This window comes from Emydura macquarii, unplaced genomic scaffold (assembly GCF_026122565.2).
Source record: "Emydura macquarii macquarii isolate MOO-44397 ecotype Brisbane River unplaced genomic scaffold, CSIRO-AGI_Emac_v2 contig_719, whole genome shotgun sequence".
Classification (NCBI taxonomy): Eukaryota; Metazoa; Chordata; order Testudines; family Chelidae; genus Emydura; species Emydura macquarii.
The window spans coordinates 3,463,851-3,585,746 of record NW_027130856.1 but is presented as its reverse complement, the minus strand read 5'-3'; the positions used below and the strand labels follow the sequence as shown (position 1 = coordinate 3,585,746).

Here is a 121,896-nt window from a genome sequence, read left to right as displayed (position 1 = left end):
AACTCCCATTAACTTCAGGATTTAGCCCTTAATGAACAAAAAAACGTATGAGAACTAAGCCGTTAGGTGGAAATTCTGTGATAGACCTTTGAAAATAGCAGAGAAACTGTCTGTGAATCACTGGAATCCTAGTATAGTACAATCATCTCCTTCAGATGAGCAGCTCTGCCAAAAGCTTTTATGTAACAGTCTAGAAAAAAAGAGAGAGACAGAGAGAGGAAGAAACTGTTTTAAGATGCTATAGTGTGGAAAGCAACTTTAGGTGTGTAAAAAAGGAAAGGTGCTGAATAACAGGGAGTAGAGCTATTTCACAAATATGTCAAAGCTGGACAGTATCTCACCAATGACAAAGCAAAAGTCACTATTTTAAAAGGAATGGATATGCCCCATTTTTAATTGTGTAGTCATTTTCATACTTAGGTCAGGTGATTTGGCTCTCCCCAAACACATCTCCTAATTCCAAATGCCTGAATGGGTTTTCTGAAGGCAGGGCTTCTTGTCTGTCACTGGCTCAAGGTGCTACTTCTTTCCTCAGATTCTCCCCTTCCTGTTTCTAGCTTTCTCTTCTTGTCTGTGATCACTTTTCTGTATATATTTCCTCCTCCCCCCACAATGTGCAAAAGGACTGATTAGCATAAAATTGTCCTCTGCCCTGATTGGTCTCTGCCCAACAAAGAACCTGATTGGTCTGAGATAGATTCCTGTTTCCTCCATATTTTGCTGCAGGTAAGAAGAAACCCCTTCTTCCACCCTATTTCTCCCCTCAAAAGAGTTTAACCTTTTCTCCACACAGTAATAAATAATATTAACATTTAAGTGTTGGTGCACACTCTCAATGGTAATGTCCAGGGAAAGAAAACTCTATTGGAGGGTGAAATTTACCTCTTCTTCAAATGAGCTTTGGGTCCTGTTCCCCAGCCCCATGGATTCCCTAGGATCCAGGGCAGTCTATGCATAGACCTCAGTGAATGTTCTGTGACCTTCAGAGCCCACCCCTCCTATACAAAAATCAATGTAGCACATAGTAAATACATTAAAAACTGGCTAATTGATGGATCTCAAAAATTGTAAATGCAGAATCATCATCCATTGGGGATATTTATAGTGATATTCTACAGGGATTTGTTCTCGGCCCAATGTGATTCAATATCTTTACCAATAATCAGAAAGAAAATATAAAATCATTGCTGATAAAGTTTTCAGATGACATAACAATTGGTGGAATGATACAGAAGTATAAGTTAGTTCTAATATGTGTTTTAATACAGCCACATGCAATGTCACACAATGCCAAGATATATAGGCCACAGTTACAGATGGGAAGAGAGTATCCTGGAAACCAGTTACTCTGAAAAGGACTTGGAGTTGTGGTGGATAACCAACTAAACACGAGAAGCCAGTGTGATACTGTAGCTAAGAGACCTAATGTGGTCCAATGTATATGTAGGGGAATATTGAGTAGAAATAGGGAGATGATATTAACTCTTTATAGAGCACTAGTGAGACTATTTCTGGAATATTGTGTTGCGTTCTGGGGTGCGCACTTCCAAAAGGGTGTTGGGAAATTGGAAAGGGTTTAGAAAAGACTGATTTGAGGGAGAAGACTTCTGATAGTACAGGGCTCTTTAATATAGCAGGCAAAGGCATAACAAGATCCACAGGTTCAGACTAGAAATAAAGCACACCTTTTTAACAGTGAGGATAATAAACCATTGGATCGTCTTATTGATGTCATGGATATCCATCACTTGAAGTGTTCAAATCACGATTGGATGCTTTCCAAAAGATACACTCTACTTCAACCAGAAGAAGGCTTGATGCAGGAATTATGGGGTGAAATTCTGTGGCCTATGTTAAGCAGCAGGTCAGACCAACTAATTATAGTGGCCCCTTTTGGACTTAAAAATCTATTAATATGAATCTTTTTTCTGTTCATTTAGCTTTTATAGTCTGAATTTTTTTCTTATATTGGGAAAGTTGGTAGTAGCCTCAAAAAGGCGTTCTTACAGTTTCACTCTTGTTTACTGAGACTGGAAAAAAACTATATGAATAAAACTGAATTCTATTCAAGAAGAGTAAACAACTGAAAACTCAAGGTCCTACTCAACTAGAAATGATAAACAGCCATGAGAAATAACAGTGTGAGTTAAGCTGTGTTAGGATGGTAAAAACAACACATCATCAGTTTGCAGAAACCTTATCTTGAAGTTCTGTATGTTTGTGATTATCAAATGCTAATGTAAAATGCAGTGTAGAGATAAAGAATAAGTCTATTTCTCCCTAGACTTTTCCTCAGATTTTATTTTCAGCCAAAACATTGTTTACGATAATGCTATAAACGAGGGATCCTGGCTAGTGTCTGAGGAGAATCTGATTTATAATTATTTTTTCTGGCAGTCAAATTTTTTATTTAGATTAATAGAAATTTAAATACAGAACGATCAATCAAGCTTATTCCTGAGGAATTCTGTATTATCTTCAATGAAAAAAGCAATAAATATTATCCTCTGTTTACCCAAAAACAACATAGGGAGTTGCAAGTATTCAGCAGTTTTGGCTTATAAGGCCCATTCCTGGTAGGTGATGAATACTGTCTGTGAAGCCAACGGGAGTTGAGAATGCCCAGCATATATCATGGGAGGCTGCTCGGCACCTTGCGAGATCAGGATTCTAATGAACAAACCCTTGTAAATATTTTGTCAACTCTAATCCTCCAGCCAGGCAGCAAGTATATCTTGACTCACTCTACTCAGACCCTTTTCTGAGTCTGGAGAACCTAACTCTGATGTAAACCTGGGACTCCATAGTGGCCACATTGTGCGATGTTGACAAGCTGCCAGGCTAAATTCACTTACTACTCCCAGAGAAGTGCTGCTTATCATTAGTGAAAAGAAGAAACAAAAAGAGGCTGTTATCAAAAGTAATTACTGCAACTCTCCAGCACCATCACTTTCTATAAAAAGTGACCCTGCTTTCTAATAATAATTTCAGTATTAATCTAGCGTCTATGTCTAGAATCTTTTTCATTCTTATCCTTTACAGCACATCTCCCATTTCCTGCTGGAGGTTTTCAGAATCAGTGATACCTTCTGAAAACTCTTCTGTATTCCCTCTTCAAATGTACAGAATCTATAAGTAGTCACACAGCATCAGAAGTAGAAGAGTAGCACCAGGTAACTCTGTTCTCAGTGATAGAACTGGAAAATAAATAGTGATGATACACTAGAGGCAGTGTTGCCCAATGGATAGAGCACTGGACTGAATCTCAAGACACCTGGGCTCTATTTCTGGTTCTGTCATTCACCTGCTGAGTGATACAGGGAAAGTTACTTGGTCCCTCTCCTCCTTCCTCTCCCACTCTGTCTTGTATATTTAGACTGTAAATCCTTCAGGGCAGGGACTGTCTCTTATACAGTGCACAGTGGGGTCCAGATCTCTATTAAGACCATTAGTCACTATTGTAATACAAATAATTATTATTAATAATATTTATATAGCATTTTACATCTTCAAAGCAGTTTGCAAATATTAACTAATTATTCCCAAGTGCAAGCAAGTATAATTATCCCATTTTACAGATGAAACTGAGACACAAAGGTTATGTCTACACAGCAAAGAAAAACCCGTGGCTGGCCCAGGCCAGCCGATTCGGGCTCATAGGGCTGTTTCATTGCTGTGTAGACTTCTGGGCTCGGGCTGGAGCCCAGGCTCAAGGACCCTGCGGGATGGTAGGTCCCAGAGATCCCTTGGGCCCTAGCCCAAGCCCAAAAGTCTACACAGCAGAGAAACAGCTTTGCAGCACGAGCCCTGTGATTCAAGTCCACTGGCATGGCCCAGTCATGGGTTTTTCTTTGCTGTATAGACATACCCAAAGAGATTAGATCAGAGGTTCTTAAACTGTGGTCCATGGAGCACTGGTGATCTATTGGGAACTAGCTGGTGGTCCATAGTGCTGGCTCCTTCTTTTTATTGTCAGCTGTGAAACTGCATTTCAGAATCGCTTAAAGAACATTAAATACTTTCCTAAAATTACTCTTCATGTAAGCAATTACTGTAGTTGCCACATGAGTGTTATGTGGTGACACAAAGGAAGAAATGGTCTGCACAGTCATTAGTGGGCACATGGGTGGTCCATGAAACAGTCTCTGTATTAAAATGTAATCCATGAATAAAAAATTTTTAGAATCCCTGGGTTAGATTAGAATCAGTGGCTAGGTCAATCGTTAGATGGAGTCATCTATCTCTAATGGCAAACTAAACCAGATGCACCCACTAAGGAACCCCAGACACAAAAGTTGCCATAAATATTTGAAAAAAAGTACCTAAGATGCTAACCTACACTCGCCTGTTCTCTCCATTATCATCTATTCACAGGATCCTTAGATTTCTACCTTAATATGGTTATTGGCTAAAAGGATGCTTTATGGCATCTAATCTATAAAAATTAAATATTATCAAATGAAGAGTTTAGAAATATATACTGGAACTTATACTGTTTTGTCAATATCTCCAGTTGACATGGTATGTTCTATAGCATGAGAATATATTCCTTAAACTATTTATTCAAACTTAATATATATTACAAAGAACTGATACAAAATACAAGGCATCATTACCAGATTACATTCATTGCTATTTTCTAAATATACTCGAATTAAAATTCCCATGAAAAGCCCAGGCAGGACTATTTTAATTGAATTCAATAGTACTTTACTGCATAGTTTATCAACCTGTGGTACATGTACCCCTGGGTACACGAGACACAGGCAGGGGGTACCCGGGGAAAAACAGAGTGAAGGGGAGACCAGCAGCCCCCCCACTTCCCCGCAGTCGCAGATCTCAGGTGGGAGCCCGGCGGCAGGCTCCTGCGTCTCATGAGCTAGGCTCGCAACTGGGTGGCAGCCACCCCCTCCCTGTGTCCCGGCTTGAAGATGAGCAGCAGCCGCCTGCCCACATCCCTGGGTCCCAGCTGGTGCGGAAGCCTCCTCTGCCCCAAATCTATGGCATGCCGCTCAAAGCCTCCTACCTTTGGCCAACATCACCTCTAGCCCAGGTACATGCTTGAGTTATGAACTCCTGGTGTAAAGGTGGTAACCCTACCCACACTAGATCTGACATCTGTCATATCACGGCCTTATATACTCAGCCCTTCTTCCAACACATGGCTCACATTAGTCGGTAAATATAAAATCCTGTGGAAAATTGGGTATTGGGGTACTGATTAAAATTTTCGAAGTTAGGGGGTACTTGCTACTTAAAAGGTTGAGAAACACTGCTTTACTGGACCAATTAAAATTCTTGTGAAATGTGTATAATGCTATAAGTAAACTTTGACCATGCTACTAACATGGTACCAAATTGTTTATTTTAAATAACTCTTTATTAAGATTTCTAACAACCCTTCACCTTGAATGGTCCCTTGAAATGTGTTAACTATTTATTCCACATCATCTGTTCCACCTTATATTTAGCTGTGACACTGAGTACATTTCTCAGACCTGAAGAAAGAGCTTTGTTTATGCGTGAAAGCTTGTCACTCTCACTAACAGATAATGTTCCAAAAAAATGTATTATCTCACTCACCTTGACCCTGCAAATAAAGTTCACGTTTGGAAAATCTTTATCTTTATAAATCATAAAGGATCAGTTTAAGGTGAGGGCACATATACATTTCCTTTTCCTCCTTTGCAGTTCACCTTTAAAGCAGGATTATTGGGTCTAGAAATGGTGATGAGTCAGACACCAACAGCATCCAGCTATTTCCTGCTGATTCAGGACCCTGGGACAAAATGTCCCAGCATGTTGAGTGCTCCTCACATCATACTATTACCTAAAGATGGGGGAGACTCACCAAATACAGAATCAGTAACTTTAAATTAGCGCTGGAAACTGAAAGACACAAAGCACAGTCCAAATCCAGACTAGTGACTTAAATTAATGTTACAAAGGTTAAGACTGAGATAGACATTTTCTATTGCAATTACAAGTTAGTTTGTAAAGGTAGTTCCTCAAATTATCAGGTATACTAAGACATCATGAAAAAGCAATGAAGAAAAACTGTGCCCAACTCTAGGAGAAAGGAAAGAGACTTCAGAGACTTTCTGTGAGAAAGTTGAGAGAGCATCCCACTGGATCAGGGATAAACAATGATGACAAATAGCTAAAGAATAAAACTTCAAGGACAATAGCTAAAGGATAAAACTTCAAGGACAATAGCTAAAGGATAAAACTTCAAGGACAATGTGAAGCCTAGGCAGATTGTTCTAACAGTAGTAATACCAACTCTAGGCATTCAGAAAATCAAGAGCCCGGCCTTAAAATCATGAGATGAATAAGTTTTGTGTTCTTTGTACTGTATTTGTCTTCTGGGTTTTGAGCCTTAGTGTGCAGTCAGGTCACATTTTCAAATTTCTCTCCACAACCAGGCAGGCTAGAAACTTATATTTTTCTTTTAGCTTAAAGCTGAGGGTCTCATACAATCCCTTGAAACCAGTGGTGGGGCCTCAAAAAACAAACAAAAAACACCCAACACTGTGTGGCTTGTTGTGCTGAAAATCCGAAGTGTTAGCAACAGGCACTGCTGCAGTCTGGAAGGGGAGCAAAGTCTCTTACACTTTGGCAGCGCTGGTGTAACTTGCCCTGGCAATAATACAGTATTATGGAGTGGCTCTGGGGAGTGCGTTGACTGGGGTGTGTGTGTGTGTTGTGTGGTGTTTCTTAGAGGTGTAAGTCGGTCGCCCCAGAGCCACGGCCCTCTTCCCAGCTCTCCAGCCCTCCGCGCCCAAGGGCAGCCGGCTGGTTCCTCCCCCAGCCCCCGCAAAGCTGCTCCCCGGTCCCCCGCCCAGGGGGAGGAATGCTCTTCCGGAGGCGGAGGAGGAGCGGCGGCCGGCCAGTTCCCTTCCCACCCCGCTCCGGAACTGCCAGCCAGCGAGCGAGACGGAGGGAGGGAGCGGCGCCGACCACAGAGCCACTCCGGGGACAGAGCCAGGGGCTCCCGCCGCGCCCAAAGCCGCCCCGGGGGGGACTGACCTGAGCCGGCCGGGCTCCGAGCGCGCCTCTGCCGCTGCCGCCTTCTCCGGCGGAGCCAGCATCACCGCGGCCATGGCCAAGGTACGGGGCGGGGTGGCTGCCGCGCTCCCTGCCGCAGCCCTGTGCGGGGCGGGTTCCGTCCTCCCCCGGCGCCGGGTGTTTGATCCGCGGCCCGACACGGCCCCGTTGCGCGGGGACTGGGAGCCTGAGCTCCCCCCTGGACTCCGGGCCCCGCAGGCTCCCCTCACTGGGCGGGTCAGGGGAGCCGGGCGGGCCCAGCCTCGGGGCTAAAGTGTGCGGCGCTGCCCGACCCCGCGCCGCGTCTCTTCGCCTGGGGGACGCTGCCAGTCCCGGCCGCGCCGCTTAAGGGAAGTGCCAGGGCTAGGGCCCCGGCTGGCCCCCCGGCCCACCGCAGGACGGGGCTGCCTCTCCCCGGGCCTGGGGTGTGTCAGCCTGGCCCAGGGCTCCCGGTCTTAAAGCCAGACAGTGAAACGCCCCGGATAGCGGCGAGCCGGCCCTTTGTCCGCCTGCCGCCCGGCCAGTCCGCGCCCGCGGGAGCTCGGTCCAAGGGCCTGCCCGTGCTGAGTGCCCGCGAAACACCCCGTGGACTTTTCCATAAGGGTTGGGCTTTATCCCGGTGCCTCCCTAAAGAGGCAGCAAAAAAAATCTCTGTCCCCTCTGCTCCTGCCATGTGCAGGGCGCTGTCCTCCACCCCAGAGGTGGCTGCGTTTCTGTGGCATTTGTGAAATGCAGCAGCGGGAGTGTTGAGGCTGAGGGGAGGCGATTTGTGAATGTGCAATATTAATCCTTGTTCAGTCAAACAGTACTAGCTAATTTCTTAACACACTTGGATACTAGCAGCTGTGTTTGTAAGGTGCATTACAGAAACAACTAAAAAGAGAAGGTCCTTCCACACACCCCAGAAAGGCTTTAGACACGAAGGTGACCGACAACAGGGAGGGAAAGAGTGAGGAAGGACAGAGCTACAGTACTAATAAGAGACTCAGTTTGGGAATTTGCAGATGTAGGAGGTTCCCTGTCCCTTTTTAAAATTTGTAATATTTCCTTGTATGTATTGGAGTAAATCAGTGAAAGCAAGCTTATGCAAGATGATTTTGCATGATGATGTGACATTTTGACTGCTTGATAGTTCAGTTTGTTGTTGTTTCCCCCATAAGTGTTTGTTTTTCAGGGATTTTATAATTGCCATATAAACTTGTTGCAGGCTGAAAGGGAGCAGGGAATGAATGCTTGGTCTCCACATGTAATCTATTGAATACACATTTTTTGGAAAAATACTCTAGCTGCAGCAGTATGAAAGCAATAATTTTTATAATATGAATTCTTTCCTCAGCATAGTGTGGTCCTTGGGGAAAACAAGGGGGAGGGGAATTTTTTCCTTTGTCACTGTAGAGCTGCTATTTTGATATCAAAATCTGGATTAATTTGGTGGGAAATGTCTAACTTAAAAAATCTACCAAGTGGTCATTACATTTTTTTAAAATAAAAGCCGAACAGCTTGTTTCATCTGCTGTATCTGCCCTCAGTATGCCAGTAAGGCCCTGCTCATGCCAATACTTAAGTGCATGAGTAATTCATTATGTGAACTGGACTGCTCATGTGCTTAAAATTAAGTACCTGCTTATATGTTGGTATGAGTAGGGCTTTACTGGTATACAAATAGGCCCATGCCATCTTTTCATGCATTAGAAATTCAAGAAGAGATGGTGGTCACATGGGAGAGGAAATTATTCTGTTATGTTTAGAAAGAAAGAAAACTTGAGAGGGATTGAGGTTTTGGAATTCGTAATTTTCTTTAAATACTTTGACAAATGTCACTACTAAGCAGTGTAAATTCAGAAATATCTGTATTTAAATAAGCCTTTTAAAACCATGAAGACATGCTGACAAAGGCATAATCTGTATAACCTGCCCTACTGATCATAAAACTGATGATTCACTCTCCTGTCACACAAAAATCACTCACCCCAGGCAAATGGTTAAGTAGCGTTGTGCAAGGCTGCCTAAAGCCACATGTAAAGACTGTGAAAACAGTGAGCAACTGGTGCAATACCTAGGCAAGACCAGGTGAGTTAAGGATGATAAATTGTTCATTTTTGTCCTTTAAAATGTTTTAAATTAAATATAGTGAGAAGTGTAAGATTGACAGCCATGGAGACTGTAATCCTGTCTTAATAAAATCTAGAGCTAGAAAACACTTTTAAAGTTTGTCTGCATTTCAGTACTGGAGCTCTCTGGTCTAATGGATTGAGCATGCTGCTGGGAGTTAGAAGGATTTGGTTCTTTTCCTGTCACAACTTTGCTCTGTGATTCTGGGCAAGTCACTCTGCCTTTACCTCCATTAACCTAATCTATAAAAATATATGTTAATTTGTATCTTTTTGTAAAAGGCTTTGAGATCCAGTTGAAAAGGCCTGCAAGTTATTTTCTGAAGTATTTATGCATCTTCAGGTATCTCAGTGAATGATTGTTCCCTGGGGTTTATGTCCAGTCTAGTTTTAAGTATCTCACATGATTGGGCTTTCACCACTTCCCATGGGAAATGATCCTGCAGCTGAATACATCTCAGTGTAGAGAAGCTTTTCCAGATGTTCATAATAAGTCTTTTTGTTCACTATTTCATCCCATTTCTCTTAGCTGTATTCCTCTTTACCAGACTAAATAATTCCTTTATTACCTTTAGTATGAACACTCTTCAGTTATTTGTGAACAGTTGTCATGTCTCCCTTCCTTCCATGTCCTGGCTTAGTAATAGTTATGTGGTACATACTTAGGCCATGTCTACACTAGATAGCTTACAGTGGCACAGCTGTACCGATGCAGCTGCACCACTGTAAGATCTCTCGTATAGCCACTCTATGCTGACTGGAGAGAGCTTTTCCGTCAACATAATTAAACCACCCCCAACGAGCAGCGTAGCCGTGTCAGCGGGAAACACTCTCTTGCTGACATAGCATTGCCCACTCTGGCACTTCTGTTGATGTAACTTATATTGCTATAGGGGGTGTTTTTTTCATGCCTCTGAGCGACATAAGTAATACCGGCAAAAATGGTAGTGTAGACTAAGCCTTAGTTCTTAAATCTTTCCTATTAAGTCAGTCTTATTAGCACCATGATCAGACTTGTTGTTGTTCTCAACTCTGTAGCTGTCAATGTCTTTATGGTAACATGATATCTAGAATTAATATTTTCAGGTGTAGTTGCATCTGAAACCCATCAAATGTCTGCTCGGTGAGAGTTTGGTTTCTATAAGCAGCCTAAACACTGCAAAACTGGTACATAAACAGAAACAGTTCGTCCCCTTAGATAGTTGGGTCTCCATCATATTTATCATAACTCATGTGGTAGGTTAGCCAGCTTTCAATTTACACACATTCCTATCACATGGCACCAGGAAGAAATCACACTTGAACCAATCTGACAGATTTTAAAGAGTGCAGTCAGGGCTTGGGCATTGATAGCTTCTTGCTCTAGAACCTTCAGATGAAAGGAACTGAGGGACCATTAGAGAGATGGGGTATTTATATCCTTTTTCTATGGAATATTGCACAACTATTTAGCTATCCTCTTTTAAAAAACATATCCATCGCCACCTTGCTTTGTGCAGGACTTTTGTAATTGGGCTTTGTGGAACCAGTGTCGCGGAGAAAGTGAAAATGCATACTTCTGCAAGAAGACTTGAGGAACCAGGCTGGAAACTGTTTGATAAATGTGGAACTACAACAGTGACATGGCTGAGGGAGAGTCAACCTCCTAACAGCCAACCTCCCAACTATTTAAGGTTGTTGGTTACTCAGTTTCTCCCCTGCCTGCTGTAAAGAGGGATGGAGTATATTTGTTACTCTAAGGGCAGTTTCACTCTCTCAATCGGATGCTGCTTGTTTTCTAAGCAGGAGCACATAGTATTCTTCTGGTTTTTACTATTACTGGTAAGATTCTGACTAGCAAAAGTGAAATTGACCAGCATCTTAAATTTGCTCTGCTGGTGCTAGGGAAAACTGACAGCAGTGCAAACACAAGAACTGTGAAAACCCAGGAAAATGGCAACATGTAACCTTCACACTGTGAATTTATCTGTATTCTTAAAAGCTTAAATTCTGTTGAAATTGATGTCTTAGGGCTTGTCTTCACTTACCTTGGAGATTCGACGGCAGTCGACCGGAGTTACGCAAGCTACACAAAACTTGCGTAACCCCCGTTGACTTCTCTGCTTCTGTTCTGCGCGCCGTCTTCACTGCACTGCGCCGATGGGAACCACGTTCCTGTCGATGCAGTGCTATGTCACTTGAGAAGGTGGTCTTAATACGTCGATTTCTGGATCGACTGAATGGGTCTTCACTGACCACTCAGTCAATCCAGAGAAGTCAATCTGATGGCGGCGAATTTGCCGCCATCAGTGAAGGCATAGCCTGTCATCCCGTTGCCTCTCAAATAAAATCTTCCTGCTTGCCACCGGTCAGCAAGTGGAGTTTTCAAGCCCTGCCAATGAACAAAAATTTTCAGTTTAAGTTTTAGTTCTTACTCTGCTATGATACCTGCTGTGTGGTTAACTTGTAGCCCTGATTTTTTTTTTTTTTAACATGCTCGACCTTTTGTAAACTAAGCCACACTCCTTATGCAGTGCCAGCACTTTCCAAAATAGTAGGTGGGGAGGAGAGATCAGGAGGCTACTTTAAGTTCATGTCTTCCTTTTTGTTTGTGTTTGGTGCACAGTGCCATGTGTTTTACTTAGTTTGATTTTAAAACAAGTAATTGTGACTCGTGCTCTAGACAAAGCTTACTATTTTCCTGCATAGAGCATTGAGGAAGACAGCTAATTGGGGCACATTTTCAAGATAGAGAACTATAAAGAACACTGTAGTATAAATAGAAATACAAGGACCAACTAATTCTTATCACTCAGGCTCATAGTCTGAGTCAGAGTTGAAGGTGAGAAAAGACCACCAGATCGTTTAGTCTGACTTCCTGTATATCACAGGCCACAGCACCACCCACCATCTGCGCACTAAACCCAGCAACTGAAATTAAACCAAAATATTACAGCCCCAGGAAACTACGTATGTGCCACAGGCAGAGAATAGGAGGGACCAAGGTGCATCAGAGTCCGAGGCCCCCCACAATGGCAGGTAAATAATTAAATGAGAGAGACACAGATAATCCTGGCAAGTGGCCTGTATCCACACGCTGCCGAGGAAGGCAAAAACCCCCTAAAGTCACTGCCAATCTGACCTGGGGTAAAAATTCCTTCCTGACCACACATATGGCAGTCAGTTAGATCCTGAGCATATGAGCAAGAACCAGCCAGCCAAGCACTTGAGAGAGAGAGTGCTTGGTGCCACTTCAGAGCCCTGGCCTACCCCATCCAATGTCCCATCTCCAGCTGTGACCATCCCTGATGCTTCAGAGGAAGGAGATAAAAAACAAAACAGAATACATTGGCGGGGAGAAAAAAATTCCTTCCTGATCGCACAGGTGGCCTGCTGAAACCCTGAAGCACAAGCTTTTTAGGAATACAAGACAAATTGGAAGTAAATCTCAGGGCTGCTGAGTCTTACTCCCCACTATCACAAGCAATCCTGTTATACTGTTGCACTCAGACGTTTGTTCATAAATTTCTTATAGATACCATCTGACAGAAGAGCCAGGGACTGTGGTTCTTCAAGTATTGCCTCTGCATATTCCCTCTTGCAAGATGTGCCTCAGAGCCACTGCCAAGCTTGTGGTAATTTATATGGAAGTAGAAAGGTGGACTGATGTTTAATTAAACAAGGGATGCAGGACTGTTCTCCAAAGCAAACAGAACTGTATGCCAGATCAAGGGAGGAGTGCTGTGTTTGTGTTAATGAACTTTAGGTAACAGCCCCACAGATTTCTATGGTAGAGACATTAAAGAAGAGCCATCAGTGCTGTCTTAGCTGTAGGAAAGTGAATCACAAGACCCTCAGGTACTGACACCCCACCTAAAGCATAACATGTTTCAGTACGTAATTCATTTAAACAGATGCTGTGTGGAATTAGCACCCCTCTTTGAATTTTTTATAGCTGTTGGAAGTCACCTAAACTGTGACCCTAACTACTTAGTCCTATTGAAAGGGCCTGGAAAGGCTCTTCCCACTGACATGGGACCTGACTCCCCAATGGGATCTGAACCTGGTCCTCTCCAGGCTCACTGGGCCTCCATTCAAGCTCCTGGCTTCGTGTTCCCTCATGCATCTTCCTGAGAGGGACATCTTCTGACATCTTCCTGCCGGTCTTCTGTCCAAAATCTGACAACTCCAGTGAGGAAAGAGGTCTGCATACCCTTGATGTTAGGAGAGCCCTAGCTTTCTACATTGAGAGAACCAAACCCTTCTGGCATTCCAAGCAGCTCTTCATTGCAATTGCCGACCGGATGAAAGTACTGCTGGTGTCATCACAGAGAATCTCAACGTGGGTCACAGCCTGTATTTGAGCTTGTTATGAGCAGGCAGGGGTCATGCCTCCAACATCCTTGATGGTCCACTCAACAAGGGCCCAGGCATCCTCAGTGGCCTTCCAGGCACATGTTCAGTACAGGATATCTGCAGTGCCGATACCTGGTCATCAGTACATACCTTTGTGTCCCACTATGCCATAACGCAGCAAGCTCGAGACGATGCTGGCTTTGGCAGTGCAGTGCTGCAAGCGTCATGTCCATGAACTCCTGCCTGCCTCCGGGGATACTGTTGATCAGTCACTTAATTGGGAATGGACATGAGCAAGCACACGAAGAAGAAAAACGGTTACTTATCTAGTAACTGTTGTTCTTCGAGATGTTGCTCATGTCCATTCCATACCACCCCACCCCGATTTTCAGTCGAAGTTCTGGCAAGAAGGAACTGAGGGGGTGGGGGGGGGGGCAGCAGTACCTATATGCGGGTGCATATGTGCACCGCTGCGGGGGTGCTAGAGCTGGCCCTATAGGCACCACTAGGGGGAAAATATCCGGCACTGATGCATGTGGTGCATACACCTAATTGGGAATGGATGTGAGCAACACATCTCAAACAATAACAGTTACAAGGTCAGTAACCGTTTTTATCCCCATTTTACAGAAAGGGAAACTGAGACTCAGAGAGGGGAAGTAACTTGCACGAAATCATACAGGAAGTTAGTGTCAGACACAAGCAAGCAGCTGAACCCATGTCTGAGTCAATATTCACTGCAGAGTTAGCACGGTGATTGGCACTTGGGTGTGAACAAAGACATACTTGACTTACTGTGCCATCGCTGGCACTGCACTCACCTCTGGGTGTTAATTGAACCTCCGGGGGCGTATCCCTTTGTGTTGCAGTAAACTGAACCACTCTGAGTGTTTTCCAGAGAGTTGTGAGAGAACTTGCCTGTCCATCTGGACACTCCAGGGTGGAACAGAGGAGGGGTGGAAGCCGGGGTTAGTGGGAAGGCAATGGAGGATTGTCAGCAAATAAGTTGTTTATCCTGCAAAATTAGCACGATACCAGCCTGAGTGAAAGCAAGCTCTAGCCTACATCCAGCTGGGCCAGCTAGCCCAGATTTAAAGCACTACCGAACTCAAATGAAAGGGTTTGGTGTGTGTGGACAGGAAGTGGGGCTGGGGCAACATCTGAGTAGCGGCTTGAGTTAACTCTTTAGTGAAGAATTAAGAATGTGATCTTCGGTAGTGTTAGGGAACGAGCACTCTCCCAAAAATCAAAAGGTGGTGTATCTGCATACTTAGCCAGCATTAAACTGAGATTCCACATCAGGACAGGTTCTCTTAACTGGTGCATTAACCAGACCTTTGAAGAATCTCATGATGGTGGAATGGCTGAAGTGTAAAAGTGTGAATTGTAAGTGCCCAATGGACAGTGATATAATGAGTTGAGACACAGGTATTCTTTACTGGTGAAAAGGAGAGGCTAAGAAAGAGACTACTGGTATAATAAATAGTCTGTACCAGATTACAGTAGGGTAAAGCATAGATAGAGACAGATTATCTGATGCCCACAGAATAAAGATGATCTTTTTGCATTTCTTGAAGTAATGTTTTGCTGGTTGGTTGGTTGGTTGGTTTTTTGACTGCAGCTAGTTACTCATAATTTTGAGCCTATCTTTTGACTAGGTCAGTCATCTTCTCTGAAGTCCTTACTATATGAGCACAGTCCTGTTAGAATTTCGAACAAAAGTGGGATTGAACAACATTTGCAAAATATGTTTCGTTTTATACAAGTTTGATTTGCTGTTAACTGATGTACTTTATTCCTGCAGCTGGTTAAAGGTTGTCCTGGTCCTGAGATGAATGTTCTAAGATGCAGGTTAGATCAACTGCATTAGTCAGATTAGGCAAGTAGTGTGTGAGCTCCATGCTTGAGAGGAAATTTAGTCTTGATTCATTAAAGGTATGCTAAAAATCTATCCATATCTTGGTTATTGTGTAAGGATGTGACTTATGTGCATATGCAAATGTCAACAAATGCAGGATATCTTAAGTGGAGCATTTTTAAATGCTTGTCCATTGATTTAACTGTACAGTTCAGAAGCCAGTGTCGAGTCATTTTTAAAATAGCCTGCACATGATCCATAATACACTAATTGAATTGCACAAAGGCAGGTCTACCACTGTGTGGAAAACAAGCATTCAGGGATGCCAGTGTTACTTTTTCTTGGGTGGGGATATCACTAATCAGTGTAAAAACGGAAATGATAAGTTTCCTTTTTCTGAAGAACACACTATGCACATTATATGAAGGAGATTGTTTAAACTGTATCTTAAAGCAGTATGCTTCATAAATGTAGCAATGCCAATTCAAAGAAGTTTTTTTTTCTACCTCAGGATGTGGTGGGCAGGCTGTGAATTTGCATCTTTGGATGCAGTTGCTTGCATGGCTTTTCAGAAACCAAAACAGGACCCAGGCATCATGGCTTACTTAGTCTCTTGGGCTGTATTGATGCTAGCAATTTTTGTGGAATATTCCTATTGTTGCTCTAGCGTTAGTGAGGATTTGTGTAGGCCAACCACTAGTATTTTTACAACTGAGGCTGCTTGGAGCTGGTGTAGATAGAGGTAAAATGACTTACATTAGCACTTATTGTGGCTAACATTAGGGAACATACACTGTTAGTGTAATAATTAAAATGGATTTAATTTCTAATGTAGGGAAGGTCCTAGTTGTTTGAGTGAGCATGTATTCTGGAATTTGCTTCTTAGGGGATGTCTGTTAAAACTGTCTGTCTCGAAACAGCTTTTAATTACAAAGGTTATTTGTGCCCACTTGCATGTCACAGTCATATAATGTCCTAGCTACACAGGAGGTTTCAGATGAGGAACCATCTCTTAATAATGATTAAAATTTGGCTGTGGCTGAATCCAGTTCTAACTGGCTGATGGAGTTAGATGCGTAGATGGAGCCAACCAGAGTTTTAAAAAACACACTAGTCCATAAGAGAGACCTTAAAACTATGCTCTAGCCACAAGCCTGAAATGGGTTACTTGTTTCATCTTGTTTCAGATTACGTAAGACCCCCTCTCAGGGAATGACTGTCATTTTAAGTTTTGTAAAGCACCTGGCATATTGAGACCCTAATCTTCATCTGGGCCTTTGGGTGTTGCCATAGTGCAAATAAATAACTTATTCAAAGGTTAAAGTTGTGCTTTCTGCCAGATCAGATTGTACTTGTACAAACATTTATATTAAAATTGTGGGATTACATATTTCTAGACATTTAGGGTGCAAGTGTTCTGATACTTACAACCAGCCAGCTATCTCCACCATAGAACTAATGTTCACTGTGAATACGTAACTGGTGCTAGAATGTGTGCAAGTGAAACATTAGCTCCTGGGGCCCTACAACCAATGTAAAGCAGAATGTAATTTGCTGTCCAGAATTTTAAGGTTCTTTAAGATGCGTGCATGCCTACTTGGAATCGACACAAGCATGCACGTGTACATAGTCGTCAGAAGGTTTTCCCCTTAGAGGTACCCATCAGGTCAGTGCAGGCGGTCCCTGGAGTCGTGCCTCCATGGCGCTGTATATAGGGCCCTGCTGATCTGCCGCCTCTTTAGTTCCTTCTTACTGCCGATGATGGTCATTGGAGCGTCTATCTTCTCTTGCTTTGGCAAGTGCTTTCCCCAGTGGTCTTCTATTGTGGTTCCTGTAAATAGAGTAGAATTACTTATTAATAGTTAGCTGAAGTTTTCTTTGTGGGGTTTCCCCCCTATTACGTTTCCTCCCACCCGGGAACCAGGGCATGCCTCGGTCCCAAGGATTCAAACCGTGTGGGAACTACCATAAACTTATGCCAAAGGGTGACCCACACGAATCCTGCCACGAATCCTCACGGGCCTGGACAGGTTCACCATCACATATTGGCCTGGGATGTTAATCTGGTGCTCTCCAGGGTGATGTGTCGTCCCTTTGAGCCCTTAGCAACATGCTCGCTCCTCTACCTCTCATGGAAGGTGCTGTTCCTGGTCATGATAACCTCAGCTAGGAAGGTATCTGAGCTCAAGCCCCTGACATCTGAATCTCCATCCATGGTGTTCCATAAAGACAAGGTCCAGTTGTGCCCACATCCGGCCTTCCTCCTTAAGGTAGTGTCCCAGTTTCATGGGAGCTAGGACATCTTCCTCTCAGTATTCTTCTCTAAATCCTATGCTGATAACAGGGAACAAAGTCTCCATTCCCTGGATGTCAGGCAGGCACTGGCTTTCTACATCGAAAGAACAAGACCATTTCGTAAATTAAACCAACTCTTTGTCACAGTAACGGACAGGATGAAAGGTCTTCCGGTGTTGTCCCAGAAGATTTCATCATGGATCACAACCTGCATTAGGACTTGCTATGATCTGGCAAAGGAAACAGGCTCAGGCCTCCTCGGCAGCATTCCTGGCATATGTCCCTACACGGGAGATCTGCAGGGCCACGACATGGTCATTGAACCACGTTCACCACGCATTATACCATCACCCAATAGGCCAGGGACGATGCGGCATTCAGCAGAACTGCGCTTCAGTCAGCGATTCTGTGAGCTCTGACCCCTCCTCCTATGGTCAGCTTGTGAATCACCTACTTGGAATCAACATGAGCAAGCACTCAAAAAAGTCTATTCCAAAACCCACCCACCTTCCCTTCTATTGGAGCCAGCCAGCAAGAAGGAACCAAAGAGGCGGTGAGGCGGCAGGGTCCTATATATGGTGCCATGGGGGTGCAACTCCAGAGGGTACCTGCACCAACCCAATGGGTACTGCTAGGGGAAAAACCTTCTGACAACTATGCATGCAGCGCGCACACACCTACTTGGAATGGACATGAGCAACACATTTCAAAGAACAACAGTTATGAAAAGGTAGATAACTGTTTTTTTATATGTATACATTGGGGCTGGGGTAATCTGAGAGCTTTTTGTTACTTAATGCTCAAATTGCTGAGCATTTATACAATAGTGTGTGTGAATATTCTCAGTGTATCCTGCAAATGCCGTTCTAAATAATTTTAGAATAGTAAATGATTAAGTTTGCAGTTGAAATGTGGGAAATCAGTAGCTAACACGTAGCCTTTGAACAAGTAATTGGGAGCCTGAAAAGGAAATGGGAATAAGTAATTTCAGCCTTATGTTCTGGTCAGTCTCTACTCTGTGAGCTAGACATCTTGAACCTTTTGTCCAAACTGAGTTAAACCCAGTCTGGTCAACAACTAAGTGTAGTTTGTTAATGACAGTGGTTACATTCTGTTGAAGAACCACTGACAAAGGGATTTATATATTACATAATGCGTGGAGCCCCAATCAGGATCAGTGCCCTGGTGTGCTAGATACTGTGTGAACATACCTAAAGCAGCAGAACGGTTCCATTGATACCAGCTTTGGTCTAGGCAGGGTTCAGGCAATTCACTGCCATATAGTGAAAATGTACTTCAGCTCGGCTGTATCATTGCTGGGAAACAAACTATAAAACTCTTATTCATAGAATCACCCTTGTTGCTGTTTCATAGTTTTTCATTCTGTAAGGTAGATATGCTAAATTAAAATGGTGAAGATATATTTTAAAATAAGTTTGTGGCCTTTAAGTCTCTCTAGGCCATCCCACTAAGATGGGATGCTTAATTGTTTCAAGGTCATCTTTTAGCAGAAGAGATAGCAATGAACATCCACACAGAGTTAAAGAGGAGTTTCTGTTAACTGCTGTGGAACACCGTTGATTAAATCGGGGGATTTGGGTTGTGCTTACTATTATGGTTAAATGTAAGTCGGTTCAAATCGGTACTTTACATCAAGTAGAAAAAAGAAGAGATCACTTGATCAGGTGTTTGTGCTGAAAAGTGAACGCTGTTATGTAAAACAGATGTCCATTTACATGTTGTGTTTTCTCTGTGGTCTGCCTGCTGATTACTTCCAACTAATGTCACTGTGCTAATATGCAGTGAAATGTTTCCAGACCTTTTTGTAAGAAGCAAGTAGTTTATAAACCTGGCTGGCTTAAGCTTCTACATTTTTTAAAATAAAAATACACACTTTTGCCCTGCTATTTCTTCACAATGAAGGTAGGGATTAAAGCATGCATAACTAGCCTTTATGAAGATCAAGGTATGTTACAAAGGCGGAACTGAATCATGAGCACCAATTGTGGTCAGCTGTGCAAGAACTATATTTATATCCTGAACTAAACATTGTGTGCAGATAAATTTGGCCTTTAAGGTACACAAAACTAAAATAGCCTCCTAATGGGAGGAGTGGAAGCTGGAAAACATAAATGAATTATTTGATATTGGCACAAAAGACACTCATGTTTTCTATTAGAAAAGCATAAATTGCTATGTGAGATTTTTAGCTTCTGTCCAGCTGAAGTGGAGGTCTTAGGGTGGAATATGTCTTGCAGCTAACAAGGCCTCTACAGACTGGATTTAAAGTGTTAAATACCTAACAGTCTCCAGAAAGTAATAGTGTCAAGTTGCAGGTAAGACTTTAATTTACCATTCCCGGGCCACTTAAATAGAGAGACCAGTGGGCATTGTTGGTTGAACATGATTTACCCATACAGCGAGTTTCCTGGATTGGATTATTAGTTTGTGATTAAGGGTCTGGAGGAAAGACTAAAATATTATGGCAAAGTGATTTAAGGTTAATAGGTTAAACAAGGTGAGTGAAATAATATTTTTTAATTAATTAATTTAATTAATAATAATATTTTTTGTTGGACTAACTTGTTGGTGAAAGACAAGCTTTCAGGCTTACTCAGAACTCTTCTTCAGATCTTTAAGCATTTCAAAAGTTAGGCAACAAGGAAAAAGTGTTTTTTCAGAGTTATAGAAACAGGTATAACTTATATACATTTTAGGCTTTAGGAAAATTCCTAGTGATGTTCACACTACAGTAGATCCCAAAGAAAAGTGATGGAAATGCCATCCTTTGAGCCATTTAAAATGTAATAGAGAGAACACTTGAACTGTAGGAAACAAGTCTACCTTGGCAAGAGGCTAGATGATTTAATGGGTATTTTCAGTCTATTTTAGCAGATGCGATTTTTCTTTTAAGGAAAATTCAGCATCATAATTACAAAGGGACATTATCTTCAGGAAGATCTCGTTCCATGTAAATGACAAATCCATGAAAGAACTTTACATGAGGGTTTTAACATGTGCAGTAGAACCTGAGAGTTATGAACACGTCGGGAATGGAGGTTGTAACTCTGAAATGTTCGTAACTCTGTACAAAACCTTATTGTTGTTCTTTCAAAAGTTTATAACTGAACATTGACTTAATACAGCTTTGAAACTTTCCTATGCAAAAGAAAAATGCTGCTTCTCCCCCCCCCCCCTTTTTTAAGTCATTTACATTTAACACAGTTCTGTACTGTATTTGCTTTTTTTTTTTTTTTTTAATTTAAGTTTCTGCTGCTGCCTGACTGCGTACTTCCGGTTCCAAATGAGGCATGTGGTTGACCGGTCAGTTCATAACTCTGTTGTTCGTAACTATCAGGTTCTGCTGTACATCTAATGACAGAACCATTTGTGTTGGAAGTTATAGTTTTGGTACTTGTTTTGCTACTAAAGGAGGAAAGTAGGCTCCATGTTGTACTTGCTTTAAAATGCACAGTGATATTTTGTAGTTCACGAAATTACATGGTTTTAAAGCACTGACAACATTCTTGTAATAATCCCAGTCCCACAGAGACTGCAGAGTAACAAAAGACAGGACACATTGGAGGAAAATAACAGAAGTGAGCTTCTTTCTCTTGTTTTCTCTCTAATATGTTGGTTAGATAAGTCATCTGAGGCTATGTCTACACTGCCGAGGGAAGTCGACTTTCTTTAAGTCGACTTTCAGCAGCTGATTTTTAGAAATCGCATCAGCGTGTCTACACTACGCTGTTTGCGCGGGTCTCCTGCGTTTACACTGACCAGCCTTAATTCGAATTGCAAAGCAGTGCAGTGTGGGTAGCTATCCCACAGTGCAACTAGCTACAGTGGCTGTTGGAATGAGTGTCATTGTCCCATGATGCAACACTGCTTCCCCTCCTCCTTCTTCTCCCCCCCTCAAACAAATAGGAAAAGTAGTTTTGCGCCGTTTTTTTACTCCCCGGGCTCGCCATTGCTGCAGAGACATGCAGCCAGCTCAACTCTGCACTATTATTGTGAGCGTGACAAATACATCGCGGCTTATCATCAAGTATTTTTGAAATAAAGCAAGAAGCCGAAGCACAGACAACACCGATGCCACCGAGGATGCCCTGCTACAAACCATCAAGGAGCACAATTCCCGGTTGTTGCGGGCTGTAACGAGTCATCTGCAGTCCGTGGAGCGCCGGTTCTGGTGCAGGGAAACAAGCAAGTGGGACTGCATTGTTATGCAGCTGTGGGATGATGATCAGTGGCTGCAAAAGTTTCATATGTGAAAAACAACTTTCCTCGAACTGTGCTCGGAGATGGCCTCGTCCCTGAAGTGCGTGAACACTTGCTTGAGACAAGCTATGACTGTGGAGAAGAGAGTCGCCATCGCTCTGACTGTTACCGCTCGGTTGGAAATCAATTCGGAGTTGGTAAATCTACAGTGGGCACTGCCTTGAATCAAGCGTGCAGTGCCATAAATAGACTTCTGCTACGAAGGCTAGTGACTTTGGGGAATGTGCAGGATATAGTGGAGGGATTTGCCACGATGGGGTTCCCAAACTGCGGGGGGGGCCATTGATGGGACACACATCCCTATCTTAGTGCCTGCCCACCTAGCAACCGAGTACATAAACCTCAGGGGGTACTTTTCCATGGTCCTGCAGGGGCTTGTGGATCACAGGAGTCATTTCACTGACATCTATGTGGGGCGGTCTGAGAAGGTGCATGATGCTTGTGTATTTAGTAATTCGGGGCTGTTCTCTAAGATGCATGTGGGCACTTTCTTCCCTGACTAAAAAATTCACATTGGGGGTGTGGAAATGCCTATAGTGATCCTGGAGGATCCTGCTTACCCCTTGCTCCCTTGGCTAATGAAGCCTTACACCAGTCACCTTGACAGTGACAAGGAGTGCTTTAATAAGAGGTTAAGCAGTTGCAGAATGGTTGTAGAATGTACCTTTGGGCATTTAAAGGGTAGATGGAGGAGTCTCCTCACTAGGCTGGATATGAGTGAGAAGTACCTCCCTTCTGTGATATCTGCGTGCTGTGTTCTTCATAATGTGTGTGAAATGAAGGGTGAGAGGTTCCCCGAGGGTTGGGCTGTGGAGGCAGAAAGACTGGTCGCCAATTATGAGCAGCCAGATGCCAGCACTACGCTGAGAGCTAACCGCGGAGCACTTTGCATTAGGGAAGCTTTGAAAACCAGGTTCTGCAATGAGATGCAGGAATGATTTCTGTTCCTGTATGTTGTTTGCCTTTGGTGAACCGTCCTCCCCCCCCCCCTCATCGATATCTGTACCCACCAAATCCCTCCTGAACAAGATATGATTTAATAAAGAAATGTGTTGAAATGATGCAAAACTTTATTTCTGAACATTCAACTCATGAGAGATGAGGGGGGTAGTGTCCATTCACTGTATCAAGGGGTAGGGTGGTAGCTTGCTGGCCAGCTGTTAACGTGGCCGCTGCTGCTTTCTGCTCGCATCCACCGGGGTGGAGGTGAGCATGTACTGCAGCCTGGATAATCTCCTTCTAGACCTCTTGGGGGTGGGAAAGGGGGAGGGCGGCAAAGCCCTCGGTTGAGGAGCATTATGGAGAGGCTGCAGTGGGACTCCTGCCTCCGCTCCTCCTGAAGCTCCACAAGCTGCTGGAGCATCTCTGCTTGGTCCCACATGATTCGCAGCATTTCCTCCGTGGTACTTCATTCATGCTCCATCATTTCTTGGCGACTGTCCCTGTCCATGTCCATATTCTGGGACAAGGTCAGCCTCCACACTCTTTGCTCTGTCTCTGCAGCAGCTGAGACATTCATGAGCTCGCCAAACATGTCATCTTTTGGGTTTTTTTCCCCCACTTTCTAATCTGAGCTAGTCTTTCCCAACATTTCTTGAGGGTTGGTCCAATGCCAAGGTGTCTACAGAATGAAAGAAAAATAACAAGGTAGCCACTGTTAGCATAGTGAAGAAAATGATACAACTGTAACAATGATCCCCATGTAGACCATGATCCCCTGATACAGTGTAGAAAATGAACCCCATGATACAATGTAGACAATGATCCTCTGCTACAATATAGGCAATAATCGCAATGCAGTGCACAGGGCAAACACAGAGCCACATTCCATTCCTGACGTCCTAGAAGGGTCTGCTCGCTGTGCCATTACGGAGAGAATCAGAGGACAGCGTGGTGTGTGTGTGTGTGTGTGGGGGGGGGGGGAATGGAGAAGGGGGAACTCTGCTGGTCTTTTAAACTCTTACAGAGAGGAACTGTGGAGAGCGTGTGGGGGGAGAAGTCTCTGCTTAAAACACAGATTTGCGGGACGCAGCAGGGTACCAGCAGTGTTCCGCCATGATGCAGGCTCCCTTGATTGCAGCAAAGTATCCTACCATGGAGGGAGGAACAAGGCAGCCCTCCCCTGAAAAGTTTTGCGAAGGATAACAGATTACATACATGAAAGTTTCCGTGAGATATCAACTGATGATAAACGTAGCATTTCTCATCACTTAAATCAACTGTTCCTTGGGTAAGCCCACAGGACAGTCACCGAAATGCCTGAAATCCCCTTCGTGCCTTCCCCCTCCCCCCAATGTAAAAGGACAGAAATGCTAAGAAGAAAAACTCACCAGATGTGCCTTTCACGGGATCATTAGTGCTGTCCTGTGTGCTGCTGGTCTGCTCAGCGGTTCAGGAATATGTCCTGACTTTCTGGGAGAACGGACATCCCGCTGTCCTGCACCCGGCTCTCCTCAGCCTCCTCCTCGTCCACAGAGTCCTCATCATTGACCATGGACTGTGACATAGCAGAGGTATTGATGCTGTGGGGCAGCACCATGGTGGGATCGCCACCGAGAATTGCATGCACTTCACCATAGAAGCGGTATGTTTTGGGCGAGGAGTCAGAATGGCTGTTAGCTTCCCAGGCTTTCTGATAAGACTGATGCAGTTCCTTGATCTTCCCACGGCACTGCTGAGCGTTCCTCTTGTGTCCCTTCTCCAGCATGTCCTTGGATATCGTCCCATAAATGTCCAGATTCCTTTTGCTGGCTCTGAGCTGAGCCAGAACAGACTCCTCACCGCACAGCCCAATGATCTAAGACCTCTGGTTGACTCCATACTGGAGCGTGTTTGGGCTTTGCAATAGCCATGCGGAGAACAGTGACAAACCTCTCTCCACCTGGCAGGACAGGAAATGAAAATTCAAATCTTCCCGGGACTTGAGGGGAGGGGACTTTTCCTGGTAGCATGACCACTGAGTAGCACAGCGCGACTGTCCAGAGCGGTCAAAACGGGGCATTGTGGGATACATTCCAGAGGTCAATTAATTCGATTTAAGTGACGTTGTGTCTACACTGACACTAAATCGATTTAACAAATTCGATTTTGGCGCTACGCCACTTGTAGAGGTGGTCTTATTAAGTCGATTTTCCAGGCACCTTAATTTGAATTAACAGTGGTGCCAGTGTAGACGTGGGTGTAAGTAGGTCGACTTAAGTGACTTTAAGTCGACTTAAGTCGCCAGTGTAGACCAGGCCTGAGTTATAGGATAGCAAAGACTTTGCATTTGTGGAGTTTCAAAGCAGCTTTGCCAGCAAAAGGTGCAGATTCTGCAGTTGAGATTAGGCATAACCCACAAGTAAAGTAATTAATTTAATATTTTAATTAGATATAAACTCTGCCTGCCATGCTTTTTGCTATGCATGAGCTAGGAAGAATATTCATCTTTTTTTTTTTTTTTTTTTTTTTTTTTTGTTCACTTACATTTAAAGTGCTTACAATTCAGCTTTAAGTGTTGATACATTCAGGTTTTGATTGTTTAAATCACAGAAACCCAGAGTTTGCTAGAGGAGAAATGTAATAGAGTTAATAGTATACTCATATGGCTAAACCCTTGGTTAAGATATCTGAATGAGAGTAGAAGAAATGAAGTACAATATTAACAATCTCACAAGGAATTAAGTCTCAATTAGGTGCTAATGAATTAATTTCCATTGTGTGGCGTTTATGCATAGCTTGTTTATTTAGATAAGCTGTAAAAATCCCCAATGTCTATAAGCAGTACCATTTAAGCAGTATTTGCCTTTCTAACATTGATATGTTTGCCAAAATAACTTCTTAAACCATGGAATCTTGGCTTGAACCACACATTTAAACAAAGCAGCATGCAGAAAGCATACTATAAATAAGGCCCTATCCACATTAGGACAAAGCTAAACTGCATAAACATGATTAACACTTCAAAAGACACTTACCATAAATAGAATCTGCATGAGTGTATTAAATTAAATTATTAGTAGTATTATGGTAGCCCTTAAGAGCCCTAGCAATGACCCATCTCCCCATTATGCTGGATACTGTACAACCATTAAAGACTGAATAAAGATTGTAAAGTCTTGAAGCAGGAACAGTCTCATCTACAGTGCTCCTTCTACGGGGCTATTCCAGTGCATTGAATGATGGGGCGTATACTGGGATGCAGCCAGTATTTACTGGGTTCATGTCAAAGAAACAGGCCTCTGCCAGTTGCAGCATCTCCACATTGTCCCCTACAGCTTTTGTCTTTCAAAGACTGTTATTCCCAGTTAGTCTGTGCCCCCATTTGAAGTTTTCCCCCCTGCTCATTCTATTTCTGCCCTTCTCCCTCCCAGGGTTTATACCACGCTGCTTTTGTTTTCAGCATTTTCTATGCCCTCCTCTCCTGTCACTCCTTCCTCCTACTTCTTTCTGCTTCTCTTGCTGTCCTTTTTTCTGTCATGTGGCAGTGCTAAATTACTTTCCTCCAACAAAAAATATCCCACTACATACATGATTTCTGTCAACGTCAGGGAGCTATTTAGGAGGGCTTCACTAGCAACAATCCTGACAGTAGTGTACATGTGTGTCCTTCAAAGCTGTCTAGTGTGCTGAACAACTTAAAATTATTATCGTTCTTGAATTACGTGAATATTTCTTTGAATTCTGAATGATGTGAAGTTTAGCATCACTAGCAGACAGTGAATTCCACAGCTTGGGGGTGGGGTGGGTGAAGGATGTATGAAAATACATAGAAACAAAGTGTCCTGAAGCCAAGTTTACAACTAGGACAAAACAAATTAATTCTGACTAGTATATTCAGCTGGAAAGACTGGCTGTGCCACATCCATTCAAGGACATTGAACTACTTTGAAATCAATGACAGCAAGCCAACAGACTTTAACAGGAGTATGATGATCAAGACATGATAGCCTGTAACATGAGCTGTTCTATTTGGAACCAACTATATCCTACATATAAAAAGCAATACTGTAGAGACTTCATTTATGAGTAGTTCCAAATCAGTTTTATTTGAGCTGTGGTCTCAGCCTGGTGATGTTATACACTGAGATTTGTTTATATATAATCTTCAATTTTGACACCTGGGAATTGTGACAGCTGAGAATGAAGATTTAGAAAGCACCTTAATCCCATTAGGTTCTTTACCCCTACTGATTTTCAGTGAGACTCAGGCTCCTAAGTCACTTTTAAAAACTTTAGCCTCACATTACCTAAACTTTAAGATATAGCAGTACATGATAGAAGTGAAAACATCACTAACTGTTCAGAAATACACATTATCACTTCTAATGATCAGTTATTCTGGTTAAGCTTCAGAGTTGTGAACATAATGCTTCCCTAGCAGGACCTGCAGAATCATGGTCTGACCTAGAAGACAAAAGTTACACTTCCTGTTTCTCCTTGTCTCCCCTTCTACGGAGAGTTTTCTAAACTAGATACCGGCATATTGTATCTGCGCTACAAGCAACAAGATTAGGGAGAACCAATCGAAACTGAACAGGAAGTTGTAGTTTCCTATTTAATTTTAACTTTCTTTCTACAGAAATTTTTCACATGGAATAAAATTTAAACTCGGTTTCTTTTATGGGTTTTTAATGGGGATTCAATATACACAACATGGTACATTATTAGTTTTCAGAATATATTTAAGATTTTATAATCAACTCAAACTGTCACATGAAAATTGAAGTGACTTAGTTTAAGCCAGTTTTTATTTAAAATATAGCTTTTCTCTTAGGGCTGTCACAGTCCAGGGGAACAGTTTTGTATGAGTTAACCTAAGGTTATCATTTGATTTGGGGTACCAACTAAGGGCTCAGTTGTGCTAGGCACTGTACAAACATAGTAAACTCTTTAGAGCAGTGTTTCTCAATTATATTTCGCCACGGCACCCTTGCGCGGCCATGCCATACCCTCCGCCGACAAGTCCAGGAAATCTTCCCCTTTCCGGTGGCGCGGTGTAGGCTGGTTTCGGTGGCGCGCTCTCTAAGCTGTTTTCGGCGGCGCGCTCATGGCTTTTCGGCAGCGAGGCGCAATTTCTGTTAATTTTGGCGGCGCGGTTCCACTTTTTCATGGAACCCTTCAACTCAGCCCACGGAACCCTGGCCGCGGAACACTATTTGAGAAACACTGCTTTAGAGCAAAGAAGGTTTTACATTCTAAATAGATAAAGGAGATAGGGTGCGGGGGAAGAGTGTGTGTGTTATACTAATTTTACAGATTGGAAATAAGACACACAGCAAGTTAGTTGCTTAAGGTCACACAGGAATTCTGTGGCAGAGCCAGGGAATTGAATCTAAAACTGAATTCCGGTCCAGTTGCTGAACCGAAAGACAATTCTTCCTCAGAATTGAACTGAATTTTCCTGTTCTGCTGAAGTCTGTTCAGAGAAAGCAAGTGTTGTAATGTTTTTAAGTAAAATTATTATTGTAAATAGGTTTTCATACAGTTCTTTATTTTTGAAAAGACCCTCTCTTTTTAAAAGAGAAGATATTTAGTGAGTTCACATCCACTCCCTGTTCACCCCCCATAAGAAATGTTAAAAAAAGATTTAACTGTTCCAGAGAGACTAAAGCGAGCTTTTTAATTTTGGAGAAAAAAGCTTCCTCCTTTTTGTCATCTTTGCACTTCGCTCCCCTCCTGTCCATGTACTTAGCATTTAAAATATTTGTTAATACCCACATTCGGATTGTCTTGCTGTTGGGTTTGCTGCTTCTGGCATGGGAATCATGCTACATCAACATTAACATTACTTCCCCAGGAGCCCCAAGAAGTGTAAGGATAGAGATGCAGTAATACCATTTTAGGGATTGGGGGTATGTTTCTGTATTGCAGTACCTAGTGTGAGCATTTCATCCTATAGGGTGCTTCTCACTATAAAAGACTGATACAAAAGATCTTCTGCAGGAGACCGGGGAATCTCAGGTAGGAGTAGAGAGGATATATATATTTGGCATTGGTACAACCACTGCTGGACTACTGTATCCAATTCCAGTGCCCTCAATTCAAGAAGATGTAGAAAAATTGGAGAAGGGTTCAGAGAAGAGCCACAAAAATAATTAAAGGATTGGAAAACATGTGCTTATAATGAGACTCCAGAAGCTGTCTGTTTAGCTTAGGGGTTCTCAAACGTTTTTTGCTGGGAGCCCCTTTGAAAATATTTCATGCTGTGACGACCCCCCCAAAAAAGTGAGAGCCCGGCCATGTCATGCCACCCTTACTTTTGTGCTGCTGCTGGGGGCCTTCAAAGTTGCTGTCAGGGTTGGGTACTCGACCAGCAGCTCTTTGGCTACCCAGCTCTGAAGGGCTTGAGGTGTCAGCCCCGCACATTGCTGACAGCCAAAGCCCCATCATGCATGTGGACTAACAGTTTATGACCTCGCTATAATAACCTGGTGACCCCCTGAGGGGTCACGATCCCCAGTTTAAGGACCCTCTGATTTAACTTATCAAAGTGAAGGTTAAAGGATTACTTGATCAGTCCACAATTACCTACATGAGAAACAGAAATTTGGTAAGAGAGCCCTTTAATCTATCCGACAAAGGTATAAAAAGTTTCAGTAGCTAGAGGTGAAGCTAATATGGTGTAAGTTTTTAACCGTGAGGGTACTTAAACATTGGAACTGTTTACCAAGGATCATGGTGGATACGTCATTACTGGAAATGATCAAATCAAGAGTAGATGTTTTTCTACGTTCTAGTTCAAACAGAAATTAATTGAGGCAAGTCCTGTGGCCTGTGTCATGCATGAGGTTGGAGTAGATGATCATAATGTCTGAATAATTTCTTAATAAGAACATTGACAGTTAAAAAATTAGGAGCAGTATAAAATGAATGGAATTTAATATTAAGTAGAGGAAACACTTTAGCAAACTGTATTTAGTGTTAATGTTTAGTTCAACACAATAAACTTTAAAAAAAAAAAATTAGTTGAAGCTACTACAGACTCCCCAAATTCTATGCTGGCATGCCATAGAATGCAGGCGTCTTGTAGAAGAACTTGCATCAAGTTTGTTGCAGAGTAGAGGGGACCTTGCATACAACATATTGCTAGCAACCTGATTGAGAGTTTTGTGGAAAAATTTAAGTCATGTCAACTGCAGTCATAAACAAAGTAAGAATACCCCATAGGAAAGTGGGAGCGGTTTGTAGAATATCAGAAATCTGTTAATTGGTGAGCTAGTGCTGCTATGGAACATAAAAAGTTGTTGCTTACAGAACATACATAACTTAAGGACACCCACAGTTAATGTCTAGACTAGAGTACATTGCAACAGGATTGTACATACACTATGGGCAAAAGGCCTTTAACACGCCCTCCCCTCACACCTCCAACTCTCAATAAAGAATTCTTTTCTAGGCATAGCCCTGCACCCAGTTCCAAATTTCCCTGTCACGATATTCAGTAAACAAAAGTCTCTAGTTTCCTCTTTCTTTTGGAAAGAGAAACAGAAATACCAAACTACTTTTAAACCAGGTTTCAAACAGATTCACTCATTTTAGCTGGATCCTCTCTGAAGGTGGGCAGCCAACTTCATTCCCTATAGCTGTTTATCTTTCCTGGTAGTGTCAGCAACTAACTTAATGGGCTCCACCAGCTTCTGCTCTCTGCCCTGGGAAGTTAATGGACTCCACCTGCTTCTGGTGTCTGTCCCTTAACCTTTGCCTCCCAGAATCCTGGAGCTTCCTGATCCGCATCCCAGTCAGATAGTATACTGTATCACATATGCATAATACTGTACAAAACACACTTAATAACTGTTAAAACTACAATACTGCCAATAAGCTGAACATATGAGAAGGGGCAAGATGGCTTGGAGAGGTTCATGTTTCTATAATTCTTATCCTCTGTACCAAGCACATTTATGTTACCACTAATTTAATAAATGATAGCTAACTGTTTCTTCAGAAGAGAAAGAAAGTTTCAAGATGCCTACGTTTTCTTGAGGGAGAACCAGGGCACCTACATACCAGAGTAACTGGCACATTAAACAATATGCATAAGTTTCATTATCAGTTGAAAAGTATTTACATTACAAAGGAGCCTTCATCCTGTTTGTTCACTGACAACTGGAACAGTCCTTGTGAGTCACTACTGTGATTACAAAATAGTAGCCTCAAACTTTTTCATTGTTATTTTTTATTTTAAAAAATCTTCCAAGTAAACAATACATCTGAATGCAAATAGCAAGGATACTTAGAAAGCCACAAGTCCGAAGGCCCACGGCTATATATAAATCTTCCTCTGTAAAACATATATATATTCTCTGTTAAAATACCATTCGACTGTTGTTAATAAATGTGCAGAAATATTTTAAGTCATGTTAACATGAGGACATAGTTTAAGCTGTTCTTGCAGGAAAGAACAAAACCGGATGATTTGATACCTGGAAATCAATTCAGTAAATAGAAGTTAGGATTCAGCCCTTGGCAGGCTTGCTCTTTTTAAACATAAAATGGTTAATCAGAAAAAAAAATGATAGTAGCATTTTAAGAAAAAGCAGATTTTTTTTAAAAAAGTGGTTAAAATACCTAAACAATGTCCTTATGCATTTGCTGTAACAATTATATTCTGGTACAGCATCGTGTGGGTTAGTGCTTTGAGGAGCTTGGAGGCTGATGGTATGTTCACACTGATGGCGGCAAATTCACTGCCATCAGATCAAATTGTCTGGATTGATTGAGCGGAAGTGAAGACCCACTCAATCGATCCAGAAATCGATTTAGTAAAACCATTTCCCCAAAAAGCATAGTGCTGTGTCGACGGGTTTACATTTCCCGTCGGCACAGCATAGCTCCCATCGACTGCTGCCAAATTTCACTGTAAGTATAGATCAAGCCTGAGAGTGCTTGTGATTTTGCTAGGAGTTGATGGCACTCAGGATTGGATCCATAATTAACAGAGATACAAATCTTGGATGAAATGTTTTATTTAACAGCCCAGATGGAAAAACTATAAAAGTTAGGAAGTGAACTAGTATGTATAAGATCGGTAGGCTACTTGTTTCAGGAGAGCCATTGGCCTTCCCATATATGGAAGAAGACATTTTAGTTGTTAACTTTATGAGGAATCTATGCCCAGAACTACATTCATCACACGGCTGCATTTCCTCAGGAATGTTTCTGTTCCAAGCTGCCTTAGTCATAGCTTCAGCAGTGTGTCACATCTTTGTAGACTTATTTATATAGTCTGCATGGATTTGCTGTTCATCCACAATTAGGCTGACCTAAAAAGGTGATCTATTTATAATTTCTCATTTCCTGTAACATCAGAGGCTGTATGGTGCCAACAATTTAATTTTACTTACTGAATTTAATATAATGAAAAGAAACAGAATATAGTATATTTAAACTGAAGCTTTTTGTAAATTAATAAACAAAAAGCTTAATTGTGAAACAGTATTGTTACATGCATGATATGTCTGGCACAAACCCAGAAAAGCAAGGAAATGCAAAGTTAAGTTACCTAACAATACATATCCTCCACTGTTCCACCCACAGGCACATGCTTTACCATTACCACAAGCACTGTACACCACAGACTAGATACCGCAACCTTAACTTGGCCCCTCTTTTGCCCTCCATACAGACCCCTTTACCCCATTACGTTCCCTGAACATTAATAGTTGTGTACATTGAGTGTGATGGTTGGTTTTGCGTAAAGGGTGCATACATGCACATGGGAAGTTAGAGGATGAGGGAAGGCTCACAACCCTAGTGTGGCAGAGTTCAGGATGCAGTGCATGGTCTTTGATGTACAGTAGTCAGGTATTGGTAAGCTGTGGGACTTAAAGGGTTATGCACTGTTAGATCACTTAACTTTCCCTTTCTTTTTGTGTCAGGTAAATATTTTGTGTGTGTGTGTGTGTGTGTGTGTGTGTGTGTGTGTGTGTGTGTGTGTGTGTGTGTGTGTGTGTGTGTGTGTGTGTGTGTGTGTGTGTGTGTGTGTGTGTGTGAGAGAGAGAGAACGAACCCTAATTGCTGCACAATTATTTTTTGTGCCTTAATTTCCTAGGGTTGGTTTTTTTAAAAATTGTTTAAATTGGTTTTAGCAGTTTGATGAGAAAGGCAGTTCTGTTTGGGGGGGGGGGGGGGGGGTAGAAATGCAGCTACTGCTGGATAAAACTTATCTGCCCGTAGCTCCATGTGAGTGAAACCTTTTCCATTGTAGGAATAAATTGGATAAAAAAGTATAGATCCTGATGGAGAAAATTTTAAGTCAGACTTCAGTGCACCTATTCCCTATAAATCAGGTTTTGGATAAAGAGCATGTAAACTTTCAGTAACAACTAAAAATGCTCCTAAATCCTATTAAAAAAAAAAAAAAAAAAAGCCAAGCTCCACTGCCCCAGATACTTCCCTTCTCTTCCAATATTTGTGAATAGACATATTTTAAATAAGAAATCTGTCAGCAAAGAAAATTTGCAGCCAGTGCCCAGTTTCAAATAATTTCTGTTAAAAAATGTTGTGATGAGAAACCAGATAAAAATTACCTAGAAAATTTAAAGTGCATAAGAATTGAAATTTCACACTGATTGGCTATATGCTTGTAGAGAAAAACAGGAACATATGCCCCATTTTTAGAACACAACCCTAACGATGGAGTCACTATCAGGTATCTCCTTAATAAAGAGGAAAACTAACAATTCATTAATTTTCTGGATTCAGTGGTTTATAAGCATTCAAATTATTTTCTAACAAAATATGCATAATATGTAGTTTACTAGTATTTTTTTGGGATATCTGTTTTAGGATTTGTAGTGCGAACAAAACACAATCCTTTTTTTCTTGCCCGGTTCTTGACATTTTCAGATGCATTTTAAAGTCATTTTACCCTCGGAATGAGACATTTCTTTTGTAAACAGAATGTGAAAATAATGTTTTGTTTTTATTTCTAACTGATCACTGAGGCTTATTGTTTAATTCTGTCTCTGAGTTTTTACAGTTATACAGTAAAATATCCTACTAAATTTGATTTCTTCCTGCCTAAATTCCATTACATCTAATTTTGGTATTTTCAAGATGTCTGGAAGGGCCTCAAATACCTACCTATGGTATGAAACCATGAAAATAAAACATTTCATAGATATTTATATTCCAACAGACTGCAAAGCATTATTATACACACCAGAATCTACACTCTAACCCAGGACTACCTATATTTTGACCCCCACAACCTTCATTTTGAGTACAGAAGGACTGACTAACTTTGAAAACAGTTCACGTTGAAAAGAGGAAAAGAGTGTTTTCAATCACTGTGGTATCTTCCTAAAATAATGGTAAAATAAGATAAAATATAAGGAAGATAAAATAAGGAGGGAAAACCTATTAGATCAGTGTTTCTCAATGTCCGGTCCATGGACCGGCACCGGTCCCTGAGATCTCCCTGACACAGTATAAGAAGCAGGTCCCTGGTATCAAAAAGATTGAGAAACACTGTGTTAGATCATATAAAAATGCAGGTCCGTTCTCTATTATACAGTACATTTGTCCAATCTCATTTTAAATAACTGAAAAATTATGCTTCCCCAAATTTCCTCGAGAGACTATTACTCAGCCCAACATATCACAAAATCAGGGCATTTTTCTAATGTTTAGTTTAAATTAGTGGGTCTGCTGGATCACATGGGTAAAGGAACCAATTAAGGATGTTTCTAAAAAACGAAATTATTTATTTGCGTCAGTCATCACCACAGGGAGATAACTGCTCTTTTCTGGTAATAAAATTGAGGTACCATCAGAGATAAAGGTGTCAGAAGAAGAAATGCATCCAAGAGATTTGATGGAGCTTAAGTATGAAGTGCTGAAGTAGGATGGATTGATTTAAAATAAAGCAATTTAAATCACTGATTTTAATCATGATTTAAATTTGCAAGCAAGAAACCTTGATTTAAATAATTTATTTTAATGTTGTTGTGCATTTGTATTTTTTAATTCTTTAGATAAAGAAAGATTGATTTTTTTTTATTGGCTTTTTAACCATTAAATCATGTTGGTTTACAGCTAAATACAGCTTTTACACTAAATTTAATGCTTCTTTTTGGTAACCCAGAGGGTAAACTCTACCTGTACATATTGATTTAAGCAAATATGAAGCATAACTTGCATTTATTCAGATTCTTAATTTTACATTCTTTGTAATTATGTTAGAAAGTACATTTCTTATTCACTAGATTGATTTTTTTTTTTTTTTTTACTTGTGATTTGTTTCAAGCTCTATTTGCACAAACAGCATTTAAATTTTTGTTATTAGTTAAATAAAGCTACTTTAAATGAGCTGGATACATAAGAAAAAAGTGAATAATCAAAATATATCTTGCATTTAAAATTAACCTATTTATTAAACAAAGGAAATATGATTAGTAATTAGTGAATTGATCTGATTGTCTGGTCACCATGTCTTTCAAGTTTTTAGAACTAGTAGATCTCATAGAATCAGAGGACTGGAAGGGACCTTGTGAGGTCATCTAGTCCAGTCCCCTGCACTTATGGCAGGACCAGGCATTATCTTGACCATCTGTGACAGGTGTTTGTCTAACCGGCTCTTAAACATCTCCAATGATGGAGATTCCACAACCTCCCTAGGCAATTTATTCCAGTGCTTAACTATCCTGACAGTTAGGAAGCTTTTCCTAATGTCCAGTCTAAACCACCCTTGCTGCAATTCAAGCCCATTACTTCTTGTCCTATCCTCAGAGATTAAGGAGAACAATTTTTCTCCCTCTTCCTTGTAACATCCTTTTATATACTTGAAAACTGTTATGTCCCCCCTCAGTCTTCTCCTCTCCAGACTAAACAAACCCAGTTTTTTCAATCTTCCCTCATAGGTCATGTTTTCTAGACCTTTAATCATTTTTGTTGCTCTTCTCTGGACTTTCTTTAATTTGCCCACATCTTCCCTGAAATGTGGCATCCAGGACTGGACAGAGTAGTCCAGCTGAGGCCTAATCACTGCAGAGTAGAGCAAAAGATTTACTTCCCATATCTTGCTTACAACACTTCTAATACATCCCCAAATGATGTTTGCTTTCTTTGCAACAGTGTTACGCTGTTGACTCATATTTAGTTTGTGATCCACTATGACCCCCAGATCCCTTTCTGCTGTACTCCTTCCTAGACATTCATTTCCCATTTTGTATGTGTGCAACTGATTGTTCCTTCCTAAGTAGACAATGCTTAGCATTGTCCTTATTGAATTTCATCCTGTTTACTTCAGACCATTTTTCCAGTTTGTCCAGATTATTTTGAATTTTAATCCTATTCTCGAAAGCATTTGCAACCCAATCCAATTTGGTACTGTCCACAAACATTATAAGGATACTTTCTGTACCATAATCTAAATAATTTGAGAGATATTGAACAGAATCGCACATCCACTCACACCTAATTTTTATTATAGATTGAAAGAGGAAAACAAGTCTTCCTACTTTTTCAAGTCCCAACTGGTTCTTAACTTCAGTTATAATTATCCATCACAGAGACAAAAATGCCTGACCAAAATCCTTCAGCAACCATAGATGCATTGCACAATATAGCAATTACTTAAAATTAATAATATACATTATATTTATCTGCAGTGATGTTTTGCTGAAGACAAGTGTAAGTCACGCACCCAAATAAATGAGTCATCCGAAGTATTTGACATGTGCATTGAATCGCACCCTAGCAAAGCGTACTAAGGCCTTAGTCTAATAAAACTTTGATAGTAGGTATTGTACGATCACTAGGACGAATTGTCACCAAAACGGGTATGTGTTGCTAGTGCACTCAGTCTGGTGAACTGTAGCCACACAGCTTATGCCATTGGACTTGAAGGCCCTTCTGCAGTTCTGGTGAGGAACTGTGGGGAAAAAAGTCTGCCGCACACTCACTTTTGGCCCACACTTACATATATACAGTAGATGCGCAGTCAGAACTTATCACAGACACATGCACACAAATCAATTCTTATTTTAACACATATCATGTTTTGTATTCTTCATATTATAATATTCCATTACCATGCCGAGTAAGAGAAGGTTAATCTTAGGTTTGGGTTTTCAGAAGTTGCCTGTGATTTTGCACCTTCACGGAATTATGGAAACAAATATTTACAGTGGCATTTTATAGCACTTAGGTGTTCAAGCAATACATTGCATCCACAATTCAGCTGTTCAGCTGTTGGGTGCAGAAAAGCAGGAACAAAATGGGCCTTATCTTTGTGTACAGGTTGTGCATTTTAGGCATGCTGTTTCTGATTTGTATGTTGTATTGAACGGAACTAGTTGAATAAACTGAAATGAAGAAAATATTCTCTCTGCACCTGTAGAAGAGGATACTGCTGTCAAAAGCTTGTTTAACATTTCAATAAACTCTGATTCCAGGTGCTTAGGCAGTGACTTCTACCAGCTCAACGGTTTGATTTTCTTTAAAACCTGGTGGCACACATGTAATACTTAATATTTTTTAAATTAATTTAAATGATTTTAATAAATTATAGTAAGTTTAGGTATTAACATAGGTTGACATAATACATTATTTTTAAAAGGTTTATTAAAAAAAAAAACCAACCCTCTATTAGATTTAAATTTTAAAAATCCAATTTTAATCTTTAAAAAAGTCATCTACTTTTATCCACTGTGGGCTGAATTGCTATTAAAAAAATTGCAATTTCTCATTAAAAACAGCTACTATACCAGAATATTGGCGGGTAGTATATATTGTCCATATATTTAGAAAAAGACTTCAGGAGGGGATTTAGAGAATTATAGATTAATAAGTCTTACATCTATACCTAGTAAATTTGTTGAAACAATTAAACAGAAAAATAAAACATCTGGAAGATCATATGATAGGATCTAAACAGTGCAGTTTCTGCAAAGAAAAGTCATGACTCATGAATCTGTTAGAATTCCCTGAAAGTGTCAATAATATAATAAAGGAGAACCAACTAACACAATTTATTTATACTTTAGAAAAGTCTTGGACAAGATCTCTAACTAAAAGCAACTAAATAAATGAAGCTGTCCTTGCATGAGAGGCAAAGTGTTGTCATGGATCAAAACGTGATTAAGAGACAAGAAACAAAGAGTAAGGAATAAATCAGTTTTCATCATGACAAAAGGTTAACAGCAGGATACTTCCAGGTTCCATACTACGTGCAGTGTTTAATATATTTATTAACAATCTGACAGAGGGGGTGAGCAGTGAGGTAGCAAAATTTTGCAGATGACAATGTTGATTAGGTTAGTAAAGTTCAGAGAAGAGTGTGAAGAACTTCAGGGGGAACTAGCCAGGCAAAATGAATGGGCATCACAATGGCAGATGAAGTTCGGTGTTGATAAATGCAAAGTAATGCACATTGAAGGGAAAAATGTGTACTAATTATGGCTTGTCTATGTGAACATTTAGTTTGCTGCGGGCTAGAGTGTGAGTCTGTCCCTTACTAGCCTGCCTCACACTAACTGCCCATGTGGACCCTGCTGACTTGCACTAATGGTTAGTGTGCTTTGATCTACTGCTTTTTCAAAGCAGGGTAGATCAGAGCACACTGAGGAATTGCTTAATGTGCACCAGCAGGGTCCCCAAAGACAGTTAGTGGGCAGGAGGCTAGTGAGGGGCAGATTCACACCCTAGCTTGCTGCAAACTGAATGTTCATGTAGGCAAGCCCTCATACTCCTTCTAGGGTTCTAACTTCACTGTATCAAATCAGGAAAGAGATCTAGGCATCATTGTGGACAGCTCAGTAAAGACCTCTGCTCAATGTATAGCAGTTGTCAAAAAAGCAAGCAGTGTGTTAGGATGTGTAAAAAAATGGGATGAAGAATAAAATAAAAAATATTATATAACTCATAAGTCTGCTCTCATCTGAATACTGCCTGCAATACTGATCATATGGTTATAGGGTATATTCCAATCTTGAATACTTTTTTTGGCAGGAGGGGAGAAGGGTTGTAATTGTTTTTGAACCTCTTTTCAAGGTTCTGGGAGCAAAAGTATTTACTTCAATTGAGAGTTGGGGGGGGGGGGGGAAATTTGAAAAGAAACTGTCCACAGTGTGGAAACTTCCTAGTATAATGTCCAGTCTGCATATGTGACAAGTACAATCATATCTTGTTTAGCCAGGTCATAACACTCACCTAATGTATTTGATAAGATCAACAAAGGCAAGTCCACACAGTCATCACAATAATGTCTGAATCACATTTGCATATCCATACTTACCATGCTGCCCAACTATGTTTTGTATATAAGTAGCTCACCTACTTGCATTTTATTTTTCAGACAAATTTCAACTTGCTCCTATGGGCTGTACTACTAAGTTGCTCGATATGGCATGGATTTGCCCAATCAGGTACATCTAAATGTTATAAAAATCTTGACTTCAGCAGTAGATTAATTTTAAGTAAAGTTGAACGGTATATTTTTACCATGGTTTCATTTAATATAAATAGCACACTTTTGCCTTGAAGTACTTCATTGTAACTGTCAGAGAAGCAGTAATAATAATAAAACGGTAGCGCTCATATTTTGCTTTTCTTTGGTTGCCTGTTTGAACTGGATTGACATTGATTTACATGGCTGATAGTGCGACATTTATTTAAAATGGTGTGTGATTACCAGCATATTTTAAAATGAAATGATTTATTTATGTTCCTTGATAGGTGGAAGTGATTGTATAAAAGCTAATGCAAAATCATGTGGGGAATGTATACAAGCAGGACCAAACTGTGGCTGGTGCAAAGAGACAGTGAGTATATTCGTGAAATGCTTTCTGTGGTGTTTGTCTTAGGTATTTTAGTACACTAAAAATGATCTATTCTTACCTATTTTAGGGTTTTCTGTAGTAGCCATTTATTTCAGTGTCTACAATGTCTAAATTCAAGTATTTTATGCTAAATTACTGGATGAAACCTGGATTGATTAGGTCTGCCCATCAAAAAGTGCCAGAGATTTTGACCTCTCTCTTATTGCCAAATGTTAAGGGGACATAGACCCTAGGAGATCTGTCTCATAGTTATTTAAAATCATTCCAGCATGGAGTCTGTCTGGATGTGTTTAATTATATTCTCCCAGTGACATTCGAGCATTGGTAATTTTAGATACAGACAAAGTTGGAGAGTGGAGTTGGGAGAGAGAGATTTGAGGGGTTTAGATACATTTTAAGCCTGAAATGGTCAGATTTCAGTATTTGATTCTTAGCGTGGATTGGTGTTAGTTTTATTTCATACTAAAAATAAGAGAATGCAAGGTTATATAATTAAGCACTCAGATCAGGAAGTGCAAAATTTAAGACTGAACGTAAGGGTTTGAACTTATGTATCAAATAACATAATATAATATCATACAATTTATTCTAGTCTTAGCCTCACATGTTGAACTGTTTATTCCAACTAAAAAAAAAAACCACTTTGAGCAGAGACCAGGTATGGAAAATTTCAACCTTGTTTAAAAAAACTATAAAAAACTGAATAGGAATTTTAAGGGGTAGTGTTTTAAATCCTTAACTAGTATGGTTGCTGCCAAATGCAAGTTCTAAGGTAAGTTTCCTGATTTTTAGTAATAAGACTTTATACATAATAAGATAGTAAACCTTACCTATTAACTATTCTCTTTCCCCCACCCCCCAATAGACACATACACCTAGGCCTGGTCTACACTTACCTTAAAATTCAGCGGCAGTAGACGGGAGTTACACAAGCTACACAACTTCCACGACTACACAAGCTATAAGCTACACAACTTCCACACAACTTTGCTGTGCTGCGCCACTTGAGGGGGTGGTTTTAACAAGTCAACTTCTGGATCCGTTGAGCATAGATCCAGATAGATCAGTCTGATGGCGGTGAATTTGTCGCTGTTAGTGAAGACATACCCCTAGTAAATATTGGAATATATTTAGTATATCTAGTCAACTTCAACTTCATCTTCTAGGTTGCAGATTTATGTAGCTCCTGGCCAGTTCCACATCAGTAAATATGTCTGACACATTTTAGGAACTATACATAAAAAAAACCCTTCAATTTTTGCTTATGCATTGAAAAAACTTCCTATCTCTTGCAATGATTAAAAATGCCTCATACTAGAAGTCACATGAGATCGTTTATTCATACTGTATTTACAGGTCAAAATGCTTTTGTGGATTGTTTGATGGTATCTTTTTTCAAGACAAGTTTTCCAAGAACTTTAGTTCAGAAGTACATTCCTCACTCTTCCTCCTTCTAACTGAACTTTTCACAAATGTTTCAGGAGTTGTATACATTTCTCCTGCCTCATCAGAGCACTAAAGAGAGAAAGTAGGTGAGGTAAATAAATATCTTTTATTGGACCAACTTCTGTTGGTGAAATAGATAAACTTTTGAGTTACACAGAGCTCTTCTTCAGGTTATTAGAGCACTGTAATTCCATTATGGTCAATCCAAATACTGTGATGTACTATTTAATTACAACAGTTCCAAAAAAAGCAGAACTACAATTCTGTTGCCGCACATAGCGTTCAATTTGTTGCAGGCTAGTTAAGAAAAAAGCAAATTTTCCCATCTGGTGGTGGTGGTTTTGGAGCATCTCAATAGAGTAGCTAACTGAATAGTGATTTCATGTTTCTGTTGGAAGAGTTACTTTGAACACTTTTTTTAATCTTGCTTCAGTTGCACAGATTGACTTTAGTAATGTTAACCATAACCTGCTGCACTGGTTACATTTTTCACTGTAGTCATTACTAAATTTAGTAAAACAATATATTTCAGAGTTTTATATTTTACGATTTAAAATACACTTTTAAAAAATTGCCATTTTCTCTAGAGGTTCTTGGTGCATAAAAATAATGGGGTAAATACCAAAAGTAGCATTGTGTGCTCAAGCATGTGTTACAGATTGTAAATTACTGAGAGTTTGATGTTGTTTTTCCTCATATCTTCTAGAACTTTTTACAAGAAGGAGAGCCCACTTCTGCCCGATGTGATGACTTGACAGCACTGAAGAGTAAGGGCTGCTCTTCAGATGAAATAGAAAATCCTAGAGGTACTAAAGAAGTCCTCAAAAATAAAGAGGTAACAAATCGTAGCAAAGGTACTGCAGAAAAGCTCAAACCAGAGGACATTACTCAGATCCAGCCACAGCAATTAGTATTGAAGCTGCGAACAGGTAAGGAGATATTAATTCTGATCTTCATATACTTTAGGCTTTCATTGTTATCTATGAATTTGATATTTTGAATTATTCTTATAACTTGCTGCAAAAATGATGGCTACTAGGGAGCACAGATCTGATGAACAGCAGTCCCATCCATGTAACGACCCAGATGAATGAGAATAAAAGGTTAGGTAGATGGGTGTAATGTACACAGAAAATTTATCTTGAGATAAAAACACTAGATAACAAAAAACATGTAGGGGGCTTGGATTGATAAATGTATTCCTACGAAAAGACTAGTTTGCAGGTAAGAAGAAATTGTCCCATTTTCTAGTGCTTTGGACCTGTCATCCTGAAATGTGAAATTCTGGAAAATAGAGTAGTAGATTAGTTTAAAAAAAAAGAAAAATGGAAGGGCAGAGGAAAAAGTTATGAGAGCGCTGCTGTCTGCCAAAGCATTCTGTGCCCGAAAGCTGCACTAGTTGAGAACTGAAGGCTATACTTTTAAAAGTTTGATAACTATGGGAGCAGAAAATCAGCAGCCAGATTTGTAGATTTCCATATAAGATACCTTGTTCTAGGAGGCCAAAAATGTGGATACATAACCTAGATGAATGAGCACAAACCACAAGATAGTTGTGTAGCCATTTTCATCCATAAAATAGAGGACTTGGCTCCTTTTTGAACAGGAAATTAATTAGAGCTTTTATGAAATAAAATTGTAATAGTCCTCCAGAGAGCTAGAGATCTGGTAGACTCAAGGAAAAGTCTTGCCATCTTTAGAATAAAATGGAGAATTGATTTAGGGATCAGCTCATCCAAGAACTACTTTATCTGGGTAGAACTAAAGTTAGGATTCTAATTGAAACAGTTGCAAACTAACAAACTCTGCAAGACAAAGTAATGGCCACCAAAATGAGACTTTTAAGAGTTAGATGGAGGAAAGAAGCTTTGTGTGGGGTTTGAAAGGTGGCTTCATGGGGGTTTGCAAAACTAAAGTGATTTACCTTTGGAGGTGGCACTTAGGCTTGAAGCTTCACATTGGCAATAACTTTCAGAAAGTATGAAGGGACACAGTCAGTGTGTCTGTCTGTCTTATATGAGTTTCAGAGCCTCAAAGGCAGGGCCTTGGTCTGTAGGTAATTTAAAAAAGTCAAGAAGAAACTAGAACAGATTTGTATGGCTCATGAAGGGGAAATCTATTCGGCACTGATGAGGCCACATTTGAAATACAGTGTCCAGTTTTGGGCCCCCCACTACAGAAAGGATGTGGACAAATTGGAAAGAGTCCAGCGGAGGGCAACAAAAATGATTAGGGGGCTGGAGCACATGACTTATGAGGAGAGGCTGAGGGAAGTAGGCTTGTTTAGTCTGCAGAAGAGAAGAATGAGGGGGGGGATTTGATAGCAGCCTTTAACTACCTATAAGGGGGTTCCAAAGAGGATGGAGCTAGGCTGTTCTCAGTGGTGGCAGATGACAGAACAAGGCACAATGGACTCAAGGTGCAGTGGGGGCCATCTAGGTTGGATATTAGGAAAAACTTTTTCACTATGAGGTTGGTGAAGCACTTGAATGGTTTACCTAGGGAGGTGGTGGAATCTCCGTCCTTAGAGGTTTTTAAGGGGCGACTTGACAAAGCCCTGGCTGGGGTGATTTAGTTGGGGTTGGTCCTGCTTTGAGCAGGGGATTGGACTAGATGACCTCCTGATGTCCCTTCCAACCCTAATCTTTGATTCCATGAACTAGATTTACTACTTAACACCAGTAGTAAAAGGTTTTCCAAATCCTTCTGTAGCATCTTAGGGTAGAATCTTTTCAAGACTTTGGAATATCCTTAAGGTTCTGAGCATAGCGCTAAGTTCCAAATGTCAGTTTCTTCACCTCCAAGCAGAAACCTTCACGTTGGCAGGTGTAGAGGATCTCCTGTTGTGGTCGGTGCTACTGGCTGTCCCTCGTTGTCAATCACCGGCGGAGGACACACCTCCCAGCACCTATGCCCTGCAGGGAGTCCAAAATAAAGGGGCCGCCTCCGGCCCTTAGTAGGGTGAGCCTTGGTTTCAGGTCCCGCCCCTTAGGATAATTGTCTCTAGCCCTTTAATAGGGTGAGCACGCAGTTCAGGGTGGGCAGGCCAGCAAAGGGGAATAGTCTCAAGCCCTGCGTAGGGTGAGTAGGCAGTTCTGAAGCCCTGGCCCTTAGGCAGGGCGGGTGTCACCACAGACACAGACTCCAGCCCTCACTGGGTGAGCAAACAGTCTATGGCCCCGCCCTCAGCAGGGACCAGTAGGCAGCGGGAAACAGCCTTCAGCCCCCAGTGGGGCACAGAAATAGTCTCAGGCCTAGCCCTCCGGCAGGGCAGGCGGGCAGTGGGGGAAGCAGTCTCTAGCCCTCAGCAGGGCAAGTAGCTAGTTCCAAAGTCCCGGCTCTAAGGCAGGGCGGGAGAGGCAGAAGGGAATGGGCTCTGGCCCTCTGGGCGATCACCCTAGGTCAGGGTAGGAAGAAGGGAGGAGCGACACAGGCCCACCCATCTCCACTGCGTCCCAGCCCAGAGCCCTGTCAGTGATGGGGTGGCCTGTCACTAGGTCAGCCGGGCTGCAGCCGAAACACACTGACTTCGAGCAAGCACAAGCTCAGCCGGACTGTAGTCTGCTTCCTGGGCTACTTCCTCCCACCCTCTGCCTAGAGTAGCTGGTCTCCTGAGCCGTACCCTGGCTCCTTGGGGTACTCTGCCTGAGGGAAGCTCCAGAAGCCCTCGATCTTGTCACTTGATGGCAGGTCCAGGAACTGTTTGGAGTCGTCTGCGGAGGGTAGCTCAGCTCCTCTAGGTCACAGGGTCCAGGGGTCCCCTCTGGCTCACCGGGGCTTGGAAGCTCAGGTAGCTCGTCCAGGTCCTCAGGCAGTAGGCAGCGCCTCTTCCGGGTCATAAGATCTGGGGGTCTCCTCTGGCTCGTCAGGTTCAGGTAGCTCCTCCAGATCCTCAGGGCCCCCACGCCGTGGGTAGCTCCGGCAGCCTTTCCTCCGTGGAGTGGTCAGGTGCAGCCCTAGGCTCAGGCACTGGCACCAAGGGAGAGGCGTTCTTCTCCCTCAGCCGCTGGGCTCTGACTGAGCGAGCAGGCCTGGCTTTTATACTTCTAGCCCTGCCTACCTGCTTCCGGTCAGGTGGTGTATTCCCGGGTTCCAAGCCCCAAGGGGGGTTTGGCTCTCCCTCGCTGTCAATATCCGAGGGAGGCCACACCTCCCGGCTACAACAAGTTCTGGGTATACAGGGCCCTAGTGAAGCCTATCCAGATCTAAGGGGGACAAGCTGCTATCTGTAATAATCTTGGAAACCATTGTCTCCGTGGCCAGAGTTGGCAGTGGAATTCTAAGGATTAATTTCACTGTGAGGCACTCAGTCAACAATATTCTTCAGTGATTCTGCAAAAGAAGAGTCCTGGAATAAGTCTTTCATCCTTGAAGTTTTTCATTTAAAGGTGTTCTGACAGGTTAACAATCCCCCAGAGTCAATAAGGAGTCAGTTAGGGAATAAATGAGTTGTATTAGACACAAAGGAGTAACATAGATTTTTAACTAGTTACACTCATCTAAACAAACAATTAAGTATAAAATGTAGAATAATATAAAAGGATATAAAAACAATTAAGCACAAAACATATATTGATATAACAAGATATTAAACAGGCAACTAACTATAAAGACCTAAACTAATATTAAACAGACAGTAGTTCCCTGCCCAGGAATCAAACTCTGATCTCTCACGTAGCAGACAGGGACACTTACTACTATGCTACAAAGACAATTAGCTGCTTGCAGGAAACAGAAAAAGGGGGGGGGTTCACACAGACGGTAAAGGCACAGTGGCAGAAACAGTGAATTACAAGACAGAATACTTTTACACAGACACACAGAGATTTCACACAGACAGTTAAACAGACAACGTAGCTGTAAAATACAGACTGATAGTTAGCTTCTCACCATCACCACACAGACGAACACACAGACTGATTTCCACAGCATTCCACGTTTAAATCGATACGGCCGGCAAAACTCGTTTCACGCTCGGGGGGAAGGGCGAAGACGTGCGTGGGGAGGACAGACCAACTGATCAGGCTGGTTTCGATACAGCTCTCCGAGGGGGCTTGGGAAAGACCCCTCTTTATGAACTAAATGGGACATGAAGGGTTAACTGATTGGCCAAGGAACATGATATGGGCTTCGTGCCAGCACTGGATTGGCCGGGGGACCCTTGCAGTTTTCCTGGTTGCTGGGGAGTTTAGTCTCCCCTGGTCAGTTACATTCCACATATATGATGTGGGAGCCAAAGGTGTAGCCGTATCCATGGTAACGCCCTAATAAGGTCAGGTCGTGGGTTCACTGTTAGCCCGAATGGATGGGGAAATGCGAGGGGGGGCCATGTGCAGGAATTTTGTGCAGCAACAAAAGGGAATCTATCTTTGTTGGATTTGGTTTTTTTTAATTTGTTACATGTTATATAAGCTCACCCAATGTCTTAAGACTCTGTAATAAGTAATCACAACAGGGTGAGATAAGGAAGAAAGATAAACTAACTCTTAATTTCCTTTAATGTTTTTTTACCTCCTTAATTTTACATATGCATAGTCTTATGTGTTTGTGTGTTTTAGTGGTATAAAAAAAAGAAAAAAAGTTACCTTAAAAGCTGTGCAACTTTTCTTGCAGGAATAGTATTTGTTGAAATTAATATATAGGCCAAGATTTAAAAAGTGACTAGTGATTTTTGGTGTCACAGATTTTTACCCAACTTAAAGAAAACCCACAGGGACCTAATTTCAGAGTTGGCCTTCAGACCTCTGTGAAAATCAGGCTTCTTTAAGATGTTTCAAGTGAGAAATGCAAAATTTGTTAGTCATATCTGAAAATCCTGGACACATTAATTTGCAGTTAATCATTTCCAGTAATAGAAATAACCTATTCATGGTTGGTGTGAACTTTTTTTTAGGATATTGGGGAAAGACCTTTGATAAAGAATGTATTTTTCTTGTCAGTTCGGTTACTGTGCATTTTTTAACAAATGGAGTTTCCTTTTTTGGTTTAGGGGAAGCACAGACCTTTTCATTAACCTTTAAGAGAGCTGAAGATTACCCCATTGATCTTTATTACCTTATGGATCTCTCTTACTCCATGAAGGATGATTTAGAGAATGTGAAGAGTCTTGGAACTGCTCTAATGACAGAAATGGAGAAAATAACATCAGATTTTCGAATTGGTAAAAAAAAGGTTCATTATTTATGGGTGTGGGAAAAGGGAAAATTCCCATTTGCAGATTTTAAAAAAATTAAAGTTTAATTTACTGATATGTTCTTTGATTGTTTGAAAAATAGTAAAAGAAAATTGAGCAATATTCATATTATTGCTATTCTTCTCATAAAGTACAGTTTAGAAACTGTTGCAGAAGAAACACAAGAATACTTGGAATGTTGATGGGGAAAATTGAAATTTTTAAGGTCAGAACAAACTACAGTGAAATGTGCATTTACTCTATCATGATTATGTATAATAGAATTACACTCTAACTGAGGGGTTTTGTTGTTCTGTCTTAGGCTTTGGCTCCTTTGTGGAGAAAACAGTGATGCCTTATATAAGTACCACACCAGCCAAACTCAGGAACCCTTGTACAGGTGACCAAAACTGTACAAGTCCGTTTAGTTACAAAAACGTGCTAAACCTTACCAGTGAGGGAAAGCTGTTTAATGAACTTGTAGGTAAACAACACATTTCTGGCAATTTGGATTCTCCCGAAGGTGGATTTGATGCAATAATGCAAGTTGCAGTTTGTGGAGTAAGTGTATATCAATTTTCTTTACTACTATATTAGATCAACCTATTTAAGTGCCACGTGAATGTCTTACTGTAGCTGACCTGAAGTTGAATAACAAAACTACATTTCACTTTACCACCCAAGACTGAGAAACTTATCCTTAGGCCAGCAGGTGGCGCAAACGGAATTGGAAGCATGCACTTATATTATACAGTATGTACATTCCACTCCCTGAAGGCCCGTATTGGGAAATTTGAAATTATGAATATGAGCCCTATTTGGAGGGGAGCACGGTCCAAGAACATTCTCTTCCCAGAAGTTTCTGTAAAAGAAGAGTGAGAATGATGAATCCTTTGCTACTTTGAGGCACATGGATTTTTTTTAACAAGACCAAACAAATGTTCTCAAATGACTTAAATCTCATGTATCCCTCATAATTTTCTTTTAAAATACATGCAAAACAATTCTGTGTGTTGCACTTTTTTTACAAGCTACATATACTGAGTAGATGGAACTTAACTCTTCTCTTTTTTAGTTTTGCTCCTTTTTGGAGGGCTTGTGTGGACCAATGGATTCAGAGTTCAAAACATTGTTCACATAGGAGCTTGCAAAATGCTTGCTCACAAAACTTCCTTGGTCCCTCAGTAGTTTGTTCTGGTTCGAGTTTGGCCAGGGCACAACTTTCTACACTTTTTCTACGTTTTTCACCTTTTTTTCTCTATATTATTCTTATTTAACTAACTACAGCCTTAATGCTCCAGTAGAGACAACAAAAGAAAAGTGACATCTTCAGTGTCTAATAACCTTCTCTTCCTTTCAGTTCATCACACCCACAAAAAATAGGAAAGACCTGTTAGTAATAGAAATATCCCAGAAACCTTTACTTAGAAGATAATATAATATATCATGTCGCTAGCATTCTGGACATAGGAATGTGGAGATGTCACACAATATTTCTCATTTAAAACACTTTTAAAAACACAGAGAAAAAAACATGCACTACAATTCATTTCAGTAGTGGAACTCCATCACTTATTGATGTGTACAACCATCGGGCCTGCACTCGAAGCTCTAAATTAAACATAATGCTTTAATTATAATAAAATAAAATAAAGCTGAGAGACTGTAATGTGCCTCCTTCTCATTCTGTTATTTCCCAAACAATTTCACCTATGGTCATTGATGCTGGTACACACCTGCACAATGCAGAGTTCCAGAACACAAGCACGAGCTAATGCTTTGTTACAATACCATTGTATTGTTAAAGTGTTGTCAGAGTTAAGGTTGCTGTTCTTATTTGAAGGAGAAGCCAGTGCCTTATTTTAGAATTGCATCCTTAACTATGAATTTTCTGAGATTCAAGAGTGGGTTTTTTGCCTGTTTTCCTCTCTCTTAAATGAATTAGAACCCCAATCCTGTAAAAACTTCTGTAGATGGGAGGGAAAGTTTACAGGATTGGGCCCTGTATTTGTAGGCTCAGAACTTCAGCTGTGCCCAATTTCCAATGGATGGAACAGAGAGGAGAAGATATGCTTTCTGGGATCTAGTAAAAGCTTCCCTGATTATCTGTGCTGACTGTGGATCCTGTGCAGTTTAGGGCAGCCTACAGGATTCTTTAATATCCGCTAACTGATAATGGTCCCCTAGGTACATCATTAGGGGCTTTCCAGAGCACACTGTGCACTTCTACCCCAACGTGCCCCCTATGACTGGGCTACAGGATAGTGGCATAGGAACTGGTTATGTCAGTTTTATGTCTTACAGTAACTCCACAGTTGGGGTGATATAGACAGTTTCTTCACTCTCTGCGCCACTCAAGTAGCGCTTAGAGAACAGAACAGATGAGTTTAGGTCAGAAAGTGTTTTGTTGTCCTCTTATGAAAGGTGCTATACAAGTTTTGCTGTTTGTTGATACTACAGGACAGAGTTGAGCAAAATATACACATAAACTTTAAGGCTTAGTTTAGTTTTTGTGAATATGTCACAAAAATATTGCTGCCTTGCGTTTAAATCTACATGTTGCATTGCTTTAGAAAAATTAGTTTGGTTGTTTTTTGGGTTTTTTAGTTTAAAAAAAAAATTCATAAAACGTTTTCCTCCTAAGACACAAATTGGATGGAGAAATGTGACACGATTGTTGGTGTTTTCTACGGATGCTGGATTCCACTTTGCTGGAGATGGTAAACTTGGAGGAATTGTTTTACCAAATGATGGGAGGTGTCATCTGGAAAATAACGTGTACACGATGAGCCATTACTATGTAAGTCTTTATGCCTAAACCAAAATAGATTAATAAAGTTTAAGGCCAGAAAGGGATCATTAAATCATCTAGTCTGGCTGCCTTTGTATCACAGGCCATTAAATTTTACCCAGTTTCCCCATATTGAGACTAATAACTTGTGTTTGGCTAAAGCGTATCTTCCAGAAAGGCATCTAGTTGTAACTTAAAAGATCAAGAGAGATAGAGAGACTCCACTACATCTCTTGGTAGTTTGTTTCAGTAGTTAATCACAGTCATTGGTTTAAATTTTTTTTTTTTTCTCATTTCTGATTTGAATTTGTCTGGCTTCAGTTTCCAACTATTCATTCTTGTTATGCTTTTCTCCACTAGATTTAAGAGCCCTTCAGAACCTGGCATTTTCTATCTGCGAAAGCACTACTACATTGTAATCAAGTCACCTCTCAATCTTCTTTTTAATAAACTAAACAGATTGATCTCTGTATGTCTCCACTGTAAGGCATTTTCTTCAGCCTTCAAATCTTTTTGTGGTTCTTTTCTGTATGATCTCCAATTTTTCAAAATCCTTTTAAAATATGGCCACCAGAAAATACAATATTCTAGTATCTGTCTCTCAGACACTATGTATACAGATAGAATTGTCTCCCTATTCTCTACTCCCTTGTTTACACATCTAAAGCATCACACTGAGAGCTCATCTTCAGTTACTTGTTGACTATGAACCATAAATCCTTTTTAGAGTTGCTGCTTTCCAAAATATAGTCCCCCAAATCTGTAGGCATGGCCCGCGTTCCTTGTTCATAGATGTGTAACTTGCATTTGGCTATATTAAAATATATTTTGTTTGAATGGACCAATAACTGCTCTGTCCTCATCACTATTTACCATTCTTCACATGATTGCACATGTGCATTCCACTTCAGGTGTGCACTCACCCAGTGCACCAGCATCAGAGATCTTTTTCTTAGTGATACCTCTCCAGTTTATGCATGTGCTCTCTACTGCCTTGTGCTGCTCTGCAATGTTATAAAGGATGGAGCTGACCCTGACACCTCCTCCCCTCTCAGTTCCTTCTTACTGCTTGTGATTGGTGGTTGGAGTGTGTTAGCTTTCTTTTGCAAGTGTTTTCCCTTTCAGGAAAATTATTTCTACGGTATATAGTTGGTACTCATTTTTATAAAGTTATGGTTAGTTTAGTATATGTTTCATTTTTAAGTGTTTAGTAGATCTGTCAGTTCCCGCTTTTTCTGGCTAGCAACACCTGGTGGTAGGAAATATTTCATTCTCCAGGCTATAAACCTTGCACTGGCTGCAAAAAAATCCATGTCAGTGAGTGATCTTCATTTTTGGTGTTTAACATGCCTTGGAGTGAGGATCACATCCAGGACAGGTGCCAGATCTGCTGGGACTTTAAGCCCCAAACCAAAGAAGATACAGAGGTGAGGCTTCATCACTTTTTAGGGAGGCTGTACACTCTGAGTGGGCACTAAGCATGTCTAATTCTGTCAAGAGTGCTCCTACAACTCATGGGACGAGACTCAGGATGTTGTTCCCAGTACCAAATGAGACCAAACAAGCCTCCTGGAAGTTCCTTTGAAAGAAGTTCAAGAGACTCCTTTTCCAACCACCTTTGCATGCAGCCTCCTCATGACTGGATAATGAGGTGATGGTCTCCCCTCTGCAGGTTGACCACCTGGCACACCAGGACCTGCTAAAGAGGGTGACCTCCTCTTTGGACATACAGGTGGAGATGGTGTAAGATTCCTCCCATAGATTGATGGACATATTGGGGTCAGCAGGACCTTCTGTAAGTGAGGCCATACTAAAGCCCTTTGAACTGATGGCTACCGGTTCGTTGCTTCAGCTCTTAATAAATGTAGTCTTGTTAGTGGCAGTTACCATTGCGAGGAGAGTAGAAGAATTGAGAGCCCTGGTATCTGAACCATCATATACAGTCTTTTACAAGGACAAGATATGATTACACCCTCACCCAAAATTTCTCCCCAACGTAGTTTCTCACTTCCACATCAATTAGACAATAGATTTACTCAACTTTTCTTTCCTAAGCCTATGCTCATCAGGGTGAAGAGAATCTGCATACAATGGGTTTCAGGAGAGTGTTAACTTTTTTACTTCGACAGGACTAAATTGTTTAGGTCGTCCTCACAACTGTTCATGGCAGTTATGGACAGGATGAAGGGTCTTCCAATCTCATCTCAGAGAACCTCACCATGGGTGCTACGACATTGCCAATGCACCTCTGCCAAGCAAAGGGCTAGCATGCTTGATGAGATTAGAAACAGCTTCTGCATCTTTTCTAGTTCTGGCTTTTCTAGCTATACAGGACATTTGTAGAGCTGCAATTTGGTCATCAGTCCATACCTCTGCATCTCATTATGCCATATCTCAGCATTCTAGGGGCAATGCCAGGTTTGGATGTATTGTCCTTCCATTGTTGTTGAAGTAGACTCTAATCTCACCTCCAGACTGAACTGCTTTTCAATCATCTGAAGTGGAATGGACGTGTGCAGTCGCTCAAAGAAGAAAAAAATAGTTTTGTAACTGTTGTCCTTTGGGATGTGTTGCATATATACATTCCACAACCGATGCTTCTTCTCCTCTATATCGGAGTCTGTCCGGTAAGAAGGAATTGATGGGGGTTAGTGGTTCCATGCTTTATACCGTCATGCAGCAGCATAAGGCAGCAGAGGGCACATGTGCAGCTCTGGCAGGTGACACTAAGGGAAAAACCTCCAACTCTGGTGCACTGAGCATGCATACACCTTGAAGTGGAATGGACATGTGCAGCACATCTCGAAGAACAACAGTTACAGAATACGTTACTAACCTTTTTTTTATGCCAATCTTGGTCATCCCCAAATTTTATCAGAAGTGATTTTATATTTACTTCTAGATCGAAGAAAATGTTGAATAGCATCAGACTTGGTACCAATCCCTGCAGAACCCCACTAGAAATATCCCAATTTAATGATGATTCCCCATTCACAACTACTTTTTGAGATTTTTCAGCTAGCCAATTTTTATTCCATTTAATGGGTGCTCTCTTGATATTGTATAGTGCTAATTTTTAAAATCAGAATGTAGTACCTAGTCAGACCTCTTACAAAAGTTAGTTATATCTACAAAGTTATCTTTACCAGCCAAACTTGTACTCTCATCACAGAATAAAATGAGATTTGTTTGACAAGACCTGTTTTCCATAAAGCCATGTTGACTGGCATTAGTTGTATTCCTGACCTTTAATTCTCTAGTAATTGAATCCTGTATCAGCTTTTCTATTATTTTGCATGGGATTGATGTCAGGCTCACTGGCCTATCCTATCATTACCTAGGTTATCCCACTTGCCTTTTTTGAATATTAACATATTAGTACTCTTCCACTCTTGTGGAATTTCCTCACTATTCCAAGATTTATTAAAAATTAGTATCAGTGGGCCAGGGATAATGTCAGCCAACTCCTTTTAGGACATTCAGGTGCAAGTTATTCAGGGCTGCAGATATGTAGCATGTAATATGTTTAAGATAAGAATGTGGTTAACAGTTATGCTTTTGTGACTTTTTGGTAAGCAGGTAAAATAAAATATCTGTAGATATTAAGTATTGGATTGGATGAAGACAAATGGCTGTACAACGTTTGTGCAAGTACATGTTCCCAAACACATTTTATATAGATTAAAATAGAAAAGTTTTGTTTAATGCAAGACTATATTTGCTTCACAGTTTGTTTAATCTTTAAATGGATAAAACACCATACAAGTGTAATGGGTTTTGATTAAAAAGTATTAGAAACACTAAAGGAGATGATATGTTTATATTTTGTATTATAGTCTTGTCTAAAATGTACTTTTTACCATACTCACCTGCTGGAAGACATAGTTCTGCCTTGAAGGGCTTGGTGGGTTTTTTGGGGGAGTTGTTTTTAAAAAAGCTTGCCCTTTAACTTCTAAGCTATTGTTGTCTGGTTGGAAGCCTATTCCATATGTGTTTCAAAAAGCAATTTAATATTATGTAAGGTTAAAGAACTCAGACAGATTTTTCTGTATGTGCTAAATGTGAATTAAGTTTCATGTCTAATTTTACAGGATTATCCTTCTATTGCTCACCTGGTACAGAAGCTTAGTGAGAACAACATTCAGACAATTTTTGCTGTTACTGAGGAGTTTCAGGCAGTTTACAAGGTAAAAAGAAGTGAGATAAGATTCTGTTGCTCATATTTTTCCGGACAGTTGAGAGACTGATTCTAGTGATCCAGTATGCAATCATCAGAACTAATCTGATTTGAAATGAAAATGTGTATGAAAACAGGAGGTGACCATGAAAATGATTTTTGCCATTCCTGTTAATTACTAGGCACTTTCTTCTTGAGCAGTTGCCTATCCCAATATCAAAAATACCCAGTCTGCTTTTATTTTGCAAGCAGAAAGTGATTTAATCTTTCTTACTTTTAGGTTAGAAATAACAGTGCAGGACTTACTTTTTTAAGGGTGAAGTGGATGTGCTGTACTACCTTTTATGCAAGTTTCCTTCAAAATACATGAGGGGCATGGGAAATCTGAGTCAAAGGAGAGTTTTGGGGAGGGGCAGAGCTAAGCTTAAGGAAAAGGAGTTTTGGAAAAGCATATTACTCTTAAACATGTATTAAAACTAGTCCTGTCAATACGTGATTTAGAGAGCTTGAAAAGGTGGTTTTGCCATTATTTGGATTTTACAGTGTTACCAACAGAACTAATTTCTTTCACCTTCATTTGATGGCAGTTGATCTCCCTCTGCCTCTCTGTTCTAATGCAGCATAAGCAAATATATCTTATGGCTCTAAAACCTTTTATGGTTGCAGAAATATCTTCTTAACTAAATACTGTCTGAATATTTTTTTTAACTTAAATGAGAGAGTATTTTTTAAAATAATTTTTAGGGAGAATACCTTCTTTTTTTATTCAATCAAAAGATATATGGGAAGAATTTTAAAAGATTGTAGAATTTTGTTTCCAATATTCCAGTCATTTTTTTATTCCTTCACAAGTTACGGAAACCATTGGCAACATTTTTGTCTTAGTCTTGGGAGCTGTTCCTGGCTGTAAATCTCAACATACATAATAAAGAAGCTTTTAGAGTGGGATTTATATTTGTGTTACGATTGTAAAAGGAATTTACCCTTTCTACTTTTAATATTAAAAGGAACTGAAAAATCTGATCCCAAAGTCAGCAGTAGGAACACTGTCTGCAAATTCCAGCAATGTGATTCAACTAATTATTGACGCCTACAACGTAAGTTCACATACTTTTATTTTTGTTCCTCACAAACTATACTGGAATCAGTTTCTAGAGAAACCCCTGAGGTACACTCTTTTCTTTAAATGTTGTGAATGGAGTAGAAGATGGAAAGAATGCATAACCGTGTCAAATTCTGATGAAAAGTGCATAGTCACAACTCTGACTTCCATATGTAAAGATTAGCATTCTCTCTGCATAATTTTATTAAGTATCAAATAAGAAAAAAAACCAACTTATTTTCTCTTTTCAAACCCATCTAACATTAATTGTGTTTTCTTACTTCCAATGTGATCAAGAGGACATGTTTATTTTTCCTGCATGATCTTTTCTTATTATGAGGAGAGGAAAGAAACCATGCTTTTCTTCACCGCAGTAACCTCTATTGTTAATAATCTTTGGGCCATGTTGTTAAGCTCTGGATGGGAGCTACATCTGGTCCTTGAATGATGATGGTAGCACTTCAAAGAATAGTGAAAGTGGGTTATAACAGAAGTAGTGCATCTTTGGGGAACTGTTACGAAAACACTCTGGGGTGAGAAAGGAGTGTTAAAACCCTCCACAGAACATTCTAAACAGAGTCTTCTAATAAGGGTAACATGGGCATGTGTGTGCAATGTTATTCCTTTCCAAACTTTGTTCTCCTCTACCACACTTGAGGCTGATGCATAGAGAATGTATTTTTGTGAAATTCTCTCTTCAGGAAATGCCCATTTCTTAGGCTCCACATGTATTTATCAGCTCTTTTAAAGCTAGATGGTAATTATTGCTTAATAACCTAATTTTTGTTTTAGTCCTTGTCTTCAGAGGTTATCTTGGAAAACAGCAAATTACCAAAAGGAGTAACAATCAGTTATAAATCTTATTGCAAGAATGGAGTTAATGGCACAGGAGAAAATGGAAGAAAGTGTTCCAACATTTCAATTGGAGATGAGGTAATTTTCTGTTCAGTTAAAGCAAACAGTACATATCTGACTTAACATACATTTTTAATATCTAAAGAACTGTACAAGACTGCAGTTCTCTGAAAATCTCTAAAATATATTACTTTTTAATAATTTAGACAGTGCGCCTTTACAATCCATTTATTTTGCTTACAGGTTAAATTTGAGATTAGTGTAACCGCTAACGAGTGTCCAAAGAAAGGACAAAATGAAACCATTAAAATTAAGCCACTGGGTTTCACTGAAGAAGTGGAAATTAATCTTCAGTTCATCTGTGAATGTCAATGTCAAAATGAAGGAATTCCTGATAGTCCACTGTGCCATGCGGGAAATGGAACATTTGAGTGTGGTGCTTGCAGGTAAATACATGGACCTTTAATTCTTTTTGGCAAAGGGTAAATATGAGCACATAGTTTCTTTAATCAGGCTTTTTTTTATTTTGGGCAAATTGGCTGGAAGAAACATTATGGTCCTTGGCCATCTGAGAGCCTTACCCATGTTGAATACAACTTACCTCCACAATTTGTCCCAGTGAAACAAGGGGAACTCTTCATGTCATAAGTGTCGTGGAAAATATCACGCAGCTACTTAATTTGGGTTGGATCGAGCAGAACTTTAATCGTGACAAACACACAGAAAGCTATAGCTATAGGGAAGCCCAGGCAGCATGTCCCCGTGCTGATCTCTGGAACTTCGCCTTGGTACAAAATACAGATAGCTTATATAGGTTTTTAAGATTCCTTTTTACATATAGATCATATAGTGGAGTTTCTGATACTTAACAGGTCATTTACCTCACATAGGGTACTTATAACACAATGGGGGTTTCACGTGCCAGCATGTCCCGGTGATTCTCCCGGTGTCAGTGAGTCCCGAGTCACATACAGTCACTTGTTATCTATCTGACAGGGTATGGCTGGGTGCGGTTACAAAGGTAGTTAACATCTTACAACACAGACCAACGATTTTGCATTTCTATTGTAGTTCTAAGACATCTTGCCCGAATTTAGCATTTCTATCACAGTTTCAGTGTAAGGCATCCTGTCTGAATTTTTGTGATTCCACATAAGGCACTACCAAGCATGAGTCAAATTATCAGAATCTGGCCCTTCATGAATTGGTCCTTCAAAGAATATGGATCCCTTTGAGTTTTTCCTGTTTAAATTTAAATTTCCTGTTTTCCTATTTTAATTTAAAGATCCATTTAATAAGAAACATACTGCAAGGATGAAATAAAAATGGCGCGTAAGTTGTAATATTCTTGTGAGCTTTTAGATTGACCTAATTGTACCCTTTTGACATGGTCTGGATTTTCTTGGAGCCAAGGAGTTTTACAATACATTTTGTAGCTTCTTGGCAGGAAGTGCCTGGGAAGATGACACCAGCTTGAAAGTACGTCTCTCTCACCAACAGAAGTTGGTTTAATAAAAGATGTTACCTCACCCACCTTGTGTCTCTAAACATTATTTTTAAGTTAAAAAGTTTTCAACCCCTTTCCCAACTCCCTGATAGGCAGTCATTCATTAAAGACAAACAGCAATAGATATTGATTTAATGGAAAAATTTCAGGAGCATATTTAAAGTAGGACCTAATCTTGCCAGGAGACTTTAGTATGGAATTGAGTTTGAGGTCAGTGGGAGTGGTGTGTTCACTGAATGCTTGCAGATTTGGGGCATGTTTCTCTAACTGCTAAGCATTTGGTAAGGGGGAGTTATCAGGTATTACCTGCCTGAAGTATTACCTGCTTCACTTTCAAGAGAGTTTTTCTCTACATTCCCTTGGAATAAACAAAGCAAAATTCCTGTGTTTGCCAGCAGAGGGAGCGAGCCACTGCCACTGACATCTCAATGACTTCACACACACAGACAAAAAAGTATAATGGATTCAGTATTAAGAACGATTTCTTGCTCTTTTCTACACTTGAATGATTTTCTGATGAAAACTTCATCTCTGGTTTAAATGGTTCTCAGGTTTGTTTCTGATAACCATAATAAACAACCTTTTGTTTCTAAATACTTGGTCCTGATTTTCTGATGTGTTGAAAACCCACCACTCCAATTAAAGTAATTGGAAGCTGCAGGTGTTCAGTACCTCTGAGAATCCAGCCTCAAATGCCCAGTGTCCAGGTGAGAATGTTTCCTTGATAGAGAGAGAGATTAAGTAGGGTAGAGGGCAAGTAACCCTAGTAAATAGCCACTGGCACTGTTTTTATATTAAAAATAATAATTCTCATTTTACAGAAATAATGCCAATGGCTATTTGGCCATGTTGTCATAGGTTGTGGCCCTCAGCTTTTCACCTGGAGCAAATAAACAGCATAGAAACTGCTTAATGGCACAATTAGGTCCCACAGGTCCCAAGAATGGTTACACTTAAGTCTCAGCTGGTATCTAGTTTGAAACTCAAACCTTTCCCTGCAGGAACAGTGACCTACCTACTGCCTTCTATCTTACTGAATCTTTCTCTTGTATATGTTGTTATATGTACATTTTTCAGTTCGCATGAGGTTTAATCAATTTAAATCTTCAGGCATATATTTTTTCTCTAGGTGTAACGAAGGACGTATTGGAAAAGAGTGTGAATGCAGCACAGATGAAGTAAATAGTGAAGATATGGATGCTTACTGTAGAAGAGAGAACAGTACAGAAATATGCAGTAACAATGGGGAGTGTATTTGCGGACAATGTGTGTGCAAGAAAAGGGAAAACACCAATGAAGTCTACTCTGGCAAATATTGTGAATGTGATAACTTCAACTGTGATAGATCTAATGGCTTAATTTGTGGAGGTGAGAAATTTAGTTCATAGTTCTACAGAAACTTGCAAATGTGATACAGGGTGAGGCTGACAAATCTGAACAGCAGCTAAGTGGCTTAGAGGAGATGATAAATTATTACAGAGCCATTTGAATCTGGCCCGAGCTAATAGAGTCTGAAAATAGTTACCTAATAATAGAATGGCCATTGGTCTATAGTCAAGGATATGGTATGTGTTAGTACAAATGCTAACACTTCAGATTAAATATCTTCCCTCCATCACAGTTCCAGTCTGTGTGTAAATTGAATTTGACAAAAGCTGTAAAATGCTGAGAACTTCAAAAATTTAAAATACTTTTGCCCTGTAGAAGGAGACCAGAATTTATTGTACATCTCGTTAATCTGACACTAGGCAAATACCTACAATATGTATTAATATAAAATGATAAAGTAAATCATAAATAATCAAAGCAGCTGAAATCATAAATCAAGTTTATTATATGAACATTTCCAGTGCAATAATCCACATGCCTCATCTAAGAAACCTAGATGGATCTGACAAGGTGTGGGTGTAATAAATACTGAGTCAAGTGTCGTGAGACTGTACTACTACACTGTTTTATTGTAACTTCTACCTAAACAAAATTAGCTGGTAATCTCAGCCCAGATACTAGTGGATATTGTTCACATTGCATAAACCACTGGTGATTATTTGGTATCCTTCCAAGCAGTCTGAGAAGAGGCCAAAGACTTAATCAGCCATGAAGACTACCTGACCTTTTGCCCTGAGACTAAGCTTTTCTAAGGCAAGGTTGAGGTGCAAATTATGTTTGTTTGTATAGTGCCTAGCAAGTAGGACTCTGATCTGATTGAGGCATAGTAGCACGATATAAATGTTAAATTATTATTACAGAGAGGTTGCACTGACACTGACCGTATGCTGATTACTTGCTGTGGAGAGAGGGCTTCATTTTATAATGGTCTCCATGAGGGACCTTTCACCAGCCTTTCCGGTTCTTTTGTTGTGGTTTTGTGAGGAGGGAAGAGAAATGTGGTTAAATAAAAAACTCTCCAAGGAGGCAAACATCATTAAAAGTGTATTCATTAGTTCTTCTCTTCATCCTTCAATCTTTCCATCAGTAAGTTTATATTTCCAATATTCCCTGATGGCAAACATTATTCAAATGTTTCTCAGTGCCACAAAATATAAATTCATTTTGTGTCAGGTTTAAGTTTACTAAAATATCTTTTTAACATGCAGGAAATGGTATCTGCAAATGTAGAGTGTGTGAATGTTTCCCCAATTTCACTGGCAGTGCTTGTGACTGCTCTTTGGATACATCTTCATGTATGGCTTCCAATGGGCAAATCTGCAATGGAAGAGGAATCTGTGAGTGTGGAACCTGTAACTGCACAGATGCTAAATTCCAAGGGCCCACGTGTGAGATGTGTCAGACCTGCCTTGGTGTCTGTGCAGAGCACAAGTAAGTGTCAGTACAACAAAGGTGAGGCTTTCAGAGATGCTGTGTGTACGTGCATTTTTGGTATTTACATATTCTCAACTTTGAAAATGGGGAACTTGATATTTATTGCTGCTTTATTTTCATGTTCCAATCTGAAATATAGGGATATAATACCTTGGGGCAGTAGGAAGAGGGAGAATACATTTCAAGCTGACAATAAAAAAAAACTTGACTAGTTACTTAGCTAAGACAGTTTAGTTCTTGACTTTCTTCCATTTATTTCACAGTGTGATTTGTGTTAAATAAAAATCAGTTCAGACTGGCTATTTGTTTGTATAACTCTATTTATGGGCCAGTGACAGCTACATCATAGTTAACCTTGTAACCTGGTTTCTATGTAATGCCAAAGGTATACTGGATTGCATCCCAGGAGACTGAGTTCAAATCTCCTCATCCAGTGATTGCTGTTAATATTTCTGTGTATTTCACAACCCTTATTGTTGACTAAGGACTCCTATGAGAAAGTTCTGTGGCCTGTACTACACAGGAGCTCAGACTAGATGATCACAGTGGTCCTTTCTGGCCTTAGAATCTCTGAATATTCCTACCCTAGGGGCAAAGGACCCTCATTTCATAGATAAGGTGACAGAGATTCTTCTTTGCATAGTGTCCCACTTGGGGTGCATGCGTCTTTGATCAGAGATTTTCAGTAACTGCCCATTCAGCCTGTGCATGAACTCTATGCCTCCTCATGCCCTGTATCGAAGATATATTGGGCTGCGTGGGCAGGTTACGCTCAGTTCCCTCTCAGCCGCCTCAGTCTGAGATGGTGCCTTTTAGTGTGCCCACTTACAACTGTTCAGAGTTTATTCTTTAGACTAATAATTTTATTTTATACCTCTTATTTTGTAGAGGTTTGTTTTATAATCCTTTCCTTTTAAGAGGATTTTTTTTCTTTTGGAATCCCTGTTGTCTTGGGATATGCCAGGATCTCCAGACTTCAAGTGTTGTCTTGCAAGTTGGGAAGTTATCCCGGCCAGTGACGGACACTCCTAATATATCTGCTGTTTGGGAGAGATACAAGTCCCTTAAAAGCAGAGCTAGGAAAAATTGGGAGGTAAAACTTAAGCTCCTAATGATGGAGCATTCTCTCTGTTCAGCTTCTGATCCAAGCCCAGAGACCCTCATTGGACATCGGCCTCTGAATGAGCATAATGCCCCCATAACATCTGCACGCTCAGTTGCTTACCCACACCTACACAGAAGAGATCCTCAGAAGACTCAGGGAAAACCCATAAAAAGAGGAGTCTCTTTCTCTTCATAAAGAGTTTACTCCAAGAAAGTCTCGGTCTCCTCAAAATAAGACCACATTGGAGACCTCATATTCTGCATTGGATACCACTGAGGCTCCAGGCTCCATTGGTACTGACCTTGTGCCTAGGGCTCTGAGCTTCAGTAAGGCTAAAGGCACCAAACATGCCTCTGTATTGAGGTCCTCCTCTGTACCTCAGAAGCATGACCCTGCAGTGAAGGAGTCTAAGCACTCTTTTTCTAAAAGGATGGTATCTACAACCCTCTTGGTATCCTCCATACCTAAGCTAGTCATCCAGATGCCCTCGATATTGGGGAGAAGGCGGGCTTCTCATAGTATCTCAGCACCTACCAAGCATTCATATTCTTTGGTACCATTAACCTTCATCGGACAAGACTTAATGGAACAGTCTATACCCTCATTACCAACTGTGAACCTTGTCCTGTGTCAACTTCAATCCACGCAGTGCCACAGGAATTTAAAAGTTCAAAAGACTTACTTGTCTTAGCTGTGCTGGAGTCTCCACTGCTAATGGGTACCAAACGTCTGTTGGTACCAGGATGGACCTGGTCACCAAGTTTGAACTTTTCTCCAGAACTACCTGATTTTCCAATACGTTGTGAGTTTGGCAGAGTTCCTCCTTTAGATGAGGAGAAATTCCCTTCTGATTCTTAAATCTCAGTGCAGGATTCCCCTGCTCACCAATTAAGCAAGCTTTTACCTGATACTTTTAAGGAAAGAGAGGAACTACAAAACCATGCTCCTCTTTGCTGGTTCGAGTAGCAATGGATACCACTTTCTATATCTTATGGATCTCCTCAGTGGCCATACTGTGATCCTTGGGCTTCATTTTGACAACAGTTTTCATGAGCCTTTAGTCTTTCTTATATGGACCACAGAAAGAAACATTCACCTACTTCACCTATCCCTTCTCCGTTACTGCAAGTTGATTGTTTGAGGAGCAGGAGTCCGGAGCAGATAAGGAGGCTACTCCGCAAATGAATATCTCATCTTTTCCAGATGAGATTGTTAAGCCTCTCATGTCTTCTCTGCCATATGATTTCAAACAGTTTCAAGACTTAGTGAAATATATTGTGGACTCCTTCCAGATTCCCTTAGAGAAGGTCGGAGAGTCGCAGCAGAAGTTATTAGATATTCTACAGTGGTCATCCTCAGCTAGAATTGCTTTTCCAATCAATGAGTCCCTGTTGGATCTTGCCAAGACCATCTAGCAGCCCCCAGCAACAATACCATCAACATGCAAGCATGGTGACAAAAAATAGTGTGTTCCAGTCAAGAACTCTGAATTTTTATTTTCCCATCCTTCCCTGGTTGTGGAAGTGTGAATGAACATGGCAGACAGCATCACATCAAATCCACACCTTATGATAAAGACTAAAAATGTCTTGACCTGTTCAAACCTAAGGCCTACTTGTCTGTGACAGTTCAGTTTAGGATTGCAAATTAGCAGGCTCTTATGTGAAATATGACCACAGAAATGATTCTAGGTTTACCACTTTTGAGTGCCTTCTGCCTGAACACTGCAAGCAATTCCAATCCATTATTAATGAACGTCATCTGCTAGTTAGGACTTGTTACAAGCCTCACTGGATGCAGTTGACACTGCAGCTCATTCTGTTTCCACAGCAGTGATCGTGCATCAGGCATCCTGGTTCCAGCTTTCTGGGTTCCCAAGGGAGGTCCAAAATATGGTTGGGTACCGTCCCTTTGATGGAGTAAGATTCTTTGCTGAATCCACCGATGAATCCTTACATGCCTGAAGAATTTCAGGGCCACCTTGAGATCCCTTGAGATTGATACACCTACATGTAAACAAAAGTTTAGCAGGCTTCAAACAGCACAAAGGTCCTGTCCTGTTCAATTTTCAGGATTTAAAAGTCTCACAAAGCTGTGCAGAAAGAAGCCAAGGTTTCAGAAAGGTTTCTGTCAGCCACTCAGCCATTTTTGTCACCAAAATGACGGTTTTGATAGATTGGTTGAGAATCTGGAACCACTCTACATCACTAAGCTTCAACTATGCCATTCTACCCCTCACCCACTTTGGAGACTTGCTCCCATTTTCAATTTGCATGGGAGTAGATTACATCTGACAAATGGGTGTTAGAGATTATAAAATCATGTTATTGCATCCATCCACCTTCTACGTCACTTTTCAGCAACCCTTCTCATGAGCACCTACTGAGACAGGAAATTGTCTCCCTTCTGTGCCTACAGCAATGGAGTCAATTCTAGCTCAGTATAGAAAGTGTTTTACTCCAAGGATTTTCTGGACCCAAAAAAGAACAAGATTCTAGATTTAAGACTCCTAAACAACTTTGTGAAAACATAAGAATTCAGAATAGTGACTCTCATAGCTACAATTCCATCGCTGGAATCAATGGATTGGTTCTCAACCTTCAAGACATGTACTTACATGTCACAATTCATTCTTCTCATGAGAGATTCCTTTGGTTTCTGGTTGGTCAAGGTTACTTCCAGTATTGAGTGCTTCCTTTCAGCCCTTCATCTGCCCTGTGGGTAGTCTCAAAAGTCTTGGCAGTGGTTTTTACCTATCTTCAACAACTCAGTATAATCACTTTTCCATAACTCAGCAATTGGCTGCTCATGGGCTGCACTCGCAGTGAGGTTCTCCCCGCTGTAAAGACAGCAATGTCCCTGTTCCACAAGCTGGGACTTCAGCACAATATCAAAGTCCACTTTGACTCCAGTGCAAAGGATAGAATGCATAGGGGCCTCCCTAGACACAGTAATGGCCAGAGTTTACCTTCCCATGGATAGATTTTTGACATTTTAAAAATTAAAATTAGTCCACAGAGATCAACAAGAAATTGTCTTCAACTACCAGTGTACATGGCAGCTTGTACCTTTGTGATGCAACATGCCAGTGTGGCCAGATGCACTTCTGTATTCATACCGTACACACTATTATAATCTTTGTACAAAATATGCCTTGTGAGGTATCAGTTGAAAACTAATAACTCACGGGTCAATAAAATCATGGTGAAATACGTGCAGAAACATCATATTGTAAACTTATGAAAATAAGCTGAAATTATGACTGAAATGCGTTTACCAGATAAGTCTTGGGTGGTGGGTAAACTTGTTCCTCACAGACAGAGGACAAGCTGATTTCTCTAGCCAGGTGTTATCAAAGTTGATTGGCAGTCATCGGTCAAGTAGCCGTTCTTTGGCAAAGAAGTCGGACAGGAACAAATTGATCTGCATTTTAGCAAGCAACAAAATGGAACCTCTTTCACCGCAAGACCCCATGTCTCCGTCCTCACAGGGGGAAGGAACTTTATCTAGGGGTAACCCTCTTGGAAATGTATTTCAAATGGTGACTGTACTATAAATGTGAGGGGCAAAAATATCCCAGGATCTCTCTTGCTTTCTCTCCCTATCTCTCTCTTGCTCTCTCTTTCACTTAAGAAGACAAAAGAACCAACTCTTTGACTTGTGAGGGCATCCTCAAATGAATTTGGTCAGCCCTGTTGCTGGGAACATGTGGTAAGGATTTTTACCTTGAATCAAGGTAAAAATGTGTTAAAATATATTAAAATGCTTTGTAGTAGCTAAGTCTTAATTTTTACTTCTCTTGTAACCATTTTTTACTTTAATACTTTTACTCACTTAAAATCTCTCTCTTTGTAGTTAAATAAACTTGTTTATTTTTTATTTTTTATTTATTTATTTATTTTTAATTTAATTTAATTTATTTTTTTAAACAATCCAATGTTGTATTTAAACTGAACTGTTTGGTAACTCCAGGTAAAGTAGCAAACTGTTGGATATTTTCCCCTTATCGGGGCAACGGACCTATAATGTCTGAACTGTCCAGGAGAGGGCTGGATAAGGCAGAACATGTTTTGAGGGAAATTTGGGACTGGAAGCGTGTTGGAGTCACCCTAAAAGTAGTAACCAAGGCTGCCGGAAGCCAGAGTGTGGCTCATGTGTTGCTGACAGGCTGCTGGGGTCAGAGTTGCTGGACCAGGACTGCAGCTGTACACAGACACTGAGGGGGTGATCTGTATGCTGTTTGTGAATGGCCCAGGCTGGGAACTACAACAGCAAAGCATAGTGAGGCACCCCAGGTTGCAGGGCAGATGGTGACACAACCACCTCACTGGTGTGGATTGCATCCTGGAATATGAGCCAGGAGGTTATGCCTTCGTTGTTACCAAGGGTGGCTCAGGAAGGTCTTATGCCCCAAAAAACCACAACCTGAATAGGTTGGTATCAGTCCCTCATCAAGTACAAGAATCCTTCAATTGGTAGAAAGACATCTGTTCAGGTATTCATTAATCCAACTTTCCCCAACCATCACTAAAATGATGGATGTATCTCTGGTATGTAGGTGGGCATGTTTAGGGGAACACACCATTCAATGCAAATGGTCTGCCCAAGAACCATGTCTTCACATCAAGCTCCTACAGTTGAGAGCAGTCAGAAATGCCTGTGTTCACATCCTTTCCTTAATCAGGGATAAATCCATAAAAATCACGACAGATAATATAATCTGCATGTTCTACATCAGCCAACAGGTTGGGTGGGTAAGATCCTCTTTCCTTTGTGCTGAAGCAATATGGAACTAGTGTATAGCCAGTCTCATCCTCATTTTAGCCAGTTACCTTCGAGGCCTATAGACCACCATGGCCGACAATCCCAGTAAACACTTCTCCCAAGATTATGCATGGGGAGTTGGACTCGTGAACTCTCAATTGCATTTTTCTGATCTGGTGATTTCCAGAAGTGGCCCTCTTTGCTGCCACCACCAATAGAAAGTACAATTATGCTTGAGAGGAGGGTTGGGACATAACACTGTACAAGATGCTTTTCTTGTTTTGTGGACAAGGGACCCTCTTTATGCATTCCCTCTAAGGCCTTTGGTATTGAAGGTGATAAACAAGATCAAGCAAGACAAAGCCAAGATCTTATTAATTGTTCCAGCATGGCTCAGGCAAGCCTGGTACCCTTATTTAATTTGCCTTGCCATTTGTTCGGAGATGTTCTTTATCTATTATCTATCCTCTCTCTCAAGATGTAGGTGAGACTCTCCATCCCAACCGGGGAATTCTTCAGATCAAGGCTTGGTTACTCAATGGTTTGTGGGAATAAAGACTTTCCGCTCTGCAAAGAAGTGCAAGAGGTGTTATTAAACAGTAGGAAGGGATCTACACAAAATACCTCCTGAAATGGAAGAGATTCCATCATTGGTGATTAGTGATGTCTTTTGTCTGGTCATTCTTCCCTCTTTGCCATTCTGGACTACCTGTTGGAATTTAAAAAGTCAGGGATATTTGAGTTCTATCAGACTTCATTTAGCAGTGGTAATGGCTTTCATTCCTCGATTAGAGAACTTTCAATGTTTGCTCATCCTACAACATCAAGTTTCCTTAAGCGTTTAAGAAACCTTTTTCATCAGTTTCAACAACCGACTCAAGTATGGGATTTAAACGCAGTACTTTAGTGCCTTATGAAACCCCCATTCGAATTGATGGCTACCTGTTCTCTTCAAAACCTCTATCTAAATCTTAAAAAAGACCTTTCTGGTAGGTATAACTTCTGTCCAATGAGTCAAGGAACTGGGGGCTTTAATGGCAGATCCTCTTTTCACAGTGTTATTCAAAGACAAAGTTTTGTTACATTTACATCCTGTTTCTGCCTAAGGCATTGTCTGACTTTCACATCAATCAGGTCATTCATCTTTTCCCCCCCATTTCCCTCCTGAAACCACATCAGACCAGGAGGCTGCTACTTTCCATACCTGAGATGTCAGGAGGTCATTAGTATTCTATCTGGACAGAATCAAATCATTTAGAAAGTGTTCAAGACTGTTCGTCTCAATTACTGACAGGACTAAAGAGTTTGCAGTCTCCACACAGAGATTTTCCAGGTATACCTTCAGGTATATTGTTTCCTGTTATGAATCTGCCAATATATAACCTCCTTTTCACGTGTTAGCCCAATCCATGAGATCCCTAGTTACCTCTGTGGCATTACTTAAACATGTTCCCTTTGTTGAGATCTGCAAGACTGCAATTTGGACTTCAATACATACCTTTTCCAAACATTATGTGGTGGCCTATTCTTTTAGAACAGATGGTGCCCTTGGGAATGCAGTTGTCTTCAGTATTAGATTTGGCTTCAAATCTCCCACCTCCTTATGAGGATACTCCTCGGAAGTCACCTGAAGTGGAACACCCATAAGGACACTAAGAAGGGGAGTTTACTTAGCTTGAGCACTAACTGGAGTTCTTCAAGTGTCCCTATGGGTGCTCCACTACCCACCCTCCTTCCTCTCTGCTTTGGAGTTTCTTCTGTGGGACTTTGCAGTGAAGAAAGAAGGGAGGGTGTTTCCTCCATGCAGTCCTATGTATCCCTCAGTACAGGGTACATGGAGGTATGCAGCACATGTGTGGCAAATGACCACTGCTACCAAAAATCTCTGATCAAAGGCACAAGGGGTAAATACACACTTGAAGTGGAGCACCCATAGAGGCACAGCTCTCGAAGAACTCTAGTTACTGCGCAAATTGAGTAGTCTCTTCTTGCACAAGGTCATTTATGGAAGAGCTAGGAATGAAACCCAGGTCTCTACTGTGGCAGACCTAAGTTTCATCTACTCACCCATGGTGCTTTTTGAAATAAATATACCAAAACTTTGCTTAGTAATCTTCTCTCTGAATATTGCTCTAATGACTAGACTATGCTTTCCTTCCTGAGCCACAAATAGAGCCCAACATTGTAATGCTGTGTAGCAAGTTGCTATGTAACTCACTGGTGTTGTGCATCTCTGAAAGTCCTGCGTTTGAGTCCTGCTGACCTACGTGGGGATAATTATAGTTTTACTTGAAGGTGTTTCTGATTGTCCAGATTAGTTAAGGTTGCAACTAAACTTTTGCTTAAAACCAAATTTTGTATTCACTCTACAATGTACCAAAAGAAGTCAGGTTGGCCAGAAAGTCAGTTGGTCAGATGCTAAATCTTAAGTGATTGACTATGATGTGTGCATACATGCCTCTGCAAAGCAGTGTGAGATACACAGCCCTATGTGCCTAACAAACAGTTGTAATTGATGGAATGTGAGTAGAATGACTATATGTGATGAATGAGTCAGGAAGCTGCAGAAAGAAAATGAATGGCCTTTTATTAAGGCATAGACTCCTGGTACTTGGTAAGTTTCCTACTCTGCATGCAGCTCCTCAGCTTTTCCTTGTCCACTGCTGTCTTCCAAGAAAGAGAGAGTTCACTTCCTGCCTCAGACTCTTTCAAAGAGTTTCAAACACCTCTTCCTATTGACCTGGACTTGGGTCGTCTTTTCCATCATTGAGGGTCATAGATAAGTGGGGAGAGGAACCTACAGTAGGGAGGTTTTTACATAGGAAATTAATCACAAAGTGCACGAATATTCTGCATTTATTAGGGTATTACATTTTCTTACACCTGTTGTATTAGTCTACATAGAATACATGGCCACTACCCCATTACTGTCCAACATTAAACAGTTTCAACAAGGTTCAGGGCTTGGTATACAGAGACCTCAGCCTTAGTACCATGGCAAACCCTTTAAAAACTTTTATTAAAGATACAGAAAAGAAGATAAAATAGTTGAAGCATTTGAAATGTTATGTATTAAATAAGAGTTTCATTTTAACAACATCCCTTGATCTCTTTCCCCTTAGATGAAGATAGTTCTTCTTTGAGTGCTTGCTCATGTTCATTCCATTCCAGTGGACATTCCTAACATGGAATGGACATGAACAACGTATCTCAAAGAACAACAGTTATGAAAGGTCAGTAACCATTTTTATTTGGAAGGAAAACCTCCTTGTTTGACAGTCTCCCTGATGGCATTGAAGACGGTAATAACTCTCCTTCTTTGAGGAAAAGAGGAGAAGTTAGTTAAGATGGGCTGCAGCTGTTGTTGCTGTTTTGTTAAAATGGGATCCTTTTTCCTAGAAGACAAAAACAAGATACACACAAAATGAAAGAGAAAAGAATAGCAAAGATAGAAAATGCAGTTTTTGTCTCTAGTGTTGACTCTCACTTGTAATCTCACTGCTGGAGAAACACAGGCACAGCACACAGTTTTATCAGAACTCTGTGAGGTCTGGCAAACTTGTACCAGTACTTGTTTAGGTCATTGCTTTTAGTTTCCTCTTTAAGGTCACAAGCTTACAACAGTATTGGAAAATATACTGTCTTGGCCAGCTAAGCCAGTCCTTTATTTGACAGAAGGAAAAAGGAGAGGGATAGGAAAGAGAAGAAATGAGGTGAGGAAGAAAAAGGAGACATTTGGTGGGGAGAAAGTGACAGTCTCACATGACAGGTGGTAAATCTGCTAAAAGTTTTTTTGAATGAGATGAAAATTAATATACAAGAAATCTCTCTTTGATGAACATGTTTAAAAGTGGTGTTACTAATTTGTATTTCAACAGGGACTGTGTTCAATGCAGAGCTTTCAAAAAGGGAGAAAAGAAAGACACATGTTCTCAGGACTGTATGCATTTCAACATGACAATGGTAGACAGTCGGGACAAATTACCACAGCCTGGCCAGCCTGATCCACTATCTCACTGTAAAGAGAAGGATGTTGATGACTGCTGGTTCTACTTCACATACTCTGTCAATGCAAACAATGAAGCCATTGTCCATGTGGTTGAGACACCAGGTATAAACCCCTTATTGCATGTTTCCTTCACTTTTGTGAACCAGCCAGCTCTGTCTTGTTCCTTCTGCACTCGACACAGTTGTATTGACTGACCTTTCTGAACCTTCAGACCGTATTCAGAAGTAGTATTCCCACTCCCTGCTCTGAAGCTAACTAGGGCTGCTTGAGACTGGTGCTTGTGTTATCCCCATCAGACACATAATTGTACAGTGCTGCAGCTTTGATTGACATCCCTTCCTCATCCTAGTTGGTGAAGTTTATGCCCTGAATTTTGAGATATAACTTTTTTTTATTTCACCTTTAAATGTTTTTTCTGTTTTGTGGGAAATTATTGCAGTAAATATCTTCATTAATCTGTCTACTCGGTGAAGGCCATATTTTTCCCTAGTTGCACTAGTTTGGTATGATGTGGACCCAGAGAACTGCATGTGTTTTGCTCAGTATGTCGTTTTAAAGATGCATGGAATAACTTCTCTACAGTTGTGAACATTGTATGGAAACTTTCATTAACTCACTATTTTTTTTGGATAATGTTCTCAAAATTTCTCTTTAGGGCTGAAGTTTTCCATGGTGGGGAGCATAATTTTTTGTACCTTAAAAATATGACAGCTGTTTGCTAACTCAAATGACTGAATTTAAAAGCCAACAGTCACTTAAACCGTGTTTGAAAAACTTAAGTTAGTGAGTGACACTTCTCTATTGAGTGTGTCATTTGACATGAAGTGGAACAAAGACCACGCACTGCCTGTAGCTGTTGCCACAAAAGAGCTGACCAGACCACTTAAGGTTCACATGAGTTCCCCTCACCTAGTGGGGATCAGGAGAGAATAGGGAAAGGTTAAGGGGAAAGAAAAAGGAGGAGAAGCAATCTATCACTCTGATGCTTTCAAGCTGCTTTCAGATCATTATTATCATAATTTGTACTGCAGTGTTTATTAGAGGTCCCAGTCAATGGTTGGAGTTGTATCCCATTGTGCTAGGTGCTGTACCCATGAGTAATGAGGTAGATGTCATCCCAAAGAGTTTACAGTCTCAGCAGAATGTTCATTCATCTCAGCTGACTTTAAAAATTTTGTAAAGTTCATTAATGGACTCTCGTATTTAATTTCCTTTAAAAAATAAAAATGTTGGTTAATAACATTAACGTTCTGTAGGAAGCTTAGCCCAAGGAATAGGAGCAGGACTCAAAATCAGTGTCTCTTGGGTGTGATTCAGTTCACTTAACTATGCACCTTGGCAGATTCCAGCAGTTTACTTGGGGCTTGATCTTGCACCAGTAAAGTTAATGGGAGTTTTTCTATTGACTAGAAGGGGAGAAGGATCAATTCCTTAGTTAGGTGACTAGTCAGGATTCTGTATTGAGCAAAACAGGTAATTTTTTTACACCAGTGCTGGTTACTCTTGCCTTATCTTCTCCATACAAATAGCTTGTTTTCTTTTGTATAGTTTTAGATAATTTTGCAAATATCATTTCTGTTCTGTAATTATCCTTTCGCATGAAAACATCAATCATTTGCATTTCTTAGTTCAGCAAAGGACTGGATTCCCATATTGAAAAAAATCTTGTAAAAATCTGTTAACATTCTGATCCCTCTGCCTCAGGGGATCCCGCTATTACAGTTTGGCTCTGTATAAATATTGCAGCTTGAGGTAGAAACGAGACCACTTTTTCTATAAAGTGAGGGGTATTTTGGGACTATCTGGTTAATCCATATTTATATTCCTAAAGTCAATTTCCCCCCTGTAGCCCTACCTTTATCTTATGTCTCTTTATGTTTACAATTCAAAATCAGCTTGTTCAGAAGCAGCCTAGAAGTCTAACCTTAAGGTTTCAAGCAGTATGAAATTCTTAGCTCTGTGTGGTCTTAAAAGCTGACTTGGTCAACAGATGTCGTTTCTCCCTGGCATCAAAACTTGCTTTCTCACTACATGTGTGTCTCAAAACTAGAATAAGAACCTTCGTATATATCAGTAGCTCTAATTTAGATTATTTTTCACAGATACTTTTTAAATGTGACAAATTATTATTAGCATTGCTCTTGACAAATTTGATGCTCTGAATATTGCACAGTATAATTTAACATATTCAGCAATTGTGCTGCTTTTACATTGTGCTAATTATTCTATTTCCCAGAATGCCCCACTGGCCCTGACATCATTCCCATTGTAGCTGGTGTGGTTGCTGGAATTGTTCTTATTGGTCTTGCTCTATTACTGATTTGGAAACTACTTATGATCATTCATGACAGAAGAGAATTTGCTAAATTTGAAAAGGAGAAGATGAATGCAAAGTGGGACACGGTGAGTCATGGAACTTAAATTCAATAAAGATGTTGTTATGGAAAGTACAATACATACAATATTTGTATGCTCCAAATATTTCAAGATGCCCTTAGGATAAAAGCTAGAATACAAAAAAGCCCCTTGTTTAGAGTTGGTTTTGAACATGTTCCATACATTCAACAATGATAGGTTATAAAAGAACATCTCTTGCTTAAGATGTATAACCTGACTAGATAAACTAGCATGTGCTCAAAAGTTTAGGTTTGAGTTCTAATTACATAAATAATTTGGCCCAAGATTATAGAAAAGGAAACAGACTGAAGTAATAATGATAGACTAGCCCAGCTTTGTTACAATGACACTAGAGTACCTGACTTTGCCTCTGGTCCAAATTGTAACCTGAAATAATCAGACAGCTTCCATTAAAAGTTGACAGGAGTTGCATTTACATACTGTACAAGAGCAAAAATCATCTTTTTTCTTTAAGTGCTTGCACGTGTTCATTCCACTGTAGATGTGTGCACGCCCCAAGCATAGTCACCAGAAATTTTTCTCTCAGTGGTACCCATCAGGGTGGGCACCTTCTGGTGCTGTGCGCTGATAGCGCTGGTATAAAGGGCCCAGCCGACCCCGTACATTCTCAGTTCCTTCTTACCACCAGGGATGGTCTTTGGAACTGTTCTCCTTACTACAGCAAGCTTTCTCAGCGAACCTCTGTACACAATCTTCTTTAGGGATAAGGTGCAGTTATGTCATCACCGTAGCTTCCTCCCAGTTTCATAGCAATCAGGCAATCATCTTACCAGTTTTCTACACAAAATCACATGCAAATAGGAAAGAACAGTGGCTTCATTCATTGCACGTAAGATGTATCCTAGCGTTCTATATAGAAAGGACCAAACTATTTCGTAAATCCACCTAACTGTTCATAGTGCTGACATGATGAAAGGTCTCCCCATCTCTGCTCAGAAAATTTCATCTTGGATCATATCATGCATTCACACATTACAAGCAGGAGGGTATTCTGCCACCAGCTATCCTGACTGCCCACATCACGAATGCGCAAGCATTGTCAATGGCATTCCTAGCACAGATATCTATTCAGGACATTTACAGAGCAGCGATTTTGTCATCAGTACATATGTTTGCTGCTCATTATGCCATCACTCAACAATCTAGGGACAATACCAGATTCGGTCGAGCTGTTTTGCCATCAGCATGTCCATGAGCTCCAATCCCACCTCTTATACAACTGGTTCAGAATTACCTACAGTGGAATGGACATGTGCAAGCACTTGAAGAAAAAAATGATTACTTGTCTTTATGTAACGGTTGTTCTTCAAGATGTGTTGTACATGTCCATTCCATGATGTGCCCTCCTACCTCTCTATATCGGAATTGGTCGGAAAGAAGGAACTCGGGGGCACGGGGCCAGCTGAGCCCTTTATACCAGCGCTATGAAGGTATTACTGAGGGAAGAATGTCCGGCGAATGTGCTCAGGGCGCACACACACAGTAGAATGCACATGTGCAATACATCTTGAAGAACAACAGTCATGGAAGGTAAGAACCCTCCCCCCCCCCCCTTTTTTTTTTGTTTTTGTTTTTGCAAGGAGACCTTAAATATTATATATACATTAAGGTGTGTGGGGTGGGTCAATAATTGTTGAACGTCAAAACTTAGTACTGATGTAAAACGCTGTGGTACTCAATACCCATACATCCTTGTAAGCAGAGTTATGCTTCAGTTATTCCCTTAGAAGGGCTTTATCCTTGTTTATTGAGTTGCCAAGAGTTTTTAAGATTTGTATTCAAGTTTCACAGCTAAATAATTTAAAAAGAAAATTACTAACATGATATTCCTTTACATACAGCATGATCTTTCCCTTTTTTACGATAGTTGAGAATGTTATTTTCTTTCTTCTGTTGAATTATTCAACATTGACCATTTCTTTTACTTCAGCAAGAAAATCCAATATACAAGAGTCCTATTAATAATTTCAAGAATCCAAACTATGGACGTAAAGCTGGTCTCTAAATCTCAGTTTGTATTTTCTTTTCAATTTCTTCTTTTTCTTTGCATGTCACTTCTAACTCTTTTCATACTCAGTGTCATTGCCAGTTAATCATAGTTTGAGCCTTATTCTGTTGATCTACTGCTACTTCAGTTCTGAAATTTTACAGAGTGGAGCTTGAAAATTTTTAATCTGTATTAACAGCAACATCGCTTATTTATTAATATCAATAGTACTTGCTTGAGAATTGAGTTTATACGTGATGTCAAACAGAATTTTATATAAAGGAAAATAGAACAACAATTTAGATTGGTGATGGAGGAGGGAGACTCTCTGGGCTTCTCTACAGTAGGGGTTTTGTGACTGTCAGTTATCTCAAGGTAGTTAACATGTTTTTTAGGGAATGTCCAGACTCGCCTTTATAGTTTCTGTGATGTTTGTGGCTTCACTGGAACAAACTTTTCGGGAGCATCCTCACTAGCTTTTACAAATGTATTAAGTACCTCAGTTAATGGGCAGTCATTTAGCTCAAGATAAAAAAACGTATCTAGACATACACCTTAAGTGTGAAGTATGTTCATCAATAATTTATTGATTAGATATGCAATCTATTCCTCTCCTAATTTTTCTGTTGCAACTGACAATATCACAATGCTTCGTCTCTCATGTGTCATCCATGGGGACAAGCATTATGGGGATGAGGAAAGGGCATTTTCTTCCATAGCCAACAACTAGTCTCCTGCCTCCCTTTCCCTCCTGAAACTGTGGCCGAGCACTCCAACCTTCTGTCTTAAACTGTTGACTACAGCTCTGTGCTGCTGACTGCCCCAGCTCAGCTGTTCTAACAGCCACCAGCCATAAGGCAGTGAAGCAAGAGCTGCATACTTCCATTTGGATCATCATTAAGCCTATCAAAAGGAAGATGGATTCTGAGATTTTTAGCTGATAGTAGCTTAGATCTTCTCTCCTCCCATGTCAAATACTGAGGAGACAGACAGAAGGCTGTGAATAGAATTAGCCCAAAGAATTTATTTCTTCAGTCCTAAAGTACAGGAAGCAGCGACAGTGACAGCCACTGATGCCCAGGTGAGGAAGCCAGAGAAGATAGGGTATCTAAGGGAGATTAGAGGGGAGGGCTCTTAAGTGAGATTGCTCTCCTCCTTCCCAAGGATCTCCAGAAAGGGGGATGAGAATAGAGAGGGTGGGTAGGAAAACAGATGACAGGAGAGGGTTGGGGGGCAGGGTGAGAAAGATGGAAGATCTTGTGTGCAGGGCGGCGGCGAACGGAAGAGGGGGAGATGATGAAAAAGGAGAAGGAAGAATTCGTCCATCATAATAGAATCTAAGTGAGGGCCCTGGACCCATAACTTGAAATTTGTCCTATCTGGTCCCTTATGATTTTTTAGGTGGTTACACCCCGGTATTATCAACTCCTCATTCTTTCCGTTTTTCCTTTACATCTCCAAAATCCTTCCATTCCAACCATAAAAAACTTTTCCCAAGCCTTGATTATTTCTTCTCAACTATTGTAACCTCTCTATCTTCCTAAACTCTCACCTCATGAAACACACACTTTTTCAGTCTATCCAAAATATAGCTGTAAAAATCATTTACCTTGCCCCTCACTCTGGCCATATCCAGCTCCATTTCCAATCCCTTCACAGGTCTCCTGACATTTCCTGAATGAAGTTTAAGTTCCTTGTCTTCCCTCCTAAAACTGTACACAATCCAGCTCCTGCCTACTTCTTTGTCATCCCTTTCTGCTTCCCACCTTGCCCCCTTCATTGTGCACAAGGCCAAACATCTAATTACCCCTTTGGTGTGCTCTATCCACTCTGTTCCATTCATTCCATGCATCACTGTATGGCTGGATTCCTCTTGGCCCTGCCATTTCTTTTTCTCATTTCTTTCAAAAGGCTACTACTCTTTAGTTTTCTCCTCAAACAGGTAGTAACTACCAAGATTAAAGTGACTCCTTTTTACTCCTTTCACTCCTTTTTACTCCGTTTTAAAAAAAGTAAAATGAAAATCTCAGTTAGCAGATCTCAGATGATTCTAAATGTGGCTTCAGTCATTTTTCCACCCCTTCCTCTTCTTTGTTGATGAGTTGTCTGTATATATTTTAAATTCTGAGAGGCAGAGTCCATGTATTTCTAGCTTATCGTGGCTTGCACAGTGTTGGAGCTAAACAAATAATGATATTCTAAAAAAAAAAAACTTGTTCTAATTTCTAAAAAACAGACTTTTCTGCCATTTTAAACCATCCATGTATCTTAAATCTTGAGTAAGCTGTTGAAAGTTCTGTGTTAAATCCATTTATTACATTTAGCCTATCTCCACTCATATCTGATGTGAGCAACGTGATTAGTTAGACATTTAGGGTATAAAAAATGAGCCAAAAATGTTTATCTCCCAAGCAATTCAGAAAATTTTGTCATAAAGTTCCTGTTGTTAGGTAAGAGACCTATGTTTTGTTTTACATTGGCTTCTGTCCTTTTGCTGCTTTATTGGCATGAGGAGGCTTTGTTTTTTAAAGTTAACTTTTTGCCCCCCTCCCTCTCCCCCCCATTTTTTTTTTTTTTTTTTTTTTTAACTTTAGAAATATGAGGAATGTCAAGGTCTTCCCTGGCTTTGCTGGATGACCTCTGCTCTATTGCTGTGAGTCTGTTCAGAGCAGGAGACAAGGGTGCCACTGGCAGACTGAGTGAGGGTCTTCAGGGAGGAAGTGGAGTGGAGAGAGAACCTCTCCAGTACTGGATGCTTCTTTTGGGGTCACAGTAGCAGTAGGCTTACATCAATAACTTCTAATTCATGCAGATCGTAGTGGTTCCTCTCAACCACTTTGGAGAGGAACCATGCACTTTTGCCATGGAGGGAAGCTGGTTGCTGTGTCACCACAGGAAGAAGCCACTTCACTCTACTCCTAGGGTTTTCTTCTAGCAGGACCCTGCCACACATCCTTCACTATGATGCTCAGTTTAGATCTGTGCCAGTGAAGAGCACCGTGCTTATCCAAGAGATTAGCTCCTGTCCTCTAGCCTTCCAGCCGTGGTAGGTGTGTCTCTTCCTCTCTGTATTCTCTCTTAAACTGGAAAAGGGATATGCCTTTTTTTTGGTGCAGTTTCCAGACTTGATGCTTGGCAGGGGATCCACATAATGGTATTATTCAAAAAGACCTGATGATATTTATGAAATGGAGTAAATAGTTCTTGAACACGTCAAACAATTTTAAAATTTCCCACAGTAACTTGGGTTGTAACTCAGACTAACTGCACATACCGTGTATATAGTTTTTGTGGTTAGATGTTTTGTGATTTGTTTAAATTGAAACAATACATTAGTGGACAAAAAGGTTGTAAGAAGGCCAATGAAACATACTATATATATAGCAAGGCTCGTATTTAACAAACAGTAATCTAAAATGCTACACACTATGTAGTGTAGCAGAGAGACTATTATTGCAGGAACCTTAATTATATATCTTGTTTGCTTTAAATTATCCTATATATTTCTAAAGTACCTACCACCTTGATATCTGAGAGGTAGTTAATAGTTTCTTGCATGAGCTACTAACCAATGAAATGTTTAAAACTGTACTATTTGGAGGGCATGAAGGGAATAATTACTTTTACAGTTACTTGCAATATTGTAGCTGTGTTGGTCCCAGGTTATTAGAGAGACAAGGTGAGTGAGGTAATATCTTTTACTGCGCCAAATTCTGTTGGCGAAAGAGACGTGCTTTCAAGCTTCACAGAGCTCCTTTTCAGGTCTCCTGTGAAAGCCCCAAAGCTTCTCTCTTTCACCATCTGAAGTTGGTACAGTAAAAGATATTACGTCATTCACCTTGTGTCTCTTATACAGCTATGGCAGTTGCAATTTCCTTTTAAGATTTTTAAGCAAAATGGGTGGGAATCCACAAAGAAATTTAGGCATTGCAACACTGAGCATCATGGTGCATAGAAAATCACAGGAATAACAACAGTGAGATTCGCATAGCAAAGTTAAGTATCTAGGCTCACTGTACAATGTGAGTGGAGGGAGGGGAGAGGCGCCTAAAAATGCGATCCACAAAAGCAAGTATGTTCATTGTGGAGCTGCATAAGCTAACCAATGGGAGATGCCAACTGGGAAGGGGGTGCTAAATCCTGCCCCTCAGAGATAGGTGCTTTAGTCTAGGCTAGTTTAGACCTAGTTCTGTTTAGCAATCCATGATTGCTAATCCCTTGTCTGGAGTCAAACAGTTTTAAGCACCTAAGGTATTTCTTGCAGAAGTGAGTTAGGCAAAACAGATGGAAGAGGATACAATACAAGAGGATACAACTTACAATAGCTCAATGCCTGTTTAAGTATTTATTCATAGTGGAATAGTAATGGGACCAGAGAGAGAGAAAGTGGGAATTATTCTGTAGTCCAGTGGGTAGGCCACTCACCAGGGAGGTCAGAGATGGAAAATTTCCTATAGCTCAGTGGTTAGAAAAATCCTTTCTCCTCCTCTGGCAGAGAGGGAGGAATTGAACCTCGGTCTCCCACGTCCCAGGTGAGTACTCTAGCCACTGGGTTAAAAGTAAACACCCCTCCCTGGATTTTAAATGGACCTGATCTAGTAGGTGCCTGGTTTGGGCCCCACATGCAATTTAAGTGGTCAAATGCTTGTCTTTCCCTAGTTCGTGAATCAATCTGGTGTCTAGCTGCTTAGTGGGAGGCTGCAGCGTGCATAATCAGATGCAGAAATGTAGACACCTATGGAAACTTTAACCTGAAAAACTTAAGTGCTCAGTGAGTTTAGGCACCTATTAGGGTTCCGCAGGAGTTTTGTAGATTGCAGTGGAGCCAAAACTGGGATTTAGTCATCTAAATGTGTGGTTTAGATGCCCAAGCCCTGTCATGGATCCCACCCAATGCATTAGAGTTTTAATAAGAATATTTTAAGCATAATTTGACTTAAATATCTGGGGGCATAGAGTCATAGAAGATTGGGTTGGAAGGGACCTCAGGAGGTCATCAAGTCCAACTCCGTGCTCAAGGCATGTTAATGATAAAAAATTTTCTTTTAGCCAGCCAGACAGAATATGGGTGGGAACTAAAGCAATGCAGCATTACGTATGTCAAGTTTCTTAACTTTTTAGTCTTAATGTATTAAAGGATTCTATAATATAACAAGTTAATGGATTAGATATGAAGCTGAATTTTTTATAATAGCGTATTTATAAAGAGAAAGCTATTGACTTCTGCTAATCCTTGTGTAAAAGTGAGCATTATTGATGTGATAGGTATGCCTAGATACTGTTTCAACAGGTATAGTGGCTATTAAGCTGAAACTAGCCCGAAGTCCCAATCTTGCATTGAAAACATGGTTAGACCCTTACACCTGCATGCAGCCTTTCTGAAGCCATTGGGACTCTGCGATATCACAGGGATCTGCCACTGCAGTCCAATTTGAAATGAGACTACATCAGCATGCACTAGGAAATTTTTAGTGAACTCAAGTAGGGTCCATGTGGGCAAATGAGTGCATGACACTCTGGTGCACTCTAGAATTTACACCCCATCTGTTGCAAACTAAAGCACCATGTAGATAAGCCCTCAGAGTTCTTCATCTCAAGTGAAATGTAATTACTTCTACTGTACGAATACTGTGTGAACAGCTAGTGTTTCTAGAATAATTTCAATTAAACTGTGCATGATTTTCTTTTTTAGGTGGGCATGTAATAGAAATTTATCTTCTAAATTTTGCATGTTCAATGTGTGCTCATTTGGATTTACACTGTCTTATAAATAAAATATATATCTTCCTTAAATAAAAACTGCAATATATTTATCTCAGAAAGTATGATCTTCTGTGGATCTCCATAGTTAAAATGGTTAACAATGGAAAATAATATTTCACATCTTATTTGTCAGTTAAAATTCAGCACTGATTGGTAATAACCAGAAGTTGGTACCATCCAATGATTGTTAGGTAGCCAATGTGAAATGAGTTTGGTCTAGTGAACCACTGTTCACTCTACATTGTTAGTTTTAGCAGAGAGGCTACAGATCGAGTGGGCCACAGAGACTGAACTATTAGCACATTCCCAGAGGTGCTTACTCCAGTTCAGATTTGAGACACAAAGGTTGGGGTGCATGGTCAAGTTCCATTATTGCTGCCTATTCTGTACTTAATAGGGGACATCCGTCTCCCTCTGGCGCGTCATATGAGCACTAAATTAATACAAATGTAAGAAAAGTACAGTTATTCTCTGACTTTTTTCCCCATGATTGATCGTGTGCTAAATGAAGGAGCATATAAGCTTCAAAGCCTCAGAGCTCTCTTTTCACAGCATTTTATTTAATATATATATATAATATATATATATCAGCTGCCAGGGTTTTGGTTTTTTTTAAACTTCTTTCCAGAGGATAAATATAGACTGAGTATGGAGTAAGACCCTGGGAACTCCTGAGTTCTAATCTCAACTCTTATGTAGATTCCTGTTGTGGCTTACGTCATTCAACCTGTTTGCCTCAGTTTTCTTATTTGTAAAATGGAGATAATGTTTACCTGCCTCCCTGGGGAGTGTTGAGGGTGACTTATTTGTAAAGTGTATAGAAGATTTTAAAAGTTACATAAGAGCAAAGTATTGCATTATTTATATTGCCTAGACAGCTTGAGGTTCTCCTTCCTGACTAAGGATGGTTTGCACATGAAGATTGTTTGCCGAAGTCTGATATGAATGGAGACAGCCTCAAGACTTGCTTTGTCATGTAGTACACACACACACTGTACTATAGCCTTCCTTTGTTTAGTTAAATATGAATCCAGAATTCTAGAAATAAATAAAATGACTTATTCTTTATTGTACTAAAGTCCACAGATCCATTACAATGGGTTCTTCAGCTCAGGGGCAGAACCAGACCTTTCAGTCACTGGTGGCAATGGAATGCCCCACCCCCTGAAGTTTCTTCCAATTTTATCACTTCCATAGTATCTCAGCCAGATCTCTCTGCTGTAGAGCTTTTCTGAGGAAAATTTCAACCTTGTATTTCATATTTCCAACTAACAGTTTGGCTGGCTAATTCCCAGCCAAGTCACAGAGCAGCATTTGCCTTTTGCAGAGATTGCTCCTCCACTCCACTTCCCCTTCTGAGGTGTTTGCAGCAGCTGGTGCCTCTGCAGGTTTTAGGGAGAGAGGTAGGCCACAAAAAGCCAGAAGCAAAAAAGGGGTCTTTGTCTCTTGCTTTTACCACTTATCAGGTGCTTCATTGAGGAGCTCAGTCAACTCTGTTGGCAGAAAGCAGTTCTTCCTTCAGAAGTCACCTGGGGTTTCCCTTCCACAGTCAGGAAAGGAGCCAGATAGGATTGGAGATGTTGACTGTGCTGGGCAGGGTGCAGACACCTTGTCAGATGTCCAGAGGCAGGCACAATTAGAAAATTCAGCTCCTGGGGCAAGGAGCTCTTTCTTGCTCTCTCTGACACATAGTCCAGAAGACCTTGAAGACAAATAATGTGTCTTATCATGAGTTGCCTGGTAACCTTGATGGAGAGTAGGCCACTGCAGGGGATGAAGTAGGCCATTTTCGTCAGATGGCCCATAACCATCATGATGACAGTGTGACTATCAGGCCAGGGAGTTCCACACCGTAGTTTAAGTAAATGAATGTGTAAAGCTTTGCAGATATTTCTGGAGGGACCAAAATACCAATGGGCTTGGTTAGAGGTATCTTGGTGCGGGCACAGAGCTCACATGAATCCACACAGGCTTGAATTTTGGCCCTCAGACAGGGCCAATAGAAAAAGTGGGAGGCTGCGTGGAAGGGCTTACAATGACCAAAGTGGCCTGCCAGGTGGTATCATGACAAAGATGTAGTAGCTCAAGGGGGCCTCTCAGAGGCACATACATGAACCTGTTGAAACGTGTTACTCCATCATGTTCAGAATGGAGCATCCGGATCCTCAAGTGCTTGGGAAGTGGTCCTTGAGCAAGGTGGGGCCTCCTTAGAGGCGGACCACACAAGGGAGATTAGATCTTGGTGAATTGCCATATTGAGAAAATGACTAGTTTTGAGGAGGTCTAGTGGCTCAGCAATTGGCTCCTTACCCACCTGGTAGTACTCTCCTTTTTGCAATAAGGCATCAGCCTTCCCATTTTGGGACCCAGGTCGGTAGGTGATGATGAACTCGAACTGAAAGTAAAACAGGACCCACCTTAGCTGCCATTGGTTTGAAGCTTGAGCCTTCTGGAGATACTCAAAGTTCTATGGTCTTTGAAGACCTGTACAGGGAGCTGAGCTCCCTCAAGGTGGTGGCACTGCTCCTCGGATGTGGTTTTAATTGGAAACAGCTTCTTGTATAATATTTTGTAATTTCTTTGTGATAGGGTGATCTTGCAGAAATAAAAAGCCCAGAGGTGAAAGACTTGCTGGGGTCCAAGCTTCTGCAAGAGTACTGCCCTGAGGGCCATGTTGAATTCATTGGCCTCTTCTATGAACAGGCAGGTTGGATTGGAGTGAATGGGGGCTGTTGTGAGGGTGGACTTGAGCTGGATGAAGGCATACTTGGCTTCTGGTGACAAAGTGAACCAGACAATCTTATGTAGGAGTGAAGTTAAGGGAGCAATTTTTCCTGAAAAGCTGGCAATAAATTGCTGATGAAAATTGACAAAGCCCAGTAAGTGTTGTAATTTACAGGGGTTCCGTGGAGCTGCCCAGTTGTACATTGCTGCTTTATTTTAATCTGAACACCTCCGGGAAGATGATGTAGCCAAAAAAATTTGATGAAGGACTGGTCAAAGAGGCATATTTTCAGATTGGCATACAAACCCATGATTGTGCAGCCTTTCTAGAATAGATCAGATGTGACAACTGTTTTTCTTAGTTCTCTGCGAACAGTAGGGCTATCACTGAGATAAATGACGACATATTGCTTCATTATGTCGCTGAACACATCATTCATGAAGTGTTGGAAAGTTCCAGGGGCATTGGCTAGGCCAAATGGCATTACTAAATATTCAAAGTATCTGTATCAGGTATGAAAAGTGGTTTTCCATTCATACCTGACTATTTTGTAAGCTCCCTGATGGTCTAGCTTCATGAAGATCCTGGCTGTTCGCACACAATCTAGCAATTCCAGAATAAGAGGCATAGGATACAAATTGCAGATTTAGGGCTCAATAATCCCTGCAAAGGTACAGCACCCTTTCCTTTCATACAAAAAGAACTAGGGCCTCTGCTGAGGAGGAAGATCAATGGATGAAACCAGCTCTAGATTTTCTTGGATACAGGTGCATAGTGCTTCCAGCTCTGGTTTGGATATGCTGTATATTTGTCCATATTGGACCTTCATCCAAAGCTGCAAGTCTGTGGGACAATCATAGTCCTGCTGTGGGTTTTTTTTTCCCCCCTAAAAACTGTATCTCTGGGTCCTGGTATCTCTTGGGGAGATGTTGTTCTGGGCTCAAGGCAATTTCTTTCTGGCTGGCCCCCACTGTTTCCACTTGGATGGTAATATCTGTTCCTGGGGAACAGGCATTGGCTAACATGGGGGTTGCAAGCAGGTTTTTTGGCAATAATCAGAAGAAAAGTCAATACTCTTCCCCCGTCAGGAGATACATGGGTCATACCAACCACGGTATATCAAGAATTATTGGGAAGTGCGACGAGTAGTTCACATTGAAATGTAGTAACATGTGATACTCTCCCACTCTGCTCTCTAAGGGTATGTCTATACTGTAGTTAAAAACCTGTGGCTGGCCCATTCCAGCAGATTTGGACTAATGGGCTCAAGCTAAGAACCGTGCAAGGGGGGAGGGTCCCAGAGCATAGGCTCTAGCCCGAGGCCAAATATCTACACTGAAATTAAACAGCCCGTTAGCCTGAGTCCTGTGAGCCCAAGTTATCTGGCACAGGACCGCTAAAGGTTTTTAATTGCAGTGTAGACATACCCTCAGAGAACAATTTCCTGGGGTACTTGAACCAGATAACAGCGATGACCCATCGTTTCCACCAGGTGTGGTTAAGATTTGGGCCAAAGAAGAATTTTTAGGGTCTGGGCCACCATTGCATCAATAAAACTATCAACTGGGTTTTCTTTAAAGGCAGGGAACTAGCTTAGGGCTTGGCGCTAGGTGACATATTACTGGGTTGGGGTGGTCCATTTCTTGATTTCAGTCTGGATGGACAGGAAGTGAAGGAGTGTTCCAACATTCTTCAGTAGAAACAGAGGTTAAGTTGCTGGTGGCATTCCTTTTCCTCCAAGGTCAAACATTTTCAACCCAGATCCATCTGCATCGGTTCATGGCTTGATTCTACAGGTCTGGGTGCAATGGGTGGGTGTGGTGGCATTGGGCCCCCCTTTCTCTCCTTAACATATTTTCTCTCACTGACACAGCTGGGTCTCAGTACAAAAACAAGATCAGTGAAGGTGCTTAGTCAGGGGGGTTCTCTACATGAACTAGCTCATCTTTTACCTCTTCGTTGCACTGGAACTGGTTCAGTTGTGCTGCCTTGTTCCGCCTGACATCAGCCATTAGTCATTGAAAATGGGTGGCATATGAAGTGACCAGGGGGGCGGCCTCTTCTGAGAGAGCACAGTGTGGGTCATCAAAGATGGTCAAAAGTTTTGGTCATCAAAAGTTTTGGTCATCAAAGATGGTCAAATATTTTTTCAGAAAGCTGTCCCATTTGACAAGTTATAAGACTTTTTTCTAACAGAGGGAAGGCCCAATCTTGTACTTCTTCCATGAGCAGGTTACTCACCAGCCCCATTTTTGCTTGGTCTGTGGGGTACATTCGCGGATGTAGCAGGCAAAACAGCTGACACTGATATTTTTATCGGTCCCTGTCAAATTGCTCTACTAGCAGCACTGTGAAGTCCTACTCAGGAGGGGGGTGCTCCATCTAAGCTCGCAGTACAGCTGCCTCTCCTTGTGAATGTGAACCTCTCAGAGGTTCTGTTCTTTTGACATGAGTTGCATGGCATGGGTCTCTGACTGAGGGAGCTGCTTGTGTGGGGCCTATGCTTCAGACATGGTCTGCGCTAACTGAGCCTGCAGCTTGAGGTGTTTCATCTGCAAGTTTGCAGCTTGTTCCAGAGGATTTTGGGGCCCCTGGGAAACATGGGTAGGAGATGGACCTGTACCTTCCATCAGCTGTCAAGGGATTGGCAGAAGGGGGGTGTTTGGAGGTGGTATAAGCAATTTGTCAGGGCTAGGTTGTGAGCAGCCTGTAGGACTGAGTGAGCTGCTCAGTATCGGGTTCGAAGGTCAGAGATCAGTCCAGTCCAGGCCAAGTCAAAACCAGAAAGTCAGTATCCACTACCATATTGAGAATGTAAGGCAAGAATCAGAAGCAGGCCAGGCCAGGATCAGCAATGGTCTTAAGCTGGAAACAGTAAACCAGGATCAGGAACTGATCATAGGATGAGATCCAGGAGTCTGGGATCAAGGCGAGTTGCAGTGAGGAGTGGCAAGTGCAGTCTAAGGCAGAAGCACACCAGAGGCCTGTATTGCTCAGACTTCTCCCAGAAATGGCTTCTTGGTTTATTTTGGGAGTGCCAGCCAGCCAATCAAGGAATCACAGAGAGCTGTCACTCATGCCCTTTAGGGCAGGACTTCCTGCAGGGCGTAACCTCTCAGTTCCTTTTGGTGGTAACCCTGCCCAGGCCCCTGGTGGAGAAAGTGGTATCTGCCTTGAACCCTGCAGACCCTGGTTCTAGGCCCATGAGTTCTTACATCCAATCTTTAGCAGATGCCATTTTCCGCACCTTGGTATCCAGAGGAAGATGGAGGATATACACATCTTATTTTGGATGTCTGTATTTAAATTATGATCCTCTTTCCCACAGTAGACATGCTGCTGTGACAACCCCATTATAATGGATCTGTGGCACTTGGCATGGTGAAGAATAGGAAAATTTATTGGCACTTATCTGAAAATTTCCTTGCCTTAAGTAATAAGGTCCACAGGTCTATGCCACCCTGTGGACAAACAGATAATCCAGAATAGAGATGGAAATTCATATTCAAGCATTAGGATTTGTTTCATTAGGAGAATTTACAAGGAGAAATTGTGCATTTTTCTAAAAAAATATTCAGAACAATCTGTAATTTAGAAAAGTAGAATTGAATTGATCTGGTTGTGAAAATTGTCTCAACTGGAAGGAACTTCAGGAGGTGTGGTATTTTTCTGTTGCAAGTGACTAATAAGGTCTGGTTCTGCCTTCAAGCTACAAGCAGGCTGAAGTACCCATTGTAATGGATCTGTGAACCTTATTACTTGAAGAAAAATAATTTTCAAGTAAGCACAGATGAACTTTCCTGTCATGGTGACTAGGAGTCTACGCAGGATGCAGTCCAGGTTTGAGATAAAAAGTGCTGCAATTGAAAATGTAGGCTGCATCAATAGAATTATAGGAAGTAACTTTTTATAGTTAACTATTTGCTCAGATTGGGTTCTAGTCATTAATCTTCGGCCCTTGAGGATTCACTATAAATGGAATGAGATGATCAGAGATATAAATCTGTTGAAATTATGATGGGAAGAAAACATATAAAATTAGATTGCTCTCAAGTCCTAATTAGGGTAATGTGAGTAATGGATAAATAAGCCACTACTACTTATCTGTAGGCATTTCTGACATTACCTGTATAGATGTTTTTATTACAGCATTTGCAAGCTTGCAGAAATGTTTCCAATATAACCTGTCTGCATTTACTCAAATTTCTGAAAAAAATTGTCTCTTGGGAATGAAGTCAATCAGAACTACAAATGCTCTGTAACTCTAACATTCAAGCAACTTTTATTTAAGAGCCTAATTTCAGGCATTCCAGTTCAAAATATGTTGAGTGACATGCTCCTCTCCATCCCATTCACCAGTATGTCATGAGATTGAAGATGTAGAGCCTTCAGCTGGCCATTCAGCCCTCAAATGAGCATGTGTGGTTCACAGATTATAATGAAACAATGTGACATATCCTAACATAAGAACAGCCCTACTAGGTCAGACTCAATGGTCCATCTAGCCCAGTATCCTGTCTTCCAGCAGTGGTCAATGCCAGGTGCTTCAGAGAGAATGAACAGAACAGGTAATCATTGAGTGATCCTAAAGTAGAGATGTGTCCTAACACTTCAGTGTTTATTAGCTAAGCATGCCTTTTACTAAGGTTGACAGGGAAAATCTTGCTCTGTTTTGATGATTTAAGCTAGTATTTATTTACAGTATGTAGAAAAACTACAGATCAATGGGTAATGTCTTAAAATATTTTTTTATAATTTTCACAAATGCAATACTCTTTTTGTGTACTTTAATATTAATATAAACATTTCTCTTTTTTTTAGGGTGAAAATCCTATTTACAAGAGTGCAGTGACAACTGTGGTTAATCCTAAATATGAGGGGAAATGAACACTACTTGTATAACTTCACAACACTGTACGCAACATAGCAATTTTTGTAGTCACAGTAAGATAGATTTAGGGCAATTCTGCAGTGATTTTACTAATTCATTACATGTTGGTTTGTTTCCTATGCAGGTTTTGAAAATGTACAATATGTAATTTTTTTTCCATATAAAATAATCAGTGCCAGGGGACTGACAGAAAACTTGAGAGTGGATAGCCTCGTCAGCTAAGGTCACATGGTGCCTTTTTGACCTTTTCCCTACTGTGCTGTTCAAATGTAGGTCTTCCGTGGGAGGTGTAAGATTGTGATGTGACTGGGAGGGAAATGGTGAAATCAATCAGTATGAGGGCTCTGCCTAACCACTGAGTATTAAAAATTAAGTTTTAGCTTTACAGGGATATCAGGGCTTGAGTTTGCAGACATAGTTAAAATGTTAGCTAAATAGTTCCTTGTAAACTCACTCAAAATATTATTTTTTTAGTTGGTCAATGACTGGGTATCTGTTAGATATAATGATTAGAAACAGTAAGTTGAATAGGCTGGACAGATGGTGTAAAAGGCTGTGAAAAGTGTCTGCATATCTGTTATTAAATTGTAAAGTGACAGGTTATGGACAAATCGAAGGGGTTAGGAAGAATATTTTAGGAAGGAAAAGCTTTAAAATTTGTGCCATTTTTCAAGAAGTTGCTGCTTAGTAACATGCGTATCTTTTCTTTGTAAATTCAAGCCCTGGCCGGCCTGCAGACTGCCAGGACATCCTCAAAATACATGAGGGCCTTAATTAATATAGTGTCCTTTTTGGTAATGTTTCCTTGCTTTAAAGCCTGGTGCCTTGTCACCTTTCTAATCTTTTAATGTATTTGGTTGCAATTTTTGTAATATTTTTGTATCAGCACAACTCCATTTGCAGTCTTGGCTGTACATTTGCCTTTACCCTGTAGCTGAGATTGCATAATTTGTATGTGACATGACTGTCACTGTCAGGTCTCATTTTTGACATGTGCCATGTATATTTGCCTTTGAACATTCAGATTGCATCTGTTCCAAATTCGTTATATTGTTTTTAAGTGCCTTTTTATTTTAACAGATGTTCACTTTTTACAGTACTATTACTGAAGTTATTTATTAATTAAAAGTACCTAAAACACCTAAACCTCGTCTCATCTTTCTACATTGGGAATGTTAATACTGTTCAAGCAACCTGAGAGATCTTCATAATGTACAAAATTAGGCTTCCCCAAAGATTTTTTTTTTTTTTTAAATCTTAAATATAGCTACCTACAATAGTTAATTTTAGAGTTGAGAGGAGGAAAAGATGTAATATTTATACGAAATACGCTCTTTGGACCAAGTTTCAGGAAAGTGAGTTAATTACACAAAAGTAAACTCAGAAGTACTTACTCAAAAATAAAAATAAAAAAACTCTTACACAGTGCATAAAATGAAAAGTGGTTACTTGTAACCAGAATTCTTTGAGTTGACACTGCATATTCCCACTTATGTGCCACCAGGCTGTGCTGTACCCATAATGACATCACCTTCTCCAAGCAGTGCTCATTAGAGTGCACATGTGCCTCCCCTCAATGCTTCTGAATGTTTTGAGGGAGAAGCTATGTAAAAGTGTACTGTGGCCTTCTACCTGCAGAGGAAGGGGCTACTCAGGAAGTTCCCTAGACTGCTTAGCACTATAACAGAAAGGATTAAGGGCCGAGAGAGCTCTACTCAGAGAGTTTGTAAGTGGGTTTCATGGTGCATTATGCTCTAACAACTATCGGGACTGTATTCCTGCCTTGGGATATGTGCCCACTGTATGCACATCAACTGCTGCTCCAGTTCATGATGTACTGCTTACCAACATATGTGGGGCAACCACAAAGAGTTCAGAACATACCTTCTCTTCCCATTATGCCTTGGTGTGAGTGTGAGATGGATGCCTTGTTCAGCACATAAAATATTAGGGTTGAAAGGGACCTCAGGAGGTCATCTAGTCCAACCCCCTGCTCAAAGCAGGGACAACCCCAACAAAATCATCCTAGCCAGGGCTTTGTCAAGCTGGGCCTTAAAAACCTCTAAGGATGGAGATTCCACCACCTCCCTAGGTAGCCAATTCCAGTGCTTCACCATCCTGCTAGTGAAAAAGTTTTTCCTAATATCCAACCTAGACCTCCCCCACTGCAACTTGAGACCATTGCTGCTTGTTCTGTCATCTGCCACCATTGAGAACAGTCTAGTTCCATCCTCCCTGGAACCCCCCTTTAGGTAGTTGAAGGCCACTATGAAATCCCCCCCTCATTTTTCTCTTTTGTAGACTAAATAAGCCTAGTTCCCACAGCCTCTCCTCCAAAGTCATGTGCTCCAGCCTCCTAATAATTTTTGTTGCCCTCCTCTGGGACTCTCTCCAATTTGTCCACATACTTCCTGTAGTGGGGGGGCCAAGACTGGACACAGTACTCCAAATGAGGCCTCACCAGTGCCGAATAGAGGGGAATAATCACTTCTCTTGATCTGCTGGCAATGCTCCTACTAATGCAGTCCAATATGCCATTGGCCTTCTTGGCAATAAGGGTACACTGCTGACTCATATCCAATTTCTTGTCCACTATAACCCTCAGGTCTTTTCCTGCAGAACTGCTGCCTAGCCAGTCAGTCTATAGCAGCGCATAAGATTCTTCTGTCCTCAGTGCAGGATTTTGCACTTGTCCATATTGAACCACCTCAGATTTTTTTAGCCCAATCCTCCAATTCATCTAGGTCACTCTGTATCCCATCCCTACCCTCCAGCGTATCTATCATTCCCCCCCAGTTTAGTGTCATCTTCAAACTTGCTGAGAGTACAAGTCACTTCATCCTTCAGATCATTAATGAAGATGTTGAACAAAACAAGCACCAGCACTGACCCCTGGGCACTCAGCTTGATACTGGCTGCCGACTAGACATCGAGCCATTGATCACTACCCGTTGAGCCCAATGATCTAGCCAGCTTTCTGTCCACTTTATAGTCCATTCATCCAACCCATACTTCTTTAACTTGCTGATAAGAATACTGTGTGAGACTATCAAAAGTTTTGTTAAAGTCAAGATATATCACGTCCACCGCTTTCCCCACATCCACAGAGCCAGTCACTTCCTCATAGAAGGCAATCAGGTTAGTCAGGCATGACTTGCCCTTGGTGAATCCATGCTGACTGTTCCTGATCACCTTCCTCTCTTCCAAGTGCCTTAAAATGGATTCCTTGAGGACCTGCTCCATGATTTTTTTCCAGGGATTGAGGTGAGGCTGACCAGTCTGTAGTTCCCTGGATCCTCTTTCTTCCCTTTCTTGAAAATGGGCCCTATATTTGCCTTTTTCCAATCATCAGGGATCTCCACCAATTGCCACGAGCTTTCAAAGATAATAGCCAATGGCTCTGAAAACACATCAGCTAACTCCCTCAGCACCCGAGGATGCATTGCATCCGGCCCCATGGACTTGTGTATGTCCAATCTTTCTAAATAGTCTTGGACCTATTCCTTCAGCACTGAAGGATGTTCACCTCCTCCCCATTCAGTGCCGCCCAGTGCAGTAGTCTGGGAGCTGACCTTGTCTGTGAAGACAGAGACAAAAAAGACATTGAGAAACTCCGCTTTCTCCACATCCTCTGTGACTAGGCTGCCTCCCCCTGTAAGGGGCCCACACTTTCCCTAATCTTCCTCTTGTTGGTAATATACCTGTAGAAACCCTTCTTGTTCCCTTTCACATCCCTTGCTAGCTGCGACTCCAGTTACGCTTTGGCCTTTCTGATTTCATTCCTGCATGTTTGAGCAGTATTTTTATAATCTTCTCTAGTCATCTGACCAAGCTTCCACTTCTTGTAAACTTCCTTTTTGTGTTTACGCTCACCAAAGACGACTTAGTTAAGCCAAGCTGGGCGCCTACCATATTTGCTATTCTTTCTGCACATCGGGATGGTTTGTTCCTGCACCCTCAATAAGTTTTCTTTAAACTACAGCCAGCTCTCTTGGATTCCTTTCCCCCTCATATTGGCCTCCCAGGGGATCCTGCCCATCAACTCCCTGAGGGAGTCGAAGTCTGCTTTTCTGAACTCCATGGTCCATATTCTGCTGTTCTCCTTTCTTCCTTTTGTCAGGATCCTGAACTCGACCATCTCACTGCTGCCTAGGTTGCCACCCACTTCTACTTCCCCTACCAAATCTTCCCTGTTTGTGAGCAGCAGGTCAAGAGGAGCACAGGCCCTAGTTGGTTGCTCCAGCACTTGCACCAGAAAGTTGTCTGCAACACTCTCCAAAAACTTTCTGGATTGTCTATGCTCTGCTGTATTGCTCTTCCAGCAGATGTCAGGGTGATTGAAGTCCCCCATGAGAACCTGGTCCTTTGAATTGGAAACTTTCCCTAGTTGGCTGAAGAAAGCCTCATCAGCCTCATCCTTCTGGTTTGGTGGTCTATAACAGACACCGACCACGACATCGCCCTTATTGTTCTTGCTTCTAAGCTTAAGCCAGTTGAGAGTCTCTGGGTTATCTCCAGTTTTATACTGGAGCTCAGACTAATCATAGTGCTCTCTTACATACAGTGCAACTCCTCCACCCTTTCGCCCCTGCCTGTCCTGCCTGAACAGTTTATACCCATCCATGACAGTGCTCCAGTCGTGTGAGTTACCCCACCAAGTCTCGGTTATTCCAATCATATCATAGTTTCTTGACTGTGCCAGGACTTCCAATTCCTCCTGCTTGTTTCCCAGGCTTCTTGCGTTTGTGTATAGACACTTGAGATAACTGGCCAATTGCCCTACTTTCTCAGTGCAATTCAGGAGGCCTCCCCTGTTGCACTCTCCTCCTTCTGCTTCATCGTGGTGTCCCACTTCCCCACTTACCTTCGGGCTTAGGTCCCCGTCCCCCATCCAACCTAGTTTAAAGCCCACCCTCACTAGGTTAGCCAGCTTGTCTGTAAAGATACTCTTCCCTCTCTTAGTTAGGTGAATCTCAGTCTCTTCTAAGTAATCCTTTTTCCTGGAACAACATCCCATTATCAAAGAATCCAAAGCCCTCTCTTCGACACCACCTGCGTAACCACGCATTTACTTCCACAATGTGACGGTCCCTACCTGGGCCTTTTCCTTCAACAGGAAGGATGGATGAGAACACCACTTGCGCCTCAAACTCCTTTATCCATCTTCCCAGAGCCACATAGCCTGCAGTGATCTGCTTAAGGTCGTCCTTGGCAGTGTCATTGGTGCTCACGTGGAGAAGTAGGAACGGATAGCGGTCTGAGGCTTGATGAGTCTCGGCAGTCTCTCCATCACATCCTGAATCCTAGCTCCAGGCAAGCAGCACACTTCTCTAGTTTCCCGGTCTGGATGGCAGATGGATGACTCCATCCCCCTTAGGAGGGAGTCCCGGACCATCACCACCCTTCTCGTCCTCTTGGGAATGGTGGTCGTGGAACCCCCATCCCTAGGACAATGCATCCCATGCCTTCTGATCAACAGGGTCTCCTCCTGATCCATTCCCTCACATGAGTCTTCCAAATCGTTCTCCGCCATAGTACCTGTGCAGAGAACCTGAAAACGATTTTTTACCTCTATTTGCATGATGGGCATATAGGTTCTCTTTCTTCGGGAGGTCACATGCTGCCAATTTTCTTCCCCCTTCGTCAGTCTCCTCTGCACTGTCTTCTCTGACTCTTCCTCATGCTGTGCCCGCAGTAACAAACCCATCTTTTTTCTCTCCTAGGAAGTATCTTGAATAAAAACCCTGACCCCATAGATGTTTTGGTATCTGCTTGATAGCTCTTATTTGGAGCAACTTGTGTACTGCTGAAAGTAAAATAATGCCATGAGACGATTCCCTGAAAAGGTGAGGGTAGGGGGAGTTGAAAGAGGGTTGATTTTTTTTTATCTGAAAGGCATAGCCCTTCTCTATAATTTCAAGGACCCATAAGTGCAATCTAATTAGCCTTCGTTTATTGATGAATTGGGCTAGCCTGTCTCCACATAAAAGAAAGGTTGGGTCCTCACTAAATGGTCCATAGCTCTCAAACACATGTAAGGCCTGGTATTCAGTGAATTTGTAGGAGGAGGAGCAGGTTGTTTCATCTTAAGTCTGGAGACAGACTTCTTTTTGTTTTGGCTCTGGAAAGAAGACATAGGTTTTTGATGCTATTGCCGATGTCTCTGATGACAACTGAGGGTAAAATTGTCTTTAATGTCAAAAAGGAGTGGAAGGTCTTCTTTTGTTGAGGGATAATGACCCAGTGAACGAGCAGTGGATTTAGTTTCCTTTAATTTTTCCATTAGTCCATGCCTTTCTAAGGGGAGATCTTCCACTTCAAAAACAGACTTCAGCGAGAAATTGCAGAGCTGGAACTCATATGCAAACTTGACACAATCAAACTGGGTCTGAATAGGGACTTGGAATGGTTATCTCATTACAAGAAGTACTTATCAGTGTTCACACATTCTCACCTTCTAATTAATGGTTGTGAATAGGCTTCATCTACTCTAACTGAATGGACTTTGTTTACACCTCCCCTCCCCATTGTTGTTTCTTACCCTTGGATGTATATATATACCTCCTATCTGATTTCTATTTCATGCATCTGAGGAAGTGGGTTGCAGCCCACGAAAGCTTATGCCTGCGGAAATGTGTTAGTCTTTAGAGTGCTATAGGACTCCCGTTGTTTTTGCTGTATACAGACTAACACGTCTACCCCTCTGGCACTTTAATTCTAGAGTCTTCAGCCATGGAATATGAACAGAGCCAAACATATCTCCTCAAGGTAACTGTGGATGCCAGTGCACTGGCAGAAGAGTCTGAAGCATTAAATGATGCTCTGTGGGCATGCTTTGCCACATTCTATCCTCCTGTCAAAATAACATTCGCCAGCCTTCTTTCATCATCTCGCAAATCTTTGGCAAACACAGCCATTCTTTCCCATAGATGGAACTGATAACAGATAATTAGCCATCCTAATAACAAGATGAAGAGGAAGAAAAGACCTCTTTCCCAAGTGCATCAATCTTCTGCTCTCTGACAGCAGGAATGGACTGGGTTTAGCCATCCCTAAGGGCGAACCTACACAACAAAATTAAGTTGACCTAAATTATGTCAACATACAGCCACCATAGTAATTAAATTGCTTTTGCATGTCCACACTACACTCCTTGTGACAGTGGAGAAACTTGCAGTGCCAGATTGCTACCGATCTGTAGAGAATTAATTTGGAGTTGAGAAATCCATGGTGGGGGGGTTGCTGTGATGCAAGAGTGCAGGGCCATTAATTGCATCTGGCTATAAAAGACTCTGACTCTGGGCAATGTGCAGGACATAGTGGATGGTTATACAGCAATGGGGTTCCAGAACTGTGGTGGGGCAGTAGATGGCATGCATAGCCCCATTTTGGCATCAGACCACCTTGCCACAGAGTACATCAATAGAAATGGCTACTTTTCTATGGCATTGCAAGTGCTGGTGGATCACTGGGGCCATTTTAACCAACATCAACGTGGGATGGTCAGGGAAAGTAAGTAACACATGCATCTTTAAGTACACAGGCCTGTTCAAAAAGTTTCTTTCCAGACCAGCGACTTACCACTGGGGATGATGAAATGCCAATAATGATCCTGGTAGACCTAGCCTACCCCTTACACTCGTGGCTCATGAAGCCATACACCAGTCACCTCGAAAGCAACAAGGAGCGCTTCAACTATAGGCTTAGCAGGTGCAGAATGACAGTTGAAGCTACATTTGGCTATTTGAAAGGCCACTGGCACTGTCTACTCATGAGACTAAACCTCAGTGAAAAAAGTATCCCTATGGTTATAGCTACCTGCTGTATGCTTCATAATAGCTGTGAAGGAAAAGGGGAAAAGTTTCTGCTGGGGTTTTGAGCAGCCAGATACCAGGGCTATAAGAAAAAATCAATGGGAAAAGTTATATGGTTCAGGGAGGCTTTGAAAAAGACCATTTTAATGGTGAGCCACGGTAACGTGTTGCTGTAGTGTGCCGTGCCTGGGATTGTTTTTTGCACCCCGGTATGACTCTTGAAATGAGTGTTGTGTGTGTAGTAGTATAACATTGCAAATGCACTTATTGCTATTATCTGTGAATGATGTCAGCCCCACCTAGCATTTATTGTGAACTAATAAAGATGAATTAAGTTTCTATTATACCAAACCAGTGCAAACAGACATATTGGTAACTGAATGAAACTTTATAGTGTGATATGGTGAAGGCAGAAGGCAGTAGAAGAGTGGTGGATGGGAGGTATGTGAGCCCCAGAATGCTCTGGGCCTTGTTCCCTGCTGACTAACTCAGAGCCACTGGGGGCAATGAGGAGCAGCTGAGGCTGATTAAGGTTCAGCCAGGTGCTCCATAAAAGGGCTCCGCCCCAAACACACAGGGCATGAGCTGGAGGAAGTAGGAGTGCTGTGCTGTGCTGTGCTGATAAGAGTACTGAGCTGTGCAGAGGAGCGGACTGGAGAGCAGAGCTCTGGGGTGGAACAGTGAGGAGGAAGGTACCGGCTCAAGAGGCCAGAAAGACTGAAGGAGGGGGGAAATTAGCCCAGGGGAAGAGTGTGCCATCTGGAAAGCAGTACCAACAGCACATAGCTGCTTCTCATAGGGCCCTTGGGCTGGGACCCGGAGGAGCGGGTGGGCCCGGGTCCCTACCCCCTCCCCTGGGAAGACGGGGTGACGGGCAACTTCCTGGCCCACTACAAGCAGGAAGGTACAAGACCCACTGGAGGGAAGCTGGCCATCAGTCACAATAAATACAGGGAAAATAACTTTTCAAGGTGAAAGAACAGTCATATTAACTTCATAAACACATACACCAACTCTCTCTCTCTCTCTCTCTCAAAGGTCAGTATATGTGCAGACGTGGTTATCTGCACTATTCCCCCGGAGACCTGCTGAATTCCTCAAAGGTCACGTACATTTATTCTCACAGTACAGGAACCCCTGTATTCTTGAGATATCAGTTAAATGTTAACGGGCCTATCGGGTTCCCCCCAGTGACCTGATCTTGTATCCTCAGTCCATGAAGACTGCGTTCAGTGTGGAGTGTAGGGGAAATTCAGGCCCTCATGGCTTGTCCATCTTACACAGTGTTCCATAAAGATAAGGTGACTCTTATTCCTGAAGTTTTTGCCCAAGATTGTTTTGGAATTTATTCACCTTCCAGGTGAATAACAAGGGGAAAACAAGGTTACTTACCAGTAACTGATGTTCTTCGAGATGTGTTGCTCATGTCCATTCCACTATAGGTGTGTGCACGCCTCCGTGCACGGTTCCTGGACCTTTTTTACCCTTAGCAGATCCCGTAGGGTCGGCTCCGGCGCCCTCTGGAGCCCCACACATATGCCGCGGTATATGAGGCACTGCTGCCTGTATGCCCCCTCAATCCCTTCTTTCTGTCAACTCCGGCAGTGGAGATGGGGGTGGGTGGGTTGTGGAATGGATATGAGCGACACATCTTGAAGAACATCAGTTACTGGTAAGTAACCTTGTTTTTTTCTTTGAGTGTTTGCTCATGTCGATTCCATCATAGGTAACTAACAAGCAGTACCTTAGAGGTGGGTTGGCATTACTGGTGAGCTGCCCTCAGCACTGCTCTGCCAAATCCCGCATCCTCTCTCGCCTGCTGGATGATGGCGTAGTGGGACATGAAGTATGCACCGACGACCAGGTGGCAGCTTTGCAGATGTCCTGCAGGGCACGCTCTCCAGGAAGGTTGTAGATGAGGCTTGAGCTCTGGTTGAATGTACTGTGATGGTTCCCGGAAGCGGCACCCTTGCCTGCTCGTAACAGAATTTGATGCATGATGTAATCCACGAGGAAATGCCATCTCCTCTCCTCCTCCGAACCGTGCGGTTTGGGAAAAAACATGGGAAGAAAAATATCTTGATTACAGTGAACTTGGGAAACCACCTTGGGCAGGAAGGCTGGATGCGGCCTCAACTGCGCCTTATTCTTATAGAATACTGAATAAGGGAGCTCCAAGGTCAAGGCCCTAATCTCGGAGGCCCTCCTAGCTAAGGTAATGGCCAACAGGAAGGCTACCTTCCATGAAAGCAGGAGTAGCGGGAATGAAACCATGGGTTCAAAGGGGGGCCCCATGAGTCTCAAAGAGGACCAGGTTGAGATCCTAGGGAGGCACCGGGTCATGGATCTGCGGTTAAAGTCTCTCCACCCCTTGAGGAACCTGACTGACATGGGGTGAGAGAACAGCGATCTCCCCTCTAGCGGCTGATGGAAGGCTGAAATGGCCGCCAGGTGAATCTTCAACGAGGCCAGCACCAGACCCTGGAGCTTTAACTGGAGCAGGTACTCCATGATAGCCTGTATAGGCGAGAGGCTGGGCAGAATACCCCGGGACTCCGCCCAACAGTAAATTGCCTACACTTAGCCCAATACACAACCTGTGTAGAAGGCTTCCTGCTGCCAAGCAGGACTTGCTGGACCTACACTGAGCAGGCTCTCTCTCCCTCTGTCAGCCACAGAGCCTCCAGGCCAGTGTTTCTTAACCTGGGGGTTTAGAGGGGTCGCAAGTGCAGAGCTGGTATTGGGGGTGGCAAGAAAGGCAATTGCCTGGAGCCACAGGGGCGCCATGAAACTAAGTTACATGCCTCAGCCCCGTGGGGGTGGGACTCAGGCTTCAGGGGTACAGTAGTTTGGAAAGGTTAAGAACCACTGCTCCAGGCCATGAGGTGCAGGGAGTTCAGGTCCGGGTGCAACAGGCAACTATTGAGATTATATCTACCCATGAGGGCCTGATGGTTGGCAGGCCTGAACTGCAGGCTTGCCGTGGAATAAACCTTTCTCCTAAACAAATCCAGCTTTTTATTGTCTTTGTTCTTGGGAGTGGACCCTGGCTGACCTTGCCTGTCTCTCTGGTGAGCTGCGTCTACCACCAAGGTTCCCAGGGCACGGTGAGTGAACAAATACTCAAACCCTTCAGCTAGGACATAATACTTTTTCTTGGCCACCTTTGATGTAGGGGTGACCGAGGAAGGGGTTTGCTTGCCACGGGGCCTTTACAATTTTAAGGACCCTTTTGTGGACTGGGAGGGCCACTCTCGTTGGGCAGCCGCTGCCAGCACATTAAAGAGGCTATCCTCGGCCTCTTCTAACTCTTTCACCTCCAGCCCCGAAGTTGGAGGCCACCCTCTTGAGCAGCTCCTGGTGCGCCCTGAAATCCTCCAGTGGCAATGAGTGGTCCCGGGAGACTGCCTCGGCTGATGAGGAGGAAGAGGACTGCTGAGGCGCGTCCTGTGGGTGCGCCTCTCCTGGGAAAGGGTTGCACCCGGTAAGGATCTGAGGAGTGGTATCTTTGGGCCTTCTCCTGTGCCGGCGGCACGGACTGCATCCCCGATGACAGGATGGATTGGGGCCCTGGCCCCATCTGGATACCTGATGGGACTCAATAAGGCCATTGTTGTGCTATTGACCCTGGGGCCAACCTGGAGCTGACTGCGCCACAGGCTGAGATGCTTTGTGGGGGCATTGGCTCTCCTGATGACTGTCCCCTCTGGGAGACCCCAAGTCACTGGACTGGCGGTGCTGTCCATGTCCTTGGTCCCGGGCGCCCTTCTATGCCGGGGACCGCCCTCTCAACGCCCCTGAGCTGGAGGATGACGAGGACTGCCTCCGTCGCCGCGAGCGGTGACGACAAACGGAGGTGTGCTCCGAAGAGCTAGAGGTACTGGAGCGTCGTCTCAATACCAATGATTTCCAGTGCCGCTTGCCTTGCTGTTCTGCAGACCCCTTCGGTGACTGAGGTCGGCACCGCTCCGAACACCTCGGTGCTGAGCCGGCCTCCAACGACCGGGTTCTGTGTCATGGACTGCATGGTGCCAGGTCCTCCAACAACGACTGGGTTCTCTGCCGCCTCAGTGCAGGCGAACTCTTCGGTGCTGGGGATCTAGAATGGGAGCTGTCCGAGTGCCACCTGACAGACCTTGACCGGTGCTGCCTCCTGGCATGCGTTGCTCCGGTGCCAGGGATCGATGTCGGCACTGAGAGAGAGATTCCACGTCCTGTGTCAAAGCAGTTCAGCTTGACTCGACGCTGCTGACCTGGAGCAACTGCTGGGGGAACGGCTCTGCTCTACCCCCGGAGACCGTCCAGTGGGAAATCTTCCTCCCCATACCGGGGATCTCCACCGCACTTCAGGGGGACCCAATGCAGGTTTTCTCTGTGACACCGGCCCCTTCTCCCTTAGCAGAAGGGGGCAGAGGTGGCGTAGGCAAAGCCAACAAGGCTCTTGCCGCCTGAAAAGCCTCCAGTGTCGACGGCGTCAGCAGGGGCACTCTCCCACTTCCAGGAGTCGGGGGAGGCTCCCTGACCAGAGATGCAGGCACCAGAGAAGACTCAATGGGCCGGCTCTGGTCATTCTCTGTGCTCGATGCTGCCCATACCGATGGCGCAGGGGAGTTTCCGCGCACTGCATGCTGCTTCTTCCTCTTTGGTGCCAGCAATGTTGTTGCAGCTGGTGCCGGCAGTGCACTCTGCACCGAGGTCATGCTTGGTGCCGAGGTGGAGTGGGCTGGCTCGGACGCCGGGCAGAGTGCTGCCTCCATCAGCAGGGCTTTCAACCAAATTTCTCAATCCTTTTGGGTTCTTGGTTTAAAACCCCTGCAGATCTTACATTTTTCTTTTCTGTGCGCTTCCCCCAAGCACTTACAGCAGCGGTCATGGGGGTCGCTGAGCAGGAAAGCCTTCCTGCAGGAGGCACATGGCTGGAATCCCAGCGACCAGGGCATAGCCCAGCCTCCCTAAGTCCCTGCAGGGACTTGCCTTATCTCTAACTAATCTAAACACACTTAACAACTACTTAACTAACTAAAACTAACTTAGAATAATAAACAAGTTCAAACAAGGGGAATAGTACTTGCTGCAAGCAAGGCTAGTTCCAGGAACTGTCACGGGCAGAAAGAAGGAACTGAGGGGGCATAGGGCCGGCAGCACCTCATAGCATGGCATGTGTGCGGGGCTCCAGGGGGCACCGGAGCCGGCCCTATGGGATCTGCTAAGGGGAAAAAGGTTCCGGGAACCATGCATGGAGGCGTGCACACACCTATAGTGGAATGGACATGAGCAAGCACTAGAAGAAGAAGCTAAACTACACACCCTTGATGTGATTGTGGGAACAAATATATTATCTTGATAGACCAAGATCTTTCAGGAATTCTCCTAGATTGTGACCTTTGCAGACAGGATTAAGAGTCATGCCATATCAACTCCAATATGGACTAAAATGGTATAACTATAAAAAATCCTACTACAAATTAGGTAGGTTTTCCAACCATGACAACCATTAAATATATTGAGTACTTTTGATGCCTATTAATTTGGGCCAATCTCTTTATTTATTAGCTTGTAAAAATGGAATGGAAGGGGAAAAAAACCACCACATTCTCTTAGACACCTGCATAAGATGCATTATATGCTGCAGCACTCCCCAGTTTACTTTGTTATATTCTTTATGTGCAATAGCTGTTTTTCTAAAATCAGAACTATTTGGCAGGAAGGCATTTAAGGATCATATACTTACTTTGGAATCAATTCTAAAATATGTCTCCTCAATCAGTTGTCTTATCCTAGACATGAAGTGCCATATATGATAAAAAAAAAAATGCAAGCACTAATATAATTAAATCAATTCTGTTTAAATCATTGAAAATAAAAAGATGGCTTTAGTCAGCTTTTGCAGTTCAGGTTCTGTCTGTTATAATTAACACTGCTGTGCAAGTAATTTCTTCCACAACTGTCATAAAAGGATTGACATTCAGAGTAATCTGTACCTTGATATGTAAGGTAATAAGGCTTCCAAACCAGCATACAGTGACAGTTGACTTTTTATTTATACTATAAGCTTGTAATCACTGAACTGTTCTACAAGAAGCAAGTAAGATAGTATCACATCAGTAATGTTTTGGCTCCTTTTTTGATTCTGAAGATCTTGAGCTTAGTGCATTGTAACCCTTTCCAGAAATACAGAGTGACTCCTGGAAAAAAAAAAAAAAAGAAAAAAAAAGTTTTGTTGTATTTTACAGAACTGCAGAATGTACGGAATATCTGAATATATATTTAAAACCACAATTTAATTTCTCACATAAAAAACTGTAACAGCTAAGGTTGCTGTAGTGGTTTATTGGGGGTTTATTGTATTATTTTGTTATTGTCTAAGTATCAGTTTTAAGGTATGGAAATAATTTTTACATGAATATTAATCAACTTTGTACAGTCCAATAAAAAGAACAGCCCACTTACCTTACAGTAACTGTAGGTCTTCAAATTATGTTGGCTACACAGATTCAACTCTTTGTAAGAATATATCCCAGGCTCATGATATCAGATTCTTTTGTCCATCAATGTCCATTGGGACAGCATCTGCACCCTTGATGTCCTCACACACCCCCACACCCCAGTCAGTGTGCACACATATGTTTCCAGAAGCATAAAGGGCAAAGCAAGTCCAGCCATCCTTCTGTTCCTTCACCAATACAGAATCCCAAAAGAGTTCGACTCCATTGTTAACGGGGAGGTAGGGCAGGTCATGGAATCTATGTGGACAACACATCTGGAAGAACTACAGTTACTGTAAGCTAAGTAATCATTTTTTTGTCTTTGAATGATTCTCCACATGGATTCCACTCTTGTCTGTGTGCTTGGAGATGGGTACTAGGAGTCCTACTTAAACAATGACTGCAGGACAGCCCTACAATTTGGGTATCCAATCTGGAATTCTCTACCAAAGAAAAATACCTTGTGAACGTGTAGACTGAGGTTCATGTAGCTGCCCTACAAATTTCAGAAACTAGTGCATTCCTCAAACAAATAGCAGAGGCAGCCTGACCTCTAGTGGAATGACCTCTTGTGGCTAAGAGCATCTAAACTTGGCTATCTTGTAACTTGTTCTTTTACAGTTGGAGACCCATTTTAATAGTATCTGTGAGGATATTGTCTAGCCTTAATCCTATCATCAAAGGCCACAAACAATCTAGGTACATTTCTGAATAATTTTGTCCTGATACAGTATATGACAATGCCCTTCCTACATCAAGTGTATGAAGATTATCTTTTCTCAGGATTGAATGAGACTTGGAGAAGAACACTGAGAGTTGAATGCATTGATTCACCTGCAACTCTGAAACAACTTTTGGCAAGAACTTGGGGTGAGGTCTGAGAGTAACCCTGACCTTATGAAACACTGTATAAGGAAGACCCACTCTGAGGTCCTGAATCTTGCCTATCCTTTGAGTTAATGTAATGGCTACTAAAAAGCAGTCTTAATTGGTAGTTGGTAAGGGCACAGATTGCTAAGGGCTCAAAAGAGTCCTGTTAATACTCTATTGATGTTCCAAGGAGGAGACTCCTGAACTGTGGGGAAAAACACGAATAAGCCCCCTTAAGGAATCTAGCCACTGTAGGGTTAAAAAAAACAAACACATTGTGGGCCTGAATTGGAGGATTATTTGCAGATACTGCTGCTAGATGGACCATTATGGAACTAACAAACTCCGAATTGTTTCAGGGTTTTTTCTTTGCATGATCATCCCTATATGGAGTCCATATGTGGGTGCGCATGCATGCTGGAGCTGTAACTGTAGTAGTGTCCATCAACCCACATGTGCATTGTGCGTCAGCCACATGGTTCATGTGAGCTCTTATGAGGCTGCACAGGTCGACGCCTCTCCAGTTCCCTCTTACCACCGCATGGCCAGTCAGAACCCTTGCTCTTAGCTAGCTAAGAAGTCGCCTTTTGTCGACTGATACTCTTTCCTAGTTTTAGTGTATATAGTTCTTCAAGTTACTATAGTTGATAGTTAAGTTTCCTTTGTTTTTCCCCTTGCGAGGCATCCCATCTGTTCCAGGGGACTATGCCCCAGCAAGCCGGCTTCAAAAACTGTGTCATGCCTGCACTTCTTCTCTGTGAGTGACAAACACACCACTGTTGTTACTGTCCACATTGTCTCTCGTTACTCCATTTGCTGCTCCTTCTCTCTGCATCCTCGTGAGTCCCAAGAGCTTTGCCTCCATAGAGTCATAGAGTATGAGGTCAGAAGGGACCATTATGATCATCTAGGCTAATCTCCTGCACAACGCAGGCCACAGAACTTCACCCACCCACTCCTGTAATAGACCCCTAATCTAAGATTGAGTTACTGAAGTCCTCAAATAATGAAAGACTTCACGGTACATCTTATGGAGGAGGCAATGCGCCCACATACACAGTAAAGTCCAGAACTGGCAGATCCAACAGAGCACCACACATCTCTACCAGTGAGTACTTCTCCGGCTTCTTCCTGAGTGGGACTGATAGTACTGGCATCGCGACAAAGACCCATTGTGCTCATAAGAAGCACAGTCATGGGCATGAGGGTAGCTCCCCGGTGATGACTACCCCAAAACACAGCATTACCGCTCTGAGTTGCACCTGATTGGGTGAGAAATCATGCAGAGATCCCGCTGCGCCATCACCAAAGAAATCTCAGACAGACCATAAGGCTAAGCACTGTCAGGACCAACCAGGGCCATTCTCGATGTCAGCAACCAGGCCACCTCTTTCACCTCCAGCACTGTGCTTGCTGATGGGACTGTCTGGACTTTTGTGCCCAGTTCTGTGCATGCCATGCCATTTGTTGCTATTCATACTGATGGCCGAATTCTTACTGCCCTATGATGGCTCCCCTCTGCGTCCCAGTTCACCAGCAGTCCTGGAGCTCCAGTCTCTCGCAGACACATTCTCGGTGCTCGGCCAGCGTTCTTCCCCACTCCAGTTCACATCACTGGCTCCCTCATTCACAGGGTCCACATCATAGCCATACACTGCACCCATGTACCACTGGCACCACCCGTACTGACTGCACTCTCATTCTCAGATCACTCCTCTGAGTCTGAGTGGTCCTCAGAACTAGACCCCACCTTCTCACCAGTGCATTCTTACAGCCCAGAACCCAGATGACTTCCCTACTGCACTATGCCTACCAGTGGAGGCATGGTTCTGGTACCCTTGTGGGCCCACCACACCTATGGACTTGTATGCCTGACCTTATTGGAATGTCTGCGACCCCTACTGTGGACATGGATATCCACCGCCACAGTATTGTTGGCTTTTGCCTACTCACACCATCCCTCCCCCCCGTCTATGGGGAACCTTGGAACACCACTACGCTGCCCACACCATCAGGATCTCTGATCCTGATGAGAGCCTCATTGTCCCTGAATGAGGTGCTCATCCCACCTTCTCTTTCGTCCCCAGATGACCATAGCCAGTACTAGGACCTGCTCCGCTGCATGGTGGGGACTCTCAACCTCACATCTGAAGATGTGAAGAACCCCCAGGATGAATTCCTGGACATTCTCCAAGCGGCTGGGCCCTCCCCATTCATAGCACGCTTCTTCAATGGACTCAGGCCGTCTGGCATGCCCCAGCGTCCTGTGCTCCTACACCTAATCAGGTGGAATGGTACTACTTTGTCCCTGCCAAGGATATGGACTTTCTGTTCATGCATGCACCACTGAATTCTCTTGTGGTCCAAGTTGCAACTGAGCACACCTGAAAGCAGCACTTTAAGACCACCCTTCTGGTTCAGGGCAGCCAAGAAACTTGACCTGATCGGACACAAAGCTTATTAGTCAGCATGATTACAATTCCACACTGCCAGTTACCAGGTTATATTGGCAAAGAACGACTCCCTGTCATACTCCAAGCTGGCGGAGTTTCAGGCCTCCCTCCGAGAGGACAAGCAGACCGAGTTCAAGTCCCTTATCAACATCCTAGAACTGCAAGCCATCCGCCTTGCCTGCCAGGTGTCTCTACCCCCTCATCGACTCCCATCATGTGCAACTCCTCTCTGACAACATGATGGACTTGTTTATATAAACAAACGGGGCGGAGCCAGGTCTCTGGCCCTTTGCCTGGAGGCGATTCACCTCTGGAACTGGTGCCTCCAGCACAAAATCACACTATATGCCATCCATCTTACGGGCACCGACAATGCCCTTGCAGACTGTCTCAGCAGCAGCTTTTACAACAATCACAAGTGGGAGCTCCATGACCCCATTCTCTGTTTCATTTTCCGCCAGTGGGGCATGCCGTGCTAAGATCTCTTCATGGCTGTGGCTTCCCCTATTTGTTCTAAGGGTGCTCTCGGGCAAGGTTCTCAGTGAGACGTGCTTCTTCTCCCCTGGATACCAGAATTCTGCTACACTGTCCCACCCATACTACTCCTCCCACAGGTCCTCCTCAAGGTGCAGCCACATCCTTATTGCTGCCTTTTGGCCTCGCCAATACTGGTTCACCAACCTCCTTAACCTCTCTGACTCCTCTCTCCCCCAAATCTTCTCATGCAGGCACATGGTCAGCTCCAACACCCCAACCCAGGCTCACTTCACCTCATGGCCTGGTATTTGGATGGGGCTTGCGCATAGACATCACATGCTCCACATCTGTGTGCGATGTCCTCTCACACAGCAGGCACCCATCCAGCAGAGCATGTTACCAAGCCAAATGGAGATGCTTCACTGCGTAGGCATCCTTTCACCACCACCCCCTGGATTCTGTTTCCATTCCCACCATCAAATACCTTCTGCACCTTTGGCTCTTGGGCCTCGCCCACTCCTCCGTACGGATCCACCCACCTCTTCCTCCTGCCTATTGATGGCTTCTCTGCCTTTAGCCACCCACCGACCTTCCATTTACCATATTCCACAAGGACAAGGTCTCCTTGCGGCTCCCTAAGGTGGTCTCTCCATTCCACCTCAACCAATCCGTTCACTTCCTGGCCTTCTACCCCAAACTGCATACCTCCCCCAGGGCACGCATGCTGCATTCCCTCAACGTCCACCGCATGCTGGCTTTCTATCTCCAATGCAGCTGTGCTTTCTGAGCCTCACCCAAACTCTTCCTTGCCATTGCAGACTGCTGCTGAGGCCACATGCTTTCCTCCCAGCACTTTTCCAAGTGGATCTCCCAATGCATCGCAGAGTGCTACCTCCTCTCCCAAATCTCTCCACTGCCTGGCATCACCGCCCACTCCATGTAGGCACAAGCCGCAACGTCCACTCTTCTCATAGATGTCTCATGGTAGGAAATTTGTAGGGCAGCCACATGATCCTCCGTCCACATTTTCACTGCTCACTATGCCATTGCACTTGTTGGCCATGCAGTCCTACAGACTCTCACTTCTACCGAGTCCTTGCTCCCATCTCCAGGCTGAGTACTGCTCACTGCGCTACCAGTGTATGGAATCTACACAGGGACCAGCACTTGAAGAAGAAATGGAGGTTACTTACTGTAACAGGAGGTTCTTTGGGATGTGTGGTCCCCATCTGAGTTCCAATCCCGCCCTCAGATTCTCTGATTTGGGCTCTCCATCTGTTGGTAAGAGGGGCCTGGAGGGACATCAATCTGCGCAGCCTTGTAAGACCTCGGACACACTGTGGGTCGACAGACTACTACAAACAGTTCTGGCTCTGGCACATGGCACGCATGTGCACCCATGTATGGAATCTACATAGGGACCACACATTTCAAAGAACCTCCAGTTACAGTAGGTAATTTCCATTAATATATTGTCCAATATTGCTGATATGAGAGTTGTCAAGAGAGACAGCTAGCACTGAGATGCCAAAATAGAAAACCTCTGCCACTTAATTTTATAAGACAGTCCAGTTGAGGCTTTCCTGCTTTTGAGCAAAATGTTCTGAATGTCAGCTGAACAACTTCTTTCAAGGGATATCAGTCAGTCAGCAACCACTGTCAGGTGTAACAATGCTGAGTCCGGGGATAGGATCCACTGTTCTGAAGATTGACAGCCACAATGAGAAAAGTGAATGGGGCCACACTGAGAGGTTCAACAGATCCAAATACCAGAACTGATTTTTTTATCATGAACTTCAATCCAGCATTTTGCCTCAGTTTCTTCAGGACCTTAAGTATCATGAGGACTAGGGGAAGGCATGCCTCAGTCCCACTCTCTAGAAGATGGGAAAGACATCTGACAAGGAGCCTGGACTGAAGCGTCTTCTGGAGCAGAACACTTGTTCTAGTTCATGGCAAATAGGTCTATGGATGGGTATTCCCACTTGTGAAAGATGATCTGCAACACTAGGTCCTTACTCAACCATTTGTGGTTGTCCAAGAATGATCTGTTGAGGTAAACTGCTAGCAAGCTCTGAATGACTGGAAGATAGAGGACCAGAGGTGTGATCCAGTGAAGAATACACCAAGTCCAGAGCTAAATGCCCTCCTCACAGAGTGAAAATGATTTGGCTTCTTGTCTGTTGACATAGCCGCAGTTTTATCTGTCAGAACTTGGATTGTGGATCCCTGGAATAAAGGCAGAAATGCTTTGCAATCCAGGTGGATGGCTCTAAGTTCCGGGATGTTTATGTGCAAAAAAGCTTTATGACAGAAACACATGCCCTGAATCTGACTGTGATCTAGATGGGCTCCCCAGCTCTGTGTGGAGGCATCTGTCACTAGAGTCTTGGTAGGTGGAGGTACAGAGAAGGATACTTCATCAAACTCCTGTAGAAGGTCATGCCGCCAGTTTAATAAGGAAAGGACTTCTTGCAGACCAGGACCATGATGTCAATGTGGTGCCTGCTGGATAGATACACTGATTTCAAACCACTGTTGTATGTAGAATAGGTGAAGTCTGGCAAACTCTGTCACATGTAGGGGCATGAAGCTATGCATCCCAGAAATCGGAGGTGTAAGAGTGCTGATGATTTTTGGTGAGCTTGGAGTTGGTTGATGAGGTTCACTATAGTTTGGAATCTAACACTGCTTTAATGAACTCTATGCTCTGAATCAGAGTAAGCGTGGATTCTTCCTCTAACTGTAGCGCCCAGTGTGGTGAAGAGCTTTAAGATCACTTGAATCAAGCTATTCACCTCTTTTCAGATCAGCCAGCCATTTAAGATATGGGCAGACCTAGATCTGTGGTCTCCTTAGATGAGCTGCCACAGGCCTGAGTTCTGTGACAGGAGATCTCCCCTGAAGGGAAGATGGAGAGGGCTTGCCAGATGGGTGATGGAGGTCTGAATACCACACTTGTCTCTGCCTTGAAGATGCTATGAGGATAACCCTCGCTATCTTCTTGTCTGTTTGAGCAAGGTTTTGAGGATTAGAAGTATAGCCAAGTACGTGTAGAGCAAAGGCCAGGATATTAGCTGGGTATCTGCCAAGAAGTTACGGCCTATCCTCCCCTGGAGCAGAAAAGGCAACATTTAGCATTGCCTGAGGTTGCAAAGAGGTCTACTTTTACAAGACCCCAGGTAGACCCAGGTCACCGCCTCTTTTGGGAACCAGGAAGTGTTTGGAATAAAACTCTCTTCTAGTGAATTCAGGGGTAACTGGCTGGATCACCCCCAAATGCAGGAGTGACTGGACTTCTTGCTTTAAGAGAGTCTCATGTGAGGGGTCCCTAAAGAGGGCTTGAGAAGAGGGGGGAATAGAATGGAAATAAATGGAGTATCCCACATTGACCACCTCCAGGATCCACTTATCTGATGTGCTCCCAGATAGGTAGGAGGTGGGACAGGTGATCTCCAAAAGGAGGGGTGTGTCGGTTCTCGGCTGCTGATGGGTGCCTACTGCTATATAGGCATTGAAAAATCCTTAGGGTGCCCCCGTTTGCCTAAGTATGGGTCTCTATGATACACATTGAGTTAAATTGTCCATTTGTGTATGAAAGGGATAGGGCTCTTGGCTCCCACTACCCTAGTCACTATAGTGTGGCCTCAGATTCCCTCACCCCAAAAGGTGTAGAGATAGTGATAGCCAACTGCCTAATGGCTCACCTATCCTACCCACACAGTATACCAGGGTCAATGTCTCCAGGTAAGCACAGGGAGGCTGGTAAATGGGGTATGTGGCAGAATCATGCAGCAGAGGATCCAGACTGCGAGGTTGTTTGAGGCCCTCATCCAGGTTGTCAAAATGACCTTTTAGTAGGAGGAGTAGATTGGATGGTCATAGAGGACAGTGGTCCCCTTTTCTAGGCCTCTGGATCTCCTTTTAGGAGGCTCTAAAGATCTGGGATAGGTCTGTTGTGGTAGTACTGGAATGCTCTGCTGTTTGAAACCTGCTGAAACATCTGTTTGTTGCACATATATTCCCACCGACTACAGTTTTGCTCTTGAGCATTTAAGGGAGTGGAGCGAGGAAGCCGTGTTATGCCTGAAGAGCTTGGGCCCTTCAAAGGAGAGGTGCTATCCTGTGTTTTGCATCTCCCTTAGGAGGCCAGAAGACTGGAGCAAGGATGCTCACTGCATAACCACTGTACTGGCTAAGGACCATTGGTGGCATTGAGAGCAGCCTGCAGCGTGTTGTGGACGAGGATGTAGGCGGTCTGGCCTAATAGTCAGAGCAGAAGTCAGGTCTACTGGGTTGAGCAGGCTTCCAAGTTGGGGAACAAAACTAGGGTCAGCACCAGAGTCAGCTGCCAGAGTCAGAACCAGATATCAAAGCTGAGGTCAGATGCCAAATGCCAGAGACAAAGGTAAAGCCAGAGTCAGGATCAGAAGTTGGAGGCTGGGGTCAGTGCCAGGACTGATCACTGAGGACTGGAGGCAAGGTGTAAGGGCAGGAGGAGAGGCAAGGATCAAGCACAGAGCAGGAGCATGGTGGGAACAGGAGTGAAGGCTGGGGTAAGGCAGGAGCCAGGCACAAGCAAGATCCAATGCAGCTACAGGACATCACCTTGTTGATCATACAAACTTCCTGTTTCTCCTCCTGGCTTAAATAGCGGAATTGGACCAATCGCTGGAGCTGAGTGATCCTCCAATCAAAGCTTCTGTGGCTGTGCCTTGGCTGGGGCTATATTTCTAGTAGCTTCTTGGTCAACCTAGTTTCAGTAGCCTTTGGGTGGAGGCCAGGATGTGGCACCTGCTTGGGGACTCCCAGGTGTGGGTTCAAAACCTTGGCCATCATAGAAGGAAGCTGTTGCAATCAATTGAGCCTCTGAAATGAGGGCTTGAAATTGTTTCCTTTGGTCTTGTAGCAGATGCTCAATAAAATGAGTGAACTTTGAATAGTTGTTAAAATGATATTTTACCATAAAGACCTGGTAATTTGCAACTCAAAATTGAAGTACCGCCACCAAATAGCTCTTCCTATTCAGGAGATCTAGGCATTTGAATGCCCTGTCGGAGGAAGGAGGTCTGGGTCATGCTTGACTATACTTTTTGTTGCCGATGTCTACTACCAGGGAATTGTAAATGGGAGGAGACTCCAGAGGAAAAGGAGCCAACAAAGAAGGCTCACCCCCATTGGTCAAGTCCTCCTCCTCCCCCAATGAGGCAGTAATGCCACCACCATTCTCCTAGTCTGATGACTTTAGGGTTCTTATATGACACTTCAAAGCAAGACTGCTCTACCCATTACTGAGGCACTGTTATCACTTTTGGCAAACATTTGCTATTATTCTGCCCACATGAAAGTGGACAGACACAAAATATTATATTCTGGCCAAGGGAATGGAGTACTGCTTTTCCGAGCCCACTGCCAACAATAAGACAAGAAGTTTGCATAAGTTGTTCTAAAACTAGAAAAAAATTAACTTTAGAAATACTAACAACATAAATACATAAAAGCAATAAAGAATAAGATAAATGGCAGGAAACGCTACAATTGCTCCGTCTTGATGGTGGTTGAGAAGGAACTGGAATGGTTGCAGGTTCACGCCTCATTGTATGTCCTCGCCTGGGAACATGAGGTGCTGCTCTGTGCCAGTGCCAACCTGCGGACATTGCTATTTATAATCTCCAGTTCAGAGCATTCAGGCACTCATACACACTACACTGAAGCACCTATAGGGACATATACACTAAGAACTGGATTTTTCTGGGTCAATGTAGCATGGGAGCTCATGGTGGTAGGGCTCATGCTATCCTCCATGCCCTCTATTATGGGTATGAGAACACTGAAGATACAGGTATGGCCACAGAAAGACATTGCTCATCAAAAAAAAATCCAATCTGACATGCATGGGGTACATGAGCTCCAAGTGTGAATAATCACACAAAAAAGAGCCAAACTTAACTATGATCCACAAAACAAGTTTAATAGTCTTAAATATACATACTAGTGTTATATGTAGTGAAAGTATTTGAGACATCTCTTGCAAACCTAGAGGGCACCATCATTTGCAAGTGTACCATCAACAACAGATCCAAGGGCAAGGGAAGAGCAATAACTTGTCTGGATTACTGGTTATCAGAGGGGTTGTCCTTAGTGCAAGCACAGGGAGTCATGCAGAAACATTGTAAATGTCTAAGTCTGGTCACAAATTTCTCCCAGCGTGCTCTTGAACTGATCTGGTCCTTGGTTCATCTGACCAATTCTAATACCTTAAAGCCATAGATATTTCCTCCTAGTCCATATTTTCTAGCAGGGAGGGACTGAACTCTATAAGAAAACAATTGTGATAAAGATGTAAAGCACATGATCCCAAGCACTACAGTCATTTGCCAGTTCTTCCTTTCCAATATGGCTGTCAGAGAGGAGAAGAGAAAGGCCACAGGTGGTAGTACTATGTTTCTGGCACTAGAATTAGGATTATGAGTATAATTATATACCCCAAAATACCCAAAGCATCTTCTTGAGTCACTCAGTCTGTCCTTCAAGAAGCTCATCTCAATTGTGATTTATTTAAGAGTGCTGTTTGAAATAGTGCAAATGAATGGTAATGTGTTTCTAAACAAATTATATCTACTCACCTTCTTTGTGTCCTGAGGAATCTGTAAGGCTCCTGAAATCAAAAGCAATACTTATGTCACACCCAGCATGGAAGCATATCTGTATCTCAGTGTTTTATAATTTAAGGTAATAAAAAGGATAAAGTTGGCTAAAAAGAAACATGTAGTACAATATTAAATCTTACTCTAATATAAATAGCAGTAGTAAAACATTCTGGTACACTGTAAAATTAATTTACATTAGCTTTATAGACTGGCATGCATACTAATTTAAAACATTTTTATTTCACTGAATAAATATTTTACAATGCAGCCAACCTCATAGGTCCTGCATTCAGAGCACAGTGCACTCACTGGGTGAGAATGTTTTAGTCACCATGTTTATTTTAAAAAACAAACAAACAAACAAAACCAACAAACAAAAACTGAGAGTCCTGTAGCACTTTAAAGACTAACAAATTTAATTTCTGCAGAAATTTGTTAGTCTTTAAAGTGCTACAGGACTCTTGTTGTTTTTGCTGTATACAGACTAACACGGCTACCCCCCTGGAACTTTTCACTATGTTTATTTAGCATCTCTCAAACTAATTGTTACTCTAAATTACGACAATAAGTAGGAGCCCAATCCCAACTAGAGTATGTCAAACTGAGCATGTGCTTCAGACGCAGCTGAGGATAAAGTCTTGACTGTTTCTTCATGGTCCTCATGTGACTCTATGAAGAGATAGAGGAAGATCTATCTTATCTCTTCTGGTTCCATGGAAGGAATAAAGGAGGTCCAGACTTACTCTGTTCCCTCCCAGCCCTGTGGATGGGTTAAAGATGTCCTTCTTGTCCCTGTTCCCAGCCGACAGCTGCTCTCACCCTCCTGGCTCCATATAGGCATGGGCATGTCTGTTTCAGCCATTTCTGTCTCTCCCCAGACCCTGCAGAGAGGCAAATGGGGAGGTCCCTTCCTTCCCCCACTTCTGGTCATCTCCATCTCCTCCATGGAATAGGGAGGATGTGTATTCCTCATTCCTGCTCCTTTGAGCTACCACCATTCACTCTTACTAGTCTTTCTCTTTCCCTTGCTCATTTCTGCTGTCTTTCTGCCTCTCCTGGCCTCATAGAGGAGTCCGGGGTGTGAAGAAGAGGGCTCCGCCTCATATGCTCCTGGTGTTTCCAGAGCCAATAAAGGATTTGGGGGCAGGAGGTAAAAGTCCTCTGTTATCTAGCCCCCTGCATTACCCTTGCTGGATACCACACATGGGGCTCAATCACCTCATGCAGGAGCCTAAGTAGTGAAGAAGTCTCCTACCTCCATTAAGTTCCAAGTGTTCCTCAGGATTTTGGAAGTGAAGGTTCTATCCTGACTCCTCCACAACCACTGCTTCTCCTAGCCTGAAATGGGACCAGGGGAGCCTACTGGCCGTTTTTCTCCCCACTTCCCTTCTTCCTCTTTCATGGAGCTTGAAAAGGTCAAGGGAACGAATAAGCCAGTCTCACATTGCTCCTCCAATTCCCACCTCACCATATGATTAGAGGAGGGAGGAATGACACCCTTCATAGCTTAGTGAAGGGATCCAGGGTAGAGAAAGACGTTGTAGGGGGTCCTGGGAGGGTGAAAGACTATCCTCTTTGTTGACCCTGTTCCTTTCCCAGAAGTGCAGGGGAAAATGGCTCCCTTATAGTCCCAACAGCACTCCAGTTATTGTTATTATTATATAATCTCTTGCATGTGTGGGGAAAGAACATATCCATGAGATCCTCCCAGAGCAGTGCATAAGGGCAATGTCATTAAGCTGGTGCTTAAAACTAGGATGTGAAACACAACATCAACAGTAAAACTCTACACAGTGCATTGTTCAATGTACAAGTATATACATTGAATATAACTATTTCTCCCCAATCTTTCAATTTTAGTAATCTCTGGGGCTACACATTAGAAAAAATGGTAAAATATTTTCAGACAAGTGGGATTTTTAAAGTGACAGCACCACTTTAACACTGACTAGAATACAAAATGAGACTTAGATAGATTGAGATTTTTGTGCAGATATGTTAACATAGGAAAAAAGTTACCCTTATTAAGGTCTTTATTGTGTGAAATGGAAGATTTCTTTACTATCTTTTTCTTCTGAGAAATGTCAGTGGCCGGTAACTGCTGAGCTTCCCTCCCTGCATATGGTATGTAAAATCAGATAAATAGAATATAGTACATTGACATTTTGTTTTAAATTAACATACAGAAAACAAAACAAGGAAACTCTAACCTAATAACTTTAAAACTATTGTGGTTCAATTCTTCATAATTAATAGTTTGGTTTAATTACACAGTCCATTTTAAGAAGAGAAAAGATACACAACACTCCAATGTCATGCACAAATCCTATTGTCAAAATTAACTAATTTCCATAAAAAATCATGAGATTGTAAAATAACTTATCTGCATTAATTTCTATGGCCCATATTGCACTTGGAATAAACTGCTCACTGCATCTATTTATAAACCAAGTTGCATATACAAGAAATCTAGGTTACTTACCTCTTGGCTTCTTCCTGGAGATGAATCCTTTTCTGGCACACCAGTCCCAAGATATACAATGGGTGCAATTGCAGTTTCTTGCACCCACAGAATGGATTTGGTCCATTATGTGATTTCTTTCAACAGATAAAAACTGAATTTGCTTTCTGCTTTAAAAAACCTGTCTATTTCTCACATAGAGTTGGCTTCATGTGTTACCTGAAGTGACTCTGAGAACTGAAGGAAAACCATGGAACCTGGATAAACTTGGAGTTACATCTGATGTTATACAGCTAACAGATGGTGTTATCTCTTTTGCAGTAGTTCTCAGTTGATTAAAATATAAAACAAAACTCTAGTAAACGATACCATATGGGATACAATTACTAAACTGACATCAAATTATTCTAATAGAACAAAAATATATCAAGAGAAGGATTGAGTTTAAAATGAAAAAACAGAAGGGGAGTTTTGACAGTTAGTATTCCAGGGGGAGTAGCCAGTAATTTTATATGCCACAAAAGAAGTAGAGCACTGCTAAAATCTGATATATATGTCAAATCTGCATCAGGAGGGCCACATACAGGCCACTGGGGGGCAGGAGGGAAAGAACTGAAGCACCTGCACAAAAGAGAGTCAGAAGAGGTCAGGAATTTTTGACAACACATATACATGGGTTTAGAACACTCAACTGGAATATGGGAGACCTGGGTTCAAACCCCTAATCTCGGGCAGGGCTTGAAACCAGCTCTCCCACATCCCAGGTGAGTGCCCTAACCACTGGGTTATACAGTCAGTTTCCCTTGCTTGCTCGCTCTCATTCTCTCTTTGAATATTTAATTATTTACACAAAGTTGAACAGCTCCAAATGGAGACATTGAAAGAGACCCATGTGCATAGGGCGCTCACCTAGAATGTGGGTTCACATCCTTGCTCTAAATGAGGTAGATGAGGGACTTGAACCCAGCTCTTCCACATCCAATGTAAGTTCCTGATCCATGGAACTAATGGCTGTTTGGGAGGATAATGTTTGTTTCTCTCTCTCTCTTCACAAGACAGGGCAGACTTGGCTTAATGATCTAATTCTAGGAGCAGATGCACAGCTGAGAATCCTGAGCAGAATGGGATGCCCGCCTGTCAACAGCAGGTATGTGTCTAAATATCTTTGAAGTTCTGGATGTAAATTCTACCCCTTTGCTTCATATTTCACTCTCGGCTATTTTAGGTGGCTCCCTGCTCAGCTTGCTGGCTTCTGAGAATCCCTTATTTAGGTGCTTAACTCTCCAAATGCTTTGTATGGGAAGCCTACATGCCTAACTCAGGGCCAAGAATTCCATTAATTGGCAGTATGCCTAAGTATGTTTGTAAAGCTGAGCCTCAGTGAATGTAGGGGTTAAAATGATACTAAAATGGGCATGACAGGCAGATATCACAGCCACGTAGACTACTCAAATAAGCTAACAGAAAGCCCTGACTGTTTCAGAGCTAAATAATCCAAAATAGTAGACATAGGGGCCTCTAGAGGATGAAGATCATGTTGAGTAACCCAAACAGAAAAACCGTTCCCCACTTGAACTTATATGTAAGTCTCATGGAAATTTTTGTGTTTTGAATCAGAATGTTTTGCATTACACATGAGTATCTTCTGTCAGCCATACTCAGCAAGCTAATCTCCAACATATCAGATGAAGAGAATGAGGATTGGGATGCAGAATCTGGCCTTGGTTCCGTGAGATAATGTCTGGTAAAGTAATTGGAGGTGGTATAAACAGATGTAGCAGATCTGAGTATCAAAACTGTCTAGACCACTCTGGTGAGCTCATTATTACAGAGGACTTCTCCTGTCTCAGCTTTCTGAGTACTCTGGTAGTTAGAGGGAATGGTGGAAAGGCATATATAAGCCTCCTGTCCATGGAACCAGGAACACATCCAGAAGGGAATGTGCTTGCACTCCACCTAGAACAAAACACCTTTTGTTCAAGTTGGTGCAAAAAGGTCTATATCTGGAAGCCCCCATTTGTGGAAAATTTGATGGTGGACTTATAAAGCATTTGTGATTGACAGTGTTTCCAGCTGAAATGGTCTTTCAGATTGTTCTGAATTCCTCAGCGATGCAGAGTTATTTGATGTTGGATGCACCAATTCCATGGATGCACCTCCTGACAAAAGAAGGCCTGTTGATATGCCTGTTGATATGCAGAGTAATTTGATGTTGGATGCACCAACTCCATGGATGCACCTCCTGACAAAAGAAGGCCTGTTGATATGCATGACAATGGTATTGTCTGTCAGGTATTGTCAATCCCTGAAACAGAAACAGGAACACTTTGAGTGCTAAGCTAATGGCATTCAATTCCAGCACATTTATGTGCAGTCAAGATTCTCTTGATGACTATAGACCTTGCATCTGAAGTTCATTCAGGTGAACTCACCAATCTTTTTTGTATGTATCCATTACCAAAGTTTATGTGGGGAAGGGCAAAGCACATGGGATCTCTATGCAGATGATGTGGATCCATTACCTTGGAGGGAAAGATATGTTTTATTTGGAAACTAACAGATATTTGTCCATACTGTGCATATTGGGTTGATAAAACTGATTAAGCTATCCCTGAAGGAGGCAGACACAGTCAGCATGTGGCATCACAAAGGTGCATAAAGCCATAGGAGCTAGTAATCTGAGGCAATCTCTAGCTGAAGTCCTCACCTGATTCTGTAGTTTTATGATGAGATTCAGCCTAGTTTATAATCTCTCCAGAAGATGATAACTCTGGCTAATTTTAAGGCTAGAATCAGTCTAAGGAACTCTATCATCTGAGTGGGAGTAAAAGGTGGATTTATATAGTTCACCCTGACTCCCAGGATGGTAAACAAGTGAAGAATTGTGCTTATGGAGTTGGTTACCTGTTCAAGAGATTTGCCTGTGATTAGTCAATTACCAAGGAAAGTGTAAATACAAAGACTTTGTTTGTCTTCTTAAACGAGCTGCCATGACCAATAGGCAGTTAGTAAACTATCTTGGTGCCTTGGAAAGTCCAAAAGGAAGGACGGTACTGGTAGTGTGCATTTTCCACCATAAAATTGAGTGATTTCCTATGCGTTGGATGAAATGGACACACAGAAATATGCATTCAAAAGTTTGAAATCCATGAACCAATCCTGAGGAGTTAGGGAAGGAATTATGGAAGGCAGGGAGCCCATCCTGAACTCAAAATGATGGATGAATGTATTGTCATCTGAGGTCTAGAATGGGATGCTACTCTTATTTCCTTTTTGGAATAAGAAAATGAAAATAAACCTCCCTGCTCCTGAACTGAGATGGCACTGTCTCTACTGCCCCAAGTTGTGAAAGGGAGTCTACCTTTTGTTTTAACAGTGTCTCATGAGAGGCATCCCAGAGGAGGGACAAGGAAGGAGGGTGATGGACTGGCAAGGACTGAAACTGGACCGAATAGCTATACTGATGACTTCAAAGACAAATGATCCATAGTGATTCTAACCCAGGTGTCTGACATGAATTAAAGGTCGTTCCAAAGAAAGTGAGGAAAGAGGATACAGATGCACAGATATCAGAATTGTGATGTCAAATTTGCTGCCTAAATGAAGACACAGCCTGAGTGGTAGCTGAGAAAGAGACTGAATTACTTCCTTGCTAGAAACAAGATTTCTTTCTAGGAGCTTTAGTGGATTTCTGCTGGTAGTAATATGTCTATTAAGGATACTATCCAAAGGAGTTTTGAGATGTATTTTGTGTTCTCCTTTGGGTCAGAGTAAAAAGGCCTGAGGATCAAAGTGTTGCTCTGAAATCTTTAAAGGAGTGAAGTGCTTCACCCATCACAGACTTAAATAACTTGGAACTCCTGAATGGCAGATCCTCACTAGTAACTTGCACCACTTATGGAATACATGATGATTGTAACTGGGAAGATCGACATATAGCAACTGATGTAGCCATAGCTCTAGCAAGTCCATCTGAAGCATCTAGAACAGACTTAAGTGATGTCTTTCCAATCAACTGGTCATCTGAGAGAATAGACTCAATACATCTCACAAATCCTGTGATAGCCTATTCATAAATTGGAAGATTTTGTTCCTTAGCACATCATTGGATTTGCCTAAAAATGCTTGGTAACTCACTATGCAGACCTGGAGGCCAGCAGAGAAGCAGACCTTTCTCCCCAAAAGCCAGCTTTTTCAGATCTTTTTCCTTTGATGCCATCTTAGGAGGTCTCTGCTGCTTAAATTTTTCAGGCACTGCAGCAACTACCAGTGATTCATACATAGAATGAGTATAAAAATATTCAAAGCCCTTATGTGAGACTTGGCTACAGCTGTCAGCTCTTTTAGAGCTGGAAGGTATCGTGGTTGGCATCTGCCACAAGTCTTTGCGTGCAAGGATGCCATCACAAATGACCATTCCCAATCTAAAGAGATCTCTAATGTATCTTGCATGCATTTTAACAGATCTTGAAAGACCTTATAATCATCTGTTGGGGGAGGCACAGCTGGGTTAATGGCTTTGTCATAGTCCCTAGGTAGGTTGTCCCTGCTGAGATCTCTTTTCCAATCCCTTGAAGCCTATGCCTCCACTTCTCTTTGAGATATGGGGCGCTGCAGCTCAACCATTCCCCACCGTAGTCTTCAGATTATACCTCCTGGTAGCCAGCCATGAGGCCTTTCAGACCCAATGGACTTGGCACCTGCAAGAGTCCTCCTTTGGGAGCCTGTGGACAGTTATGAAAGAGAAACAACTTCTCCAAAACAAAATATGATTTATTTTTCCCAAAAGGTACCTAGTGCTTAGAGAAGTGGATTTAAAATAACAAAGAGGCCTACATGTATATTGCCTTACCCATGCTTGGCACTCCCCTCAATGCTTTAGGTAGATATAATTTAGCCTTAAAATCCCCTATTCTCTTGGAGACCAAGTTGTAGCCTGCTTCCTGCAGACCCTGGCTCTCAGTCAGTCTCTGGTTCAACATGCAACATGCTCTGTCTATCTGCTTACTGCTCAGCTGACCACTTCACCCCTCCCTTTCTGCCACAGACACCTTTTTATAGTTTAGTGTATTTTGCTCTCTCTTCTAAGCCTTGACATAAAAATCCTGTTGCCAGAATAGGATCTTCATGGCTATAAACATGGCTATTGTGTTTGAAGGGAAGTTCCTTATATGGGCCATTGTTTTACCCTTCCTGCCTGATTTCTTTAACAATTCAATTTTTTCCTAATATCACTCAGATACACTGAGGGGTATGTAATATTTATAGATCTAAGCAAGGTCTGAGTGGCCCTTCCCTTCCCTGCTCAGCCAGCTGAAGGGGTGGGGGGGCACTTTATCAGCATGGGCTCTGTATTTGCATAAGCACACCTAGGTGTTGAGCATGATGAGAAATGGTCAGTCTGGCTGGTATTGGGTTACAAAATCAATTTAGTGTTAATTGCGGGGGCAATGAAATGTTGTCCTCCTATTGTATAAACAAATGGCAGCAGAACTGTGCTTATCCTGTTCTGATGAAAGATTCACTCTCATCTGAACAAACTCAACAAAGGAGGCATTTGGATGCCAGAGCACTGTAAAGGCACCAAGGAGGGGTTTTGGGTCTTTCTGATAAGGTTGCATCGGTGCTGATTAAGGACTACCCTTAGGCATTGATTGACCATCTCCTCCCCCTGTTAAAAGGTAGAACTAATGATTCCTCTTGAAGTCTTTTTGTTTTGCTAAAGAGCAGGGACAGTGCTCCTCTGTTGGCATGGGGGCTTTTCTATGGACTAAGGTCTGACAACTCACAGAGCTGAAATCAGGCGGTGGGAGCCAGAGGTGAAGGCCCACAAGTGGCAGGAGAAAGCAGAGGGGTCCAGTCAAGCCTGCGTCCGGCGGACGGCAAGAGCAACAGAGGGGACTGGCTGAGCCCCACAACTGTGAGGTGGACAATGTAACTACGATGGTCAGTAGGGCAGGGGAAAGCAAGGGAGAGGTGAATCCAGTGCTGTCTTCCTTCCTTCCTTTTATTAAAAGGTTTACTTTCTACACTCAGACTCTGTGCTTGTGAGAGGGGAAGTATTGCCTTTTGGGGGTGCCCACGGGTTAGTGTGTGATTTCCCAGTGACTGGGTGGAGGCTCGAGCAGGTTTGGTGGTGTATCATTGACAGGAACCCCTAGATATAGAACATAACCCTTGCTGCTGCCGACTCTGTCTGGCAGAAGGGTTACATTTTGGGAGCTTGACCGGGATCCTGAGTCAGTACCCTTGCAAACATACCTAAGTGATCCATTAAGGTGGGAATACAATCTTGTCACCTCAGAAGAAAATCAAAATGTGTATAATCACTGCACACCTATTAGAGGATTGGTGCAAGGGGATGAATATTGACCCTAAGAATGCCTACTGGTAATAGGGATACCTGAAGAATTTGATGAAGGCTCCATCGAACCCACCTTAAGGGTAGCCAGTGCCAGC

At 42.1% G+C, this 121,896-nt stretch overlaps 1 protein-coding gene across 2 annotated transcripts; it reads left to right on the top strand.

Annotated features, from left to right (window-relative positions):
• Positions 1–6,756: 6,756 nt before the first annotated feature.
• On the top strand, positions 6,757–89,373 carry ITGB1 (integrin subunit beta 1). Of its 2 annotated transcripts, XM_067542615.1 has the most exons (17): positions 6,757–7,110; positions 39,209–39,278; positions 39,589–39,674; positions 41,845–42,067; positions 47,128–47,298; positions 47,633–47,871; positions 49,955–50,110; positions 54,193–54,288; positions 55,286–55,375; positions 56,173–56,313; positions 56,479–56,681; positions 58,872–59,110; positions 60,340–60,562; positions 70,313–70,545; positions 72,680–72,846; positions 74,792–74,872; positions 88,158–89,373. In XM_067542615.1, the coding sequence occupies exons 1-16, from the start codon at positions 7,102–7,104 to the stop codon at positions 74,864–74,866; spliced, it is 2,421 nt and encodes an 806-aa protein (XP_067398716.1). In that variant the 5' UTR covers positions 6,757–7,101; the 3' UTR covers positions 74,867–74,872; positions 88,158–89,373. The 2 variants fall into 2 exon arrangements, with proteins under 2 accessions (XP_067398716.1, XP_067398717.1); XM_067542616.1 differs by lacking the exon at positions 74,792–74,872 and having other exon boundaries at positions 6,803–7,110.
• The last annotated feature ends 32,523 nt before the right edge of the window (positions 89,374–121,896 follow it).

Excerpts from the sequence above, each read along its gene's own strand:
- ITGB1 (XM_067542615.1), top strand. Across the intron at positions 47,872-49,954 it reads TGCAAGTTGCAGTTTGTGGA|ACACAAATTGGATGGAGAAA; the intron begins GTAAGTGTATAT and ends TTTCCTCCTAAG. Across the intron at positions 72,847-74,791 it reads TGAATGCAAAGTGGGACACG|CAAGAAAATCCAATATACAA; the intron begins GTGAGTCATGGA and ends CTTTTACTTCAG.